Genomic DNA, 144,179 nt, shown 5'->3' with positions numbered 1-144,179 from the left:
ACATGTTGCTTACCATTCCTGTAAGTTTAATCACTCTGATTACAAACGTTTTGAGATTGCAAGCTCTTTAGGCTATTTCTAACTAAACACTAAATCAACCCCAATAGACAAACATTTCAAGAGCAAAAGTTTTCTTCAGATTTGCCAGAGCAGGTTAGTCTTTTATTGTTCGTTTTGGCAACGACAAGCGAGAACATCCCAAAATGATCTTGGTTGGGTTATACTGTCTAACGACAAACCAGTTTGCTTTGCTTTAATTTCAAAGCATTCACTTCTTTAGAAAGAAACTATGCCAAAATGATCTTGGTTGGGTTATGCTGTCGAAAGACAAACCTGTTTGATTTGCTTTAATTTCAAAGCATTCACTTCTTTAGAAAGAAACTATGCCCTTAAATCACAAGAGCTATGCTGTATTGCACGTTATTATCATGTTTCACACAAGGACATATGGACGACATATCATAGTCTTGAAAGAGTGGTAACAAAGCACTTGTTAGTTTAACTCGCAAATGTTTGCAAGATTGCAAAAGATGATTTTGCAATAACATAAATATAATATGAAATTGTTAATGTTAATGGAAAGGAAATACCAGCAGCTGATACGCTAAGACGTTATTATCTATTTGCAAGATGAACACACTGATGTATATTAAAACATGGTGCCCAATATCATACAGCTATTGACACATTGCTGTAAGTGATCAGGAAATGGCACTTATCGAAATTGAGATTGATCAAGAGATGCAGGCTCTGAAACATACAATATCATCCGGTTGACCTGACAAGAACATTATTTTACCAATACATGACTTTTGTGTAAATGAATTACAGAGACGGAACCGACTGTTTTTGACGATTTGTTGTTGAAATGAATCAATATCATATATTTCCAAAACATTGCAGACAAATGATGGTGGACAAAAGTAATGATTCACACATATATTTTTCACAAAATTGACTGTAACTACATGTACTGAAATTCTGATATTTTGCTACACAATGACTACTTCCAATCGTCGATAGTGACAACAAAGGGCAGTACTGAAGTCAGGAATTTGACAAAATTCGGTAAACTTCAAAAATATACTCTTTATCAAAAGATTAATATGTATTACACCAAATTCACCAAAAATCATTACATTTAATTAATGATATAATTCATAAATTTACTAATTACTTCTACTGAAGTACCGGCATACATCCGAGGTTGTTTTAGATATAAGTGGCCGAGTAGCTCCGAATGTGTCTAGTTTAGCACGAAAATCATTCACACAGTTTGTGACGTGACGTCCAGATTGAAGATACCTTTGCAGACTCATATTTTGGTGTGTTAACACACTTGCAAACTTATGTGGGGAAAGCGTGGTGTACAAGTCCTAAGCTGCAGTTCTATGTAGTGATGGACTTTACAACACATGCCAACAACTAGCGCCAAGAAAGATGAAGAGGAAAACTAGTGTCACTCTGAAGTTATACGTAGAGATGGATGTTAAGCTAAAGTTCTACAAAGAGATGAAGTCGTGGAGTCGACAACTAATGTCAAGTCACACGCACGAACGCGCGCGCACGCACGCACGCACGCACGCACGCACGCACGCACGCACACACACACACACACACACACACACACACACATATATATATATATATATATATATATATATATTGATTGAGTGAACAGCTAGTGTCCGACTGTAAACCTAAGCAAAGATAGATTAGTTCTCGGTAGAGACGGTGGAAAACCATGCTGGAGATCATTGAAGGGAGGGAGAGGATAACAAGTGTCAAGCTACAAATATGCATAGATATTGGCAACTAGTTAAATACTTTATATCTTTGTAGAGATGGAGTTGACAACTAGTGTCAGGCTGAGATATATCGATGGCACAAAATAAAAAAAAACAGTAAATGTCAAAATAAGACTTTTCAGGAGAGACAAAAAATAAAAAGTGAAAATCCCAAACCTGCACTTTTTGCACAATGTTGATGGTTGGTACAAAATTGATGTAACTCTATCAATTTTATAAGGTATTGAAACAGTCTTGCACCAAGCCTGCAAATACAGGAATTTCATTCATCCAATTCATTTACCGCCTTTTATCACATGGTGATATTTTTGCTTTCTTAGGTTGGCTATCATTGTGGGGTTTTTTTCAAAAGAAGCGGGAAAATTATCATATTTAAGAAAATTAGAAACAGTTGTAACGCCAAAGTTCATATTCACTGTTTTATTTTCATTTGGTGCCATCGATATGTAAAGAATGAGTGAACAACTATCGTCAAGCAAGCAAGAATTCTATAGAGAGATGGAATGGACATCATGTAAGGCTAGTGTAACACGCCTCAAATAGACAGCTAGTGTCAGATCGCAGATCTATTCAGATATGTATTGGACAGCTATGGTCAAGGTGCAGTTCTATGGAAATAATTAAATGGACATCTAGTTTCATGCTGCAGTTCTATGTAAATTTCATTTATTGAGGGGACAATTCTTATCATGTTGTAGATATATGAACAAATGACGATTCTGTATTAAACAATATGACCCTCTATCGCTTATCTAGGCATTTGGATAAACTAGACAAGCAATTGCAAGGAAATGAATTGGTTGCCAAGGACGCCAATTATTTCTAAGTCAACAGGCTTTGCTAAGGTATTCCATGGTTGCTAAGGAAAATGACATGATTAATTCTATAGGGAAGCAAGCCATTGTCGATGAAGGCAATGGTTACTTAGATAATATTTGGTTGCTAAGAAAGTGAATGGTTGCTAAGGAAGCAACCTGCTGCTAAGAAAGTCATAGGCCACTTAGAAAAAAAGATTGTTGCAAAGTAAAGTTGTGGTTGCTATGGAGGTCAAGAGTTGCTAAAGTAAGTGATGGTTGTTATCGAAATAAGGTGATTTTAAGAAAAATTGGATAAGGGTCACTAGTGAAAAATTTCATAGGAGATATCTTAGCTCTGACCACTGCAATTTTAAAGAAAAGATAATTTAACATTAACCACAGGAGCATGAATTAAACATTTTCAATAGAGAATCACTAGGCAATCCAGATGCCAAATAATTAAGCTCTAGACCTTGCAGCTTTTCAATGAAATATTGTGACTGAAATATATAAGTCTACATAACCTTACCCCGTCCCCTTGCAGACATTTCTTTAACGAACTGACATTCTTGAAGTAATTTGGTAGGGGTCAAAGAACGAACATTTCTATGTTTTGTTTATATCCATATTCTAGTAGTCATATGGTAAAAACATCCCCACCCTCATGGCAGCCATGTTTCTAACAAACACAGCCAACATAGTGTAAATGAGTTTGGTCACCCCAGGAACATTTCTGGGAATTTATTTTGAAATTGGGACAGGAGTTTCAGAGGAAAAGATGTTCAAAATGTTCCATTTATCCTTATATTGAAAACTAGCCCCTTGGCAGCCATGTTATTGCGTTTTTTTTTTGGTTAAAAATATCAATTAAAGGATTTTGATAGAACACCTCAAAAACATTACTGTAAACTTATTTTGAAATTGGTTAAGTGGTTTCTGGGGAGAAAACATTCAATGTTTGTCCATGGCAACAAGCGTCTTGCATATGGAACCATTGTTTTAAGGAATCTTAAAGAGGAACCGAGAATGATTCCTGAAAAAAAATGTTCCGACAACGACCGACATTGACCCATCACAATAACCCAATCTAAGGTGAACTTAAAACACATGTTATTATCCGACGGTATGCCGTATCTGTAGATTTTATTTAGAAAAGTAAAATAAACGTACCATTCCACAAAATGTACATATGTTATGTTAGTGACCAATGTTAACCAAATACTTTTTGAAACCGTATGCCCCTGACCACTGCTTTATCAGATAAAATTCTAGACTGCTTTAAAATGTTTTGAGAAGAAATTCTTCAATGACCATGACCTTTGACCAACTGACACTGAAAACAATATGCGGCATCGACTGGTCAACGACAACCTGCTTCTGAAGTGTCATTGTTGTAGGTCAAAGCCATATCAAGTTTTTGTGCAGACAACGTTTCAAAAATGAATTTGGGCATAACGTTAATCGTTGGCCCATTTAACCCCCTAGACAAAACTGGTTATCCATGGGATCAAGGACGAACCACCAGTAGTGTTTTATCCAGATCTTTTTCCAGTTATTGTGAAAACGAGGTTTCAATTATTATGAAACAATTTCGACAACACTCTTGAGTATAACCCTTTAAAGCTGCATTCTCACAGATTTACCTTTTTTACAACTTTTTTTTTTTTTTTTGTCTTGGAATGACCAAAAAGTTTAGTAAATATTTGCAAAGCAGTAATAAAAGACGATCAGATCGCAGATTTTCTTCGAATATTAATGTTTTATGGCTAAAAGCGTTACTAACGTAACTATTAAACTAGAAAAATTTATAAAACATCATTTTTTTGCTTAAATATAAAAATCTGCGATCTATGTTATAGTCAGCAGTCTAATATGACTACTTTACATGCATTTTCGCATAAATTGGCTCGTTCCAAGACACACAATAAAAAAAGTCGTCAAAACAAATAGAGTGCAGCTTTAAACTCAATCTAAACATCCCATTTTCTCGAAACATTTTAAGACCGTTACAACAGGATTACGCTGAGGTCACTTTTTTGTTTCGTTAAAGGACTATAATCAGCAGCAGAATCTGAGCTTCAAATAATAAGATTAAAATTTAAATCTAAACTTGATAAAAAAATATGTTTGCCAAATAGGTGGCGAAAATAAACTCGTGCATTTCATCGCTATAGATATAACCGTTTGTGACGTGTCATGATAGAGTTTTTAAATTTTGGATAACATACCGCTTAAGCCGCTAACGTCAGGGGCGTTGCTCCGATATTCGCTGTCAATTGAAAGTCCGACTCAAACCGAGACTGCTACGTGCACACTTGATTGAGTGGATGGTACGCTTATTTCACGACGGCACCGGGAAATTCACCCATCGGCGTCGGACCAAGTGAGACTATAAGTCTTGTTAGATTGTTGGCCATAATGCACATACATTGTGTAGCTCTGGTTAGAGCTTCGCTTATTTATTAACGTGCACCAGTGTTTAGCATTGTCACTCGGGGCCCCCAATTTAACGTCGATCCTTCCCGGATGACGGTTGTTTTGTCATTGCTGAAATTGGCGACCTATAGATTGACAGTTTATACCAAGGATCCGTCACTTTTATACTTGATGTACATGTATTTCCTTCTTACAGTCCACGTTTCTTTCTTTCCTGATGTTCTCTATTCATGCTTGTTTGTCCGGAGAACTGACGTTATGTCCAAACAGGACTTGGTAATGATTTTAATGACACATTGTTCCGAAGAACTGCATGTTAAAAATAAACACAATAAAAATGGGATAAAAAATGTGTATTTCGAGAAGGCAGGCAATATCGGAAGGCAATATTTTGACTTGAAAAAATACTTTAAACAAAGATAACTTCACTATTTCTTCACAATTTTCAATGAAACAAAGCACAATCTGCGCCGCTTACTGAGCCCTGCATTCGGTCTTTTACCAGAGTTTGATTGAGAGTTTAGTTTATTTAAACACTTCGACAAACTTTTTCACAATACGGCCGTCTGACGGAGCACTGTCAAAACATGATTTTGGAAACAGGTTTAGCGAACTGTTTGATGAAACTAATGATTTTATCAAATTTAGGTAATAAAACAAATGCAGGTCACTTTAAACGTCATAGACTGCCCTTTGTTTCATTTAAAAGTGTGTTATAAAAGAAAAGTTATCTTTGATTTAAGTCTTCATTTTAAGCAAAATGTTGCCTTCGACTTAGCATGATGACGTAATTTATCACGTGGTATACACACACTCTGTTTAATGAGTTCATTGCAAACTAACTGTAAATTGTTGAAGGCAGACGTTTTCTTCTTCGCATAATTTTACTGTCAGTTTATTGTAGGAATACTGCGCCTTTAATAGATATCTCCCCCCCCCCCCCACACACACACACAACACACTTAAAACTATCCACGTGTGTTGATGTTTACATCGAAGAACAAATTTAATATTAATAGAAATAACCGCTGGATATGTATTTCAAAATATAAATTTTTTTTGGTCCCGCAAACAACCCAATAACCACAGGGCCGGACGTTAATTATCTGTTGGTCTAAAGTCCAACCTTTAAGTCTCGTAAAATACTTAAGTGATAGTTTACACCAAGAAACGGGTTCGATTCTGTTAAAACATATGCCTTTGTGAACTTTATAAACGAACTGGGATAATGTCAAGTTTTGGTCGTCTGCATGCGTATGGTTTTTGTTCATTCGGAACTCCTCGGTATATATATATAAAGTGGTAAAGAAATAAATAGTGTTGTGTAGCCGTCTTTTATAAAAAAAAAAAATGGCCGAGGAGGTCCGAATGAACAAAAACCATCCCGCCAAAATTGCTTACATCAACGAATAATTAATATGGCAATATCGTTGTAATTTTGCCTGTTCGATATCTTAATATCATAATGACTTCAAAATTTGATTGAAAATATGATTTAAGTTTATTATTATTGATTTTCGTTGCATTGTAAAATTTTGAGTTTTTAAATTAATCAACGGCTTAAGCGATGATGCTTGCCGCCATTTTAATTTATGAAAATTTGTAAACATTGCAAACTATGGTGAATTTCACGTAAATAACATTGCGTTGGTTAATGGAAAGTTGAAGACACCTTACTCAAGATGTATATTAAACAGGTAAATTACAGTTCAGGCAATCGCATGCTCACGTATTGCATTCACAGTACGCGTTTATGTTTAGTTTAACAAAGAAAATGTACATCATCTTTCACTGATTCAGACATTCACGGTCCGCATCATTCAGTCATACTAGTAAGTGCATTTATGTCTTCTCCAATTGCATATTACATAAACCATCTCACAAACCGAAATGTTTGTGATCTGTTGTCCACTTTTGTATTACTAATATGTTGTAAATATGCTAAAATGTTCAGATTATGTCTGAACATTTCCTAGTCATTAGAGTGGTACTGTAGTGTGTGTGGGTTAGAACAAGCTGCTCGGTTTGCTCAGTTGGTTAGAGTGCTGTGCTAGTGTTCAGGCGGTCATGGGTTTGAGCCCCACATCGGATGCACTTTGTAGTGTGTGTGTGGGTAAGAACTAGTCTAAAATAATAGACGTGTTTTACGAGATTCTTCCAATCCCTAACGTCTAAACTGGAATGTGCAAAAAACGGGGGTGTTTTAAAAATATTAAAATTCTTTTAAGTGAAGTATTTTATGGTTGAAATTGATCATAAAGAGTTATATTCATATTTTACCATGTAATTGAAATGTTATTTTGCACTAAACAAGCATTTAATGCATTAAAACAAGTTGTTTACCTTTCCAATAAAACGAAAGTTGACTGACACTTACAACAATTATGCGAAGGGGAACAACTCGATACAATCGTAATAACTCGGCCTCCTCCGACAAAGCTTCGAGATAGACCTCGTTATACAATCGTAACAATTCGGCCATGGCCGAAATGTTCCGAGCGATTTAAAACTGAAGCCTTGCAGGTTCCCTTCATGTATATATCGTTATGTTTTGACAGAATGAAATGAAGAAAAGCCGTCAAACTCATAATTATAAGTTGGATATTTATTTTTTGTGTACGGAACTAATGTAAAATAACATTATCTGGTAATATTTGTTGTTTTTATGATATTTTACAGACGCTATATGCTTTAACCCGGAATCCTGATCGGAACAACTACCCACTTTTGATAATAAACAATTAGTACGTGAAGGATTTGCCATATCAAAAATCTAAAAAAAAATCTGTCAACATACAATTATTTGGACTAGGTAAGAACCAGCCGCCCGGTTAGCTCAGTTGGTTAGAGCGCCTTGCTGGTGTTCCGGCGGTCGTGGGTTCGAGCCCCACACCGGGCGCACTTTTTCTCCCAGGTTTACTTTACTGGTGGCAGCGGTAAATGGCAGGAGTGCATCCGTCGGCCTTAAAGGTTAATGGGGGGAGGAGTGTAGTGTGTTGGTAAGAACCAGCCGCCCGGTTAGCTCAGTTGGTTAGAGTCCTGTGCTGGTGTTCTGGCGGTTGTGGGTTCGAGCCCCACACTGGGCGCACTTTTCCTCCCAGGTTTACTTTAACTTTTCCACCAAGGTTTACTTTACTGGTGGCAGAGGTAAACGGCAGGTGTGCCTCCATTGGCCTTAAAGGTTAATGGGGGAGGGATTGTAGTGTGTGTGTGTTAGAACCAGCTGCCCGGTAAGCTCAGTTGGTTAGAGCGCCGTGCTAGTATTCCGGCGGTCGTGGGTTTGAGCCCCACACCGGGCGCACTTTCCCTTCCAGGTTTACTTTAGTACTGGTAAGTATAACAGGACAGCAGTGTTCGACACTAACGGGGTCCCGGGATCCCGAGGACACCAATTTTTCAGGAGGAATATAATAATGTCATGAATCTATAAAAAAACAGGTCATTTCACAGTGCGCATGCGGGTTAACGCTTCCGCTTTGTTGTTTACATTATCAACAAGGTCAGAGGTGACGGACTTTTATAATCGGTACAATAATTATGGTGAACTAGTTTGCTCATGTGTCAGAACCGCCAAAAAGATGCCAAAACTGCTGACTTTGATGCCTTAATGATGCGACCATCGAGTTGTTACCATTGAAAAGTAAAAGGCACTGGATTTGTATGTTCAATTTAATATTAAAACAGGCTTATTAATGAAAAAAAATGTAAAAAATGGAAGGGACTCTTAATTTCAGGAAGGGACACCTGATTTCAGATGTTGGTGTCCCTTCGGGATCCCTTGGGGAAAATGGTTAGTGTCGACCCCTGGACAGGGTGCATGGTTTTTTCATACCTAGTTAAGTTTAGCCAAATCTTACTCCCCCTTTATCAATGGCAATAAATGTAAGACCTGCATCTACAGGGGCGTAGCTAGCCCTCTATTCATGTGGATTTATAACTGTGCTGGGGGGGGGACATGCTAGTAAACGTTTGAAAACCTTGGTGCAATCTGAGCGTGCTGAGGTGCTTTATTTATTATTGAAAAATAGACAGTTTTAGTATGCATACTGCAGCTTTGGCTATTTTTTATATATTTTTTGTCAGAATCATGTGGATTCAGCATTCAGACAGCTAAGTGCCTGATATAGGTTTTTAAATAATCTTGGGAACTGTAACTAGTAAAGGTAACAGGTATCTTTGATTAGTTGCCTGTCAAGATTTAATCTTTTGCAGTTACATATATACTCCAAGATAAAGTTCTAAGTCACATATGGGTGAAAGTTTTTGATCTTTTGAATTTTCAACTATTCTGATACAATAGTATTCAGGTTTGTTAATCAAATGCGGGTAAAAAGGCCCACTTTCAAAAAGGCCTGATACCAAAAAGGCCCAATGCTAATAACTGTCTGTGGCACATGTTGTTTTTAAAAACCTAAAGAAGATGGCCATTGGTCATATTTTTCACTTTCCTGTGTTTAGTAATTGTTATTCAGAAATTATCATTTTGGGATACAAGAATTACATTAACACCTAGATTGGAACATCTTTCTGGTACTGGGCCTTTTTTGACCAGACACCTTGTCAATTACTAAATTGTATTACTATATATATTGTATATTTCCAGGTGATCATACAGGGCTTTCGGAGTTATCGTGAGCAAACAGTTGTAGAGCCATTCAGCAGCAAACATAATGTTATTGGTAAGGATAGTTTTGTCATGATCTTGAATGCTGAATATGACAATTGTTATTTAATAGCATCGGATATAAATGGCAACATTATCACGGTATCATTATATTTCTTAATGTATTAATTGTCTTATGTAACAGTTTTTCACATGATGTCATGTGATGTAATATATCATATATATGGAAATTGTTTGCATGATACAGTGGCATTTTAGTTATGATATATATATATATATAAAAAGAATAGTACATTAGTGGTCTTTTAATTCAAAATTTACGTTTGTGTTTATAAATGCTAAAAGATTTGGAAGTGGATATATATCGGATTATATCATTTAAAGAAAATAAGTGTCCATCCAGATACCTGCTGCTAATTGTTGGAATTTTCCCAGTGTGACCTTTAATTAAACTTCCATTTTTAGCTCGACTATTCGCAGAATAGGTGGGCTATACTACTCGCCCCAGCGTCGGCGTCCGGGTAAAGTTTTAGGGCAAGTTGGGATTTTCACTTATAAGTCCAATACCCTACATTCAATTGACTTAATACTTCACACAGTTGTTCAGGGCCATCACATGATGAGGTTAGATAACTCCATATTATTCTTTACACAGAGTATGGCCCCTGATTGACTATGGAACTTGGGTTAAAGTTATAGGGCAAGTTGGAATATTTATTAATTAATATTATTTATTAACTTCTATATCCTGTGTTCAATTGACTTAATACTTCACACAATTGTTCAGGACCATCACCCAATGAGGTTACATAACTCCATATCCTTTATACAAGTTATGGCCCCTGATTGACTTAGGTTAAAGTTTTAGGCAAGTAAAAGTTAAGGGCAAGTTGGGATTTTAATAAAAAAAACTTCTATACCGTTTGTTAAATGCACTAATAAAATTCAAAATTATTTACGACCATTTTACAACAAGAAACATAACTCCGTTTTAAACCTAAATACAAATTATGGCCCTTGAATTTTTTTTTATTTTTTTAAATTTCTTTTGAAAGACATATTTGTATATTCTTAACCACATTTTCATAATGGGAAATCAAGTTTTTTGAATGACTTGCGTCATTGTTTTGGCGGGCTGGTGGGAGGGCAGCATCAAAGTCAACTTAAGTATTAAATAAATTTAGTTAGGTTTGACATAAAGAGACCAAACTTGGTATTTTTATATGTTATTGTATTCTAAGTCAAAGCGGCGTAGTCGAGCGCGCTGTCTTACGACGGCTCTTGTATTATTAATAAGAACGTTGTATTGTTTAAAGATGTATTGTGAAAATAAACAGTTGAAATTGTATTTTCTTAATTTCAGTTGGAAGAAATGGATCGGGAAAGAGTAATTTCTTTTATGGTAAGAACAAACATGAACATGATTGTGTAAAGTAAAATAACTGCTGTTACTGATTGCTGTAGTGAAAACTGGATTTTCTTATGATTAGTTTTGAAAGCCCAAGATTATTCATCAGATATTCAGCAGGCAACTCCAAATTCTGTACGTAATTTTATTCTAATCTTTGTAGCGATCCAGTTTGTTTTATCTGATGAGTTCAGTCACCTGAGACCAGAGCAGCGTCAGGCGTTATTACACGAGGGCACAGGTCCCAGGGTCATATCTGCCTTTGTGGAAGTCATATTTGACAACTCAGACAACAGAATTCCGGTTTGTTCTCCAGCTTGGATTTATAACAAACTTTCAACAGAGTTGAATGTCTTATTATACCCCCCAAAACAAAGTTTGGGGGGGTATACTGGAATCGGGTTGTCCGTCTGTCCGTCTGTCTGTCCGTCCGTTTTTTTTTTGTCCGGGATTCATCTTTGTCGTTATTGAACAAATCTTTTTCAAACTTTCAGATATTAATGGCCATGATGTAAACTTGCGCCTCTGTGAAATTGGTACGGGTCACATGACCCTGACCAGAGTTATCTCCCCTTGATGTGTTAAAGTAGGCAAAATAAGCCCTGTCCGGGATTCATCTTTGTTATTATTCAACAAATCTTTTTCAAACTTTCAGATATTAATGGCCATGATGTAAACTTGCGCCTCTGTGAAATTGGTACGGGTCACATGACCCTGACCAGAGTTATCTCCCCTTGATGTGTTAAAGTAGGCAAAATAAGCCCTGTCCGGGATTCATCTTTGTTATTATTCAACAAATCTTTATCAAACTTTCAGAAATTAATGGCCATGTTGTAAACTTTCGCCTCTGTGAATTTGGTACAGGTAACATGACCCTGACTGGAGTTATCTCCCCTTGATGTGTTAAAGTAGGCAAAATAAGCCCTGTCCGGGATTCATCTTTGTTATTATTCAACAAATCTTTATCAAACTTTCAGAAATTAATGGCCATGTTGTAAACTTTCGCCTCTGTGAATTTGGTACAGGTCACATGACCCTGACTGGAGTTATCTCCCCTTGTAGGCAAAATTAGCTTTGTCCGGCCTAACTCCAGGGCAAACAACCTAGACATGGAGGGGTGGGGGGTATTCGTTAGCCTATGGCTTACAGTTCTAGTTAATAGTAGTATTTCTGTGTTTAAAGTTCTTTATAAAACATTGTTTCCGTTGTTGTTTTTTGTCTGGTAGTCTAGAATTTGAGCGTGGAGTTTATGTTTCATTAGTTAAGTAGGTATTATTTATATTGTGATTCAATGAAGAGAATTTAAGTGTCATTCTGATAGGAAAGAAAGTAAAAGTGTCTTGGGATCCCGAGGACACCAAATGTCATTGAGTAACATCCAAGTCAAGTGTCCCGACATGACACCATAACCTTTTGGCAAACCATTGCTATATAAAACCCCAAAATACATGTTAGGTTCATGCAGAAATTGATTATAACACAGGGGGTAATAAAGTGCAGACATTTTAAGTTTTTCATATATGAAATTCATCTGCATTCTATTCGTAATCAATTCTTTATATTTTGGATGAAAATATATCTGCATATACTCTCACACATTCAAAGTAATGACAAAATTGCCAAAACATGCAAGCAACGAAACCCTATTGTGTACTCGATGTGCATCAGATACATGCTTCGCACTCAGCATTTCATACATAAATTATAAAATATGATTCCAACCCTTTTGTGATTTTTTTAATGCTTAAAGCAGCCATATATATACACTTTTAAAGTTCTTAAGTTAACTGAAAAATTTGAGAGCACTTCTTCACCATACGTGATAGCTCATGTGAAATTCTATGTGAAACAGGTATATAATAGCCTAAATTTACACATAGAACAGAGGGACACTGAACTCCAGGAAAGGGCCCTGAAATAAATGGTGTCCCTTTGGGATTCTTAAGACATATGGTTAGTGTTGACCCCGGGAAACAATCAATATTTAGTACTTTTTCTTATTTGTGTAAATGATATTTTTATAACTGTATATTCGGGTGTTTTACAGATTGACAAAGATGAAGTGGTTTTGCGACGAGTCATTGGCTCGAAGAAAGATCAGTACTTCTTGGATAAGAAGATGGTCACGTGAGTAACTGTTTGGCTCTCACTTGTTCACTTTGCCATTCATATTTTGATGCTGACTGATATACTGCATAGGTTGGGAGAGTATTTGGTTTTGGTTTTCAAATTTGAATAAGAGTAGTAAAGTTCTGCGGCCAATTATATTAAAGGACCTTGATGGTAACATCAACAATCTTAAATATGTATAAATCTGTCACTAATGCTTAAAAGTTTATATAGTTTTACTTGTAATTCCTCAATTTTGTCTTAGTTTAGATAATGGCAAAAGTTAAATTCACACAAATATATAACAAAATAGCAAAAATATGACAGTAAGATAGTTTCAATTAACGACAAAGATCAATTGAAGAATTCAAGGAATTAAAAGGTGACCCCGATTGTTCAGAAGATATATTAATTTGTTGTTTGACAAAAAATTTCAGGAAAGGCGATGTGATGAATTTACTGGAGAGTGCAGGTTTCTCCAGGAGTAACCCATATTACATTGTGAAACAGGGAAAGGTTAGTGTCCGTGTAGATCACTAGATGAGTATGGTAGATGGCGTTGGTGTAGTGACAGTAAAGTACTGTTTTGCTATAACTCAAAAGACGGTTTCATCCAGGACTGTAGGAACAGTGTTGTGCCTGGGACAGATGGTTAACAGTAGTGCTGCTCTGCTGAAAATTGGTCGAAGTTACGAAATCATTGCTATGATTCTTCTTAAATGGCCCCTGAGCCTTTCAAAAAAACACCTTTGAATAAGCCTTGAGATATGCAAAATTCACTTAAACGTTTAACAGCTCTAAATCTAGTTTTGCAAGTATAATGCTTTCAAACAGCTTTGTTATCCCGGTATGTCTTTGTGAAGGACATATCTCAGTATTATAAAATATTCAACATTCAAGTTACTGAAGTATATATTAAGATACAAAGAATGATTATTACTATATGTTTCTATTTCTGGTAAGTGTTTCAACATATGTATCGCATTGTATAATGTATGCTAGTATTGCCTAAAGCTTTAGTTTTTAAGCTTATTCTCAACAGAACTTGATATTTTTTGGTGAATTTTTATTAACTTTAAAACATTGGGAAGCTCTTTTAAAAACTTACGTCAGCCAATTTTAAATTTTATAACATTGTTTTTGCCCACATAGCTAATCTGGGAGTCTGTGTATTCCACTTTTAAAATGCCTTATTGGAAAAATAATGACACTGTGAAAACTGGGAGACTGACCAAATTGAAAGTTTTATTGATTACTAATAACTGAACACAATTGGAATACCCTGTGTATCATTCTAATTCCTTTTTCAATTATGTTCCCTAGATAAACCAGATGGCGACAGCCCCGGACTCCCAGCGCCTGAAACTTCTACGAGAAGTGGCCGGCACGAAAGTTTATGATGAACGCAAAGAGGAAAGTAAAGACATCCTCAGAGAAACAGGTGATCATTTTTCCATCTGAAAGCATTATTGATAATATAGTTGAAGGAAAATGAATATCTATTGTGCAGCCTGTGAAGCCTGGTAGACACTTTGCAGGCTGCACTTAGGGATCATCATCATTGTCATACTTTCATTTCCAATTTACTTGTAAAAGACCATGAATGAACTTGAAAAATAGTTACTGCACAATATGTCCATGATTTTTTATCCTACAGTCATTAAACTTGGTAAGAATATTGTTCATGAATATTTAAGATGACCCCTTTTGATAACAAGTTCAGTTGGTCTGGGGTCTTGGTGACCTTTCATTTTTTCGCCTTATATTTTAAAACACCCTTATCCTAAGGTCATCAAAACAATAACCTTAATGCCTATAAATTCTAGCGTTTAGAAATTTTGACCAAGTTGAAGTAATATTTTAATGTTCTAGAGGGAAAGCGTGAGAAGATCAATGACCTTTTGAAGTACATTGAGGAGCGGCTGATGACCTTGGAGAATGAGAAGGAGGAGCTCAAGGAGTACCAGAAGTGGGACAAGATGAGGAGGTAGGTACTCAAGTCTTCAAAGCATGTACCATATTTGTCTTTTTAGACTTGCATGCCCTTCTTCCTGGGCATTTTTACAGATAAAGGCACTAAAAGATGCTCATTTTTGTTCAAAACATGAACAGATTGAGCTTTTTTGCCTTAATGGTGGTTACTTTAGTGTTTACAGTGTTCCTGCTGAAGCCATTATTTTAAAACTCTTTTGATAAGAAATGATTCTTCAAATTTGTATGACAAATTTTGACAGGATTTTTAGTGCATGATACCTCTCAAGGACTGCCCTTCAACATGTAAGGTTAGTCTAATGCTCCAATCGTTTTACAGTGGACAAATCTACTTGTTCAGTTCAAAATTGGGAAAGTTATTTAGGAAAAGGCAAAAGAAATCTTAAAGGATCTTCCTTATACAGGAAATTAAAAATGTGATGTTTTTTATTTTATGTGATTTACTGTTTGTCCCAGGTCCTTGGAATACACGATACATGACCATGAGCTGCGGGACACAAAAAAGAAACTAGACGAGCTACAAGATAAGAGAGACAACTCTGGCGCCCAGTCACAGAGGTACCGGGACCTAGCCCAGGCTGCAAATGATAAAGTCAAGGTATTGACATAAATTATTCTAGATCTGAGATGGTTTAAGTTAAGAATAAAAAAAGAAAACAAGATTTCTTTACTTATGGTCATGAAATTACAAATGTGTCTTGTACATATGCATGTGTTCAAAGTATTAAATTGTGTGCGGCGATCAAACTTTAGGGAAACTGCATGTCATGATGTGAATTAAATCACTTCTATTGAGTCTGTGTATAACTCCCTGTTTAGAAGCTTTGCATTATCAAAGGCCATGGAACATTTATGATGATGTTTTATGATGTTGTTTTGTTTTGAAGCTATCGGTATTTTCTTGAAAATCAAATCATTTGAAGCCGCTCTTATTGTCTTGAGTATCAAATTGTAACACAATCTATACAGGCAATTAACAAAGACCTCCGTGAGCTGAAGACGCGAATGCAGACAGTGTTTGATGAGAAAGAACAGCTACAGTCAGAGAATCAGGAGCTCACGAAACAGAAGGCAAAGCTTGAACTCACCATAAAGGACATACAGGATGATCTAGAGGGGGACAAGAAAGCCAAGGTAGAGGAACAAAGGATTGATTTAGTTAATATGTTTCTATGTTATATGTCATTCAGATTCAAAGTAAAACTTAACATATCTTATATGATAATGGTTGTATTTTCAGTATTTTATTTGGACATATTTGGCATTGGAGCTTTGCTCCATGGCCAATTCTAAAACATATACTCTTCCTAAATGTGGAAATGAAATTCTGAATTTCTGGTTTTTATTTTATTTTATCAAAAAAATATGCAGTTAGAAGGTTTTGGAATGCAATATTTTCTCTTGCAAAATAGTCAAAGAAAAGTTCCTTGAATTAATTTAAAGCCTTTGAAACAGGACATTAAAATGAGAAAGTCTTGACTAACTACAGTGTAGCAGACTGTTAACGTAACTTAATTTATTCCTAAATAATGTTGAGTAGAGGTGCCCTCATTTGTTACTGAATCAAGCTACAAATTAGTTTTGCTATTTTGACAATTTGACGCCCTACCATATAGAACCTAGAATTTGAGCAAGCCCTGAAATGATTTTACTAGTGCAGGACTTGCAGATTTGTGCTTTTTTGACCACTGCCTTAAGTTATGTACATATATAATCAACTTTGTACTGCGAGAACATTGATTGTAAATTTTATGTGTTTTTTTTTTCCATCTATTCATCCAGAAAAAGTCTGACGCTGAGTTAAGTAAGGTAGATGAGAAGATCGGGCGCACCCAGAAATCACTCGAGTCCATTACCCCCCAATATGAGGCTCTCAGAGATCGAGAAGAGGAATGTACACAACAGTATGTACTTGCATTCATTGATGCATTAGATCAGATCATCTGAAAATGAAATACATTTTCAAAACAAAAAACCACATGTGGTATGTTTATTTTTTTCCTGATTATTTTTACCACATTTTGCAGAGGCCAAATTCTGGTCAGATAAAACCTTCACTTTTGTACTTAGTTAAACAGAAACTGAAATATGCATGTTCTGCATTTCAATATAATGATATTTACAGGATTTGCATAGAAGAAGCTGAGAATTCGGGGGCCCCAAAGGTTTTCTGAAAAATTGGAAAGCATTATTTTTTTAAACTTTAAAAAAACAACTTTGAAGTCATACAGAAATTATATACATTTACCTGCAGGAGGCAATTTTGATAAGTAACTGTTGTTGATGGCATTACAGAGTACTCAGTAGGACAGAAGTGTATGTGAAAATACATTGACACAAAATTGTATTTTATGTAAGTAGTAATAAAAGCAAAATATTCACGCCTGTGTTCAGGTTGGCAACAGCAGAGCAGCGTCGTAAGGAGCTGTATGCAAAGCAGGGTCGGGGGAACCAGTTTCGGTCACGGGAGGAGCGCGATTCTTGGATCAAGAATGAACTTAAGTCACTCAACAAGGCCATAAAAGACAAGGAAGAACAGGTATACAGTTTTATATGTTCTACTTTCCAAACACATAGTGATAATAATGTCATAGCCTCGGTTATGTCATCTTGCAAAAGCTTTAATTTTTGCCACTAGTGAAAAATGAAATTTTGAAGGTTTGGGCCATTACTTAAATATTGTTTAAAATATTCTTATAAAGTGTAGTACACATGTTGCCCATATTTCAGATCCGTAAATTGACAGAGGACACCGGTCAGGAAGAGAAGCGCCGTGAGATGTTGGAGACGAAAATCACTGAGGTGAACCAGAAAGTGGAGCAGCACAAGGAAATCATTGAGACAAACAATAAGTCATACAACGAGATGAAGAGCAACAAAGATGAGCTGCAGAATGAACGCAGGTAGGGGTGGGTGTCAAGATAAATGACTCTGTCATAGTCTTAATAAGTACGTAACATAATTGCTGAAAATTTAGTATAAGTGGCTTTGACAAAATATAAATTGTGCATAGATTGTATCTTTATTAGAGATCACTATGCTTCAAACTGGCAAATAAGGGCTCTGTGCTCCATTACCCTATGGTTTGGTCGCTACTTTCTGACTGACAAGTAGGGAGAACTACCGGTATGCTACGACCATCAAGTACAGGCCTCACCACTCTTTGATGTTGGGTACTAGGGCAGTAGGCTCTATGAATGTCCAGTTGCAGTAAGGGGCATTACACCTTAAGACCGACAAGTAAAGGGCACTGTGCTCTGTGGAAGGCAAGTTTATGGCACTACACTCTGAAATGCAATTTGGAAGCACTTCGCTTCAGGACCTCGAAGTTTGGCCCATATTATAACAATTGCATGTCACTTATTGCAGTTCCCTGTGGAGAGAGGAGAATCATCTACAGCAAAATCTTGTGTCTCTAAGGGATGAGTTGAGCAAGAAAGAGCAGGCACTACGCTCAATGACTGGCAAGGTACGTGCAATGAATTGAGGGAATATCTTTGACAAGCTCCATTACAAGCCATATTGTTTGAGTCATTCCAGAGTTATCACCCTGTAATTATAGAAATGACCTATAATCTTGTCAAATCAATTACATTAGAAGCCTTTGTCCAATCATCACCATATTTGTTCAGAAATTGTATAGGTTTTATATCTCAGACAAATTTGATAACCAGCCATATTGCTGTATTCATTCGAGAGTTTTTGCATTTTAATTATAAAAGTTTACTTTCATCGGTCTTGTCCAATCAGTTACTTTAGAATCATTTGTCCAATTATCACCAAACTTGGTAAGAATGTATATGGGCACAATATCTTGGTCAGGTTTGATAACAAGCCATGTCACCACTGGTACTGAAGAGTTGTTACCCTTGAATTACAAAAAACTATTCACTGTGTCCTCTCTCTATATTTGGCTTAACGTACAACCACTTATCACCAAACTGGGTGTCCTAAAAAGAGGACAAGCATGTAAGGCCATTAGCTGGAGCTGTTTTACAACAGAATGTACATTTTGAGAACTCCCTAGTCAAATGAAGGAACATTTGCCAAATATGATAGGAAAAAGCGAAGGAATAATGAAAAATATTGTAAAATATTTAGAAAATGATATTTGTTTATAGCTCTTAGTCACATATACATAGCTGATTTTTTCCACTGTATAAGCATTCTACAGTTTAAGCTACTTGCAACGTTTACTTGATCTAAATTTTACTTTTGCAGGCTACCTTGAACGGTATCAATAGTGTACAGAAGGTCCTGCAGTCATTCCGAGACCGTAACATTCACCTTGACCTCATCGAAGGCTACTACGGCACTCTTATAGGGATGTTCGAATGTGACAAGACTTTCTTCACATGCGTGGAGGTCACTGCTGGGGGAAGGTATGGGCAGTCAGCTTTTGGAAGTTTGTTTCACTTGAAAAGTCCCTTTATAGAAACAATGTCTATTTTGCCTTCCTTGGTACGGTTGCTTGTTTCACTGGCACAGGGCTTTTTCTGGCTATTTTGAGAAGATGATCTTTACTGAATACTCATCAACTTCAAAAGGAAAGTCAGAAATTGCAGCCTATATCTGGTTTAAGCATCAGAAATAATGAAAAATATGATCTGCCAGTGAGGAAAGAAAGCCACTAAATTTGTGCCAATCTTCTGCCATATTGGCACTATATTTTCTTAAGAGTCATTGGAATCAATATATACTATTTGGCATTGAGATATAGCTGAATAATGGAGGTAAAACAGCCTTTCGAATAATAACATACAATTAATGTATCATAAGTTACAATGGTAAAGTAGGTAACTGATGTTGGATTAACAGGGCAAAGGAAACAAAATTGGGTGAGAATGTAGCTCGAATCTGAATATGGTTTCCTGTGCCCTGTACATCCTAAATTGGGTCACCTGCTAACCTTGTAACATGTATATCACATTGAAAACCTGTTTACTTTGATTAAGCACCAACACTATCTGGGAAATGCTTAATTTATTCACTGGAATCAGAAAATAGATATTTTTGTACAAACAAACACCGTGTGACTTGTCATTGACCAATGGTTTTGCATCATTCACGTTGGAGGCGTGATTGATAAACTTTCAGGTCCCTAATCTTCTGTGAACACTTTGTTTGGCAGGATGTTTCATCATGTTGTGGACAGTGACAGGACGGGTACGGCCATTCTTCAGGAAATGAACCGAATGAAACTCCCCGGGGAGGTCACCTTTATGCCCCTTAATCGGCTAGATAACCGGGACACCAGATATCCCGAGACAAATGTATGTAGTCTTCCTTTAAGGTTTTACAGCATCTCTGATTTCTTATTCAATGCATTAATTTTCAAATTTAAAAATAAGAGCTGAGTTTTATACAGATTTTGAAAAGTTTGGACATAAAGGGTATGTATTAATGAAATATTGTAAAAGTTGTCAGATTAATGCTTATAGTTGATGTCTATGTTTAATTATTTTTTTTAGCATAATTGCAGTTTTTACTCAATTGAATGCAGACAGATTCAAAACTGCTGCAAAATATGACATAGAAAATACTGATAATGAAATAATATACATGTCCCCCCCCCCCCAGTGTAGTCAAATATAATGATATATATATTAAGGTTTTCTGTATTTCAAGTGTTAAAGCATAAGTAATTGTATAGTCACTGATACTTAAAGGATTGAAAATCAGTCAAAATCCTTCTTGATTGTTGTCAATAATCAAAGGGATCATTTTGATCAATCATGCATTTCATTATGGAAAATGAATCATTTCAGACATGTGGAAAAGTACACATGATAATTTACATAAATATTGCTGATTGCTGTATTGAAATACTTTTTTTTTTACAACATTCATCATTTTAATCCCAATTGTTACACTTCAATCCAGGATGCCATACCAATGATCAGTAAGCTGCGCTTCGAAGATAAGTACAGCCCCGCACTGAAGCATGTGTTCTCTAAAACCCTGATCTGCCGCAGCATGGAAGTGGCCACACAAATTGCCCGGACACAGAACCTTGACTGCATCACACTTGATGGTACAGCTTACTTGTTTACTTCTTTGCAACTACGAGGGCTGTTCTTAAAGTTTGTGGACAGTAAATTAATTCAACCAATTATTTACGTTCACAATTTAAAGTGTACAATATGTCATTCAATGTTATGGAAAGAAGTATCGAAAACCTCTTTGAAAATACTGATTGAAAGAATGTGAGGTTTTTAACAACCACCTCATTTCTGGACAGAGCACTTGACACGTGATGGCGCCATGTAAAGAATGCAAATTATGTTAAAGACTGCAATCTGCCCAGATTTTTGCTACGCTTTCTCTTAAGATGCTTTTTCATTATCATTTTATATTATGTTTTTGTAAAAAAGATCAGTTATTCGTGATATAGACCTACAGTTGTTTTTCTTCTCTTTTTTTCTCATTTCTTATTGTATAAGTTAAATTGTACAACAATGTAGTTACAGAAAGCTAAATAAAACCCTCCAAGGCTCATTTAAGAACAGTTTCTGGTCAGAAATCTTTCGCTTTTAGTCAAAATGGGAGTCACAAGGATTTTTTCTGCAAGTTTAATTTCAACGGTTTTCAGTGTCGCTATTTCCCCCTCAGTTTCTCAATCCCATACAAATATTATAACATTGATGATCACATTCATATATCTCGCAATCAAGTTTTTTGTAACCCAAAACATTTTCATGGTGCTCTGTGCTCTATACCCTTAGTTTCTTAAGCGAGGTTAACTAGGATACGATATGGTCATATCTGCACAATCTAGTTTGTAAATGATATTAAATTATAAATAGGTGACTCTTTTAAAAGTTTGATCAACATTATGTAAATATATTGATTATCTTTACTAACAGAGATATATACAGTGATAGTAGATTTAGTAAACTCATGCTTGGTGTGTGACACCTTGTAACACTGAATCAATACATTCAGGTACACAGTCAATTCTCAATCCTTTAAATGTGTTATAGCCTTGAATCTTGAGGAGCTGTCACATGTTCAAAGAGTTAAGGATACCCAAATTTTCTGTCTTGTTTCTAATTGCAGTGAAATGGCCGTGATTCCTTATTCACTTAAGTTAATCAAAACCACTTTTAAACATCATTGATGGTATTAAATGTAATCTAACATTCCCTGACTCTTTGATAAAAAATACTGAATGTTTAATAATGTTTAATATGATCACAACAGGTGACCAGGTGTCAAGGCGCGGAGCCCTGACCGGTGGATACTATGACAACCGAAGGTCGCGTCTTGACCTTCACAAGTCGAAGGAGGAGTATGCAGAGAAAGTCAACACCATGGAGTCGCAGTATAATGAACACAAGACAAAGCTGGAGGAAATTGAGGGACAGGTGAGGCTATGAATCATTATCTTAAAGATGTGCTTGTTCAGTCATTAAAGATTTTTAACACGTCTGAAATTAGAATACTACGTATTATTTAAGGATTTATTATTGTTTTTTTTGTGTATTCATGCACTATGAATACTTGGTCATGGTTTTGCAAATCCATACAACAGATCAGCACAAAATAAATAGTAAACAATCCTTATATTTACATTTTATTCTGCTTTTTATATGCCCTTTCATAGAATGGTATGTATTATAATTTCGTCTGCTGCGTATGGTTTGTCCAGAATGTTGTCCGATCAATTACTATACACGAGTGAAAATTGAGGTTTTCTCAGATATAAGTAGTTCATGTTCTCTACATCTGTAAACAAAAAAGAAATCACATTCTGCTAATTCCAGATCAACAACCTTGTGTCAGAGATGCAGCGTATGGAGACTCGGAATAGTAAGAACCGTGACAACTATGAGAAGATGAAGGCCGATGTCAGGCTCATGACCGAGGAACTCAAGAACCTCCAGAAAGGCCAGCCTGGCAAAGTAGGAGTTTTTGAAAGAAAATAATCAACAGTATTAAGCTTGCATAATTTTTTTTGTTAACTGATCAATTTGCTAGACAGAGCACTACCTCAAAACAGGCCAATTAAATTTCTACAGGTAACATAAAGATACACTCTTACTCCCTTATCACAATTAAAACATTTTTTTTAATTTTCTGAAAAGGATGAATAAATATTGAAAACAATGGTTTTTCATGTTTAATTTGAAAGAAAGGTGCAAAAAGACGGTATTTCTAGCTTATGAATTGATACAAGATCACTGTTAATCTTTTAGCACTCACCAGTCATTTAACATTTGTGTGTTTTAAGCTATTAAATACATACAATCTGTGTGGTTGTGGTTTTTCTCAGAGTTTGGGGAAAGGACTCAAGCTTAAAATATTGTAAGAGAAAATTAATATGACTCTGTTTATTTTAGGGTCGGAGTGTGTCCAACTTCCACAGTAGCCTTGAGGCAATGCAGGCGACTGCCATGTCACTTAAAGAAGAGCTGGGCACCGATCTCCTGTCCCAGCTGAATGTGGAAGACCAAGGCGAGATGGACAAACTCAATGACCAGATCAAAAACCTCACGCAGCAGAACAAGGACTCTCTCAAGGAGAGAATCAGAGTCAGTATTAAGTCTTTGTAGAAATGTGTGATTACTGGTATGAAATCTGTTTACTGTGTATCTGTTGGTCTTTTGTGACAGAAATTGTGTAAGGGATATTGTTTAATAAGAGAGAGATGAGTCACTTAAACCGTAGACAGGGATATAAAGACTTGTTGAAAGACAGAAGTTTTAAGCCTTAGAAATAAACTTATAAAGGATGGCTAATATGAAGTCATAGTTGCCTGTTGATCTTTACTTTGAAGAAAGTGTCAATGATTCAAAATTCAACCTGCTAAATGAATAAAACTTTTTTGAAGGTATTCCGTAGATACTAGGTTTTAAATTTGGTGCTATTAATGTTGTAAGACTTAATTTAACCAAATACGATCTTGTGATCTTACATAGTTGTCTTGTCCACAACATTTTACATTAGTTTCATCCCACAGCTTGAAGGTGAGAAGAACAAGCTGGAGAATCTGTTGTACAACAATCTGATGAAGAACCGAGAGCGGATATTGTCGGACATGCAGGAGGAGGATGTCCAGACGAGGCAGAGCAAACTGGAAAACTCCAACACCAGTCTCGATAAAGTGGACACCAGGCTTAATGAGATCAAAACACAGATGAAGGGTAAGCTATAAGAACAACATTCATGTACATCTGTATCAAAGTTGCACTGCCATTGGGGTTATTTAACTAGTAATATAGAACTTTCTAGGTTGATATATATACAGGTAATACATGTACATGTTTGATAAACAAATTATTTTTTTATCACCTTTCAATGCCTTTGATGTACGATCAATCCCATCCTCATTTGTCTGATAAAAAACACAATGGAATATTGTTTGTAGTTTAATAAGCCATAGATAACCAAAAATTGAAAAATGAAAGTTGTTTTCCCCACAAAGATTACAGATGACGACTATAAAAACACTTGTCTCATTTCTGTGTGTTATTATCTATTTTTCAGACCTGGATGATGGTTTGGAGAAATTGAACAAGGAACAGAAAGAGCTTCAAAACAATATTGAACACTGGAAAGTATGAATATGATAAGCCAGGACCTGTTCCTTTAAAATATCTATTAAAAATATTATTATGCCGTTAGTTTACCATCTAAAGCCAATCACATTGATCAAAATTAGCACAAGCTCACACACCTGGAACAGGCACCGACTTGTAAAATAGCAGGATTTCGTCATATGTTTAATATATTACGGCTTGTGTGTAAAAATCTCATTATCATATGATATTGTTCAAGAAAATGTTAATTTTGATGACTATAGTCTTGGAGTGATTGGGGAACTCTCTCACTCCTAGGCTATCATACTGAATGTGATCTTGTCTTAATGTAGGGTCAAGAAAAAGATATCCAGGAAAAGTTAGGTGATGACTCCAAAGAGCTGGAAAAGATGACTAACAAACAATCGGTGCTACTCAGAAAGGTAAGAACAGCAATTATTGCCAGCCTTGTGACTGGCATTTGTATGTTTGTTCGGGTTGGGTTTTCCCATATGCACTCGATACCTTTATTGTATTCAAAAAACATCTTAGATATATCTAAAAGAGTACTAGTAATATCTGATGTTTTTAATGGACAGCAAAGATATACGGACATTAAACCGATATAAATCACAGGGGTTTGTTTTGACAAAAGATATGAACAATGTTTAATACGGCAAGGGATTTGAAATGGTCAATGTAGGACATCTTAAAGAAGCTAAAATGATACTGATAACTTCCTTCTTCATTTTTATTTAAAACACAATTTTCAAGGGTTATTTATTTTGAAATTACTGCTGGAAGAATGTTGTTCATGGAATGATGTTCATGTGTTGATTCATAGTCATACATGGTTATTTTATAGTGCTGTGAGCTCAGTTTATGTCCTTCTGTAAACATATTGACTGAACCAATTTTCCTTGTTTCAGTCGATTTCCTCATTTTTGACAACAAAACTTTAAATTGTCATCTTTGATCTTTGATCTGATCTGTACAAAAAAAGAACTTTTGTATATAGAGTGATAGGGATACTCCTATTTCATACTGGTTTCCTCTTCTTTTTTTTTACAAATTTTTGTTGGCATCCCTGAACATGTTAACTGCAAGTGATGGCACAATGATTGATATAATCACTGAGGAGGGCCCAACATCTGTGTGAATTGATAACAATAAGCCATTATCAATTTTCATTTGACTTTTATTATATACTTAGAATATATTATATGCATGTATAATAATATTTATTGAGGCATAACATAGCATATCCATGTTAGTGCTATTGGTGTACAAATTTTTTAAATATATTTGTTAATTATATTCTTGTCACGATATATTTTGGGCCAAGTTTTAAATATAGAAGACAAAGAATAGTTCAAATAAACATTAAATATATTTTTATACTAATGAATACCCTGGTAGTATGTAAATACACTGAATTATTTCCAATTTATTTATTGATTATCATTTTCCAATTCTATTATCGATAATGAAATTTGTTTGATTATTTAACACCATTAAATACAAAATAAAATAGTAATATTAAAAATACTCAATAATATTGTGCTTTTACTTGCAGAAAGATGAATGTATGAAGAAGATTCGAGAACTTGGCTCTTTACCAAGCGATGCCTTTGAAAAATACCAGAATCTCAATTCTAAACAGGTAAGACTTCCAATAGGCCTTTTCAGCATAAAAGATCTTTAAGATTAGCTAAATATAAGTTTAGCGAGCGTTTTTAAATAACTAAATATTCACAAAAGTAGTGTTTTTAATTTAAAAAGAAAAATAACATACTTGATTGGCCATTTATAGGCATTTCTAACAGTGATGTTTAAGTGTTCTCTTTACCACTTTTAAATATTAAAATTAAAAGTTACCTGAAAGGATTTTTCAATGGTAATTAATTGGTAAATTATTTCAAGGTAGAAAGACAGAAATTGTATATGTACCTAAAGCATAAAGATTTCACTTTAGCCGAACATATTAAGGTACCTTTTGACTCCATATTGTCTATTATATCCTGGTACTAAAAATAATGCTTATGTAGATGCCTAATGATAAGAAATTTATATTTCTTGTATACACTCTTATACTTCTACCCACAGTTGTTTAAGAAGTTAGACCAGTGTAATGGAGAGTTGAAGAAATACAGCCACGTGAACAAGAAAGCCCTTGACCAGTTTGTTAACTTCACAGAACAAAAGTCAAAACTCATCAAGCGAAAGGAGGAACTCGACAGAGCTCATACAGTAAGCTGAATGAATATCTGTCCTACTAGTAGTAACATTAGGTTTAATATATAAAGATATGCCACCTGAAGTGTGATTCTACAAACTGTCAGCTTTTGTCATATCTGAGCTATAAGAAATTAGTATAAAGTTCTCTATCATACTTGTGTAATATTAAAATGGCTGTACTATGACATAAACATCTAGTCTGCAATAAACTATATGTACATGTAAATAAAGATGCATGTTTTGTATATTTCAGTCTATCATTGATCTCATGAATGCCCTGGATCACAGGAAATATGAAGCAATTCAACTTACATTTAAACAGGTGAGCCTTTTAGTAACTGTGGATTTATTTAATTTAGTTTCATAATTTTTCTGTCTACTAAGGTGATTCTTAGCAAATCATTAAGCTTGTTAATTTAAAAGCTAAGAAAGTACTTGTTTTTACTCTCCCTTTCTGATGATTATTTAATAGTGTGCACATATTCTACCTTGCAGAAATGACCAAAACCATTCACAAAAAAGACCTAGCGAAATTTATCTAAAAATGAACAAATCAATCTGCATCAATTGATCATTACAGTCTGTTTGTTGATTGTTTTAAGTCGGAAGTTTTCTTGTTGCTGAAACATTAAAGCATGTACATGTTTTTAAGTTCCTTAAATACTTTTTTATCAATGCTTGTGTGATAAACTCATTATGTATGTACATTTACTACATGTGTACATGTTAAGTGAATACTAATGGTTATCAGCGATGAGTTGATTATCAAAATAATTTTTGGGAGTTCTAGGCTTATGAAGTCTCTTGGTGTAATACCTGAAGAAAAAAACATAAAAAACACAATCAGTAGTAATAGTTTAACATTAATAGAACATTTCTTATTTTTTACTGGGCAGGTGTCAAAGTACTTCAGCGAGATATTCAAGAAGCTGGCACCGGATGGCCACGCTCAGTTGGTCATGAAAAAAGGGGACACAGATCCAGGGGTAGGTTGAACTTCTGTCATTTGAATTACAGGGGGGCTTTTGGAAATCTTTTCCTGTGATAGCCTTGGTCTCATTATCGCTATCAGTGTGAAATTACTTTTACAGAGGCAAAAACTCAAATCGTTCAAGATATTAAAACATTAAGCACATATGTTGACAAATAATAAACACATCTGTAGCAAGGCCAAACACTCTGACTTTAGTAATTGTTGAGTTATGCCCCTTTTCAACTTTAAAATATTAATAAGCGTTGGTATCCCGTTACCTCTTCTACGCAGAGATTTGTTCTATTGTTTTTAAGATTGTTCCCAGCTAAGGTAGATGAATGTATTTCAGGGAGAGGATGATGAAGGGAACCAGTCACAGGAAGTGCCATTGGTGGAACAGTTCACTGGGGTTGGAATTAGGGTGGGTGTTTTTTTCCAGTTAAATCCCTGTCAAAAGTTTTTGTAACTTGCCAAATGCTGAATAGGCGGTATGTTTTTATTTTTGTTTTGTTTAATTATAAAATTATGAACACTTTGAAAAGTTGACCATTCATGTATGTTGAGGTCTAGTGATTTGGAATGAGCCGATTAATATCCATATTCTATATATTTTAGTTTCTTAAAATAAGAATTTGAAACTGTGTTTTTCAGGCATAAACAGTAACAAGCATAGCTGATGTATACAGATCTCTTCCTCTGGATGAGAGCACACAATTGATTCATATATATGATTGTGTATTTGCCACCAACAGGTTTCGTTCACTGGTAACCGTGCGGAGATGCGAGATATGCAGCAGTTGTCCGGGGGTCAGAAATCCCTCGTAGCCCTCACCTTGATCTTTGCCATCCAGAAGTGTGACCCCGCCCCTTTCTACCTGTTTGATGAGATTGATCAGGCCCTGGATGCACAGCATAGGAAGGCTGTGGCAGGTAGGCTTTGAAGGAATTTTGCAAAATATTTCAAGCAAATGAATGTAGTGGAATACTGGATGCGTGACATAGGAAGACTTTTACATTTTGGCATATAAACTGCAAAATATTTAAAACAAACAATTGCAGTACAAAGACTGTCGCTGGTTAGGATTTTTAAGGAATATGAATTTGATGCAATATATTATGTACATGTTACCTGTACCTGACATTTATGTAATCATTTCTTGATAAATCCTGTCAGTTTGCCATAATTGCATGAATCCCTACGAAAGTGTATTTGCTTTATTTCACAGATATGATTCACGAGCTCTCTAAGGATGCCCAGTTCATCACGACCACATTCAGACCTGAGTTACTGGAACATGCCGACAAGTTCTATGGTGTCAAGTTCAGAAACAAGGTTTGTTTGAATATACAGGCTAAATGTTTACATTTATTTATTTGCAAAAAGTATGTTATTGATCCATTAAAAATAAAAAAATAATATTTCACTGTTTTAAAAAAGGAAATTACATTTTGATACTTTTCACTGTTTAGAAATTCTAAATCAAACATCAGTTCACTCAGGGCTCCAATGCAACACAATTTGCATTTTTTGATATCGCATGTTTTCTGAAAAACTTAAATTTATGTCATTTAATAGTCTTTAAAGGCATATAATAAAAAGAAAAATTGTTCGTTTTGGTGTATGGTAAGATCTTTTACCTTATGAACATCAAAAGTTTATATTTCACAAGTGAAATTTTTACTTTTGGTGCTCACTCAGTGAAATATATTACGATCTAACACTGAAACAAACAAATATATCATCTCTATCCTAATATGCTGTGTAACTATCTCAAAATAAGGTACGGGTATCCAAGTACTTAAATTGCTTGAATTTAATTTATTATCCATGTATTTCAATTGCCTTGAGTGTAATGATTACAAATAAGATTTGATTTGGCATTATGTATTATTTTTCCATGTATATATAGCAGAGTTTCTTCACAAACAAGATTCATTTTATACGAACAGCAAGGGATGCACTTAAAGTATTAAAAATAATTTGGAAGCAAAAATCATTCAATGTCCTCTTTTTTTGTTTCTTATGTACACTTATAAATGTATATGTAGTTTATATACTACAATCCTAGCAACATCTGAGAACTGAAATTTATTTATATCCCTTATTATTAGTTCCTGTCATATCTCTCTGAACGCAATACTCCGGATTACTTCGCGAGGGTTTAAATATTTATAATTAATAAGGTCGGGAATTCAACACTTAAGCAAAGTATCAATCAGCCATTAATTGTCTAGAACATAAAAAATATAAGAAAGGACCTCAGAGATTAAAATATTCCACAGGAAATCTTACATTTCCACTGGACTTGCATGTAAATTTTATGACTTAAATGTTCTATTCCCATATATGATTGCAGGTCAGCCATATTGATTGTGTGAGTTACGAGGAGGCTCAAGACTTTGTTGAAGATGATACCACACATGGTTAAGATACAGTGACAGTGACATTTATTGGATTCAAGATAGTGACTGTCAGAGTATGTGGCAGAAGGAGTTGAAGTATTTTATCAGATTTTAAATCAGAGGATTCAGTGTTTTAATGTTGTTCAGTTATGAGGAGAGATAGACTTTGCCCTGAAAATGTGGTAAGATGACTAATGAAATCAAACAAATCACTGTGTAAATTATTGATATAGAAAAAGACCAAAAGAATTTGATGAATAAGTTGAAACAATATAAAAACTATCATGTGGGAAGGTAAATTTAAATGAATCAATTTTGTATGAGGTACAAGACAAATAATTTTGAATGTGTCAATTAGGGATCCATTTCATCAAGAATTATGGGAGCAGTTTTAGGAAAAATATCCTATGTACACTCCTAGGAATCTTGATGGAATGGCCACCGGATCTTTGGCTACAGATGATAGTGCTTGCTGAACATAGACCAAAACCAACATTGTACACTCAATTGAATATAAAGTCCTGTTAAGAGTAATGGTTATTGTATATGTTCATTTTAAAATGCATATAAATATATTAGTTTCCCCATATACATTTTCATTAACATTATGAAGTTTTTTTTTGTTGTTCCATATTGTACATTCATTATAGAGTTCATCAATAAAATAAAAAAATATCTGAATGTTTGTTTTCTCGTTTAATATTTAAATACTTCATTGTTGTACAGGTAATTAGAATTATTTGATGAAATAAGATAATCAAGACATTGAAAAGAAGGTCAACAGAGAGTGAAGGAGTCACATGCTCATAGTAACATCAGGAGTAGAAGTTTAACGGATTCTTGCATAAACTTTAATTTATCTTGGAATAAAACAACAAATACCTTTTGCTTTTCAAGACTGGATGTATTTTGGAATAATCTGCGTCCAGCAGCGTCCATTGAGTTGTGGGCGCACTATCTCTATAATAATTTTTTGTCTAATCATCACCAAACTTGAACAAGTGAAAATGTGCTACTTAATTGCTACTTAAGCATGTTATTCCGGTGACTAGAGTTTTTGCCATTGAATTGCATTAAACAATTGTTGTTATGTGCTGTTTCTGAAGTAGCTTTTGTCTGGTTATCTCCAAACTTGTACAATGCTTGTATGGGCAGAATATATTGGCCAGATTTGATAACCCGCTTTGTCACCAAACCAGTCACCTAAGAGTTATAGTCCTTCAATTACAAAGGCAGTGTTATCTAAGTTGTTCTCTCCAGGTTGAGAAACCTTAGTCTTATCCTCATCGAAATTGGACAAATTGTGTATGGTAAGGCTTAGCAAGGCAAAATCAGACATGTTATCCCCGTCACTTCAGTTTGACCCTTGAAACAAACCATATAATTTTGATTGGTGTATTTTGTGACAGCAACTCTTGTAAATGATGAAATTTCTCACACGATTATACTGCAGTAAAGAATCCCTGTCTGACCATTACTGCTTGAGCAAAAAGTTCCTCAAAGTTTTGGCCCAAATATATTTAACAAATTGCATATTGTATTAAGAATTATTTGCATTTGTGATCATAAAAATGTGTTCATGAGTGACTAATTCTGATACTCTATATTCAAAACTATATTTCGAGAGTATTAGAGTGGATAGAACATGAGTTTCCGTCTGTGTTAAAATCCAAGCTCTTGCGAAGTATAAGGTCAAGTTACTTTTTTGTAGTGCTATTGACTTAACAAATATATAATTATATTTTATGGATTTTTTTCCATCCATCATCGTGAAGTAATTTATGTTAAAAAGAGTAATTAATTATTATTAGATCACTTGAAATAGGGGTTGAAAAGTCTAAGGGTTGTAAAGTCTTCGTTTTTAGAAAGAGTTGAAGTCTTGGGGTTGGAAAGTCCTGCTCCCCTCCCACCACTCCCATTTTGGATATGGCCGTTTTGACTACCATCTAGTTAGTTTCGTATTTTGATGAAATTAATTTTTTATCATATTGTCAATTGCACTAGCATCTTTTAAATGTAACAACAATTTTATTATTTTTATTTTCATTTTATTATGTAATTAAGATAAAATTGTTGTTGTTTTTTTTACGAATCTACGGCTCTGATGATGTAAAGCTGGTCTCCGAGGGAGGTTTGTCAAAATGAAAGGCTTCCTAGTTGTAGATCGACTCAATGACATCCACTTTATCGACACTGACAAGGAATTTGCTCGACACATCAACACGCAAGCAAAGGAGAAAGGACTTATACCGGTAATTTGTCCGCAGACGAAAGTTGTTTGTTGTTATTATATTAACCAGTGTTAACAGCTTCAACAGTTCAATGAAAGTCCTTATTCTACTGGGCATAACTGCATTTGTAAATTTATTAAATATGGACTTAAAATTTGTAGTGGTGTAATATTTCCCGAAAGAAATTTTTTAGTCACAAAAAATTATCCTTTCTGAATGAAATTACAAAACCTCTGGATATGCTTATTTATGCTGGCACGCTTAATGAGTATAATTTATTTCTGTTTCATTTGTAATATTAACCATGTGCAATTGGCTATGTATTTTGCATTACTTTTCATTAAAATGTATTTTAAGACCCATATGAAGAGCATACATTGAATACATGAGTTAACATCAATGTTTCACATTTGTACAACCAAAATAACACTGTATTAAACGTGAAACAATTGCCATATAGACATCTCCAAAGAAGAGATACAATAGTTTCATAGACTTCATACATCTGTCATGTCCACAAATTAAGATCAAAAACTTCTTAAACATAATCAATTTTGAATGGAATGGTTGATGTTGATGCACAATAATCATAAAAGGTAATAACAATAAACAACCTTTATTCAAAAGCTGAATGTCTTGTCAAATACTAGTATTTGTTCTACAATGTCCTGAGCATTATAACTGAGGTTGAAAATCCCATTCCCATACCCATAGACCACGGCTCTTAAACTCTGCACAGTAAATCATTAACCCATATTTTACCCTGCTTTTTATGCACTTGCAACATCTTTTTCTTCAGACCCCTTTTACAAGAATGTGATATTTCCAAAATATACCTAGTTATCATAAATTGCTCATGTCTCCTGTTTAATGTCCCCAACAGTCATACTTTTCTCTGTTGTTTTTAATTATGTATTTTTTTTAGGTTTCTAATGGTTAAAACATTTTTCATAATTAGTGTATTTTTTGTGACAAAATGCATGAATCATTCATTGATTAATGATTATTTGTGACATCTTTATATTTTTTGGTGCCTAACATGTGTATATCTCTAAAATTCCTATAAGTCATGTTTCCACATTTACAGTTCATTATTGCATACATTTATAGTGAATTTATTAATATATTCTTTATGAAATTCTGCATTTTGGTGTTCACCATTTTGTAATGTCAATTTGACTATTTTAACTATCTTAGATAAAATTATGTTGCAAGTTTTATTAGAAAGATATGCAACAAAAATAACTAAGTAACATTAATCTACTAAAAAATGATATGTAAGTAAAAAAGGATGTGACAATGTATTGTCTTTTACTTGACACAAATCACTTGCTTCACCTTCAATGAAATATATTACATCCTAAAATTTATATAAAACAAATTAGTTTTGAAATATATTCTGCGAAAATCACCCACTTATTGATATGAAATAAACTTTTTCCTTGGTTTTAGTGATCAGCCAATATAACATCATAGCAAAACAGACCAACCATTTTTTTTTTTCATTCATGCATAGTTGTATGTGAATTACAAGAAATGGCAAATTAAAACAATCCATTACGTCACAATAAATTTCAAATGAATGATTTCATAGTTGTCAGGTCTGTTTTAATATGCACATCTTAAAAAACATGTCAGGTAAAATGTTTTTGTATTAACATTTGTATAATTTGCATTTTTTTACCATGATTTATTGCTATTTGATTATTAAAGCAGATCACTATAATGGGTATGTTGATGATTACAGTAGCATTGGTCATCACCAAGGGATAGAAAATGGTTCTTAATCATGTTAAAAAATGAGGATTTTAAAACTGTATATCTGTTAATTGCTATAAAAGGTCTTCATAGCTTAATATATTACATGTTCATTATTGTGGCATAAATAAGTGTTATCTTTACCTTTCTATCTGCAGGAAGATCAGCAAGATGTTCACACAGTGGATCCCAACATTGTCATGCAGCATTTTTCTCCCTTGTTTATGTCGCAGTGGTTCCTTATTGACCAGGCGCATACGCCTTGTTCTTCCATCACCTGCGAAAATGACTTCATAATGGTTTTCAAACATGTCAGTATAAATTATATGACTATTTAAGTACTGTAAATCTTGACTGCACTTGAAGGGTATTACAAGGGGATGACAAAATACTAGATCAAAATAATGTTGATTTATTACGAGAAATGTAGGAAATTTAGAGTGATAGCTTTTCAAACCAAGATAGAATTTGATCTGTACACCTAATTCCAAACCATACAAAACAAAGGTAAGCTTTTTAATCTCATCTTATTGTGTATGTTTCTATCTGAAAAAGAGCTTAAGTTCACTGTTAAAAAATATTTTGAATATATCAACATCAGGAAGGTATCTTAAAAAACTTCAAAAGGTGTCTGAGATCTACTCCCCTACTAGTGTATTTAATGTTTTTTTTCAATGTCTTGTAAATTTAACAGTTTTGCTTTTAATGGAGAAAACAAAAGGGAAAATATTTGTATTTCTATACTTATGTAAATAACATATTATCAATATTAAAAGAACTAGGAAGTATGAGAGAAGTTTTCACTGCAAAGAAACAAATGCCTAGTATATATTGTGTTTAAAGAATTGTAATCATTGTCTTCTAGTTTGATGAATACTTGTTGGTTGCCATCAATGGAGACGGCACAGAGAGTGAAGACTTCCTCACCAGGAAGACCCTGGTCTTCGCCAGGCTGATGGGCTTTCTCATGGGACCTGTACATGAAGAGTGAGCTGGGATTTATTATTAGTGGTGTTTCATGAATTGTTATTGGAAAGTTCACAAAGGTTAAAGAGCATGAAGATTTATATAAGTTTGAAACTGAATGATTTCCTTTTACCTTTTAGAATATAAAATAAATGCTGCTAGATCGTAAAATGTTGTGTGTCATTGGGAATGAAAGAAGGCTGATTTTTTTCTTAATTTTTAATGAACTACAATATTGCGATAATATAGGGATTTAAAGAGTGATGTCATTGAACGCAGGACGGCATGTGCAAAAATTCCATGAAGCGCTGTAGCACTCCTTGGGAAATTTGCCATTGTGCCTTTATGCATTCATACTGTATCAACATGCAACAAAATGTGATCCATCTATTTATTTGTATTTTTAATAATTGTTCATCACAATTTAAAATATAAGTTAAATTTTCTGCAACTGGTTCGTTATTGCTAAAGAACTGTAAGGTGATCAGTAACATGGGACTGTATAAATATTAATGACTATTTGTTGTAATATCATATACCATTTGTTTAATAATTTTGCGCTAATCCAATCCGGTGCAATGTTAGAAACAATCCTAAAGAATGACCTTGTAAGCCCAATGGGAAGGTCAAGTTTTCTCTAGACAAAAGACTAGGCTAAGGAATAATACAAATTGTTTACTTACCAGAATTAAAATTATTGTCAAATTGAGGAAAATATATTTGACCTTGCTAAATATAACTACATGGATTCAAATAGCACCTTTGGTTGCATTTTGTTTGCCATTTTATAACAGCTGTGCTTTGTATGAAACCCCATTTATCATGTATTGTATATTCATTAACAGGATAGGGAGGCCAAGGTTTGAAAGGAAAGCAGATCGATGGCACTTCCTTAGAATCCTCATGTCAACATGGACCTACCTGGCCAGGAATGAACAATCCTTTTTAGTTGAGGTAGGGATGTTGCTGATGTGTAATGAGCTTGTCTGTTTTTCGAAGATAAAAATTGAGGTAACATGATAGCTTTATTGTCTGTGACATCTTCAGTGTGCAAATACCGCGTTACTCTAATCTTGGCCATTACTGAAAAAACATTCAAGATATCACATGAGCTTCATTCACATGCGCTAAGTGACATTACATGCATGTGTATCAAGGTTCATAACTCGGGCTTAAATAATTCTTGTGATAGGCCATTTTTGATTTCCCTTTTCAACTGAAAATAACAACAGATAAACATTGTCATTGGTTTGGTTTTCAACTGAAAATAACAACAGATAAACATTGTCATTGGCTTGGGTTGCTTTTGTGTTTGTTGAGGTTTGTCAATTTCAGTTTCTTGCAAGCAAACAACTTTAACCACGCATTTTCTTAAGGATTGGTTTGTACTGATTTTTATTAACTCCACTGTGGCAAAAGCTTATATCTTATATAATCAGTAAATTGCCTGGGCAGAAATCAGTACTGATGTCCATTTTGAGAGGCCATGGGAAATTTCCCTTGGTGGGGAGCGAACATACAACTTGTTAGCTGAGAGGCATCACCTATACCACTAGCCCTTTCTCACTGTCTTTGCTGAAATTGAGCAAACCATGGTTAGGATGGTACCTGAAATGCTTTTTTAAATACATGGTATTCTTATCAAACTATTTAGCTTACACATTTGTCCCTTGCTTGGAGAAAAATCTTAAGATAAATGGAAAAAGGAATATAGATTTGTCCTTATCTGTCTGCGCATGCATTGGTTTGTCTGTCCTTCTGTCTATTTGTGAGGGTTGACATCTGTCTGAAATCAGAATTTCAACCTAACTTCATTAAATTTAATGGACAAATTGTTCATCATGAGAACTTGCACATTTTGGGTTTTGTTTGGCATTTCACGAGGTAAAGCAATAGTAATGCTCTTTGTATCTGGCTTGATTAGCACATTAACCTTTTCACTTCAACTTTCAAGGCTGTAGAGAAGCTACATATGAACCAGGTTGTCAGTGAACAGTGTGTGGAGATCCTACAGGCGTGTATTAACAGAATGTCTGAGGTTGGCGAGAGTCGTACACAACATGCCCTGCTCCTCGTGAATAGCAAACTGCTTTCACTATACTCAAAGTGAGTGTTCGTATGATTGGCATTTCTAATTGAAATAAAGAATTTTATCTACAGTTCTACGAAACTCATTTGAAATTGATTTGTTGATCAGCGTGGGCTGTTGTGCATCTGCCATTTCTGTCACATTCCACTCGGTTTTACAATAGTTATGGCCCTTCACTTGTAAATAATCCCAAAAAACTTCAGGCTGACTTAACAGCAGCAGAATGAAATGTAATTATTCATATTGTCAACACAAAACCACAATTTTTAGCCCTTCTTGTGTCTTCCCCATTTTTTTCTAGGCCATTAAGAAACATTAATTAACTAGATTTTTTTTGCCCATTACACAACAACACTCTTGAACATTCCCTCATGTCAAGTATTGTAATACTGATTGCAAAATATCTTTTGGTATACTCTTACAAAATATTACTTAATTGTAACTCAGTTCCAATATTATAATGCACATCTTCAGGTTCAATGTGATCATGACTGTTTGACGTCCAGTTAAAAGGTCATGAACACTATGGACCTCGACCACATTGTAGCACAGGTGGCATCAAATTTCATTTGATGATGTTAGTGAACAAAATATGTTATATACAGATACATCATAATGCTGTTGTGTTTTTGATTAATATATTTAAACTTTAAAAAAAAAACCATCACTAAATACTGTGTTGTTTGTGTAACCATCTATATTTGTGGGCTTGAAATTTCGTGGTTTTTCGGAAAAAGGACAATTTCGTTGGTTCTTAAATTCGTGGATTTAAAAAAAAAAAAAAATTAAAAATGAAGAATCGTAACTGCTATCCAAAATTTCTGCAAATTCATCATATGCCGATATGGTGCTATGTATCATCTACATCATGCATGAAAATAAATGTCCCATGAATATTTATGATTTCATAGTTTATTTTTTATATCGAACAGTATTTCACTCTCGCGATAATGCCACGTATGACATAGGTCACTACATATGCCTGACTATCTATTTCAGTCGAAATGCCTCTGAGCTGCAGTCAGCAGATATCTTGTGTATAATTGTCTTGGTGCGGAGCTTGTTCCCAACCCATGAGAAGTTGGAGGACCTATTTGCCCAATCTTACAGACTAGCAGGTGGACAGGGCTTAAGGTAATATTCATGGGAAGCATATTGTTAAGTGTAGTGCCCATTATTTGAACATAAGGGTATCCAATGTATCATTATGTTAAATTTGGATGCCTTGTGGCCCACAATCAGTTTGGTACCATTTGAAACAGTTTCATGTGTCGAAAAAGAAAGTATAAATTTGACCTAAAAGAAATGTTACCAATGCTATTTTTTTTGCCCCAAAATTTGTGCATTAAAATTGCACTGTCCATCCATCCGTCTAATCACATTGCATGCTTCCCTACACTTGAGGTTAACCATCATGTTGTCTTGAATATGCTTATAGTTTGCGTTTGCCCTTCCTGAATGTTGACATATTAGTAATTGCATTATCCATTGAATTGAATGGCATGTCAGTGGCATTTCTCAAATTCTGTGACAGCTCTTGTTTGACCTTAAATGTTTTCAGAATAAGACTTTTCATGTCTAATTTCATGTGAAATAAGAATAATAATACAAACCTAAAAAGCTTTATCTACCCTGGTATACATCATTCATTTATTTTACATGTTAATTATCAGCAAGGAATAACCTTACAAATAATAGCAAGAATATATATGCAGTCACCATTGATAATAAAATATGTTATAGGGACATTCAAAGTCAATAAATTGTATCAGCAGTAAATAATGAAAATGAATATAAGTATGTTAAGTTGATGCAATTTCTTTTATGTTAAACTTGTTACTCCAGAGAAGAGGCGAAATCCCCCGCCTCGGTGAAGGTGCGTACATTTCGCCATGAGCGGTACGAGAGTGCCGTGGAGGGGTTTACAACGGGGGACGAGACAGACAATGAACAGGTACTGCTTTAAGTAAACTAACACTGATTTTATTATATACAAATATACAAAAGGTTTATGCTCTTTCATGAATGTGAATGTCTTCATTGTTTCATGATGAATGTTGATAAGATTAATTAAGGAATGAATTGAGGGATTTATGTCATTATCTGAGTTTCTCGGCCATTCTGTAAATAGAACAACTCGACCGTAACTGGAAACAGTTTATCAAATGATGTCCAAATAACACGGGAAAAATCAATCACATCAAATCTCTTTTAAGCGTAAAATTGAATCACAAATGACAACAATACATTTAACATATCATTAATTAGCACTTTCTAATATTTTGACTTAAGTTTTTCGGGGCCTGCTGACACAATACAAGCAATAACAAGATAAACAATTTTCAAATTTCATGTTTATTGTTATGCAATGATTTACGATCCGAAGATGTTGCGTTCATTGGAAAATATTTGCAATTGCCAAAAGGCAGCTCATTTAGGGAATAGAAGTTGATGTGTAAATATGTATCAATGATCTTGATATATGCAATATACATGTATATATGCAAATCAAAAGTAAGCATTGGGGAAACGTTATGAGGATACGCTTCACAACAGAACAATGTGTTAACGGTTGCAACAGTGTTTTACTGCAATAAGTTGTCTTATTTTCATTTAAGATTATAATCTGTGTGATAACGAGTTGTTCATTGATTTACACTAACTGATCAACAAACTTTTAAGTTTTTAAGAGATCATAGCTTAACTTTATCAATAATTATCATGTTTACTGTAGGCTCAGTATTTAGTCTCTCTAACTATGACTTGTGAGAAAAGATTTATATCATTTCAGTTACTGTTGGAGATAATATCTATATGACAAAATTACGGAACATTTTAATTTATCCACAAACATGTTTTGAAGACAAAGCCCAAGTACAAGTATTTTTATATTCTGTTTGGATGGAAGAAAATTGCCTTAAATATTAGTAATACCAAGCTAACATTAGATTACAATTTAAGGAATAAGCATGAACTTTTTTATCAATTGATGCTTTCGTAAATACTAATTAAACCTAATCCTGTTTTGATAACTAAGTGTGTTGTTTTCCAGTACTACACTGCGTTAGAAGGGAAGTTGAAGGGAGACAGCAGCCCATCCCTCGACTGGAGCATGCTGGGAGATTCTGACTCAGGTTAATTTATACTAATTTTCTAAAATAAGTTAGCAGCTGGTAGCCTATAAAATCTTTCTATAATCTGATTCCTGGTTAGACACCACTACTGATATGAGAGGCCATGAAAATGTAGCCCTCAATGGGTTCGAACTCATAATCTTGTCAATGAGCAGTCAACACCTGTAGCTCAGGTTGGTTCTCACAGTGATTATTCAGCTGCTTTTCAGAGTCACTGATACAGTACCAGAATCTAATGTTAATATTGACTGCATATTACATGTATCAAGTATACGTGGAGACAAAGGGACAATTGAGAAAGATAGTTATGCTCTCAATGATTTCCTTTTATAGGCACACCAAACTCTAGCAGTAGCCTTCAGGAAGCAGGAAGATCAGGTTTTATGTCACTCTTTGTGTGCCTTATAATACACTCGTTGATTGGATGGCTTAACTCCCTTAGTTCATGTGTACACTGACTCTGGTTAATGAGAACACTTTTTAAGGAACTTACAACTCTTGATTCATGCAGTTTATACAATCATTCTTCTAGGAGGAACTCAGACGCCCTACCCTGAGGTATCAGAAAGTTTTGTGACCCCTACCACATCTCCTGTGGTCCTAAGGAAAGAGGATGGGACCTTCCCTGTATTCCCAGGAGAGGCTGCAGCAAGGCTAGAGGTACAGTTGAAGGGGGTCAAACCTATGTGTAGTGTAAAATTTCCCCTACCCCTACCCTGAGGTATCAGTGAGTTTTGTGATGCTACCAAATCATTAGCATTCCCTAGTGAGGAACTTGGTACTTTTCCTATACCCCTAGAGGGAAAAAAAAGCTGCAGGTACTTTGGAGAGCCCTACCCAAGACTATCAACCAGTTTTGTGACCCTACCACATCTCGAGTGATCCCTAAAGTAAATGTGCTTTCCAACACCAAGCTTCTTACAGTAGGGTGACCTGGTTTTATTATCATACATTATAAAAAGAGTAAATAAGTTTTACAACATAACAAATAAAAAGGGCACCATCTTATCTTCATTTTTTATTATTCAGTGACATTTAGAAATTTCACAATTTCATATTTATAGGCTATAGAAAGCAATGTAGCTCTCACAAACCCTGGACCCTCTGCGGTTGGTCACCTTGGTAACTCCAAGCCCCGTAGTCACACTGCTGGTGAGGTTGAAGGTCACAAGGGGCTGAGGGGGTCAAGGTCAGAGGAGGAGCCAATGGGAAGGGGGCGGAGCAGCAGTTTTGGGGAAAACAAGAGAAAAGGTGGAAATTTATTAGTTTACTAGTATTCTGAATTGTGATTGTTTTTAAGCTTGATTGTGGAAAGCTATACTATATTTTTGATACAGGCTTCTATATGAATCTTACCATAGTTTGATTCTTGATAGAAACTTGTATATATCATTACATGACTTCCTATATAAATCACCAGTCACTAGTTCTTGCTTTTTTCAAGTGTGATAGCCAGCATAAAAGTCCAAAGTTTTCTTGAGGGTTAAAGCTTTCTTTTGGCTTATTTCATATTCTTTTCAATTTGTAACAAATTTTAAATGAAAATATAAAAATGGTATTATCATATGTAGCAGATTCAAATTTGACACTATTTTACATGTTTCCTTAATGCAATTGATAATAGTGCCCTTACTTTCATTAAATTTGTTTGAATTTGCCCGATGTTGATCTCTGATATATCTCGATTTTCGGGTTATGTCAAACTTTTTACCCGGTCCCGAATGTATTCCTTATGTTTCTATATAAAACAAATCTGCTTATGTTGATTTTTCTATCTCAATTTTTTGCTATATTGAAGTCCCTGTGGTCGAATTTCACACAATTTGTGATTGTGCTATTTTCCTAGCATGTCAAGATTGGACTGTATTATCATATCTTAACCCTTCGGTCACCAGAGCAGAAGTGGGCCTTGCCACTTGCTTGTTTATCTTGTGAGCAATCAAGGACTCTCTTGATTAAAGTTATTACAGCTTTTAACCAGGTATTCCTACTGTCCCTTAGGTGGCAACTTCTGCAGTGAAAAGAGTTCATCAGACACTCGACTTGCCCAAAAAACAGTTGAGCCCGACGACCAGGAATACCAGGAATACCCTATGTCCCTTGTGGATCAGGACTGCGTGAAGAAGCCAGTGTTTCTTGCCACAGGGATGAGTAAATTCTCACCCCACCAGATACATTGTAGGAGAATATACCCTGGGATTATACTTATAGTTCTCACGGAGGTATTTTGCTTGGTTTTGATACAGACTATGGTTAGAAATTAGAATATAAGATACTGTGACATTAATTATAAAGGTATTTCCTAGACTACATCTCAGTTTAATTAAGATTTGACACTGACATTATTCCACAATCACTATTGTCTCCATACTTATAATATTATCATATGTTATTTTTTAATAACAGGCACTGGAATCCAAAGTTTTATAATATTGAGCTTCAACCAAGGGCATATATCTTGCGAAAAACTCAGGAAAAGAACTTCAGAGTGATCCATATAATTTGCTCTATGGTGTTGTCATGACAATGGAGCACAATCAAATAAGTATTAACTAAAACTAGCATTACCATCATCTTCCTTCTCCTATGCAGTCCAACAAGATGTCCCAGGCCCCTCGCCTTGTTGACGTCCTCCAGCTCCTTAAGGATCTCATGTCTGGATCACGTGACCAGGTTAGCAGACGCCAAGGACAGGAATTGTACGAGGCCATCAACAACCAGCTCACACGCATGTTCTCTGCACTGAAGAAAGCCCGGGTAAGGCTCCACATTGAATTACTAGGTTAACTTTAAATACATATGTCTTGATTTCATTCCCAAGTGAGCAAACAACTCGTACAAGAATTGTATGACACCATAAACAACAAGATCTCAAATTTGTTCTCCACTCTGAAGAAAGCATCTGAAACGTCCTTTTTGTTGGTGTGTTTAGATTGAATTCTCATATTTGGGTTATATGACCAGGTGAGCCATCAACAGGGTCAGAAAATGAATAAGCACATTTCTCTCTCATATGTTCTCTACAGTTACTTCAATATGTGTGAAACATGTACCAGGGTCGGCAGACATCAGGAACCTGTATGTTTCATTTACAAAATATAACTAATACTCTCTATAGACACAGGTCTGTTTCACTGTAAATTGATTAAAAATATTATTTTAGTGTTACAGTGTGACTGTGTGTCATTTTGTCTGGTCATGGTTTCAAGCTAAAAATCACCGAATTGCAATTTAAAAAAAAATATTGGTCTAGTCAGCATTAAATATACCTTAGTTATACACAGTTGTAAGACTACAGAGAAGGTGTTTAGAGGCCCAACATTAAGGCCACTAGTTTTTATGTTTTTAACTTTTAGCCAGGGACAGAGTGATGCAAAAGTGGGACAGGGTGATGCAAAAGAGGGACAGGGTGATGCAAAAGAGGGACAGGGTGATGCAAAAGAGGGACAGGGAGATGCAAAAGAGGGACAGGGTGATGCAAAAGAGGGACAGGGTGATGCAAAAGAGGGACAGGGAGATGCAAAAGAGGGACAGGGAGATGCAAAAGAGGGACAGGGTGATGCAAAAGAGGGACAGGGTGATGCAAAAGAGGGACAGGGAGATGCAAAAGAGGGACAGGGTATTAAGAGGGAAAAGGGCATATTGTATTGAGATGTAAAGAACTTGAACATTATGAATTTACCGGAAAAAATGTTGAAATTGTGAGGGCAGAATGGTGTTATCAAACAAGAACAGAGTGTAGCACCCTTCCATACCCTTTTTGATAAACCTTTCTTAAACAAGAGACATACAACATCACAAAACAACATATGACTCTCTCTTTGTGGGGGAGGTTTTTATGACTGGAACTTTTTTATCAACATAACACTGTCATGCATAGTAATTGATTTTGAAAAATGGACCATTGAAAGTACGTACCAGTTTTTTTTTTAAATGTCATACAGAGAATGATTGATTTGTCAGACATATACATACTTTGAACGAAAATAAATCATTCTTTTGTACCTTCATACTCGAAAGTTATTTAGTTTAGCTGCACAGATCATGGCTATTGACCCTATAGTGTTTCATACTGTTCCCCATTTGTTAAAAATTCAGTGACCTACTTAACCATAAATGTTGGTGTTTATTCTAGTCAATTCCATATGTTTTCCTTATACAATCTTATATCTTGAAAGCATATCCAAATTACATATTCAATTATCATTACAAGAAAGTAAGATTATTTCTTTAAAAAAGCAAGCAATTGACATTTCACAAAGCACTATCCAAGCTTATGAATACCACTGGTAATTGTTGCCTTCTTTATTTTATAAGTACAACCAATACATATATGTATATGTAAATAGACCCTGTATGTGTATGAATTAGTTGTGATATTTTTATGCTGCAGGGACCTATAGAAGGTCTATGTGCAGAGATCAAACGGAAATGGGAGAGTGAAGAGATCCGCAGCGGGATGGTTGCCTACCTGGAACAGTCTTCGCGCACAGATATGACAGCAAGGTATATAATCACTAATAATCACCCTATTGCAAGAATCCAATAACTGCATATTGAAAAAGGAGCATTAATTGAGTTCTAGCATGAAGGTGCCAACAATAATATATCAGATAGCTTTGGAAATAGTAGTGTAATTTTCATTAGAAATACAGCAGAGAAAACTAATGTCATGTCACATTGTTTTGCAATATTTCCCCTTTATTACTTTTTTAAATTGTCTTGCCTTAAAGTTAACGTAAATCTCATTGTTAGAATAATTACATACCTTAGCCCAGAGAGGATCCTTACTGTCCATCACCACATGCTGACAGAATTGTCAGTGTATCTTTACCTCTCCCCCTGACACCTGACTTACCTGATCAGGACGCCCTTTGTCCATAATACTGTATTATTAATTGATTATCTAACTATACCTTAGCCTAGAGAGGAGTCTGAAGGCACTACGCCACAAGCTGACAGAATTGTCAGTGTATCTTTACCTCTCCCCCTGACGCCTGACTTCCCTGATCAGGACGCCCTTTGTCCATTATATTGTATAATTGATAGATAATCTTACTATACCTTAGCCTAGAGAGGAGCCTGAAGGCACTACGCCGCAAGCTGACGGAATTGTTCCTGTATCTATACCTCTCCCCACGACCTCTGACCTCCCCGATCAGTGACGCCCTAACCTGGTCAGCGGAACTTTTCCGCCAACAGCTAGGAGACTACAAGGACTACCTTGTAGTGAAAGGCCAGAGGAACATTACGATGACTTCATATCCTTTATGACTGACTAGTTTGTCTGTTTTTCGATGAATTAGGTCAGGTTATTATCATAGCCTACTATTCATCTGTGATTATCATTTAACCTTGGCTATTATTCAAAAATTGAATGATATTCAGATTAAAAGTGTAACCAGTGACAATATGCACACTGAGGCAAGGCCCATAACTCTAGCTTTAGTTATTGTTAAGTTGTGCCCTTAAATCAACTAACAAACAGATGGACATTCATACCGATGGCCTCGCTTAAAAATGCCAAAGCTGCATTTTGGAATTTTAACATCACTAAAAATATAAAGGCGAACTGCAAAATGTCAAGTAAATTGTCCAATGAAAAAATGGTGTTGTATCATGTGATCAAAATGTCAAGCAATGATTGGACATCTCACAGAGAAGCAAAAGAGCCATTTTTCAGAAATTGTTACTACAAAAATTGTAACTTCGGCATTTTGTAAAAAAAATGTGAGATCAAATTACCAAGATTAAATACTAAAAATGTTGCTAATAAAAACATTGGATTTTGTAGCTTCAGCATTTTGAAGTGAGGCCGTTGATATTCAGATTTAATTGTTACTGCAACGTATAAAGTGTATACCTGGTAAAGTAACAGGAAGCTATGCCCAATTTAGCTACACAAACTGAAAGAAAACATACTTTAAACCTTAAAGATGCTAATTGCTAAAGATTTTAAATTATGATTTGAGCATGCTAGGAAAATAGCACAATCACAAATTGTGTGAAACATGTAAATGTATAAAACTGTGAGATAATCAATATGAAGAGGTAAAAATGTATGCCTCTTCAGTCTTGATTGAGTTGAGTCAGTCAACAGGATTGTATTAGTATACTTTTTATACGAAAAAATTGTCAGAACAAACATAGATGACTTAAATATGGTAAAACATGTGCCAAACTTTTATGGTCAAATAAGCAAATAATAATAAGCAAATTATTATTTTTAAACGGTCTTAAGATACCAATATCTCACAAAAGTATTTCAAAAATAAAATAAAATGTATATGTTTAACAGATTGTATAACCTACCCCTCGTTTTGCTGAACTCATTTGCATTTTCGGGACACTTATGAAGCCCAAAAGCTAAACCATTTCCAAAGGTTGAAATCTTGTTTTAGGTTAGCCAGTAATCTTCCTTAACTTATCTCAAATATATTGAGGACTTTCCTGGACTGATCCACTTTATCTATGTGAACCGGCGCACCAATCAGATGATGGCTCCAGCATTAAACATAACACAGACGGATGAAAAGTCATCTCCCGATGCCACACAATTACTTAAGGAAAAGGTACATTATTAATTTGTCCATTTCTCAAAGGAAAAACTTTGAGATAATGTTTCCTTGGGGTCAGCATCATGCAAGTCCTTAACCATGACTATAATTCTTTAAGCTTAAAGATAAATCGAAGAAATTTAATATATATTTATGTAGAGACATTTTCCAAATTTATAGCAAGGCCCATACTGGTGGCAATGGCACTGTCAAAGAGCTTCCATACATATACATATTTCTTTGTATGGTATCGGAATAGTTTTGTTAAATATTTCACATGTCAGATATAACAGACATCCATACTTAGAAACATATTTGATCAGTCTGGTAATCAAATCTGGGAACTTTGCATGTAAGTGCTGAGTGCTATACAAACACTGCATGCAGGCCAGATAGCACAGTGTGTACTCACGTTAATTGTTCTTCAGATCTGGAAAATGGCCAACTGGATGCAGTGTAAGCTACATGAAGGCTATACATCGGTGTTCGCACGGGAGGGGGATTATCACTTCTCCTATTTCCTCTGGTTTGAAAACCTCAGTGTAAGTTGCATTTTGAAGGGTGAGAGAAAGAAACTTTTATCATTTTCAAATGAAATTTCACATACAGAAATTAAGCTCTTGTTTCTAAAATAAATGTGATACAAGTATTTTCGAATGAAAAATTATTTATATTGTTTAGAAATATAAGTGACACTAGATAAAGGAGCAGATTTATTTGTTTTGTCTTTCACCTCTCAATTTTGTTGCTGTAGAGATTTGTTTGATTGGCTCATCCAAGGGAGTTCCTGAAGCACAGAAACTGATGTCTTTTTTTCTTAAGTCTTAGGATACTTTCAGAAATTGAGTAAAGTTCAGATTCAATCCAGGAGTATAACTGTATCCAATTCAATTGCCTAATTTGTCTACTCAAAAAAACAGACAATTCTTGTATATGGTCACTGTTCATCATGTAAATACAAAATAATCCAAAATGACCTTTTCCATCAATCATGTTCAATACTAGGTTTGGTTCCAATGGAACAATTTTCACAATGTTACAATTATCCACAAGTCATGTGACTTCTACTTATGCAACATAAGGTTTGCATTTTTGCTGCAACGAAATGTTTGATTTGTGTATTGATTCTTCGGTAATTGCAAATGTTTAACCATTTTATCTATTTTAAGAGCAATTATGGTTTTCACTGGTGTCCTTAGATCTCTTTTGCCACTGATGTTAATCAATTTTGATAGCTCTTTTTGTTAGCCTTGCACCAATCTATCTGTTTGAGGTTTTTGCTAGTCATTTTCAGAGACCATTTTTTTTTTAAATGCACGCACCTGGTCACCTGTAAACCATGTGATGATAGAATGTAGCTATAAATAATAAAATGACTGTTTTGATGGTCGTGACATGATATGTTATACCCAGTAGAGTAATTTTAAGGTTTCAACAAAATAGAAAGATAATATTTCTCTTGAATTTTTTTTTTTTTTGTCTTTTTTGGATTTGTTTAAGGCTGGCTTAAATGCTTTATCTTAATCAATTATCAATGCATGCATAAAGAAAATGTTTGTGAAGTACCAGTAATCATGTTGTGGGCTTAAGCCCAAGATGGAGTAAATTGCCTACGTCTCATATGGACACCACTACAGGTTTCAACCCTGATAACAAATGTCTTTGGAAGAGTTAAGTGCATGAAGTTTAAACTTACTTGAAAAAATAATTCAATCTGAATGTATGGCATATTTGTAATACAAGCCCTGGTTTGAGTTTCTTAAATTGTACATATAGAAAGTGTTTGTGAATGTAAATATATTGTAATTTAACTGGGTACATTTCCTCCCCCAGGGAGACCCAGAGGTGATACAGCACTCCTACAGGGCAGACTTCATGGCCCCACCCCCTGGGATATTGACTGGCAACTTCTACAAGTAAGGACATAATAAGATACTGATTAGTTTATTTTCGCAAGGTATTATTTTAATTTTTTCTTCTTTTTTTTAAGGGTGGAGTGAGGGGGTGGCAGTTTTGTTGGACTTGAAATCGGCTATGTCATTATTTTATCAACTGAAAGTAATGTTAAATTAAATAATTCAGTGGTTTTAAATGCGCAACATGATAGGTGTATATAAATTAAAGAAAAGTCCTTTCAAATTTAAACATTCTATAGTACTTGACACTCTTAATGACATGAAAGCTGCACTGTTCCATGACAACATTTTACACTGAACAAAAACCAAGGGTCTGCTTCACTTAATGACTTTTGGAAGTATCTTCTGTCTGTTAAAGAATTACTGAAGGCAGCAAGTTGAAATATTCATTAAAACTACAAAAATATCAATCCAACTTCAATCCTGATGAAATGGATCCATGTACAATTTTAAATCTTTAAAAGAAAAAGATCTGTATTTTATCTGTACACAACTAATACACAAAAAATCAAAACGGTATTCCAAATTCAACACAAAGCTAGATAAAAAGTTATTGTACAATGGAAGATTTTCAAGCTCATCTCTTGGGGGGATGGTGGTTGGGGGGTGAAGAAAACAGTCCACCGTAGTCTGTATATATATAATATATTGAATTTTTTTTACGGTATATACATATTTCCAAGTAGCAAATTCCATCACTCTAGCTTAACAACTTGTTACAATGCAATTTATTGTGAATATTTCAGGTACATCACACACAAGTGTTTCCCGAATGGCATTCCAAGCTTGGTTCACTGTAATGAGCTGTACATGATGCATGTGGGTCTGGCTAACACCCAGTACATTTCTGGTCACTGCCGGCAGCTAGCAGCCCGACTGTATGAAACTTCCGGGGACGTACTTACAACCTCCAGTCTGTTTTCCACTTGATGTAGGCCTATGCGGTTGTTTAATATCCAACTTTTATTGTCCAGCAGGCACAGTTGTTTCAGTTATCTTTCTCACCAGTCCAGTTCTTTAATTTTTATGCCCTACAGAACAATTTCCAAAGACGGATAAAGATTTTGTGTTGTCTGTCCAACTTTCCATCTGTCCATAGCTATTTCTACTTCTCTACCAGACAAAAATCAATCATGTGTATAGCCATTGTGCTCTGGTGCATCTGGATCATATCAGTAACACAGTTTGAGTTATTTCTCTTTAATTAATGAAAAAATACATTACTATGCAATTAATTGACAGAAGTAAAGGAAACTTGTGTATACCGATAGTGTTGTGGTGTAGGCGCAAGTCTTGTCTTGGTCAGGTCAGTATCACAACAGTTAATACCCTGTAAGTAAAAGAGCTAAAATTGGTCCTTCATGAGCAATTACTGTAAAAGGCAGAAATTAATAAAACTTACATGAAATGTGTATAACTTGAGTGTGCTGGATTATGCGCAATATTTGTTTGAATTTGTTCAGTTACACAAGAGTTATTGCCCTTAAATGATGAAAAAAGCTAAACTTTGTCTTATGGCAGCCATATGTAACTAATTGAGAGAACTTGTCTCAACAATGATAGCCATGTGGAGCATGTACTTGTGTGATCATGATTGAATCAGTACAATCAGAGTTATTGCCCTTAAATAAGATAATTTAGCTTGAATATTAGCTGAATATAATCATGAAGTGAATATCAGTTAATAATAAAAAGAAATGGCGAGCTTACAACAGCAATGGTACAACAAAGTATTTTACCCAATTCGTATCCATAGTTACTTTTATTTGATCAAGTACCCTGTGTCGAGTTTTGCATACCTTAAACTCTTAAAATGGATCTTTGGAAATGCATCATTCAGAAGGGGATATCAATTCTCATGAGCAGGGGATATCAATCCTCTTTAGAAGGGGATATCAATTCTCATCAGTAGGGGATATCAAATCCCTTCAGCAGGGGATAACAATTCTCTATAGTAGGGGATATCAATTTTCATCAGTAAGGAATATCAAATCTCTTTAGTAAGGGATATCATTTCCCTTCAGCAGGGGATATCAATTCTCTTCAGTAGGGATATTACTTCGCATCACCAGGGGATATCAATTCACAGTAGGGGATATCAATTCTCTTCTGTAGGGGTATCAGTTCTCTTCAGCAGGGGATATTTATGTTCATCAATAGGGGATATCAATTCTCTTCAGCAGGGGATATCAATTATTTTTAGTATGGGATATCAAGTCTCTTCAGCAGTGGATATCAATTCTCAAATATTCTTGTTACTCATTATATTATTACTCAGATAATTCATATTTAATAAAGTGCAATATATTTTTTTTACAAATACTTTGCTTCAATATTTATGTATGTATTATACAAAAATAAATGGTAAATAGCATACCTATGTTGTTTCTTTAATGATTGACATGTAACATTATTTTTTTTTAAAGTCTATCTATTTTAAGAGCAACTGGTTTTTCGCACTACATGTATTAAAGCAGACGAATTTAGATGTCTAATATTAACTTTTATACGTTCGTTTAACATAAAAGGTTTACCTGCAGCGGTTTTGCTACATCCTGGATGTTTTTTGCTCAATTACTTTTAGAAGTGTCTGTGCAGGCATCACCAAATTTCGTTAGAATGTGTATTGGCATATCTCGGACAAGTTCGATAACCAGTCACACCGCTCGAATCACTCGAGAGTTATCACCCTTTTATATAGTTATAACCCACAATCGGTCTTGTCCGATCAATAACTTTAACAACCTTTGTCCTATCATCACCAAATTTAATCAGAATGTACATTGGCATAATATATCGGATAAATATATATTTGATATCCAGCTCTATCTCTTGAGACATTTGAGAGTTTTCGCTCTTTAATTATAGAAGTTACCTAATATTCTGAAGCCTATGTTTAATCATCAACATGTTTGGTCAGAATGTGTATGGGAATATTAAATCGGACAATTTCGTTAACCTGGTATACCGCTTGAGTCATCCAAGAGTAATCGTCCTTTAATTCTATAAATTACCTAAAACCGATCTTGTCCGATCAATGACTTTAGAAGCCCTTTTTTCAATGATTACCAAAGTTAGTCAGAATGTATATGGACAAAATATCTTGGTCAGGTTCGATAACCAGACATGTCACCTCAGTCACTTCAGAGTTTTTACCCTTTAATTGGCAAAAACAGTCTTAACAGTGTTCACTCTCTAAATTATGCTTAACGTAAAACCACTTTTCACCAAACTTACTGTCCTATAAAAGGACGGGCGTATTTAGTAACAGTTGACGCTCTTGTTATTGGTGTCTAGTTTGAAAATGATTTCATTTTTCATATTATGTTCAATGATTCGTTCAAGAACTGACATTTAAGTGTGTTTGTAATATGAAACTTGGTCGGAGAGTTTGTCTATTAATCTTAAGTCAAGTACGATTATAAATTGGTCAGATTATACCATTCATGCCTTCATATTAAAGGTCAGGGTCACACACTTGAGTCAATAGAACCAGATAAGGATTTCACCACTTTGTCACTTTACCTTTTGCAGATAATAATCTCTCGTACGATGCTGATCATGTAAAATTAAGAAACGCATTAACAGAGCTTAGACTTTCATCACCTAGATTTGAAACTGAAACCGCTAGATGAAATAAACCTGACCCTATACATGTTAAAAAAAAGTCAAATATGTCATGTTCTTGAAGACTTGTTTCAAGGTGTGACACATATATTATTCATTATCTCATCCAAAAGGTCATTAATTGTCACGCTTAATTGTCTATTGAGCCCGATAGGGAATTCACAGTAATACTTCGTGTAACAGCTGTCATTTTGTCCTTATAAAATCAGATTTTAATTATCTTCATAGACTTCATAGAGCCGCTTGGGCAATGTCATTGATTCTATCTCCCGTTTGGTCATTATCCAGCTGAGGCCACAGGGAACTATTAAAAGTAAGCTAGGGTTAGCTTTTGTGATCTGCATCAAAATTTCAATTCTCTGAGTTTTGTTTTAAATAAATAACAATACGTAGTAATTCTTCGCGTCTATAACTGCTTCTATAGCCTTGCACAATTGGTATAGCTTCAATTTGATGAAGCTGTGTAACGTATGTAGCCCCTAGCAAGTCTGCGAAACGATTGGGCCGGTCCTTGAGTACATACATCCATCAGAACTGAAAGCACCGATCGAGGGTGTGATATTTACACACTTTCGGTCGCATTTTCACTCGTCAGGCCAAAAGAAAATTGATAAGATTTGGTTAGGTTAATATCCTTTTCAAAAACGTTATTGGCATAATTGCGAAATTGTGCTAAAGTAATCATCTTTATAAAGCTTGAACGGTTTTAAACTGAATATTAAAACACACTTATTTTTATTTTATCTATTTTTTTACCAACGGACTATAAAAACGGTAGTGTCGGCGCCTATTTAACGTAGGGTCTGTAAACCCGAACCAATCGTATTTTTAGGCCTGCTTTATATAAAATAACTGTATCATTATGCACTATAAACTGCAGGAATAAGCCCAGAAGTCAACGCTTTAAACGAAGACCCTGTTTAATATATGATATTGTATAATACATATTATTTCTTCTTATACAAAGTTTTGTCACGTATACCAATTATGCTCTTTCCTCTAAGGTCAAGATCACACGAAGTGTACATCGTATACAGATATCTGTCCACCTTCTAAGACCCAAATCGAGGGTTTTTTTCACCTTCTTATGACATTTCCTATTTTTCTTTAAGTTAGCATAACTATATATATATATATATATATATATATATATATATATATATATATATATATATATATATATATATATATATATATATATATATAAACATATATACATCAGCTTGCTTTTTTTTTATATGGTCAGATATCTCTCAGTGATCACTCAGCCAAATCAAACATTGAATTTCCGTCCCACTGAAAAATGTGTGCAAACAAACACTGTTGTAAGGATGGCCAGACGGTCATATTATCCATTATTAAGGAAACTTGCTAAATTTGTTTATATTGCCACTGAAAAGCGGAAAAGTGCTTTAATTATTGCTTATTAGTATTTGAATAGCTATATTTATATTTGTTCTTGAATTTATGCTCTTCTCATACAACATTAATGTCAGTACTGTTTTATATTACCGCCGTGAATGTATATATATATATATATGCATTTGGCTACGAACATGTTAATGTTTATGCCCAATAAAAGTTCTGTTCTGTTATATTATCCAACATAACCCGTTCACCTTACCAGAACAATGCTTCGAATGCTTAATAAAACAAGAGCAGTCACATACTGCCACATCCTCTGTCGAATTAAGACCAGTATCAAGTACGACAGCAAATAGCAATAATAAAAAGAACTGGAGCCAGAGATATGTAAGGTGGCACAGAGGTGACATCCGCAACACTTAATTTATATTGTTGCCACAACTTAGTACATTGTGGCCAAAACGTAGTTAATTGTGGCCACGACTTAGTTTAGCCAATCAAAACAGCCGTTTAATCTTTGTCGCTTTATGGTTATAACACAGTAAGCAACCCTGATACTAAAACGCTAATTGTACCCAGCAAAAGTGAATAATATGGAGGAAGACAGCGGAAGTCTTATATCATATTACTTTCAGGAATGCCTTTTTTATGCTAATCTGCAACAGTTTTGAGGAAAAGTCATATACTAGTAATGCAAATAAGTTTACGCCCTTTGCACAGAGTACTGAGATCGTTGACGTTAAGACGAAGAGAGTACAGTGACGCTAGTTCTATTTGTGACTTTGTTGACAACGTATCGAGCATTCTGGACGTAACCATGGTTACAGAATTATGCGACAACGGTGCTTGGCGAATGACTGGAGCTTTAGGGTTAAGTTTATCATCCATGTCCATAACCATGCCTCGCCACCATGACAGCGTTCCATCCTCTTTCTTCTTCCTATTGCTTCCATCAAGTTATTAAGTTGTGGCCACAAGTTACTAAGTTGTGGCCAGTAAGTTGTGGCCACAAGTTACTAAGTTGTGGCCTTAATTTACTAAGTTGCAGCCACAAGTTACTAAGTTGTGGCCACAAGTTACTAAGTTGTGGCCACACGTTACTAAGTTGCAGCCACAAGTTACTAAGTTGTGGCCTTAATTTACTAAGTTGCAGCCACAAGTAACTAAGTTGTGGCCTTAATTTACTAAGTTGCAGCCACAAGTTACTAAGTTGTGGCCTCAATATAAATTAAGTGTTGCGGATGTCACCTCTGTGCCACCGTAGTTATGCTTCATGTGCACTGCATGTTTGCTCGATGAGATATATATCTTGACCTCTTCTATATTAGTTCTGTCTGCATACGTATGATCATTAACAGGGGACATTATCTCATAAAAAATACTGCAGCTAGTGTTATGATTCCTTTGGGTCACTCTTCTCCTAAACGAGACCTGACTGTATATGAAGCTTGAAGTCAATACCTAAAAGACTTTTTAAGTTATGCTTCGGGCAATATAGATTAAAATGAACAATGGGCAGTATCTAAAAAAAGGGACCAAGATTTATCGTTCTTGTGTTCTGTACTTTTCCTCAATGAGATATTTCTGTATATAAAGTTTGAAGTCAATATCTCAAAGACTTTTCAATTTATGCTGCGAATAAAAAAAAGTATGAACATTTACAAAGGGCAATAACTAAAAAATACCGCTGCCAGAGTAAAGGTCCATGTACACTGCACATCTCCTCAACAAGATCTACAGGCATCTGTATATGAAGTTTAAAATCAATAAATCAAAGAATATTACTGTTATGCTCCGGACCAGTTTGGCCGGACACACACACGCACGTATCGCTCGCACACACGAAACCACCCTCACATATAAAAGCTGCAATGAAATGATATACCACTAGCGGATTTAGAGGAGGTCGCATCCCGCGCCCCCCCCCCCCCCCTCTAAAATTGTTTAAGCTTACTTTTTTATATCATTTACTGAGGAACAATATGAAAGTAATGCACTTGAATGCAATATATATATTGTAAGATGCGACGTCAACAAACACCAACAGATCCCTTCAGAGAAAAGCATGCTCGACCCTACAGGGGTCCGCTGGTCTTTATATACAGTAAATTCTCAATTCACACAGAACCCGGACTTTGCTAATTTGCATATTACCAACCAAGTAAACTTACGTACTATGAACGTACTTTATTACATTATGCTCGTCAAAGCTAATAGCGAATTTGAAAGTATCTATTTTCGAATTACCGGCGATATTATACTAAATAGCATTAACCATGGTGCGTCATTACCATGGTGCGTCAACCCCTCGTCATTACAAGAACTCTATTTTTTAACCAGGACTTGACATCAAAAAGCCATAAATACACCCACCGGATATAATCTGAGATTGAACAAACACAAATATTTAGACACTATGCGTTGACGTTCATAACATTGATTTGAGCCATACATTAGAACGTCATTGTCTGTTGGTATTTCGTTGAAGGTTTTAGACCCACAATAGTTAAACTTTTTTCTGCATAGGTAAGCACATTTTAAATTAATATCATTTGAAAACATTTCTTGGCCATCGAAATGAAGAGCGAACGCTAAATACTGCAAGATCACAATATAAAAAATGTTAATAAACATGTGTCAAAAATATAATTCAAATAATTTTAACTTGCAAATATATATAAGGGAAGAGTTCTTTTTCAAAACATTGGTTTCATATTTTATTATATACCCATCTTATCATATATCCATTCGCAATGCATATTGCATAATACGGTGGTCCGTATTCCACTGTGATGACGTCACATCATGAACGTATCTTTGCGCGATGTCAAAATGACGCCATAAACAAAAAAAGTGCGTCTTTTAAATGATTTGTTTTATAAATACATGTGTATTTTAACGTTTTAAGTGATTTAATAAGTTTATAGTAAAAGGGTTATCAGTATTGCGTTTGTCATTCGTATTCGACTTTCGTTGATTTTTTTTGCAGGTTTTGATTTAAACTAACTCGGCTTGCGCCTATCTGCAAAAATCCACTTGAATCAAATACTACCTTCCGTATCAAAACGCATTACTAATAACCATATCATACATCACCACAACCTGGTTCGGGAAGAAACGATTCGTTGGTAAGCAGGTGAGGTACAGAACGACAGAATAGTGTACCTAAAATGTATGGCACTGTAGTTGAAGTCAACTACTTTTCATATTCGGAATCAGCAAACCGAATCCTTTCAAACAATTCCAATGATATAGGAGTTCACAAGGCATCAGCATTCAACATTTTGGTTAATGCAATACTCTGAGATAACTATCTGATTTGTCGGTCGAGTACCTTAAATCAAATATTTTCGCTTTTTTTCGTTTTAGAAATTTGCAAATGCTTGAGCATTGAAATGCAATTGGCTAATGCAATATGATTTCGACGTGGCTTTTTTGTAGCAGACGGTTTTTGCAAAGAAGTACATCAACAAATACAAAACATGCTGAAACGTTGAGCTTATGGGAATGAAAATGAGCGCTGGGGGAGATACAGGTGCGTCTAACATGAGCGATGGAAGTGATCTGGGTGCGTCTAACATGAGCGATGGAAGTGATCTGGGTGCGTCTAACATGAGCGATGGAAGTGATCTGGGTGCGTCTAACATGAGCGATGGAAGTGATCTGGGTGCGTCTAACATGAGCGATGGAAATGATCTGGGTGCGTCTAACATGAGCGATGGAAGTGATCTGGGTGCGTCTAACATGAGCGATGGAAGTGATCTGGGTGCGTCTAACATGAGCGATGGAAGTGATCTGGGTGCGTCTAACATGAGCGATGGTAGGAACTCAAAGCTAAGCCAATTCCTAGGCCAATAATCCGAAATTGTAATATGATATGCTACGGTGGCGCTGAAGTGCATCCGCAACACTTAATTTATATTGTGGCCATAACTTAGTAAATCGTGGCCACAACTTAGTAAATGGTGCCCACAACTTCGTAAATCGTGCCCACAACTTAGTAAATTGTGGCCACAACTTAGTAACTTGAGGCGAAAACTTAATTTAGTGATTAAATCGTGGTCACAACTTAGTAACTTGTGGCCACGACTTAATTACTTGTGACCACAGTTTATTCAATCAACACACTCGTTTCAATTTTCCCGCTTTATTGTTATTGTTAGAACCCCTGGTACTTAAACGCCATTTGTACCCAGTAAAAGGGAACATTATGAACGAAGACAGGGTTAGTCTTATATCAGAATACTTTAAGGAAGGCCTTTCTTATTCTCATATTGTAACCGTTTTGAGAAAAAGTCATGAGATTCAAATTAGTTTAAGTCATTTGCACAGAGTACTGAGATCGTTGACGTTAAGACAAAGAGTGACGCTCATTCTGTTAGAGACTTTGTTTTCAACGCGATCGGGCATTCTGGACGGTATCATGGTCACAGAGTTATTCCACAACGATGCTTGGCGAATAGATTGGGCATTAAGTTTGAGTTTATCATCTATGTCCAAAACCATGACTTTCCATCCTCTTTTTTCTTCCCATTGCTTCAATCAGGACTAAATAAAGCCGGTATATGCAGGCGAAATATCTGGGGTATCAATAGCACCGGTAAAAGCCTTAAAGAGTCAAAGCTGACACACATGTTTTGATTGGCTAAACTAAGTTGTGGCCACAAGTTATTAAGTTTTGGCCTCAAGCTACTAACTTGTGGCCACAATTTACTGAGTTGTGGCCTCAGGTAACTAAGTTATGGCCACAATTTACTAAGTTGTGGCCTCAAGTAACTAAGTTAAAAATTGTGGCCACAATTTACTAAGTATTATACAAATATTTTTGGGCCCATTCTTCAACCGATAAGTGCCTGTTATTGCTTAAGAAAAGGTTATGTAAATCGTTGAATTTTAAATGCAATATCCTAGTTTCATAAACCTAAATGTTCTGGGATATATGAACATCGCTTTCAAAGTTTATTAATTGAAACCAGTTATTTGCTGTGTTCTTAAAATCGTGAATTTTTATATGCACATGCCTAGACGATAATCATTTCTACTCAACCTTCAGTCGGTATATTATGAAGATCAACCAATGACATGAAGGGTTGGCGCATTAAATCTAAGTATGATTCCTGGTGTTGGTGTTTGTAGTTTATACTCTGGGTCCCGGCGTGAGCACATTGAAGGTTCCCAGAGTGACAGTTCAACCACCGCACACCTATCCTGGGCAGAACCAGTACTAGGTGCCTTCACCTCTGCAAGGAACTGTCAACTTCTGTACGTGCCAGGGACAGTGGTACAGTGCGAATGGTCGTAGAAAGGATTTCATAACCAATCACAACAGAAGTAACCTGGTCCACCCGGGAATCGAACCCGGGTTGTCCGATTCAGAGTCCAACGCTCTACCGATTGAGCTAACCGGGCGGACGTATGCTTCCTGATATTCAGTACAGGCTATTTGACCTCCCACATAGGTGATATAGTCTGGTTTGCAGGAGTGTCTTCCTACCTGGGATCGATTTTTATAAAACAATCATAGCCCTACTTCCCATTATTTCCAAATGCAAACATTGTTTAGATACGTCGTCAATTGATACCCGCTGGGCAATATATGGGTCCACTGTGGGATATACATCATCAGGTATTGTTTAGGTTAAGTTGGTCTACATTTCAAGATATGCATGAAAAGACTTCAAAGACGGTGTCGAACAATCATATGGTTTGAAATATAAAGGCTTTAATCATCGCATTAGAACTTATTAATCGAATTGCATTTGATCATTTTCATTCTCCTTTCACTATAAGAAACATTTTAGCTGTTATGGCCAAATCTTGTTCGTCGTTCGCCTTCAGCTATTTGACGTCAACGGTTGCTTTAATCCACGATTTTTTTGAAATTCAAACAATTTTTTTACAGTCTTGCAAACTCATTTCAATGCTTTTTGGGTACGACCTTGACCGTAAACTTTGTTACATGCTTTCTTATCTTTAAAACAACAATAAAACAGAACAAGTGGAATTTCAAACTAAAGGTGTGTGAGTGGGGGGGGGGGGACGAAGGTCTTCTTGTTTATTGCTATAATTTTATTAAAAAAAACAAACAACACAAGCCTTGTTTTTACAGAACAAAAGAAGCTGCTTAAGAAATTTAAGAATCATCACAACTTTAAACTTTAGCGTAGGAGAACGAATATTTTGTTTGTAACCACTGAGCAATATGTATCTTTTCCATATACCATAGTGTCAATGGAATTTAGTTAACGATCGAAATGATCTGTCATTTATTTTATTAACTAAGGAAAGAAAGACTCTCTCTCTCTCTCTCTCTCTCTCTCTCTCTCTCTCTCTCTCTCTCTCTCTCTCTCTCTCTCTCTCTCTCTCTCTCTCTCTCTCTCTCTCTCTCTCTCTCTTTCTATAGCAAATTTACGCTGCGCTTGGGCAATGAACGGGGATTGCCTAGATCAATGATTGCAATTATTGGAACCATTTATCGGGGAAGTCAAACGGACTGAAGAATTACATACCCGTATACGGCGCTATTCAAGCTCCAGAATGTCATCAGCCGTCAGTTAAATCTGACGTTGTCATCGGAAATGGGGGTTTAGATAAAAATCCAGCATAAAGTTTATGAGGAATCAGTTTTAGAATTACAAATATTGTTGGATTTGATATAGTTATTTTTTAACATTTTCAGAATGGCAACTAACAAAGATTTTGATTCCTACGCATCGAGTTTATTTGGTGGAGAATTTGGGAAGAAGGGGAAATCTGTATTTGGTAAAGACAGAAGTAGTGATGAGAAAACATATCACCCGCCACCTGTTGATGTTGTTGTACTTGATAAGAATGATAACGTGCTTAGTGACACCAAAAAAACGGGCAACAAAGTTGGAACGGAACCGCTGTTATTCAAAAGAGTGGAAAAAACATCGAGAGAGCGCGGTGAAAGAGATGGAAAGGACAAGAAAAATGAAAAGGGTAAACCAGAAAAACGGGATAACATAGCAGATAGAAAGACAGAAAAAGATAATAAAAAAGCAGTAGAAGGACACGGAAAGGACAAATCGTCCAGCAGAGATAACGATGATAGGGCAGAAAATATGTTCGCATCAAGAACGAAGTCAAAAGATAAAGACAGAGCTAAAGAGAAGGGAGGTGATAAAGACAAGCGTAAGGATAGAGACAATGACAAAAAGGAGTCAAAGAAAGATAAACATGAAAAGTCAAGTTTAGAAAAAACAGACAATAAAAAAGAACGTAAAAGAAAGAGAAATAAACAAGCTAGCGTTCCGCTTACAGAGGAGAGTTTTAATGAATTGTTTACATCCGGAAACAAAAAGGAAAAAGGGAAAGATTCGAAAGACAAAATTTCTGATAAGTCTAAAACTGATGACAAAAAGAAAGCCAAACACAGGGACAAACACCATGCAACTGAAAAAGGTTCCAGAATGCATGAAGTAATAGTAATCGAGAGCGAAGATCGGGAAAAGCTTGAGAAAAAACATAAATCGCACAGACATAGTAAAGATCAGACAGATACGGACTTAAACGTAATTTGTCTCACATCTATTGGATCAAATGAGGAACACAATTTACATGGTAAAAAAGAAAACCATTCACATAAGGATATAAAAACTGCTAAAACAAGAACTGAGCAAATCAAGAAACGAGAATACAAAAGACCAGAGAGAAACGATTCTGGAATAAGCCTGGGGATGGAGAGTTTGGTTAGTGAACCATCAGAGCCGGTGGACTTCGACATTTTCTGGTCCAACGGTCGGCGTTTGGCCAGCCGCCATGGCATCCATGAAGACCATGAGGACTCAGATAGCGAGCTGGACCTGGCATATTTCTGTGTGGACCATATGAAGATGTGCAAATCGCGGGCGGATATGCGCCGTCACCGGAGGTGTAAACTGGACGTGGCTACGCCTACCACGGACGAAAATTTGCTGCCCAATGGGGCCAGGGACAGCAAGGTTGGACTGGTAAATGCGCCTTTGCGGACGGTTGGTGTGAAACCGGCAACTATGGACAGCCGGGCTTCATTTAGTCCTGGAGGTAATACGTTTGAAAATGTCGCGTTTGTAAGTAGGTAGATAATGCATTAAGAGGTATGAAGCTGATATTTCAAAACCAACAGTTCATATGTTAGTTCATGTCATTTCCAGATTTATTGCAAGAGCTTATGGTAGATCGGTATTGCATTTGTACTGCACTTTGAAATGAAACACCGCGGCTGAATTACCGACGGCATTGGATAACCTCATGAAAACTAAATGGTAGATTGCAGACAATTGAAATGCCTGCATTACAGTTAAAATTTAATGTTGGAGTGTTTTAAACCGCAACCAAAACAAACGGGATCCCTGTTCACGCAGAGACACGGGACAGGGTCCGGGATGTTTATTTTAATTTGCTCTTCCCACGACCAACACGAACAAATCGGCCCGACTCATATATTCTATTGCTCAATGTTTAATGATATTTGCGTCGGACCCAGTCAAAATCTGTCTTCCTGGGCCGTTGATAGGGAAACTTTTTTAAGTTCGAGTTCGTTATTCGATGTATTAAAACCAATTAAAAAAATCCCTATTAAAAAGAGAGATTCAGATTATATTTCCACATACACATGTACACAAACATAATGTGATACATGTTCGTTCATTTTATTCATTGGTTGAAAAATACTTTGATCATATATAACTAAAATCCATAAAATTATTTGATCAAGTAATAAGTACGAACCAGAATTTTGTACTTTGATAGTGTGTAAATGGAATGAAGGATGGCACTTTACAATGACATACCTCAAACAATTATCATACTTTTTTGAAGCTTAGGGTACTATATGTATATATATATATATATATATATATATATATATATATATATATAAAATCGTCCAAGTAAACTGTTTATTTCAATATAGGAGAAAAAATAATAAAATACACCCACAATGATTTATGTGTCCGGTAGCGCCTATATATAAAAACGAAGTCATTCATAACTTGTTACTTGTCATTTTACGACTCGGTATACATGTATATGTACAGTTGTATATATATTTTTTACTGGGACTCGCTCACATATTTCTCATGGTGTCATTCTATTTTGAACAAAAAAATATCTTTTATCTTGCAAATTCTACACTTTACAACGCGTTTACAACGCGTTTCGGCAACGTGAACTATGTTCTGTCACAATTTCAAATAATCATAAACAATTGCCCTCTAACGTATATTTAAACTTCCGATAACAACGTATTCCGTTGCGTCAGACACACTTTTTTTTATCTATACTTATATTTACTCGTTCTCGAATTACCATTCCAGTACGCATAACAAATTTATATATCGAACCCCTGTCACATTAGAGCCGCGTTCTAACGGTGTCCAAGAAAAATCCAGAACGCCGATCTGCGGGCAGTGAAATCACAAGCATCGCTGCGGCGACGCAGAGGCATCGCTAGCGGACGCGGTGGGATCGCATAGAACGCTGAGCGACGGCGCGCACTTTGAGCATGTCCTATAGCACAAAGGCCTTCGCTCGGCGTTCTTGGGCGCAGAAGAATCTCCGTAGCAGCGCAGTTATGTCCCCTACAACACCACAGGATCGCCGTGGGCGCACAGAGGTCGCAGTGCGAACGCAATGGTTATCGGCGGCGCTTGCACGGTAATCGCGAAGCGTTCTCTGAGTAGACCTTACAAGGAGTTTTATTTTTCTTACTGCGCTTTTACAACGATTGTACCCTGCCGCCACAGCGATCATTGCGCTTCTAACACGCTTAACCGCGTCAATCGGTGTTTGTATGCCAATGAACCCACCCTACAAAAGAGTATACAGGAATGTAAAAAATATGCAAATAAACATTCAGTTCACCATTACTGATGTGCAACATGGTGGATGACTTGCTTCTGTCTGCGTTGGGCATTTATCTTTCCCTGCCTTCTTCATCTTTTCACCTCTTTTGACGGGCATAGTCTCAAATGTTCGAGAGCAAATAAAAGAATGAACAACTGATGGAGATATCGTATGTTTAGGTAGTGCCAAACATTACTCCGTCAGCGCAGCGTAAAAGTTCAGTGCACATGCAGTTCGCGCGGCGTTACAACTCGAAGCACACAGTGGAAGCGCTGTAAGAGCGCCATGAGAGCGCAGACAATCGCTAAATAGAACTCCATAGGAACGCGGTAGAACGCATGGAGCTCCAAAGAAACGCCCAGGTCGCCGTTAGAACGCCGCGACATCGCCAACTTCATGAAAATATTATGTTTTCCCTGCGATCTCACGGCGATCTGGGAAATTTAACAACGCCGTGCCAGCGCCGTGGCAACGCGGCTATTTCTGACAGGGGTTTTAGGTAGACTGCGCGCATCCATCACCGATTACCGATATTACACAAAGTGTATTAAATGTACAATATTTCAATACGTGGTAAAATACAAATATGGCCGCGTTCTTATAATAGTTTGTAACTAATACTAGTATTATTTCAATGCTTCCTGAAATATAAGACCACTTTCGTTATCTAAACATGAATATTTAAACTAACAACTAATCATTCCACTTGTTGTTTTCCAGCCCCCTGTAAGCACTCGTCGCTGGCTCGGTTTACGATGCACACGATGTATCGAGATATGCTCGTTCGACTGTACGACTACTCGGGGATCGTGCTGGAGGACCGCGAGGACATGCGCGCGCACTTGCAGCAACGGAAGGAGCTCCTAGAAGAGGCACTCATGGCGCAGGTGGAGGATGTCATTACGGAAATACTCGCCGTAAGTTATTTGGAAAACAATCAATGAATTGTTCAATGGGGCAGCTACTAAATATCAGCAATGACGCGTTCGTTATTTTAAGAACAGAACAGAATATACAGTTAATTAGACTGTTATACTGATGTACATAGTCTTAATACATACAGTACTAAAGGCAGGCAACAAAAAATAAATAAACTAAATATCAGTTAGTTTTGTTAATATTATGATTACTTCTTAACATTGGCAGTGAAGGATAGTATCATACCAACTTTTAGTTGTGTTATTTTTGATTGAATTGCGTATAGCAAATGCATATTTCATTATTTACAATCATTCATGATTTCGTTCTTATCACATGGTGTCAGTAATGTATGTAACTTCAAGACAGATGGGTTAACAATCGTTTATACACATATATTTTTACGTTGTTAAAGGAAAAATCGTTACCCATATATATAACGGAATTCATCTTTAATGTCTCTTTCATTACAACATTGACAATACCGTTCGTAACGTGGTATATTATTACATGCATATAGCCCTGTTTGAATTCTTAAGGTATGAACAGAAACTCAAAGTTTAACAAAGTTCCTTGGTACAAAATCTAACTATTTTTTATAATCAAAATAAGTTTTAAAAATTCTATACATATCTAACATAGAACTGATACTAAGTCTTCCGAACCATTCTTGTTTGAAAGTATCTATTATTCCGCACTTAAAATCGCTTATAAATGCATTAAAATGAACAGCATCGCAATATCAGAAACATATGCAAACCCATAATCCTTTACCATTTATTAACAATAGATACCCTGGCCAGTTTATATAGCCCTTATTACAAAAAATGAGCGTCTTGTTATAAACATGGCACATAATAAGATTCAGTATTTTATATAATTTACATATGATATCTATTGATACATAACGGATATCTTCCTAGCTCATTCTACCGTAAAACAAGCGTTCGCAAACATTTTAATGAATGCGTTTTAATTCTTTATACTTGGTATGACCCTATACTTTACATGCATAATTTAGTATCGAATCAACAACAAAATGTCATTTGCTTTACATTTATAAAATAGGGTATTCATAACATTGAGGGCTTTTTCAACTTCATGCTTTATGAAGTAGTCAGTTATTCAACTAAATCGGAGTGGGTTAGAAATTGAAAGACAACGTCGCAATATTATTTTTGTTTATACAAATTTATTTAGCTATATAGCTCGTAAATAAGAATGGCTATTCATTGATATAAATAACATTTATGTCGATTTTCCTGGGTGGAAATCAATATTGGTGTTTGTGTTATTGTTTGAAAGACCACGAGAGCGTGCTCCTGGTAAGACTCGAACCCAAAACCTCTTTTCGAAGAGAGGCGTTCACCTATTCTGTAACACTATTTGGATGAAATCCGTGCGTCTTCATTAATTCAATCAAAATTATTCTGCTTATTTCAAACTTTCTAGGATTTTTCACCTTATAAAGTAGGGGCCGCCTAAGGCTACTGCCAAAAATAGACACAATTTCGAATTTTCTTTCATGAAACTAGGATTTATTTATCATTCTGTAGAATACCTAAATTTAAGATACGTTAAGAACAAAGAAGAAAAGCAACAATAATAAAAATGCGCCTTTTTTACTCGGTATGTACATTCCTTATCAATCATTTTCATCAGATTTATATTTTACACTTAAGATCAAAGTGACACTCTTATTCAAAATCAATACATATAATATACATGTATATAACAAACACAAATTTTGAGTAATTAAGCTTAAACTACTTACTAGATAATGCATTTATGGAAAACAATAATTACTGCTAACACGATTGTAACCGTGTATTTAATAGCTGAAAATGCACAAAATTTAAATGATTGGTGATTTACTATTGTCTCATAAGGTATAAATACCGTGTTTTCTGTACCTTTCTTCGAATTAAACTCGGTATCCTTCATAAGAACCATTGTTTTCGACATGTATTCATTCTTTTATATATATATTTAAAGAATTGCATTACGTGTGGTTAATCTTATTTGAGTTAGAGTGCATCTTTAAATATTATGCGATATGTTTACACAAGAAAGCCACTAGCGGATTTAGAGGGGGGCGCATCCGGCGCGCGCCCCCTCTAAAATCGTCAAAGTTTACTTTTTATGTCAATTTAGGAGATAAAAAATAATAAAATACGCCCATAATGCATCATTTCCAACTACAAATTGTTAATTTTTCTTGATTGCTTAACCCCCAATCCATATGAAAACAGTTTATGCCATACACTTTCGGTTCAGAGGGAGGGGTGCATGTCAAAAGGTTGCGCCCCTAAGCTACGCCCCCTCTAACGTTGATTCCTGGATCCGCCCCTGAAAGCTATTTTTACATCTAATACGTACTCTTCCTCTGTAGATGAAATCACTGTTCAAGTGTCGTCTGGAAGATTACCACGAGGCGAACATGCGCCACGTAGCGGCCCAGACAGCCAGCCTTCACAAGCTCCGGATTGAGGCCCGTGAAACACTCGAGGCATTGCAGGTAAATGTAAAGCTAGGTACACGTGCTTTGCTTTGCATTCGGAACTCCTGGGCCATTTGCTACGGAAACAACCTCTGATGTATGCCGGTACATCAGTAGAAGTAGTTCGTAAAATCTGAAATATATTATTATGAAGTGTTTTGGCTTCAAATTGTAGATCTAAGTTTAAATTGATTGCCAGTGAACTGTAATATTGCAAAAATAATAAAGATTCCCAAGAGATACGTCATTAAGTTTACCTGTTAAATTGAAATTACTACGCGATCAACTTGCAGCGTAGTTAAAGTGTACCGATTTCTGACATTGTTAACCGTCAAAGTACACCCGAGGTGAATTTCGGTAAAAATGGCCGAGCAGCTCCGAATGCAAACATTGTTGTCCATATTTATAAAGCCGTTGTTTGGCGTGTAACTTTCATCAACTCATGATATAAAGTTCGATCGGTATAAAAACTTTGGCCGATTCATGTCGCATTGTCTACAAGTGCACACCATGGGGTAGTCGTAAACATTTTAGTGAATGCGTTTTCAAAGAAAAGACTAATGAGATAGGCTTCGGAGCACTTACTCTTGAGAAAGGCTAAGTTCATTAATGGTTCATCATATAGAACTTGACATAATTTAACATAAACACTTCTGAATGTTGGGGAAAAAACAGTTAAATGGGTAGAACGGAAGTTGATTCTGTAAAACACAAAGACGACAAGGCAGTCAGGGCCATAATGGATAGAAATGCGTCAACACTGTTTATGTTAACTATCAATGGGTGACGTAATCATTCTTCAAATCGTTTAAATTATAATTTTGTCGGCAGTGTTTGCACATCAACCTGTTATTCATTCTATATAATATTAATACGATATACACAAAATAAAACTGTCAAAGCGGAGAAAGTCCCTTTCAGAGCGCAATATGACCATCCACATTAAAGCTACACTCTCACAGATTGAACGTTTGGACACCTTTTTTACATTTTTTATCTTGGAACGAGCCATTTTTTGCGAAAATGCATGGAAACCAATGATACAAGACAACTGACAAAAACCAGATCGTAGGATTTCATATTTATGATAAAAAAACGATGGTTTGTGCATTTTTCTTAAACCGTTAGTTACGCTTTTAGTCGTAAGTCATTGATTTTCGAACGTAAATCTGAAAAACTGCGGTTTGATCTTTTGTCAGTAGTCTTATATCATTAGTTTTCAGATATATACCCATATAACATCTAACTCTAATATGTTCTTAATTCTATACAGATGATTGTGTATGATATTGAAATAACAATATAACAATTATTTCGAATGCCCATAAGTGTTCACGCTTCTCAGAATCGACATTCCATTAACCAATAAACTAAGTACATATCAATAGTTGGCATTCCATGATCATTTATAAGTACATGTAGGTGATATTTAAATGTGTATTAAATATTAACCAAAGTACTCGTCAGCCTGGGCATTTTCATTGGGTAAACTATTCATAGGTGGCCACTTATGGCCCACTAGAGGAATAATGTCCGTTACAGTATACCGGTTTTCAAGGAAATCCAGCCAAGCAGCATATTTTATTATTCGAAAGACCATACAATAAGCGTATGTAATCTATTAATGCCAGAATGGGTTTTTTAATCAATAGAATAGTGCCGGTCAATGTTATGTTTATTTCGTACTATACCATGATTATTTTTTTTTGTTTAAATATATATATATATATATATAATATATATTTTTTAATGATTAAGTAAAATAATTGTTTTTGGAGGTCAGATATTAGATACTATATGTCATTCCGGTAACTCAGTCAGAGATTAGATATTATACTGGTATTCCAGAAGCTCAGTCAGAGTTTAGATATCATTCTGGTATTCTAGTAACATTGTCAGATGTAGTCAGATATCATACTGGTATTCTAGTAACATTGTCAGATGTAGTCAGATATCATACTGGTATTCTAGTAACATTGTCAGATGTAGTCAGATATCATACTAATATTCTAGTAACATTGTCGGATGTAGTCAGATATCATACTGGTATTCTAGTAACATTGTCAGATGTAGTCAGATGTCATACTGGTATTCTAGTATCATTTTCAGATGTAGTCAGATATCATACTGGTATTCTAGTAACATTGTCAGATGTAGTCAGATATCATACTGGTATTCCACTTGGCCAGTCAGATATAAGGATACTTGTATTCTATATTGATCTTCATACATTGTTCTCTCTAATAACTTAACGGTTTCTTATTTCAGACAACGGATGAAAACCACGAGTTTGGGAAATATAAGCAATTAATCGGCGACTCTACAAGGAAAATGCTTGTACTACAAGAAATATTAAAACAAACATATGACTCCTCAAGAACTTATAACTATATACTTAACCCGACCGCGGAACTTCAGGAAATTTATGATCTTGAAGATTTCGCCACGGTTGAACCTATCATCTGTCCTCCTGGTCTTCCGCCTTTCCTGTCAGTTCCGCGGCCAAGGGTGCACGGGGAGGCGCCAGGGGAGGAAGTGGGCTCCTCCTTAAGACATATTGAGTTTTTTCCATTTGTTCAGGACGTAGATACGCAGCGCGTTGCCAAGAGCTGCTTCACGGGCTGTGCGTATGTGCACGCCGATAAACTGATGCTCGCGGACTGGACTAACGGTGTAGTTAACATTATCAACACGTTTGGAGTAGTGTCTGACAGTCTGACCTTGGAGCATCCGCCCTGGGGTGCCGTACGCGTGCAGGAGGACCGGGCGGCCGTCACTGCCCCCAAAGCCCACAAAATCTTTTTCATAGAAGCGGAGCCGAACCTCCACATTACCGGTTCAATCAATACCAAGTGTGAGTGTTTTGGTATTTGCAAACTTAATAACAATTACGCCTGCACGTGTGACCCGTGGAGTAAGTCTCCCTCAGTTCGCGTATTTAACGAGGACGGACACCTACTACTTAAAACTCAATTTGACTCGATGGGACAGCCGTTCTTCAAATGCCCGTTGCATATTTGTGCGGACTTTTTCAATACCTCAATGTACGTAAGCGATGCGTCTGCGGACTGCGTCTTCGCAATAACGATTGACGGTGATTTCCTGTTCTGTTACCAAGACCGCGACCTCGAATATCCGACCGGATTGGCGACGGACCGAAACAACCGGCTATACGTGTGCGGTCGTAACTCCCGGAATATCCAAATGATCTCCAACACAGGAGAGCTCCAGGAAACGCTCTGGGATTCCGAGGGCCTCCGGAGCCCAAGCGCCATGAGCTTCCATCCCCATGGCGACCACGCGGCCGTCACAGACCTGGATGGAAATACCGCCATGGGATACTGGAAAGTTTCTATCGTTTGATAGATCTAGATTTTTGAATCCAAAAAACTGTGATGAAAACAATATTCTTTTACACTATTATTGTGCAGTGTTGATTGTTATTCATTTATTGTGTATAATTCATAACATACCATGTTGACCAACTGTTTTACGGGGCTCCTTTTCTCTCATAAATAAAGTCAAAATTTGTTCTATTTCATTATGAAAAGCTCTTACCAACCAACGCTCGTTTATTCTCGGTCGTAAGATATATTTTAAAACAAATAATAAGACTATGATCATTTGAATTTACAAGTTGGACACAATTGTTGATTTATACAGATACAGAATTTTTAAAACGGTTCTGAAGGTATAAATAGAATGCGTAATAGGCATAATTATAGTGATCTACGTTGGCATGTTATTATTAATGATTTGTGAATGCTCATTAATATTTCAATACATATTCTGTTATAAAAAACAAAACAATTCAAAATAGGAATGAGTTAAATTAATTGATCGTTAATCATTTTAATGGTATCCTTTATATTTTTTTTTTAAAAAATGACTTCAACAAAAATCATCACCCACAGCATCGATTATCTGTCTCAGATCAGTTATTTCCGTAATCAAATAAAGTGAAATTAATTCCTAATGCATTTCCCGAATGAAAAGTGAATGTTTTAATTGATTTTTTTTAGTAAAACAATATTTAGTTATGATGTGTCATTTATTAATTGATGCAGTTTAATGTTTTAAACAGTACTCAGAAATTGTAAAATATGAGGCAAGCTGTTTGACTTTGACTTGATTTGACTTGGAAGTCGAAATAAAATTATTTCAGTTTGTGTTTCGAATAGTTTTGGCACCCCCTTTGAGTAGAAAATTATAATTATACATATAATTTATATAATGTGTTCAACTTATGATCTTTAACAATTCAAACGACTCAAATAACCATAACAAATTCCAGGTAGTTTTAATGTCAATAATGGTCGAACATCACAGAATACGGCAAAATGCACCGCCTTAGACTTAAATTAGCAAATAAATGTCTTGTAGGAGAACCGGTGGTGGTGTTAGTGGTTTATACTCCGGGTCCTAACGTGAGCACATTGAAGGGTCTCAGAGTGGGGGGTGTAGGAGAACCGGGGTGGTGTTAGTGGTTTATACTCCGGGTCCTAACGTGAGCACATTGAAGGGTCCTAGAGTGGTGATGTAGGAGAACCGGTGGTGGTGTTAGTGGTTTATACTCCGGGTCCTAACGTGAGCACATTGAAGTGTCCCAGAGTTGGGGGTGTAGGAGAACCGGTGGTGGTGTTAGTGGTTTATACTCCGGGTCCTAACGTGATCACATTGAAGGGTCCTAGAGTGGGGATGTAGGAGAACCGGTGGTGGTGTTAGTGGTTTATACCCCGGGTCCTAACGTGAGCACATTGAAGTGTCCCAGAGTGGGGGGTGTAGGAGAACCGGTGGTGGTGTTAGTGGTTTATACTCCGGGTCCTAACGTGAGCACATTGAAGGGTCCCAGAGTGGGGGGTGGTGTAGGGGAACCGGTGGTGGTGTTAGTGGTTTATACTCCGGGTCCTAACGTGAGCACATTGAAGGGTCCCAGAGTGGGGGGGTGTAGGGGAACCGGTGGTGGTGTTAGTGGTTTATACTCCGGGTCCTAACGTGAGCACATTGAAGGGTCCCAGAGTGGGGGGTGTAGGAGAACCGGTGGTGGTGTTAGTGGTTTATACTCCGGGTCCTAACGTGATCACATTGAAGGGTCCTAGAGTGGAGATGTAGGAGAACCGGTGGTGGTGTTAGTGGTTTATACCCCGGGCCCTAACGTGAGCACATTGAAGTGTCCCAGAGTGGGGGGTGTAGGAGAACCGGTGGTGGTGTTAGTGGTTTATACTCCGGGTCCTAACGTGAGCACATTGAAGTGTCCCAGAGTGGGGGGGTGTAGGAGAACCGGTGGTGGTGTTAGTGGTTTATACTCTGGGTCCTAAAGTGAGCACATTGAAGGGTCCTAGAGTAGGGGGTCTAGGAGAACCGGGGTGGTGTTAGTGGTTTATACTCCGGGTCTTAACGTGAGCACATTGAAGGGTCCTAGAGAAGGGGGTGTAGGAGAATCGGGGTGGTGTTAGTGGTTTATACTCCGGGTCCTTACGTGAGCACATTGAAGGGTCCCAGAGTGGGGGGTGTTGGGGAACCGGTGGTGGTGTTAGTGGTTTATACTCCGGGTCCTAACGTGAGCACATTGAAGGGTCCTAGAGTAGGGGGTGTAGGAGAACCGGGGTGGTGCGAGTGGTTTATACTCCGGGTCCTAACGTGAGCACATTGAAGGGTCCCAGAGTGGGGGGTGTAGGAGAACCGGTGGTGGTGTTAGTGGTTTATACTCCGGGTCCTAACGTGAGGATATTGAAGGGTCCCAGAGTGGGGGGTGTAGGGGAACCGGGGTGGTGTGAGTGGTTTATACTTATAGACATTGTAGGATACAAAGCGTTTCACATGTCTGATTTTAAAGATGTCAATTAAACGGCGTTGTGATTTCTGTACGCATTGTGTATACAAAGCGTCTGACATGTTTGATTTTAGGGATGTCAATTTAACGGCTTTGTAAATACTGTACAAATTGTGTATACAAAGCATCTGACATGTTTGATTTTAGGGATGTCAATTTTACGGCTTTGTGAATACTGTACAAATTGTGTTTACAAAGCGTCTGATATGTCTGATATTATGGCTGTGATTTTAATTCCCAGTTTAGAATTAAACAAACGGCACAATAGGCGTTTTGCTGAGTAATGTAGAGCTATTTGAAAGAGTCAGGCGTTCCATTTAAAAAGAGACCCTCACGTATGGGTATCCATCTATTATTTAATAATCTTCCCATATCTCTGAGTCATAAATTGTGTTTAGTGTCTGCATCGGTGCACTTATATGCTTGACTACATGGAAATGTGGGTAATATGACGACGTTTGAAAAAAATACACTTTATTTTTCAAGTTTATGTTCATGAAGATATAATCCTGTTATGTACTTTGAACATGATAACAATCCATATAAAATGGTCTCTTTTGGGTTTTTTATTTAAATTGGTTGGCATTAGAATAATAATAGCCTAATTATAATCAAGTTTTTCATTGTTTTCGTATTGAATTAGGCCAATAGTTGAAGGAAATCGATGCTTTACTTTTTCGTCGCCGTTCAGAACCTTTAGAAAGGCATTTATAAATTTGCATATGGAGTAAACTATGTCAACTAATGCAATTCCGGGAGACGTTTATGACATTAACATTTCTCAGCGATTCTATTGATTATAAAGAAAAATGTAACACACGTTTAAAAATAGGTTTAAAAATAAGCATTAAGTCAAATCGGCCAAAGAAAGATTTTATTAAAATAGTTGATATTATTTCGAGTTTAGTCAAAGAGGTATTATTGCGCACAAGACTTAAACTGAGAGGTTTCACAAATAAATCACCCATAATACCAGTCTTTATTGAGATAAAAAATGTTGGAATTTGGAAAACAGGGATCTGTTAAATGTAAAACTGGGGATACTAATGTACGTGAAGTTAGCGGCCTAGCGGCGTGAAGTTAGCGGCCTAGCGGCCTAGCGGCGTGAAGTTAACGGCCTAGCGGCCTGGCGGCCTAGCGGCGTGAAGTTGGCGGCCTAGCGGCCTAGCGGCCTGGCGGCCTAATTTTTTTCTCAATTTCCAAGCAATTGTTGATGCGTTTCTTTTAAACAATGATAAATCAAAGTTTTTTTATTCATACAGTTACATAGCAACCTTAAATTGTTCTATTAAGAACATTTTCTATACGTTTTAATTTAAAACAATTATAATTAACTGTTTTATGCACATGTTATCACTCTGAAGCGTTTTTAACTTTTTTCAAAAAAGTCGAGCAAACACTTCAGCGGCCTAGCGGCGTGAAATTAGCGGCCTAGCGGCCTAAAATTGAATCCTATTTCAAAGCATGTATACTTGCATTTTCTCCTAAAACAATGTTTTTATGCACACATTAACACATTGAAGTGATTATCAACATTTTTTTTTCAAAAACGTCGATAAAGCAGTCAGCTAATTCAAAGCATTAAACATGCCTATTCTTCTAAAACAATGATATATTTACTGTTTTTATGCACAAAATATCACTTTGAAGCATTTTTCAACTTTTTTTTCAAAAAAGTAAATCGAGCACATCAGAGGCCTAGCGGCCTAGCGGTGTGAAGTAAGCGGCCTGGCGGCCTAGCGGCCTAGCGGCCTAAAATGGTTTCCTATTTGAAAGCATGTATACATGCATTTTCTTCTAAAACAATGATATATTAACTGTTTTATGCACAGACTATCACTCTGAGGCGATTATCAAAAACAAATTTAAAAACGTCGATAAAGCAGTCAGCTAATTCAAAGCATTAAACATGCATGTTCTTCTAAACAATGGTATATTTATTGTTTTATGCACAAATTATCACTCTGAAGCGTTTTTCATTTTTTCCCCAAAAAGTCGATCGACCACTTCTGCGGCCTAGCGGCGTGAGGTCAGCGGCCTGGCGGCCTAACGGCCTAATATGGTTTCCTATTTCAAAGCATGTATACATGTAAGTGCTTGCTCGATTTTTTTTTTGAAAATAGTTGAAAAACACTTCAGAGTGTTAATTTGTGCATAACACAGTTAATTTAAAATTGTTTTAGAATAAAAGGTAATGAAAAATGTTCTGAATAGAAAACAATTTAAGGCCGCTATGTAACTATATGAATAAAAAACTTTGATTTATCATGGTTTTTACAAAAAAACGCATTAACAATTGCTTGGAAATAGAAAAAAATAATTAGGCCGCCAGGCCGCTAGGCCGCCAACTTCACGCCGCTATGCCGCTAGGCCGCCAGACCGCTAACTTCACGCAGCTAGGCCGCTAACTTCAAGCCGCTAGGCCGCTAGGCCGCTAACTTCACGTACATGGGATACTAATGGCTGACATTGACCGAAGAAATGCAAACATGCAATGAGCATTTTTATCAAAATGGCAAAATTGTTATTTTGTTTTAACAGGTCAGAAAGTTGCGTTTGATTTAATCGTTTCATTTGAATAAAAACATAAACAATTCTTCTCGAAACCAGTCTTGTATTAGTGCCGATAAATATTGCAAAGGTCTTGTAGAAATGTCGGTATGGGTACTTAAACGCCTTGTCGGACCCAGATCTGCCCATTTCTGTGAATATATTTTTAAAATCTGCCCTTTTTGAGGGAAAATATATGAGAAAGGCGCAGTATTGCCTTTTTCGCCGATTTTCGCACACGGGAAGTAGCAAGGAAAACGTAAAAATTGTTCGTCTCCAAATCGTATAGCAACCAAATGAATACCGCGCAGGCCCGTGCGGTGCCTTGCGATGCTGTCTTCGTCCTATTCATATTGCTGTTCAGAATCTTAATCATAAGGCAAATTTTATCAGTGTTACACGCTAAGTCTTAGTCAAAAGTATATCTAATTGCATGGCATGCGTCTATTTCATAAGGTGTTTCAGGTTAACAGGCACGAATGATCTCTTCAATGTCAAGGTCAAGGACAAAATACAAACACATACGCAAAAATGGGGATACATTGTCTATTTTTTTTGTCTTTTTAAAGTTCACTTGGACATGTTTTTTTACATGATTGATGAACTGCTTATCATAAATTTATATCTTTCAATTCTATTTCACCGAAATCAATGTGATTTTTGTACCATTGTAGAGTGTTTTCTTTGTTTTCGTCTTTAATTTTACTCTGTAACCTAATCGGTAACCAGTAGGCGGATCCTAACCATGCAATAACTAGATTCTAGCAATTCACTTAAACACATGACAAGTATTGAACATATTCCTTGACAACAGTTACGTCGCCCATTACCCTTGTCTACTTTTCGAGATTGCCCGTCTCTATAGTACCTTTTGAAAATACTGTAGTTTTTCTACATTTGATTTAATTGTACTCGTGTGTATATATAAAGCAGTTGAACATTGAAAGGTTGTTGGAATTTTGTTCATTAAAAATGCAGATTTAGAACAAAGCAAACAGTTCTGATTCCATGGGCCAATATCGTATCATAAATGTGTTTTACCCGTTATGTGCTTTGCTTGGGTTTGTTTGGCTCTAAATGTCGTCTTATGTGTAGCGTTTAATGGTTTCCAAAATGAGATCTCATGAGCACTGTGAAGGCTTACTTAGAGCTTAACATGGGTTGGTTTTATCTAAATGGGCTTAATTGTTTCCAAAATGTGGTCTTAGGGGCACTGTGAACGCTTACAGTGAGCTGCACATGGGTTTGTTTGTATATAAATGGGTTTAATGGTGTTTTTATGTAAATGGGCTTGATGGTTTCCAAAATGTGGTCTTATGGGCACTCTGAATGCTTACCAAGAGATGCGCATGAGTTTTGTTTTTATGTAAATGGGCTTGATGGTTTCCAAAATGTGGTCTTATGGGCACTGTGTATGCTTACTTTGAGCTGCGCATGGGTTTGTTTGGATCTAGGTGGGTTTTATGGTTTCCAAAATGGTGGTTTATTTGACACTAAGTAAGCTTACTAAGAGCTGCAAATTTGTTTGTAGGAATCTAAATGGGCTATTGTAGTCACAATTGAGTTAATGTAGAATTGAACCGACTTAATTATAGCCCTATTAAACTTAAACCTATTGATATACTTGACATGTACACTGGTACTGGCACTGACCCTGTATTGGCTTGTATGGAACCATGGAACCTTTATAGGTTAGTTTACACATGGTCTGGAATATAGCAAATATACGGAAAACGTTACCGTCTTGGTACTTGATTGACTTCATGCGGTCTAAATTTGGCACACATCCGAATGGAAAAGGTTTATTGGACACAGTGGACTTGAGACGAGCCAGAGTGTGATGTTGGTCAGGAAGATTGGGTTTGGTTAATGCCAAATTGCTGTTGAATGACCTCTGGCTTGGATTTCGTAGGGCTTCATAAGAAGAAAAGCAAACAGGAAAAACATGTCATACTTTGACCTTGAAATCCAAATATTCACTTTAAGTTATTGTTTTTTTTTATTGAAAATAGCTATATTCGAACATAGTTTTTTTGCTGAAGTGCCAAATTATGACGGCCATGTTTGATATTTCCTATTTGCAAGAGCCGCCAAGTGGCCAAACTCACTTTTGTTAATCCATAGACTTAAACCTACAATATGATATAAAGGTACTTTGTATAGCAGAGTGGTGTGGTATTTTTTCTTATTTTCTATATTTTCAGCCATGGAACCCAGACTAATGGTTGCCCTGAAACTGGATATGAAGAATACGAACTGAAATTTATGTGGGTATCAGCAAGTAAGGAAGCTTGGTTTATATCATTTACCGCCTGGCTATACAACACGGCTGGGAATCGTACTCATTGTGAAGTGTACCCTTCCATTCGAAGAACTGTTTTGGACCTTCCGGTTGACCAATGTTAATATGCGACTAAAAACTCGATTGGAAAATGGCTGTTGAAACGCAAACGTAACGCTAGGTCATCAATTTGGTCAAAATGTTAACATTTCTCTACCGGAACCCCGCTTTCATGACTTTTGTTGAAATACATGATGCCCGAGCATGTCTGGGGACCGGGTTTCGTCAAAAAGTATGTCTTGGCTGGGAGTAAGATTTGTTATTGGCCGCAGGTCTTCGGTGCGATCCAGTGGATAAAACATACTCAGAAAACGGCCAGTGCCTAAACAAATCTATATATATATATACATGTATGTACTGAATGTTCTGGAGCTTCTGTCTGTATACATGCGGTTAAAAGTCAAGAGTCTTTGAAAATAGACCTCTCGCAGTATATCCATGTACATATATACAGTTGAAAGTCAAGAGCCTTTGAAAATGGACCTGTCGCAGTATAACCATGTATATATATACAGTTGAAAGTCAAGAGCCTTTGAAAATAGACCTGTCGCAGTATATCCATGTACATATATACAGTTGAAAGTCAAGAGCCTTTGAAAATGGACCTGTCGCAGTATAACCATGTATATATATACAGTTGAAAGTCAAGAGCCTTTGAAAATATACCTGTCGCAGTATAACCATGTACATATATACAGTTGAAAGTCAAGAGCCTTTGAAAATAGACCTGTCGCAGTATAACCATGTACATATATACAGTTGAAAGTCAAGAGCCTTTGAAAATAGACCTGTCGCAGTATAACCATGTACATATATACAGTTGAAAGTCAAGAGCCTTTGAAAATAGACCTGTCGCAGTATAACCATGTACATATATACAGTTGAAAGTCAAGAGCCTTTGAAAATAGACCTGTCGCAGTATAACCATGTGCATATATACAGTTAAAAGTCAAGAGCCTTTGAAAATAGACCTGTCGCAGTATAACCATGTGCATTTATACGGTTGACGTCCAAGATCGTTTGAAAATCGACTTCTAACAATACATGCATACCCACGTACCATGAATTCAATAGAACAGTCAGCATAATACATTTAAAAAATTAGGAGATATTATACTGGAAAATATTTTTCACTTTGGCACCTGGACGCTTCCATTCCATAAGAAAGTGACATATCATTATGAGAGAAAACAGTTTCGGAAACTTGGGATGAAAGGGTTGTTAATTTAACAGACCTAATACAAAAATATTAACAAACAAACCAACATTGATTTTTGCTTTTGTATCAAGAAGTACCAATTAATTTATAAAAAAAAGGTTAGCATGAAAAAAGGCACTGAGTGGCGAATACAAACATCGGCATACTAGGCCCTCAATATAGTTTCAATGCACGCATGCAGACGAATTTCCTATGTCTGTTAATAGGTCAGCGAACCCCGCTGTGATATTTTATTCAAATTAGCTCAATTACCCGTGTGCGGTTTTCCTTTTCAACACTCAAGCATACAATGTATTCAATTGCTTTGCAAATTAATTAAACATTGAAATGAATCTTCAATAGAGATAAAATGGATTAGAATAATATTTGCTATGTAATCATATAACAATGAGGCCGTAATTTCAGTCATGATTCTCACCACGGTCAGACAAGAGATTTACTGATTAATACTAACTAACGTCTAGTTTTACTAATTATCAATAATAGTGTAGATGATTTAGGTAGGCACGAATTCTTGACAACCTAATATTGAGTATTATAAAGCACACCATTAACAGATCAGACATGTTTTGAAATGCTTGTTATTTGCCTTTCTTTACAATGGCATCGTCGGAGTATAGTAGTGTCTACGTATATGTTAAAGTTGAATTTTGGCGATCTACAGACGATTTAGCGCATACCTTGGTCACCATTCTCATTCAACAGAGGCTGGATCGTGATAAATCTACTATTACACCTCTAAGTGTAATAGTTTATACAAGGAAATAAAACACAGTAATTGTATTTCCTCATGAAAAACATCGTAATTACCATTAATCATGACCCAAACAGTAATTAACATTTAGTCAATGAATCCGTTAGTGGTATACTACATGAACGGCTTTGTAAATGGTCATGTAAAATAATTTCTTTCATAATTACAAGTTAATAGTGTAAGTTCGATTAACATTACATAGTATGCAGGCTTTATAAATGATGGAAACAATGTTTTTTATTGACCATTAAGCGACCGACCTTTCGCGACCCCTTTGTGTTTCGATGGAAACGGAAAGAAAGATGTTTTTTTTTAAGTTGACAAGTGTCACAAATCGAAAATATATGTTCGAACAACTGATTAAAATATTACCATTTGTTTGAAAAGTATATAAATTGAGCCAGAAAATATACTTCAGTACATATTCGGACCGTCTGCGTCACCACCAGCAGTTTTGAACATCGGCATTGTTTTCTTTATTCCTATTGTTTTCTGTGTCTCTTACTGTATTACAAGAAATAAAGGTAAGTTTTTAAATTGTTTTCTTTTTAAAGTGACACTCATATTCAAAATCAATACATACACATTAATACATACACATTAAACGATACATCATTAAACGTACGTTTAACTACTCACTGAATAATGCATTTACGAAAAATATTAATTACTAACACCAAGGTTGTAACCGTGTATTTAAAAAACGCAAAAATATTAAATGATTGGTGAGTGCTAAAATATTTACTGTGATCTACTATCGTCTCTTAAAGTAGAAATACCGTGTCGTCCGCACATTTCTTTCAAAACATACACAGTATCCTTCATAAAAACCATTGTTTTCGACATTTATTCATCATTTGGTATATTAAAACAATTCAATTAATTTTGGTAAATCAATTTTGGAGTAAAAGTGTATCTTTAATTATACGATAACTTGTGCAGACTGCTAATCATACTTTGTTTAATATTAATAACATAAACTAGCGGAACAATATATGTGTGCGTAATGAAATGATCTTGTTTTATTGATCACTTTAACGCAACATTGTTTCAGTTATGAGTGTGTGTGTAGGGGGGTGGGGTGGGTGTGTGTGTGTGGGGGGGGGTAGTAAGATCCGCTAGGTTTCTTCCGCTGCACTCTCACAGATTGAACGTTTTCAGAACCTTTTTTTGTTTCGTCCTGGAACGAGCCATTTTTTGCGGTAATGCATGGAAACTAGTTATACAAGACTGCTAACAAAAAAATAGATCACAGATTCTATATTTAAGCTCAAAAATTTAATTTTCGAACGAAAATATAAGAATCTGTGATCTGATCTTTTGTCAGCAATCTTCTATCATTTGTTTGCAGGTATTTACGCAAAATCTTGCTCTTTCCAAGACAAAAAATAAAAAAAGTTGTAAAAACGGTATATCTGTGAGAGTGCAGCTTTAATCTACAAGTGTATTTAGTACACGCATGTCTCTTACATCTCAATTTGTAATGAGGAGAATCCGTGCATGAGTTGAAGACAATTATGTGTTTAATGTGTCCATGTGTATGTTACAGGTTGCTCTCGAGATGAAGGTCGCATTATTACTGTTGTTTGTGACTCTGGCAGCAGCGTTCAATGGTATGGACAACACTTCCATACATTATATATTTCACTTAGAATACATATATGCTCTCTATATCAACAGCAATACTACTACTACTACCGCTGCTACTTCTAATACTAATAATCATAATATGCTTTCAGATCGGGCGCGCTGGGGTGGTGGGTTTTATGGCCCTGGAGGGGCACGTGGCGGTATGATTGGCGGGTTTGGCCCGAGGGGCTACGGACGGGCAGGGTATATACAGGGACCGTACGGGGGAACCATAGCCGGGGGACAGTACGAGATAAACGGTCCAAGGGGCGGGGTGCGTTATGGGCGCGGTGTGTACGCGGGCGGCCCTCACTTTGGGGGTGGTGGCGGAGGGTTTATTGGAGGTCAGTTTTTGTTCTATGTTCCATTTACTTAAGTGGGAATTAGGAGTTTGAATACGTTGAAATAGAAACATTAATGAATTGTAAACATAGGTTCGCCACAAGCGCCCCTGCTCAAATCCTGAGCACAATCATGAGCAAGATAAAGATACCGAAGAAAATTCATATAAAAAAAGTAAATAAATATTAAAGTGACATGACTACGGATCCAGTTTGCGGTGTTATTGTTCTGGCTTTTTAAAACATTTGCCCAGTGATAGCTTGTAATAAGCACTATTCAAATCTGCAATTTGTTCAGATTAGACCTGGTATCGCTACAAGAGTTTTAAAAGCATAAATTATTCAAACTTCCTCTTAGTAGGGATTAATTATGTCTGTGTTTTCACCAACAGGCAACTTCAATGATTTCAATGGCGGCTTTGGTAATGGGGGAGGCTACGACGGTGGCTACGGAAAGAGAGGTGGGCATTTGATGGGAAATACACAAGTAGTAACATTTTATGGACTGATTCTAAGATTTAAAAAAATATTTTATTTCAATTTAGTAACTTTCCAAAAATGATTTAACTGCATAACGTTTTTTTTTTCTTTCTTTTGGTCATTTAAACTCAATTAAAACGCTTCAACCCAGTGTAACAAACTCATGATTGAAGATCATAATTTATTGGTGTATTTTTTATTGAAGAAATTTTCTAAATCGTCCGTTTATTAATACAGAAATTAGACGGTGAAATTTGTGTTTTCCAGGGAAGCAGGGCATGTGGTAAAGTAGAGCGAGTCACGGCGAGTCACTGCGAGTCCCTGCGAATCCCTGACCACCGGCATCGACATGTATCTGTACCAGAACTCAACGATTACGAGTACATGTTTGAAAAAATAATTTACTAGCTTCGTTGTTTGCTAAGGATCTTTTCATTGTACATACCATATTTGAATAGAAAATAAAGTATCATTGAAATAATATCTTCTTTATCCATGCATACCTTATGTTAGTATAACAAACCAAGCGTAGTGTGATATTTAAAGCTGCAATCTCACAGATTCGCCGTTTTTAAAACTTTTTTATATTTTGTCTAGGAATGAGCACATATTTGCTTTAATATCTGCAAACCAGTGATAGAACACTACTGACAAAATATCAGATCGCAGATATGAATATTTCCGTTCGAAAATTAATGTTTTATGGGTAAAAGCGTTCCTAACGGTTCAAGAAAAATGCATAAAACATATTTTTTTTTAACTTAAATAAAAAAAAATCAGCAGACTTGTATGACTGGTTTCCATGCATTTTCGCTTAAATTGTCTCGTTCCAAGACAAAAAAATAAATAAGTTGTCAAAACGTTCAATCTGTTAGAGTGCAGCTTTAAGATATTTCAGTGTATATAACTATATATACATCAATTGAAATAATTGTTTCTACCCCCAATTTGAACAATATTAGTTCTGTTTGATAGAATGCAAATACTGTTAGTTGTGTTTGATGGAATGTAAATAAAACCATGTAAATAGTATGGTCCAATAGTCACATTGAACCGTCTAAGTTTTACTGTTTGCTGATCATTATCGCCATTTATGTCTGGTCAACGCGAGATAATAATTGCTTTACAATAGATCCCATTTCAAACAAATCTCCGACACAGGAAATACAAAATACAGGTCAAACATGATCCCGATGGAAGAATACACACGCTCACAAAACAGAGCTTATTAAAGAGATACCGTTGCCAAACTACAAAGAAACAAACAACGTGTGATCATGTATTCATGTTTAAAAGTATATTGTCACGTCTGTTTGTTTTAAACTTCATACAGAGCTATAGAATGTCAGACCTAGACAGTGTGGTGAATGTCAGACCTGGACAGTGTGGTGAATGTCAGACCTGGACAGTGTGATGAATGTCAGACCTGGACAGTATGGCGAATGTCAGAACTGGACAGTGTGGCGAATGTCAGACCTGGACAGTGTGGCGAATGTCAAAACTGGACAGTGTGGTGATTGTCAGACCTGGACAGTGTGGTGATTGTCAAACCAGGACAGTGTGGCGAATGTCAGACCTGGACAGTGGGTGAATGTCAGACCTGGACAGTGTGGTGAATATCAGACCTGGACAGTGTGGCGAATGTCAGATGTCAGACCTGGACAGTGTGGTGAATGTCACACCTGGACAGTGTGGTGAATGTCAGACCTGGAAAGTGTGGCGAATGTCAGAACTGGACAGTGTGGTGAATGTCAGAACTGAACAGTGTGGCGAATGTCAGAACTGGACAGTGTGGCGAATGTCAGAACTGGACAGTGTGGCGATTGTCAGAACTGGACAGTGTGGCGAATGTCAGAACTAGACAGTGTGGCGAATGTCAGAACTGGACAGTGTGGCGAATGTCAGAACTGGACAGTGTGGCGAATGTCAGAACTGGACAGTGTGGCGAATGTCAGATGTCAGACCTGGACAGTGTGGTGAATGTCACACCTGGACAGATGGTGAATGTCAGACCTGGAAAGTGTGGCGAATGTCAGAACTGGACAGTGTGGTGAATGTCAGAACTGGACAGTGTGGCGAATGTCAGAACTGGACAGTGTGGCGAATGTCAGAACTAGACAGTGTGGCGAATGTCAGAACTGGACAGTGTGGCGAATGTCAGAACTGGACAGTGTGGCGAATGTCAGAACTGGACAGTGTGGCGAATGTCAGATGTCAGACCTGGATAGTGTGGTGAATGTCACACCTGGACAGTGTGGTGAATGTCAGACCTGGAAAGTGTGGCGAATGTCAGAACTGGACAGTGTGGTGAATGTCAGAACTGGACAGTGTGGCGAATGTCAGAACTGGACAGTGTGGCGAATGTCAGAACTGGACAGTGTGGCGAATGTCAGAACTGGACAGTGTGGCGAATGTCAGAACTGGACAGTGTGGCGAATGTCAGAACTGGACAGTGTGGCGAATGTCAGAACTGGACAGTGTGGCGAATGTCAGACCTAGACAGTGTGGTTAATGTCAGACCTGGACAGTGTGGTTAATGTCAGAACTGGACAGTGTGGCGAATGTCAGAACTGGACAGTGTGGCGAATGTCAGAACTGGACAGTGTGGCGAATGTCAGAACTGGACAGTGTGGCGAATGTCAGAACTGGACAGTGTGGCGAATGTCAGAACTGGACAGTGTGGCGAATGTCAGAACTGGACAGTGTGGCGAATGTCAGACCTAGACAGTGTGGTTAATGTCAGACCTGGACAGTGTGGTGGATGTCAGTACTGGACAGTGTGGCGAATGTCAGAACTGGACAGTGTGGTTAATGTCAGACCTGGACAGTGTGGCGAATGTCAGACCTGGACAGTGTGGCGAATGTCAGACCTGGACAGTGTGGTGTTTGAACCCATTTTGACGGTATACCTTATACAGTCGCGCCCACTGATGTTTGAAACGTTAATTTTACATACTTCGGGTACCCAAGACACACTTTGTGACATCGTTCACATTAGCCGAATAAAGGAACGCACATCATCAAGAGTTGAAAAACTATATATTCAGTTACACAAAACATAAAATACTATCAAATATGTTTGGTTTTATTTATCAAGTTATAAGACAATATAATACATGTATATACAAGAAAATGTAAAAAAAAACACACAGCACAGGCAACATACCGAGAGTGAAACGCTTTGCTATAAAGAAGGTTAAAACACAGCACAGTTATTAAAACAAACAAGCCTAGTTCTTAAAAAAACATTAAACGATGTGGTTTGATATCATTTATATTTACAAACATATTGAAAAGCATTCCAGAGAAACAAGAACACCGCATCATGATGACAACGATCGTTGGTCAATGGATACGACAATACTATAAGATACTACAAAGGACGAGTATTGTCACCGGTAAAATGCGTATTACCACCGGTAACATGCGTATAGCCACTGGTAAAATGCGTATTGCCACTGGTAACATGCGTGTTGTCATCGGATACATGCCTATTGTCACCGGTAACATGTGTATTGTATGCCTATTGTCACCGGTAAAATGTGTATTGTCACAGGTAGCATGCGTATTATAACCGGTAGCATGTGTATTGTCACAGGTAGCATGCGAATTGTCACAGGTAGCATGCGTATTGTCACAGGTAGCATGCGTATTGTCACCGGTAACATGCGCATTATCACCGGTAACATGCATATTGTCACTTGTAACATGCGTATTGCAACCGGTAGCATGCGTATTGTCACCGGTAGCATGCGTATTGTCACCGATAACATGCGTATTGTTACCGGTACCATGCGTATTGTCACCGATAACATGCGTATTGCCACCGGTAACATGTGTATTGCCACCGGTAACATGCGTATTGACATTGTAACATGCGTATTGGCACTGGTACATGCGTATTGCCACCGGTAACATGCGTACTGTCACCGGTAACATGCGTATTGTCACCGGTAACATGCGTACTGTCACCGGTAACATGCGTATTGTCACCGGTAAAATGCGTATTGCCACTGGTAAATTGCGTACTGTCACCGGTAACATGCGTATTGTCACTGGTTACATGCGTACTGTCACCGGTAACATGCGTATTGTCACCGGTAGCATGCGAACTGTCACTGCTAACATGCGTATTATCACCGGTAGCATGCGTATTGTCACCGGTAGCATGCGTATTATCACTGGTAACACGCGTATTGTCACCGGTAGCATGCGTACTGTCACTGGTAACACGCGTATTGTCACCGGTAGCATGCGTATTGTCACTGGTAACACGCGTATTGTCACCGGTAGCATGCGTACTGTCACTGGTAACACGCGTATTGTCACCGGTAGCATGCGTTCTGTCACAGGTAACACGCATGCTCAAGTTTTATGAGAAATACTTAACAAGCTTAAAATGATGCAAGCTATTATTTTAAAGAGGGACTAGGTGGAAGGAATAAACACATGTGAATACTGTTCACTTTCGTCGCATTGCGTCAATATGTTGTCATTTCCAAATGTTACTTTGTGGCGCCTGTAAAAGTGGCAATATAGCGTTGTAAGGAGCCATTGCCTTCATTCACTTATTAAAACGTCGATCACGTCAACACATACAAATTTACTGAATAATGCCATCCATTAAGCGTTTTCAATACATGCGCGCGGCTGGCCCAATCAGAGCGGTGCAAATTCAAAACACTGGAAAGTGTCAAGGTGGTGGGTTGGTTCTAGCAACGGGGCGGACGGTGATGGTTTTCCAGCTTAGTGATGAACCGTCTTTAATTTCAAGCCCGCTGTTTATCACCCTCTGTACCAGCTGTTCCACGTGTTGAAATGTCTGAAATAACGAATCTTTAGACAATGACCAGAATGTCTTCATTCGTTTTACCGAAAGGATTACTTTAAGGCATTTATATGATATCATTTAAGTTATGTTATACATCCATTAACAACTCTAAAATTTATTTAGAATTCAGCATACATTTACAACCAATGAAATTGCAGATATGCAATCATAAAGTACTAGTTAGGCTTAATAATTAAAAATTTCAATTTTCGCGAATGTGTCAGCCAATGAGATCTTAATTATAAAGAGAACTTGCACTCACTCCGCCCATTCTTAATCATTAAGAATTTAATTCAGGTCATGTTACTATTACATAACTAGTATTAAGTGGCATACATACACACGTTATCATAATGGATATTCAAAGTTGGCGACCCAAACATACTCAATACGTCATGATCTCAAATCATTCGACAATAAGGAATTAATATATTACATCATCAGTACATACCTTATGTCTCATCTGTACATACCTTATGTCTGAACTCCTTAAAATGATATAAATATGACATCATCAGTACCTACCTTATGTCTCATCTGTACATACCTTATGTCTGAACTCCTTAAAATGATATAAATATGACATCATCAGTACATACCTTATGTCTAAACTCCTTAAAATCATAAAGATATCACATCATCAGTACATACCTTATGTCTAAACTCCTTGAACTGATATAAATATGACATCATCAGTACATACCTTATGTCTGAACTCCTTAGATAATATAAATATGACATCATCAGTACATACCTTATGTCTAAACTCCTTGAATTGATATAAATATGACATCATCAGTACATACCTTATGTCTGAACTCCTTGAACTGATATAAATATGACATCATCAGTACATACCTTATGTCTGAACTCCTTGAACTGATATAAATACGACATCATCAGTACATACCTTATGTCTGAACTCCTTAAACTGATATAAATATGACATCATCAGTACATACCTTATGTCTGAACTCCTTGAACTGATATAAATATGACATCATCAGTACATACCTTATGTCTGAACTCCTTGAACTGATATAAATACGACATCATCAGTACATACCTTATGTCTGAACTCCTTGAACTGATATAAATATGACATCATCAGTACATACCTTATGTCTGAAATCCTTAAAATGATATAAATACGACATCATCAGTACATACCTTATGTCTGAACTCCTTAAACTGATATAAATATGACATCATCAGTACATACCTTATGTCTGAACTCCTTGAACTGATATAAATATGACATCATCAGTACATACCTTATGTCTGAACTCCTTGAACTGATATAAATATGACATCATCAGTACATACCTTATGTCTGAACTCCTTAGATAATATAAATATGATATCATCAGTACATACCTTATGTCTAAACTCCTTGAACTGATATAAATATGACATCATCAGTACATACCTTATGTCTAAACTCCTTGAACTGATATAAATATGACATCATCAGTACAATTCCTTGAACTGATATAAATATGACATCATCTGTACATACCTTATGTCTAAACTCCATGAACTGATATAAATATGACATCATCAGTACATACCTTATGTCTGAACTCCATGAACTGATATAAATATGACATACTCTGTAAAAACCTGAATCTGAACTCCATGAACTGATATAAATATGACATCATCAGTACATACCTTATGTCTGAACTCCTTAAACTGATATAAATATGACACCATCAGTACCTACCTTATGTCCGAACTCCTTAAACTGATATAAATATGACACCATCAGTACATACCTTATGTCCGAACTCCTTAAACTGATATAAATATGACACCATCAGTACCTACCTTATGTCCGAACACCTTAAACTGATATAAATATGACATCATCAGTACCTACCTTATGTCCGAACTCCTTAAACTGATATAAACATGACATCATCAGTACCTACCTTATGTCCGAACTCCTTAAACTGATATAAATATGACATCATCAGTACATACCTTATGTCCGAACTCCTTAAACTGATATAAATATGACATCATCAGTACATACCTTATGTATGAACTCCTTAAACTGATATAAATATGACATCATCTGTACATACCTTATGTCCGAACTCCTTAAACTGATATAAATATGACATCATCTGTACCTACTTTATGTCTGAACTCCTTAAACTGATATAAATATGACATCATCTGTACATACCTTATGTCTGAACTCCTTAAACTGATATAAATATGACATCATCAGTACATACCTTATGTCTGAACTCCTTAAAATGATATAAATATGACATCATCAGTACATACCTTATGTCTGAATTCCTTGAACTAATATAAATATGACATCATCAGTACATACCATATGTCTGAACTCCTTAAACTGAGAATAAGACATCATCTGTACATACCATATGTCTGAACTCCTTAAACTGATATAAATATGACATCATCTGTACATACCTTATGTCTGAACTCCTTAAAATGATATAAATATGACATCATCAGTACATACCTTATGTCTGAACTCCTTAAAATGATATAAATATGACATCATCAGTACATACCTTATGTCTGAACTCCTTGAACTGATATAAATATGACATCATCTGTACATACCATATGTCTGAACTCCTTAAACTGATATAAATATGACATCATCTGTACATACCTTATGTCTGAACTCCTTGAACTGATATAAATATGACATCATCAGTACATACCTTATGTCTAAACTCCTTGAACTGATATAAATATGACATCATCAGTACAATTCCTTGAACTGATATAAATATGACATCATCAGTACATACGTTATGTCTGAACTCCTTGAACTGATATAAATATGACATCATCTGTACATACCATATGTCTGAACTCCTTAAACTGATATAAATATGACATCATCTGTACATACCTTATGTCTGAACCCCTTGAACTGATATAAATATGACATCATCAGTACATACCTTATGTCTGAACTCCTTGAACTGATATAAATATGACATCATCTGTACATACCTTATGTCTGAACTCCTTAAACTGATATAAATATGACATCATCAGTACATACCTTATGTCTGAACTCCTTAAACTGATATAAATATGACATCATCAGTACATACCTTATGTCTGAACTCCTTAAACTGATATAAATATGACATCATCTGTACATACCTTATGTCTGAACTCCTTGAAATGATATAAATATGACATCATCAGTACATACCTTATGTCTGAACTCCTTGAAATGATATAAATATGACATCATCAGTACATACCTTATGTCTGAACTCCTTGAAATGATATAAATATGACATCATCAGTACCTACCTTATGCCTCATCTGTACATACCTTATGTCTGAACTCCTTAAACTGATATAAATATGACATCAGCAGTACATACCTTATGTCTGAACTCCTTGAACTGATATAAATATGACATCATCAGTACATACCTTATGTCTGAATTCCTTGAACTGATATAAATATGACATCAACAGTACCTACCTTATTTCGTATCTGTACATACCTTATGTCTGAACTCCTTGAAATAATATAAATATGACATCATCAGTGCGTGCCTGATGTCTGAACTCCTTGAACTGATATAAATATGACATCATCAGTGCGTGCCAGATGTCTGAACTCCTTAAACTGATATAAATATGACATCATCTGTACATACCTTATGTCTGAACTCCTTGAAATGATATAAATATGACATCATCTGTACATACCTTATGTCTGAACTCCTTGAAATGATATAAATATGACATCATCTGTACATACCTTATGTCTGAACTCCTTGAAATGATATTCCCCCTTCGTTTTCATGATCATGAGTTTCTTTGGCGAGTAGTTGTCATCGACAAACTCGAGGGTGTAACAATGGCAAGAGTCACCGTCCTGCTCGTTCGACCGGGCGGCGTCGCGGACAAGAAAGCTGCCCGGCTGTGAACGATCCAATTCAAGTTATTTTACATGCAAATCCATTGTAATTAAACGTACAGACACAATTGCGTTGTGTATATGTACACTTTGAATATATATATATATTTACACCTCAACTTCCATTCCTTAAATGAACTGCCTATAGGCAATTGCGTTCATCAATCGAACGCAACATCTTCGGATATGTTTGGATAGAAATTCATTGCATAACAATATACATGAAAGCTATTGATCTTGTTATTGGTTGTATTGTGTCTGCAGGTCCCGTAAAATATAGATCAACATTTTTAAAAGTGTGAGTTTATTTTATTTTAAATATATTGGCGTAATTGTGACGTCATTTGAAAAAAAATGTTTCCGGTTATTGTCGGGTCGTTCTATTTTTAGAATGGGTAAGAACGGATTACTGAAAGGTTTTCTTAAATGAAATGAAGTATTTTTTTAACAATTCTTGAATGAAATAATGAACTATTGGTGTAAATATAAGGAACAAATTGCGGGGTTGATGTCATTATCGGGGATATGAAGTCTTTGGACTCCACACACATTGACCAACCCAATTGCGTTCATACCCCGATAATGACATCAACCCCGCAATTCATTTCTTAAATAATGCACCAGTCAATTGTAATCACGTCCTCCCCATACAACCCCCCCCCCCGATCCGGGGAATAGCGGGGACTTTGACTTACGGTCAGCCAATATCGGGTAAAATCCCCGCCCGGCAGAGACACACTGCTGGTAAAATCCATGCCAAATGCCCCCGCATCCCTGGGACAACATAGGTAAGACTCATTCCCCGCTGTTTTCGGCGTGAAAACAACACCAGTCACAATCCGGGTACTTTTTCATGTTTGCCCGTGTGCAAGATAAGGAGTTCCAGCATTGTCAAATATTTGTATCTACTTATCTGGGGTTGAATAGAATTTTCGCAGTAAACACCAAGTTTTAACAATAATCATGACTTTCATTATGATGTAATGAACTGCAAAATATTTCGCCTTCTCAAGGAAATTTCATCCAATCAAAAATTAACATAGGGAGGAAAGTTTGAAGTTATTTGTTTGCAGATTTCGTCCTTGATTGCGGACGAGGATTATCGTCCAAATTTTGTGATAATACGAAAAGGGAAAAGATGCGAAATAAATTTCGCGTATACGCGTTGCCGTATCTTTGCGTCAGGGGCAGCGAACTCTTGATTTACCTTCTGATTATCCAGCCTCTTCTTTGCTTCATCTTTCGTGATGGGACCGTGATACCAGTTGCAGCTTATGAGGGTGTCCGAGCCCCGGTCTGCAATGTATAAGTTCATTTAAATTTATTTTGTTATATGTTATCTTAAAAAGTACGCCAACATGTACATGATGATGACATTTTGTTAATTAACATTTGACATAAGCTAGAGCGTCCATTTGCTCATATACTTACTGATATGTTTATAGTTTGTATGCTACATCTATTTATTAACTGATTTGTTCATTTCCTCAAGGTACCCATGAGTCGGCCCCGGAAGTCCAAATCATCACGTAACAAAGTGTACCATGAGTGTGATTATAACATTGTATACCACTTGTACTGCCCGGTGGACGTGGCGGAGGGGACAGTGCCGGATTGCCCATGATTTCGACCGAAGGTTTCGGTCCGGACGAGGCGTTAGTGAGCGTCCGTTGGCTGTTAGTGGCCGGACATCCGGAGTCTGTCTGGGAGGTCTGTGCTTGAAACTGAAGGTGCGGCGACGGCGGTGGCAACCGATCGGTTGCGGAAGCCGGTTGAGGGCTCCCTGGCTCAGAGTAGTAGCGGCGCGGGGGTAGCGGTGGCGTCTCCCTGATCGGCGGACTGCATGGCTGCTTCTTCTCGGTGGATGACATGGCTTAAAAGTTAAAAATTGCGATTTGACAGCTCTCCTTTAACAATTATGCATGATCTGAGCCTTTTTAACATTGCTTATCAATTGTGATACTTTTACTAGTCTTTAAACATATCTTGTCTGATTCATGTAAGCATATTACAAAAGTAGTTTTCATTTTTTAGTGATTTCCGTTTCGCTCTCTTAAGTTTCGTTTTGAAAAGGGAGTTACACATATTTCTATATGACTTTCACCATAAAACAACTATTGCATGTCTGTATGTGTATACGTTCATTTCCACTTATCAGTTAGTAAACTTAAAACGTTATTGACATGTTTAATTAATAAATAGATAGCATTATGAAATATTTTCATATACTTTACTTATAAAGTTGATGTATTTGCTTATTCGATGTTTATTTTTATTTTGGTTGTTAAGTTTTGTGTATGCATTGAATCACCTGAAAACACTTTATTGTATATTCTTCTTTTACAAACGTAAATAAATAAATCTTTTACAGGCATCGCCAGTACCAGGTCCAATGTTTTGAATAAAGTCAGTTTTATGCATGGACCGAAATGACAGCTAATTTGTCATTGACATTGGATGCCTTTGATTCATACTTCAGTTATCAATCAGACATTTTTTTGTGTTAAAGGTTATAGTGACCTTTGAACCTAATGACCCAAAAATCAATATGGGTCATTTACGGGTTACGCCCACCCTCCACGTAAAGTTTGGGGTACAAAAACATACCCATTGTATAGTTATCATTCGGCCAAGCATTTCGCGCTCAAGGTCACTATGACATTGACCTTTGACCCTAATCAATATGGGTCATTTACTATTCACCCCAAACCTAAATGTCATGTTTGAAGGTCATGTGTGCATGCATTGTCGAGTTATCACACGGACAAGCTTTTTGCATTCAATGTCACAGTTACCTGGACCTTAGACCCGATGACCTCTTAAATCAATAGGGTCATCTACTGGTCAGGTCCAACCTCCAAGACAAGTTTGAGGGCCATGGGGGCAGGTATTGTCGAGTTATCACTCGGACAACCTTTTCGCATTCAAGGACACTTTGATCTCGACCTTTGACCAGATGAGCCTTAAATCAATACGGGTCATATACTAGTCAGGCCCAGCTTCCATGTCAAGTTTGATGATAATACGTCCAGGCATTGTTGAGTTATCACTCGGACAAGCTTTGGCAACGTTTTCGCGTTAAAGGTCTCTGTGACCTTGACCTTTGACACGATGACCCCTCAAATCAATAGGGGTCATCTACTGGTAAGGCCCAACATTCTTGTTTGATGCGCATAGGTCGGAATTATCACTTGAAAAAGAAAAGCTTTGGACGGACGGAAGCAATATATCCCTCTTCCTCGAACGGTGGGCATGATAGTGATACTTAATTGCAGTGACGATCAGTGTGTTCGTGGGAATGCATATCATGAGACCACTTATAAACCGGCGTTATGTGACTGCAGTCATAAATAATTAGCGATGCATTTAATATAACTGAATATGATTCAGAAGAATTCGGGTTAATTGAAGATATCGATACACTACAATTAAAAAAAACAGAAAATGCGCAATATTCAATTTCGGATTTTTTTTCTGCATTTAGATTATAATTATCGGTTCGTACTTATTCGTTAAACATACGAGTTATTGAGCCATGAAACGACATATTGGGAACCATCAAAATGCACAAGAAAATGCTGAGTTGGCGTGAAATATGTCAACTCAAGAGCGTGGACAAGCCAACCCGTTGGTCAACGCTGGCGTGCCCAAATCTAAGCTTTGATTTAAAATCGCTGTGCTTTTTTTGTTTTGTTGATTGCTTATTCAATTAAATGTAGGAGAATGCCAGTTTTTTAAACGAATACCACAAAGTAAATGTATTTTCAGTCATAACGTTATGATGTCTGTATTATTATCAGGTTTCGCGACCTTTTGCATCGTGAGAAATGGCATCGTATCGTAAACCATCACTCGCTAAGAGCAACAATAGCAACAGAGTTAGTCACCATGCCCACAATGCTATGTCACGTCTGTGCGATGACGCTGCCATACCGTCAACCTAGCCTGTAATGCAATGTCACTTCCGTGCGATGAAGCTGCCATGATGTCAACCTAGCATGTAATGCTATGTCACTTCCATGCGATGACGCTACCTTGATGTCAACCTGGCCCACAATGCTATGTCACTTCCTTGCGATGACGCTACCTTGATGTCAACCTGCTATGTCACGTCCGTGCGGTGACGCTGCCATGCTGTCAACCTAGCCTGTAATGCTATGTCACTTCCGTGCGTTGACGCTACCTTGATGTCAACCTGGCCCAAAATGCTATGTCACGTCCGTGCGGTGACGCTGCCATGCTGTCAACCTAGCCTGTAATGCTATGAAACCTCCTTGCGATGACGTAACCATGATGTCATTCTAGCCTGTAATAATATGTCACTTCCGTGCGATGACGTAACCATGATGTCATTCTAGCATGTAATGCTATGTCACTTCCGTGCGATGACGCTACCTTGATGTCGACATATCCTGCAATGTTATGTCACTTCCGTGCGATGACGCTGCCATGATGTCAACATAGCCTGCAATGTCATGTCACTTACGTGCGATGACGCTGTCATGATTTCAACCTAGCCTGCAATGCTATGTCACTTCCGTGCGATGACACTGTCATGATGTCATTCTAGCCTAAAATGCTATGAAACTTCCGTGCGATGACGTAACCATGATGTCATTCTAGCATGTAATGCTATGTCACTTCCGTGCGATGACGCTACCTTGATGTCGACATATCCTGCAATGTTATGTCACTTCCGTGCGATGACGCTGCCATGATGTCAACCTAGCCTGCAATGTCATGTCACTTACGTGCGATGACGCTGTCATGATTTCAACCTAGCCTGCAATGCTATGTCACTTTCGTGCGATGACGCTACCATGATGTCAACCTAGCCTGCAAAACTATGTCACATCCGTGCGATGACGCTACCATGATGCCAACCTAGCCTGTTATGCTATGTCGCATCCGTCTGAAGACGCTACCATGATGCCAACCTAGCCTGTAGTGCTATGTCACTTCCGTGCGATGACGCTGCCATGATGTCAACCTAGCCTGCAATACTATGTAACATCCGTGCGATGACGCTGCCATGATGTCAACCTTGCCTGCAATGTTATGTCACTTCCGTGCGATGACGCTGCCATGATGTCAACCTAGCCTGCAATGTTATGTCACCCGTGCGATGACGCTACCATGATGTCAACCTTGCCTGCAATGTTATGTCACTTCCGTGCGATGACGCTGCCATGATGTCAACCTAGCCTGCAATACTATGTCACATCCGTGCGATGACGCTGCCATGATGTCAACCTTGCCTGCAATGTTATGTCACTTCCGTGCGATGAAGCTACCATGATGTCAACCTAGCCTGCAATGTTATGTCACTTCCGTGCGATGACGCTACCATGATGTCAACCTTGCCTGCAATGTTATGCCACTTCCGTGCGATGACGCTGCCATGATGTCAACCTAGCCTGCAATGTTATGCCACTTCCGTGCGATGACGCTGCCATGATGTCAACCTAGCCTGCAATGTTATGTCACTTCCGTGCGATGACGCTGCCATGATGTCAACCTTGCCTGCAATGTTATGTCACTTCCTTGCGATGACGCTGCCATGATGTCAACCTAGCCTGCAATGTTATGTCACTTACGTGCGATGAAGCTACCATGATGTCAACCTAGCCTGTTATGCTATGTCACATCCGTCTGATGACGCTACCATGATGTCAACCTAGCATGCAATGTTATGTCACTTCCATGCGATGACGCTACCATGATGTCAACCTGTCTGTAATGCTACGTCACATCCGTGCGAAGACGCTACCATGATGTCAACCTAGCCTGTAATGCTACGTCACATCCGTGCGATGACGCTACCATGATGTCAACCTAGCCTGTAATCACACTAGCCTGTAATGCTATGTCACATCCGTGCGATGACGCTGCCATGATGTCAACCTAGCCCATAATTATGTCACTTCCGTGTGATGACCCTACCATGATGTCAACCTGGCCCACAATGCTATGTCACGACCATGCGATAAGGCTGCCATGCCGTCAACCTAGCTCACAATTCTGTCACGTCCGTGCGATGACGTTGCCATGCTGTCAAATTTCAATTCTATGAAATGACCGTGCGATTACACTGCAATGCTGTAAAGTCACATTTATATGTCAAGAAGATGCGATGACCTTGCCATGCTGCCAAGTTCCAATTCTATGTCGGGCGTCCGTAGGATGGCGCTGCCATGCCGTCAACCTGGCCATCAGTTTTATGTCACGTCTGTGCGATGACGCTGCCGTGCTGTTTAGTCGCAAGTCTTTGTCATCACGAAGATGCGATGACGCTGCCGTGCTGTTTAGTCGCAAGTCTTTGTCATCACGAAGATGCGATGACGCTGCCGTGCTGTTTAGTCACGCTGCCGTGCTGACAAACCATTGGACAATTCCCAACCATTCAGATCACCGTAAACTTAAACTCTTACGTACTATCACATTGATCTGTGATCGGTTCTTTTAACTAAATCATCTAAATGAAGTTTTATACAATGTACCTATATTTATGGAATTTATCAGCAACAATATTGTGAGCATATATTATATTTATATACCTGCACACGAATAAGATATTTTATAAAGTATTTAACTAAAAATATTTAAATATCAAAACAAATATATCTACTTTTTGATGACAACACATGTTTTGTCACTCTAAATTGGGAAACTCTGGTTTGAGATTATGATATATGGTGGATGACTAATTTAAATACTAATTTAAAACTAATGATTTAAATATTACCTGCATAAATCCAATATACAGCGCTATCATGTTCAACCAAAAATGGTTGTAGTTATAATTGTGAATAAAAATAAAGAAAACGCAAATGAGGGTATTTTGTGGGGAAATGTTCCGCCACAGGTGTTTTTTTTATTTAGTTCCTGTTTGTGATATACATAATCAATAATTGATAAACAGAGGAAATTCAGGTTGCTGTTTATACTCGACTTATGTATTTACTTCGTTTGTTCATAAAGGTCTAAATTGAACTTCCCCATATGCTGACGTAATTGCCTGTCTTATGATACGGATGAACTGGTTCAAAGGACATTGTCATTTAAACATTACCATTGTAAAGTTTCAGAAAATCACCTTATTTCCTTCTTGAACTCGCATTAAGAACACAAAGAAAAAGAAACTTTATTTTGAGAGATGGGCATGCTGACGGTTGTAATTAAATCTTGACGGTTTAGGGCTTCTGAATTAAGATGGCTTATCAGTCAATTTCATTGGGCAAATCTAAATCAACAATCCTAAATTTTAACAAAAACATTTTAAAGGCTTAAAAAGGACTTAAGCTAAACTAAACGAGAGACATGCAACGCCATTGGACAACTAACATATTTTTTATATAGGGCCGATTGTTTACAATTTGTTTAAGCTTATAACGTTGTTAACAACAGCGATGTTAACTTTTATATATATATATAGTTTATATATATATATATAGTCGAACCTCGTTGGCTCGAACTCGCTTGGCTCGATTTCCTTGTTGGCTCAAACGGGATCAAAAGGACCGATTTCATTATACTGAAGGTAAGCATTCCCACTTGGCTCGAACTCCCCGATGCTCAAGGTATTTTTACCGGTACCTTGGAGTTCTAGCCAATGGGGTTCGACCGTATATATATATATGGAAAAAACATGTAAAGCTGAAACATGTGTCTGGAACATTGTTGGAAAGAAGTGCAGATCACAACTGTGTCTATTTAAGGTCCAGAGCAATACAAATTTGAAAGTTAACAATGATGACTTTAACAAAGTTATGAACGATCGGGCAATTATAACATAACTATCAACATAATGTTAATGGTATAACGGCCTTGGCATGGTCAGTAAACAACACTAGGACATGTTGTTTCATGTCTACATCGCCCGGTCTGCTCCTTGATCAAGGGACCATTACTCAAAATGCATTTCAATGAGTGGAGAGACATACTAGTACAAATATGCACAAAGTCATTGTTAATATTTGACACTAATGTATTACCACATTCACCGATGTATGGCCAACATCTAAGTCATCATTCGGAGATTCCCGGCCGTTTTCTACAAAAACAACATCGGATGTATGTGGGCGGTTTACACTGTCAGAAATCGGTACTATGAAGAACTCGGACATTGTAAACCGTCCATATATACCCGAAGATGTCTTCGATGGAAAAAGGCCGAGGTGTTTCGATTGAGTTAAGTTTGTATTTTGAAAATTACCGCTTGGTGGGTCTAACTCCGGCCACGATCGGTAAGGGCCTTCCCGCTCTTCTATAGTCCAGGTCGGATGTCCCAAACTCACAGTGACGCTACCTCCACTGCTTCCGCTGTCCATCGAACCAGAACTTCCGGTTGACATACGGTCGCCCCGTGGCGGTACTGGGGGTATAAGGACGGGAAGCGGGCGACCGTTAACTGTCACGTCTTCATCTACTTGCACTTCCTCTACCTCGTCTGCCAGCAATGCTGGAAGGGTATTAAAATACGACTTTATTACAATGTATTTTATTTTGTATTTCTCAATGCATATATACCTGTATTTGTCAATGAGTAAATTCAATGTTTTTACCCTGTAAGATTTTCAAATGTGAGCTTACTTATAACTTTGAAGCAAACTCAGAAATATGAGCCGTGATAATTGATATCAAAGCCACAGATGCTTTCACTATTTCAACATATTGTGACCGATGGTAATTAATTATAACAACACTCGACTTTATTAAATTTTACTAATTTAAAATCACCCATTTATGAACACATGTTTCAAATTACAGAAAAATAAACATTTGTATCGATGGTTGTAAAAAAATACTCGTGCAAACGCGCTGTAACTCAAACCCATTTTTAACAAAGGTTCCGCATAATTAATCTTGCTCGTTTCGTTACACTGTCAAATAAGTATTGAAGAAATGTCGTAATCACGTCGAAGCAACTCGTGAATTATCATCTATAGAAGCAAATTGACTGAACTTTGTTCAGAAAACCCGAAGCCACACGCCGCGCATTCTATCGATTTTTTCTTGTCGTATTTCAATGTCTTAGGGGTATTTTCATTACGACTTTAGAAATCTAACTGGTGTTCCGCATTCGCGAACAAATGGCATTAACTCCTCATTAGAATGTGCAGCTAGTATGTTTATGTAAAATGAATGGCCTTTACCAGATATGTTTTTTAAAACAAAGTCATTTTTCATTCCATTAGCAGTTATTTGTATCTGAACAAATGTAAATATTACATAAGACAGATAACCAGTGTTTCGTAAATTACAATTCCTAGTAGTACTCTACTGGCAGAGTGGGAAGGCAGTCATAATTGGTGATGAATTATTCAGATAAATGAACACGATCACAGACAAGAGGATGATATCGATGCATACTTTTCATAACCGTATAATGCTTTTATTTATTTATATTTCTGCACGAACATTACGTTGAATGATAAAAGATGCAAGAGGAAATGGCGAGTTTGTGCAAAGTAGACATGCATCAATTACATCCACTGTAGATGGCATTAAGACGTTCACGTCCGAAAAACACCAAAACGGACGGTTGTCTATTTAACAGCGCGGAATAGCTGTCCAGTTCAATAATACTGTTGCCCCCAAATCTACTTTTTTCAAATTGATACTATTAAATGCATGTGACAGTTATTGTTGTCGTTTTTTTGAAGAAAAAGAACTTTGTTAATATTATTCGCGACAATTCGCCAAACGAGAAATGTTAAAGAGCCACTAACCATTGCCTAGCTTAAGATTTCAGCAACAACGAAACAATACTCGCCGATATATGCGCATATTTATACCTAGACACTTAGAGTTACGTATTTCAACAAAATGATTTGATAAATGAAAGATACTCTTCTCTTGCCTACACTTCAGGCTATGTCTCTCACAAACTGACTAGACATAAACATATTATCTAAACTTTTATCTGAACACTTACAAAACCTTAAACATATAGGGACAGGTCCATGGGACCTTGATATATGGGGACAGGTCCAAAACACTTACAGCAACCTTGATATATAGGTACAGGTCCAAAACACTTAATGCAACCTTAATATATAGGGACAGGTCCAAAACACTTAATGCAACCTTGATATATAGGGACAGGTCCAAAACCCTTATTGCTACCTTGATATATAGCGACAGGTCCAAAACACTTAATGGAACCTTGATATATAGGGACAGGTCCAAAACACTTAATGCAACCTTGATATATAGGGACAGGTCCAAAACCCTTATTGCTATCTTGATATATAGCGACAGGTCCAAAACACTTAATGCAACCTTGATATATAGGGACAGGTCCAAAACACTTAATGCAACCTTGATATATAGGGACAGGTCCAAAACACTTAATGCAACCTTGATATATAGGGACAGGTCCAAAACACTTAATGCAACCTTGATATATAGGGACAGGTCCAAAATACTTACAACAACCTTGATATATAGGGACAGGTCCAAAACCCTTATTGCTACCTTGATATATAGGGACAGGTCCAAAACCCTTATTGCAACCTTGATATATAGGGACTGGTCCAAAACCCTTATTGCTACCTTGATATATAGTGACAGGTCAAAAACACTGAATTCAACCTTGATATATAGGGAAAAGTCCAAAACACTTAATGCAACCTTGATGTATGGGGGCAGCTCCAAAACACTGAATTCAACCTTGATATATGGGGGCAAGTCCAAAACACTTAATGCAACCTTGATATATAAGGACAGGTCCAAAACACTTAATGCAACCTTGATATATAGGGACAGGTCCAAAACACTTAATGCAACCTTGATATATAGGGACAGGTCCAAAACACTTAATGCAACCTTGATATATAGGGACAGGTCCAAAACACTTAATGCAACCTTGATATATAGGGACAGGTCCAAAACACTTAATGCAACCTTGATATATAGGGACAGGTCCAAAACACTTAATGCAACCTTGATATATAAGGACAGGTCCAAAACACTTACAGCAACCTTGATATATAGGGACAGGTCCAAAACCCTTATTGCTACCTTGATATATAGGGACAGGTCCAAAACCCTTATTGCTACCTTGATATATAGCGACAGGTCCAAAACACTTAATGCAACCTTGATATATAGGGACTGGTCCAAAACCCTTATTGCTACCTTGATATATAGTGACAGGTCAAAAACACTGAATTCAACCTTGATATATAGGGAAAAGTCCAAAACAATTAATGCAACCTTGATGTATGGGGGCAGCTCCAAAACACTGAACTCAACCTTGATATATGGGGGCAAGTCCAAAACACTGAATGCAACCTTGATAAATGGGGACAAGTCCAAAACACTGAATTCAATCTTGATAAATAGCGACAGGTCCAAACACTTAATGCAGCCTTGATATATAGGGACAGGTCCAACACACTTAATGCAACCTTGATGTATGGGGGCAGCTCCAAACACTGAATTCAACCTTGATATATAGGGAAAAGTCCAAAACACTTAATGCAACCTTGATGTATGGGGGCAGCTCCAAAACACTGAATTCAACCTTGATATATGGGGGCAAGTTCAAAACACTGAATGCAACCTTGATGTATGGGGACAAGTCCAAAACACTGAATTCCACCTTGATATATAGCGACAGGTCCAAACACTTAATGCAACCTTGATATATAGGGACAGGTCCAAAACACTTATTGCTACCTTGATATATAGGGACAGGTCAAAAACACTGAATTCAACCTTGATATATAGGGAAAAGTCCAACACACTTAATGCAACCTTGATGTATGGGGGCAGCTCCAAAACCCTTATTGCTACCTTGATATATAGGGACAGGTCGAAAACACTGAATTCAACCTTGATATATAGGGAAAAGTCCAAAACTCTTAATGCAACCTTGATGTATGGGGGCAGCTCCAAAACACTTATTGCTACCTTGATATATAGGGACAGGTCAAAAACACTGAATTCAACCTTGATATATAGGGAAAAGTCCAAAACACTTAATGCAACCTTGATGTATGGGGGCAGCTCCAAAACACTTATTGCTACCTTGATATATAGGGACAGGTCAAAAACACTGAATTCAACCTTGATATATAGGGAAATGTCCAAAACACTTAATGCAACCTTGATGTATGGGGGCAGCTCCAAAACACTTATTGCTACCTTGATATATAGGGACAGGTCAAAAACACTGAATTCAACCCTGATATATAAGGAAAAGTCCAAAACACTTAATGCAACCTTGATGTATGGGGGCAGCTCCAAAACACTTATTGCTACCTTGATATATAGGGACAGGTAAAAAAACACTGAATTCAACCTTGATATATAGGGAAAAGTCCAAAACACTTAATGCAACCTTGATGTATGGGGGCAGCTCCAAAACACTGAATTCAACCTTGATATATGGGGGCAAGTCCAAAACACTGAATGCAACCTTGATATATAGCGACAGGTCTAAACACTTAATGCAACCTTGATATATAGGGAAAAGTCCAAAACACTGAATTCAACATTGATATATAGGGAAAAGTCCAAAACACTTAATGCAACCTTGATATATGGGACAAGTCCAAAACACTGAATGCAACTTTGATTTTTTGGGACAAGTCCAAAACACTTAATGCTACCTTGATATACAGGGACAGGTCCAAAACACTTAATGCCATCTGGATATATAGGGACAAGTCCAAAACACTTAATGCAACCTTGATGTATGGGGACAAGTCAGAACACTGAATTCAACCTTGATACATGGCGACAAGTCCAGAACATGAATTCAACCTTGATACATGAGGGCAAGTCCAAAACACTAAATTCAACCTTGATAGATAGGGACAAATCCAAAACACTGAATTCAACCTTAATAGATAGGGACAAGTCCAAAACACTGAATTCAACCTTGATAGAAAGGGACAAGTCCAAAACACCGAATGCAACCTTATTATATAGGGAAAAGTCCAAAACACTGAATGCAAACTTGATATATGGGACAAGTCCAAAACACTGAATGCAACCTTGATTTTTTGGGACAAGTCCAAAACACTTAATGCAGCCTTTATATATGGGGACAAGTCCAACCACTTACAATGACCACGATAAATAGGGACAGGTCCAAACGCTTACAATAACCTTGATGTATAGGGACAGGTCCAAACACTTACAATAATTTTGATATATAGGGACAGGTCCAAAACACTTAATGCAACCTTGATAGATAGGGACAAGTCCAAAACACTGAATTCAACCTTAATAGATAGGGACAAGTCCAAAACACTGAATTCAACCTTGATAGATAGGGACAAGTCCAAAACACCGAATGCAACCTTAATATATAGGGAAAAGTCCAAAACACTGAATGCAACCTTGATATATGGGACAAGTCCAAAACACTGAATGCAACCTTGATATTTGGGGACAGGTCCAAAACACATAATGCAGCCTTGATATATGGGGACAAGTCCAACCACTTACAATGACCTCGATAAATAGGGACAGGTCCAAACACTTACAATTACCTTGATATATAGGGACAGTTCCAAACACTTACAATAATTTTGATATATAGGGACAGGTCCAAAACACTTAATGCAACCTTGATATATAGGGACAGGTTCAAAACACTTTATGCAACCTTGACATATATAGGGACAAGTCTAACCACTTACAATAACCTTGATATAAAAGATCAGGTCCAAAACACTTAATACAACCTTGATATATTGGGACAAGTAAAACCACTTCCAATAACATTGATATATAGGATCAGGTCCAAAACATTTCATGCAACCTTGATATATAGGGATAGGTCCAAAACACTTACAGCAACCTTGATATATGAGGGACAGGTCCAAAACACTTAATGCCACCTTGATATATAGGAACAGGTCCAGACACTTACAGCAACCTTGATATATAGGGTCTGGTACAAAATCTTGCAGCAACCTTGATATATAGGGAAAGGTCCAAGCACTCACAACAACCGTGATATAAGGGACAGGTCCAAACATTTACAGCAACCTTGATATATAGGGACAGGTCCAAACACTTACAGCAGCCTTGATATATGGGGAAAGGTCCTAACACTTACAGCAACCTTGATATATAGGGACAGGTCCAAAGACTTACAGCAACTTTGATATATAGGGACAAGTCCAAACACTTACAGCAACCTTGATATAAATAGGGACAGGTCCAAGCACTTACAGCAACCTTGTTATTTAGGGACAGGTCCAAGCACTTACAGCAACCTTGATGTATAGGGACAGGTCTAAACACTTTCAGCAATCTTGATATATAGGAACAGGTTCAAACACTTACAGTAACCTTGATATATATAGGGACAGGTCCAAGCACTTACAGCAACCTTGATATATAGGGACATGTCCAAACACTTACAGCAACCTTGATATATAGGGACAGGTCCAAAACCCTTACAGCAACCTTGATATATAGGGACAGGTCCAAACACTTACAGCAACCTTGATATATAGGGACAGGTCCAAAACACTAACAGCTACCTTGATATATAGGGACAGGTCCTAACACTTGCAGCAACCTTGATATATAGGGACAGGTCCAAACACTGAATGCAACCTTGAAATATAGCGACAGGTCCAAAACACTGAATGCAACCTTGATATATAGGGACTGGTCCAAACACTTACAGCAATCTTGATATATTTAGGGACAGGTCCAAACACTTACAGCAACCTTGATATATAGGGACTGGTCCAAACACTTACAGCAACCTTGATATATAGGGACAGGTCCAAACACTTACAGCAACCTTGATATATAGGGACAGGTCCAAACACTTACAGCAACCTTGATATATATAGGGACAAGTCCAAACTCTTACAACAACCTTGAAATATAGGGACAGGTCCAAAACACTGAATGCAATCTTGATATATATAGGGACAGGTCCAAACACTTACAGCAACCTTGATATAAATAGGGACAGGTCCAAACACTTACAGCAACCTTGATATATAGGGACTGGTCCTAACTCTTACAACAACCTTGCCTTATAGGAACTGGTCCTAACATCCTAACACTTATAGCAACCTTGATATATAGGGACAGGCCCAAACACTGACAACAACCTTGAAAAATAGGGACAGGTCCAAGCACTTAGAGCAACGTTGATATATGGGGACAGGTCCTAACAATTACAGCAACCTTGATATATATATATATAGGCAGGTCCTTACTCTTACAGCAACCTCGATATATAGGGACAGGTCAAAACACTTACAGCAACCTTGATATATGGGGAAAGGTTCTAACACTTACAGTAACCTTGATATATGGGGAAAGGTTCTAAAACTAACAGCAGCCTTGATATATGGGGAAAGGTTCTAACACTTACAGTAACCTTGATATATAGGGACAGGTCAAAACACTTACAGCAACCTTGATATATGGGGAAAGGTTCTCACACTTACAGCAACCTTGATATATAGGGACAGGTCCAAACACTTACAGCAACCTTGATATATAGGGACAGGTCCAAACACTTACAACAGCCTTGATATATAGGGAAAGGTTCTAACACTTACAGCAACCTTGATATATGGGGACAGGTCCAAAACACTGAATTCAATCTTGATATATAGGGACAGGTCCAAACACTTACAACAGCCTTGATATATGGGGACAGGTCCAAAACACTGAATTCAACCTTGATATATAGGGACAGGTCCAAACACTTACAACAGCCTTGATATATAGGGAAAGGTTCTAACACTTACAGCAACCTTGATATATAGGGACAGGTCCAAAACACTGAATTCAATCTTGATATATAGGGACAGGTCCAAGCACATACAGCAACCTTGATATATAGGGACAGGTCCAAAACAAGACTTTTCGACGACACGTACCGCTACCTATCTAAACACGGACATGTCCGCAACACTTACCGCTACCTATCTAAACACGGACATGTCCACAACACTTACCGCTACCTATCTAAACACAGACATGTCCGCAACACTTACCGCTACCTATCTAAACACGGACATGTCCGCAACACTTACCGCTACCTATCTAAACACGGACATGTCCGCAACACTTACCGCTACCTATCTAAACACGGACATGTCCACAACACTTACCGCTACCTATCTAAACACGGACATGTCCACAACACTTACCGCTACCTATCTAAACACGGACATGTCCACAACACGTACCGCTACCTATCTAAACACGGACATGTCCACAACACTTACCGCTACCTATCTAAACACGGACATGTCCACAACACTTACCGCTACCTATCAAAACACGGACATGTCCACAACACTTACCGCTACCTATCTAAACACAGACATGTCCACAACACTTACCGCTACCTATCTAAACACGGACATGTCCGCAACACTTACCGCTACCTATCAAAACACGGACATGTCCACAACACGTACCGCTACCTATCTAAACACAGAAATGTCCACAACACGTACCGCTACCTATTTAAATACAGACATGTCCACAACACGTACCGCTACCTATCAAAACACGGACATGTCCACAACACTTACCGCTATCTATCAAAACACGGACATGTCCACAACACTTACCGCTACCTTTCTAACATAGACATGGATAATGAAACCAGGTCACCCTACTGTAAGAAGGTTGGTGTTGGAAAGCACATTTACTTTAGGGATCACTCTCGGATACTCCCAGTTATTATAAAATACTAACGTCCGCCTGCACTCTAGCTGTTCAATGACTGGTCTCTCAGATACTCCCAGTCATTACATAATACTTACGTCTGCCTGTAATGTAGCCGTACAATGACTGATCCCTCGGATACTCCCAGTCATTACATAAAACTTACGTCTGTCTGTAATGTAGCTGTACAATGAGTGGTCCCTCTGATACTCCCAGTCATTACATAATACTTACGTCTGCCTGTAATGTAGCTGTACAATGAGTGGTCCCTCGGATACTCCCAGCCATTACATAATACTTACGTCTGTCTGTAATGTAGCTGTACAATGAGTGGTCCCTCTGATACTCCCAGTCATTACATGATACTTACGTCTGTCTGTAATGTAGCTGTACAATGAGTGGTCCCTCGGATACTCCCAGCCATTACATAATACTTACGTCTGCCTGTAATGTAGCTGTACAAAGAGTGGTCCCTCTGATACTCCCAGCCAATACATAATACTTACGTCTGTCTGTAATGTAGCTGTACAATGAGTGGTCCCTCTGATACTCCCAGCCATTACATAATACTTACGTCTGCCTGTAATGTAGCTGTACAATGAGTGGTCCCTCTGATACTCCCAGTCATTACATAATACTTACGTCTGTCTGTAATGTAGCTGTACAATGAGTGGTCCCTCTGATTCTCCCAGTCATTACATAATACTTACGTCTGTCTGTAATGTAGCTGTACAATGAGTGGTCCCTCTGATACTCCCAGTCATTACATAATACTTACGTCTGTCTGTAATGTAGCTGTACAATGAGTGGTCCCTCTGATACTCCCAGTCATTACATAATACTTACGTCTGTCTGTAATGTAGCTGTACAATGAGTGGTCCCTCTGATACTCCCAGTCATTACATAATACTTACGTCTGTCTGTAATGTAGCTGTACAATGAGTGGTCCCTCTGATACTCCCAGTCATTACATAATACTTACGTCTGTCTGTAATGTAGCTGTACAATGAGTGGTCCCTCGGATACTCCCAGCCATTACATAATACTTACGTCTGTCTGTAATGTAGCTGTACAATGAGTGGTCCCTCGGATACTCCCAGTCATTACATAATACTTACGTCTGCCTGTAATGTAGCTGTACAAAGAGTGGTCCCTCGGATACTCCCAGTCATTACATAATACTTACGTCTGTCTGTAATGTAGCTGTACAATGAGTGGTCCCTCGGATACTCCCAGCCATTACATAATACTTACGTCTGCCTGTAATGTAGCTGTACAATGAGTGGTCCCTCTGATACTCCCAGCCATTACATAATACTTACGTCTGTCTGTAATGTAGCTGTACAATGAGTGGTCCCTCTGATACTCCCAGTCATTACATAATACTTACGTCTGTCTGTAATGTAGCTGTACAATGAGTGGTCCCTCGGATACTCCCAGCCATTACATAATACTTACGTCTGTCTGTAATGTAGCTGTACAATGAGTGGTCCCTCGGATACTCCCAGTCATTACATAATACTTACGTCTGCCTGTAATGTAGCTGTACAAAGAGTGGTCCCTCGGATACTCCCAGTCATTACATAATACTTACGTCTGTCTGTAATGTAGCTGTACAATGAGTGGTCCCTCGGATACTCCCAGCCATTACATAATACTTACGTCTGCCTGTAATGTAGCTGTACAATGAGTGGTCCCTCGGATACTCCCAGTCATTACATAATACTTACGTCTGCCTGTAATGTAGCTGTACAATGAGTGGTCCCTCTGATACTCCCAGTCATTACATAATACTTACGTCTGCCTGTAATGTAGCTGTACAATGAGTGGTCCCTCGGATACTCCCAGCCATTACATAATACTTACGTCTGCCTGTAATGTAGCTGTACAATGAGTGGTCCCTCGGATACTCCCAGCCATTACATAATACTTACGTCTGCCTGTAATGTAGCTGTACAATGAGTGGTCCCTCGGATACTCCCAGTCATTACATAATACTTACGTCTGCCTGTAATGTAGCTGTACAATGAGTGGTCCCTCGGATACTCCCAGCCATTACATAATACTTACGTCTGTCTGTAATGTAGCTGTACAATGAGTGGTCCCTCGGATACTCCCAGTCATTACATAATACTTACGTCTATCTGTAATGTAGCTGTACAATGAGTGGTCCCTCTGATACTCCCAGTCATTACATAATACTTACGTCTATCTGTAATGTAGCTGTACAATGAGTGGTCCCTCGGATACTCCCAGCCATTACATAATACTTACGTCTGCCTGTAATGTAGCTGTACAATGACTGGTCCCTCTGATACTCCCAATCGTCAATACGCGCCTCGAAGTCGTTGTTGGGGCTGTTCAAAAAGTCCCTCACGCTCTGATGACCCATAATCATCCGTTCCAGGTCTTCCATGTCATCTCCTGAATAGGGCAAAACATGAGATATCACTAAATGTGATTAATACCCTCACTACTCCACCTTCTTGAAATAAGTATCAATGAAACTGATGTATGCTCTTTAAAGCCTTATGTTGGTGAAAATTGGCTTCAATCGAGTTGATGGCCCTAAGTTCTACTATAAAAAAATAACGTTTTTTTATGCACAGCACTTCTTATCAATAAAGTCAATATGTGTATGAAGTTTGAAAGTAATAACTGAAGAAAATAAGGAGTTATTGAAAAAAGTAAAATTGTCCCGATGTCCCAGGACGGCCGGTAGGGTCAAAGTGATTCCTATATAGCCCCCTACATTAGGTGGTTGGGTATAATAATATGAAAAAGAATATGGATTGTCGATTGCTAAAGGTATCTGGGCACAACTGCGTCAACGAATGTGCATCTGTGAAAGTATTTAATGTGTCATACACATACTATGAATCGAAAAGTTTGATATAACCGTTTTTTTCGATAATTTAAATCCGAACAAATGGTTCGTATATGAGAAAATAAAAATCATATGTATTTTATAACTACCCGTTTAGCAGGAAGTGCAACCCCAAACGGGGACCAGTACATGTCAGGGCTAATACAGGTCCCAATTTCTCGAAAAATCAAAAGTCCGTAATAACAGGGTCAAGCTCAGCACACTATTTTAGATTGGGTATTATATATATGATATTCTCTTTTATAAAGAGTTTTTGGACTTTTAAAGGAAATAATACTTGAGATGAATAAGACAAGCTATTTTTCATTTCACAAAATCATATTTAAGTAAGTAATTTTGCTAAATGAAATAAGATACAGTTGAACCCCGTTGGCTCGAAATCGCTTGGCTCGAATTTCTCGTTGGTTCAAATTGGATGTAAAGGGCCGATTTCCTTATACTGAAGGTAAACATTCCATCTTGGCTCGACTTTTCCGATGCTCGAGGTATTTTTCCGGTCCCCTGAAGTTCGAGCCAACGGGATTCAGCTGTACTTTAGTTAGTTATGCTTAAGAACATTTTAGAAATTGGGGCCGTAGGCCATAGACCAATTTCCAACCAACACCTGGTTGATATACATAATAAAATAACAATGGGTAAAACTTCACAAATTAATATTACTAAAACTGTATTTGCATGGAACAGGCTCGTACCTCGACGTCTCGTGAAATGTATTGAGAGTCTGTCTTCGCTCTGGTCTATACTAAGGACATGGTAGGGACACTCCTGGGCCTCCACGTAATCTGTATTCTCCACGGGTGACCGCCGTCCTGTCGCACCAGCCACGGCCAAATCTTCCAAACGGTTACTGCATCCTGCACCGACTCTGTTTGAAATCCGGTTATTGTCATACCTGGGTTTTGGATTTTGGTTAATATAAGGTTTGTTAGTTAGTCAGTTAGTGAAAATGTTAATATCTTAAGTGTTGGCACATTTTGTTAAAAACAAAAGGTTAACTTTAAAACACAGAACATGAAATAAAAATTGTCACTAATAAAACATCTGCGCTACATATAAGCATTATACAAGGAAACCCAAGCCAAGGTACTCGCTTTTCACCAAAGAGGTTGTAGGTTCGATACCCAACAGGGGGTTCTTTCTCGTGGCCTCTTCAAATCCAGTTAACAGACACGAGAGTAGTTATATAAGCCATTAGCTTTAATCCCAATCCAGCTTACATAATTTAGTATTACATGCAAGAAGGTAAGAGCTTGTGAACGTTGATTCCGATGCCGATGAATTCGCTCGCACAAGTTGTATCGAACGTTCTAAATCATATTGATAACCACTGCATTTATTCAGTTCATACTTAAAGCTGCACTTTGACATATTTACTGTTTCCACAACTTTTTTTATTTTTTTGTCTAAGAATTAGCAATTTTTTGCGTAAATATTTCAATTTTTTTAACTTAAATATGAAAATCTGCGAGTTTTTGTCAGCAGTCTTATGTCACTGGTTTACATGCATTTTCGCAAATATTGACCCGTTCCAAAACCAAAAAATAACAAAAAATATCAAACGTTAAATCTGTGAGAGTGCAGCTTTAAAGCGACCATTTCATGGCAAATTGCACTTTTTATGGATTTTTTTTTATTCCGAAATAAAGTGTGGTAAATAATTAGGAGTGTTAAAAAGAAGATAACGGAAGCCTTAAAAAAGTCCACGAGTTTAAAACCATGAGTAAAGCGAATCAACAAAAAGCTGTATCGTGATTGTTTGTTGTTGTTGTTGTTGTTGAGTTTATATAGGTCTGCCCGCGCCCTATAATGGCTGCATTATGGCTTGACCCCGTCACATCCCCAAGTGTGACTTAAACAGAATTTTGACGCCAAATGGGGAGTTTTACCCCCATCGGTTGATGGGATATTCGTCAAAAGAGTAATTTTTTACCCAAAATGCCGCGAAACCTGCGATGAATGACATCTAGGGAGGTCCCACAGCTCTGCGTGATTGTTTGAAAATATCCGTCACCTTATGTACTAGTCAATGTGGGCGAGTCGATATGGAATCAGTTATCAATGTGGGCGAGTCGATATGGAATCAGTTATCAATGTGGGCGAGTCGATATGGAATCAGTTATCTAAGTGGGCGGGTCGATATGGAATCAGTTATCAATGTGGGCGAGTCGATATGGAATCAGTTATCTATGTGGGCGAGTCGATATGGAATCAGTTATTAATGTGGGCGAGTCGATATGGAATCAGTTATCTAAGTGGGCGAGTCGATATGGAATCAGTTATCTATGTGGGCGAGTCGATATGGAATCAGTTATTAATGTGGGCGAGTCGGTATGGAATCAGTTATCTATTTTTTTCTTGACAGTACCGGTGTACGATAACTCCTCACTACAAACAGTTTTTTTCACTTATATGTATTTTTTCTGCAATTTCGGTTTTATATAGTACTATTAGTTACATAATTATAATATGGGCGTTTTCAGATGCATTACCGGGACAACTTTATTTTAGGTGCCAAAACATGAGTGGGTTCCGAGCGTTAGCTTGTAACGAGGATATCCGACAAGGGGCTTTATGTCTTTCGTATTAATGTATTGTATGGCAATATAATATCATTGGTAGATCATACACACCTGTCATCCTCGTGTTCCTGTGCGTGTCTGGGCTGGGGCTCCTCGGAGACAGGGTACCTGCTGTTGTCAACCCAGGACATGACTGACCCCTGGGAGCTCACAGTAGAGTTTGAGACCGCAGACCTCCGAGCCTCGTTGTGGGTGCCTGATTGTCGCCATCCCGACCCGAGCTTACTCTTCCGCTTGATTTCAAGCCAAACTGTAAAATTGAAAATGAAAATTGTCTTGAATAGCGTTTCTTGTGTTGTGTTTAACACTGTTCCCCTCCACTGTTTGGTGTATTGTATTTTTCAACTGATTTCAAAGATCTACTTTGGTATGAAGATGTTATATTGTTCAACGATACGACTGTTTCGTGAGGACGCAGACATGACGTGTTAAGAAACGACGGTGCCAATTACGTGACGACGCAGACCCGGGGTGTTTTGTTACAACTGTGACTCTGTCGTGACAACGCATGCATGACGTGTTATGATTCGACTGTGTCGTGACGACGCAGGCATGACGTGTTATGATTCGACTGTGTCGTGACAACGCAGGCATGACGTGTTATGATTCGACTGTGTCGTGACAACGCAGGCATGACATGTTATGATTCGACTGTGTCGTGACAACGCAGGCATGACGTGTTATGATTCGACTGTGTCTATGTCTTGACGACGCAGACATGACGTATTATTATATACGACCGTGACTATGTGGTGACGACGCTGACATGACATGACGTGTTATGACACGACTGAGACTATGTCGTGGTGACGACGCAGACACGACGTTTTATGACACGACTGTGACAATGTCGTAGTAACGACGCAGGCATCACGTGTTATGATACGACCGTGACTATGTGGTGACGACGCAGACATGACATGACGTGTTATGACACGACTGAGACTATGTCGTGGTGACGACGCAGACAAGACGTGGTATGATACTACTGTGACTATGTCGTGACGACACAGGCATGACGTGTTATGACACGACTCTGACGATGTTGTCACGACGCAGGCATGACGTGTTATGACACGACTGTGACTATGTTGTGACGACGCAGTCACGACGTGTTATGACACGACTGTGATTATGTTGTGACGACGCAGGCATGACGTTTTATGATACGACCGTGATTATGTCGTGGTGACGCAGGCATGACGTGATATAATTTTGTCCAGCTGAATGAATCATACTCTTATAAAAGTGTTAGAATTTTACACATAGAACGGTGTTTAATATGGAAGATCAGCAGGTGTATACATGTCTAATGACAGGAAACGTACTGTATTTTCTCTACATCACAACGAGCATAGTCCAAGAACAATATTTGTTTGCAGAATGATATGTTCAATTTTTTTTATATATTCGAATGCCATTCATTTTTCTGTATATAGATATTTGCATTTGTATCCATGTGTGTTCTGTGTGTATGTGTATATAATGCAAATCTTTCTAGCGATCCCATTGGCAAATACATGGGTCTGAAACCTAAGTAACAGTCCGTGTGTTTATTTTGGGTTTTCTTAACGATAAATTCGAACGGCCGACTAATCGTTTAAAATATCAATAATGAATGCCAAATTTCTTAGTTTTCAGTTTGAAATGCCCAGCTAATTCATCTATACTAGCCATTGTACATGCACGAGCTTCTGAATAACCGACTCGATAGAGCCAGTTAATGAACAAATGGAAATTTGGCATGCTTCTAAATAACGGACTCGATAGAGCCAGTTATTGAATAAATGGAAATTTGGCATGCCTCTAAATAACCGACTCGATAGAGCCAGTTAATGAACAAAAGGAAATTTGGCATGCTTCTAAATAACCGACTCGATAGAGCCAGTTAATGAATAAATGGAAATTTGGCATGCTTCTAAATAACCGACTCGATAGAGCCAGTTAATGAATAAATGGAAATTTGGCTTGCTTCTAAATAACCGACTCGATAGAGCCAGTTAATGAATAAATGGAAATTTGGCTTGCTTCTAAATAACCGACTCGATAGAGCCAGTTAATGAACAAATGGAAATTTGGCTTGCTTCTAAATAACCGACTCGATAGAGCCAGTTAATGAATAAATGGAAATTTGGCATGCTTCTAAATAACCGACTCGATAGAGCCAGTTAATGAATAAATGGAAATTGGGCTTGCTTCTAAATAACCGACTCGATAGAGCCAATTAATGAACAAATGGAAATTTGGCTTGCTTCTAAATAACCGACTCGATAGAGCCAGTTAATGAATAAATGGAAATTTGGCATGCTTCTAAATAACCGACTCGATAGAGCCAGTTAATGAATAAATGGAAATTTGGCATGCTTCTAAATAACCGACTCGATAGAGCCAGTTAATGAACAAATGGAAATTTGGCTTGCTTCTAAATAACCGACTCGATAGAGCCAGTTAATGAACAAATGGAAATTTGGCTTGCTTCTAAAGAACCGACTTTATAGTGCCAGTTAATGAACAAATGGAAATTTGGCTTGCCCCAGTTAATTAACAAATGGAAATCGGGATTGCTTCAAAATAACCGACTTTTTAGACCCAGTTAATGAACAAATGGAAATTTGGCTTGCCCCAATTAATGAACAAATGGAAATTTGGCTTGCCCCAGTTAATGAACAAATGGAAATTTGCCGTGCTTCTAAATCACCGACTTAATAGAGAGCTCTTCTTAATGCAATGTAATTAAATGTGAATCTGTTCGGTGATCCCATTTTCGGAGCCATTAGCCTAAAGACTAAAACTGAATGGTGTGTCATGCATATACACTTACGTCTTAAGATATGTTTTGAGTAATAGTTTTTGTATATATGAGCTTTAAAAAGTAATAATCGTGTGTTCTAATTTGTCATTTCCCTGTACATTGTTTGATATGATTGGGTCTAAGATTATTGCTGTATGGTTTAAAAACCCCACTATGTGTGCATTTTAATGTATTGTTTACGATTCGCGAGTTATTACTCCTTAAGACCCTGTCACACTGTCACGACTTGCATCGAGTTACCACGAGTACTGGTGAATTATAACTCGCCAAAAAATGCCACGAGATGACCGCGGCTTCCGATGCTGTGTACATCAGTTCGACAACTGCTCGAGTTCTATTCCATGTGAATACGAGAATAGTACGAGATTCGTCTGTTAAACCCGAGTTTAAGCAACATCGGTACGATCTGTGTACGACAATCTTTCGACAACCACAGAGATTTCTACGAGTTATGCCGATATGTGCTCGATATCATGACGAGTTATTAAGAGTGAGCTTCGAGAATGTACGAGAAAGGACGACACATGGCGAACTGGGTATAAATACAGATGGTGCTGCACATCAGGACCAAATTCCAGTTGATCAGCGTAGGTGATGCTTCGTGGAAATTCAAAGGTGTTGTTGGTGCAGGGGGTGGTGACTCAACATCTGGTTCCACAGCCACCTTTAGTCTTAACGGAGCCTTACCCATTCTCTTCGAAGGCATGACTAGTCTAACAATGGTTTACCTCTTGTAAACACAGTGATGTTTACTGGTTGGAATCTTCAGAAGAAATGATGCAGTGATTTTCTTGATATTATCACATTGAACTCGCCGGAAGTCGCAACAGTCTCAATGACATGTCGAAGGGGTACGTACAAACTCACAACATTTCGAACGAATCCAGAGCAGAAATCGTAATAATGTCCTCCTGAGTCGCTGCTGAACTCGTATATTGTCGAGCGACTTTTTGACGCGGCGAGAAGCGACGACAAGTGAAGACATGTCTAAGAGTTCGAGTTTGTTCGACACCCCTGCCACATGTACTCGATATGTGTACGAGACGAAAACTCGTACGACAATTTTAAACCGTTTAAAGTTCTCGTCACTGCTTGCCGAGTACTTTCTTTATGAGGAGACATGTCTTCGACATGCAACGACAAGGATTCGAGTCCAACACGACACCTGAAGAGTTTAGGCAAGTTGAAACTCGCAACAACTCGTAGCCGAAAGTCGCCACAGTGTGACAGGGGCTTTAGTATCTTTTTCGCGCTCTAGTATCATATAAGAATTTTTGAACGTGGAAATTAAGTGAACGAAATTCTTAAAATAAATCAATTAATTTACAACATTTAAAAACTGTGCTCAAGAATTGTAATTTACGGGAAGTAATTGGACATGATAACGAATTCGGGCCTTCTGATTGAGATTTGGAATTAATTTCCAGCACTTCAAAATGCTTCCAAGTTAAGCCCATATCACAAATTAAATTCCTGTCTATGCATTATTCATTCCGTTACTATCGTTATTTTAAAAGGCATTTACAGACATTTGCATAAATCACGTGACCTTCAGATACTAAAGATGCACACTATAAACTGGAAAACCATTATAGGCTATTTTAAAACGGGTAAACTCAGCTGAGAGAGCGACAAAATATTCTCTAAATAATGTAAGATGATGTATAATCGGCTCATACTAGCTCGTATTGACAATGCTAGGCTTGTCTCGTGGACATAATGTATTTGCCGATTTTTGGATCATCTGGTGTCTAGCCCCCTTAATAAGCCACTCTCCGGACAACAGGCGGCCCCCTTGATTGACTACTTACCCTCGCCCTCGGAGTCTAGCGGAATGACTTTGGTTTCCTTGGTCTGGCGGACGTGGCCTATCAGCTGGTAGAAGTTGGTGCTCACCCGCATATTGATCATGATGTTCCGGGAACCTTCCTGTCGGCAAACGGTCTTCTCCGTCCGTTCCCGGGGCTCACAGATAAGCATCACATTATTGTCCCCGATCTGAAGTGTAGGTTGTATACGTAGTTGCTTATACAAAGTCATATTTAGAGACATCATCACATTCGTATTGCCGATCACAGGTCAGAAATGTTAAGTCTGTGTGTAGTTGTAAATGATTTTATAGCCATAGCGATCGATTTATACGGGGGCTGTCTCACTAAATCGTCGACTTTGTTTATAAATCTTAGACGTCACATCAGAAAAGTACGCTACATGTTCATAGACCGGTGTATAATAAAATTTGTCTCTGACTGGCTTTGAACGCCTTCTTGTTCCAAATTCTGGGTACATTTCATTGAAATTGTATAGAAATTATCATTGTGTAATCATCTTGTTTTACATATAAGTGTATCCCGTACGGAGCTTTGCATTGAAAAATGGAAATGGAAATTGATTCGTTTGTTTCCCCTTTGTTTTGAGATATACTGCTCATTGTTTCACCGACCTGTACATATTTAGAGTATATTTGCTCCCCATCCACGGAGTATGGCTGTTTGACGAGTGTCTGCTCGGTCGGCTTGTCCACGGGTATGTTGAGGCCCGGCGGCCCGTCACTCGAATAGCTCACCTCCATCTCCCGCCGGACCGCCTCCATGGTCGTCCGCAGTGAAGACAGGTTCAGTGCGGGAGCATCATTGCATCCGGCCCCCTGTTTGATATGAAAATAAAAATTAATCGATACTCGATATTAACGATTTATTGCTGTAGAGTTCTCCAGGTTTATTTAGTTGACACCGAGAGTCTTCGATCCATCGCCCTTTTCGCTGTCCACCGGTAATGTAATGTTTTTGACAATATGGTATTGATACCCTCTTGTCAGCAACTGTCCTACTGCTGCGTCATCCATGCGCCCCCCGTGGCAGTTTGTACCGTGCTACGGCCGCCGCATGAAATTCCTACGGCGACAGTACGTCATCACTTCAAAGGCCGTAACGATAGCCACTGGTTTCCTGTCCTCACAAATTCAAAATATGCCTAACATTTGTAACTACTATAGTACGTGACCGTAAGAATGCAGCGGCGACCCTATTATGCACCAGTCAACTGTAACCACGGCCCCCCGAGGTCCGGGGGTATACCGGGGATAGCCGGGGAAATGGGCCGTGTTTTTACCTTCCAGGTGGCCCCGCAGTGCCGGGTGAATGCGGTGGTTTTGTCTTTGCGCCAAAAATAGCGGGGAAAGTTACTTACCTATGATTCCTGGGGTGCGGGGGCATTTGGCCGGGATTTTATCATCAGTTCGTCCCCGCAGGACAGGGATTTTACCCGGGGTTGGCTCGACCGAATGTCAAAGTCCCCGCTATTCCCCGGACCTGGGGGGCCGTGGTTACAATTGACTGGTGCATTTTTGCTTTTGGCGGTATATATTTCAGACCCATCGGCCGCCGCGGCAAGTGTGGATGAGGCATAATGCACCAGTCAATTGTCACCATGCACCAAGGTCCGGGGACGAGCGGGGACTTTGACTTTCGGTTCAGCCAATCCCAGGTAAAATCCCCGCTCTGCGAGGACAAACTGCTGGTAAAATCCCCGCCAAATGCCCCCGCAACCCGGGAGTATTCTAGGAAAGGTCCATTCCCCGCTATTTTCGGCGCGAAAACAAAACCATCGCATTCACACGGCACTGCGGGGCCACCTGGGAGGTAAAAGCACGGCCCATTTCCCGCGTTATCTCCGGTATACCCCCGGACTTGGGGTCCATGGTTACAATTGACTGGTGCAAAACTTGTAAAAGCGGTGCCGACCGTTCTCGATGTTTGATTGGGAAACGTTCTGTCTTTGAGATACTTATAAAACATCGAACTCAATGTACAATGCAATCGCTGTTGTTTCTTTCATTAGTTTAGAATAAAAATATAATATAATATAAGAATAAAACGATTGTCCACTTGAAAATCATTATTAAAATGTTTAACAAACTATGTGCGTATGAGATGTCTTGGTATTTGTATGATTTGTAAAACACGTTTGTATTTACCTTAAGCACTTTTCAAACGAAGCGTCTATACTATGACCAGAAACACATTCTATCCCCTTTTCAGTCTGCGATATATACTCGTAACACACAAACTAAAAAAATTAAAACGTAGACATTGTCCTTGAGATACGAGCAGAAGACAGTTGCATCCTTATTGATTTGAAAGTACCGGTGTTAATCACATCCGGAGAAAGTATTTAAGTCAGAAAAAGAGAATGGTTATGTTAAAGTGCCCATTTCCTTGTGGGTAAAGTTCACTTTTATTGACACTGCTATGGATGCCATAACTGTAGCGAATATTATGGAACGCCACAATTGTCTTATGATATGGTATTGTGTCCAAACGACATGGTAGTATGTCCATTCGACAATATATAATAAACTACCATGTCAATTGTGATAATACCAATCAATTGGACATACTAAGATGTCATCGGCAAGTTCACGTATCAATCACACACGTCAACATAATACTATATCGATTAGACATATCATAACGTCTTTTAATCATGAAAAGACGACGGAAATTGTCAATATGTCGGTTGAATATAATTGAACGTCAGTTTGACATAAAAAAAGTCACTTAGATATAATAACATGTCAGTTAGACATAATCACATGTCATAAGACATAATAGCATGTCAGTAAGACATTATAGCACAAGAAACCACAACCTAAGAAAGTTTTGGCGTTCCATAAAATGTCCTTCAAAACATGAGACAGTTGTGGCGTTCCATAGAATGTCATTCACGACATAGGACAGTTGTGGCGTTCCATAGAATGCCATTCACGACATAGAACAGTTGTGGCGTTCAATGGAATGCCATTCACGCCATAGGACAGTAGTGGAGTTCCGAAGAATGCCATTCACAACATAGGACAGTTGTGGCGTTCCATAGAATGTCATTCACAACATAGGACAATTGTGGCGTTCCATAGAATGTCATTCACAACATAGGACAGTTGTGGCGTTCCATAGAATGTCATTCACAACATAGGACAGTTGTGGCGTTCCATAGAATGTCATTCACAACATAGGACAGTTGTGGCGTTCCATAGAATGCCATTCACAACATAGGACAGTAGTGGCGTTCAATATAATGCCATTCACAACATAGGACAGTAGTGGCGTTCCATAGAATGTCATTCACAACAAGGGACAGTTGTGGCGTAACAGAGTAAATGAATATCTGAACCTCAAGACTCTTTATGTTATTATTTTTACTATTTTTTAACATAATTTTAATAGTACCAACTGATAACAAGAACGCCTGTGCCCAAATACGCCCGTCCTTATTTTAAGACAATAGGTCGTTGTACGACAATTGGGTACTTTAAGTCAGTTTTTGCCAATTCAAGGGTCATAACTCTGGAGCGACTGAGGCGACATGGCTGGTAGTCGAACCTGATTAAGATTTTCTGCCCAAACACATCCTGCCATATTCGGATATCATTGACTTCTGAAGTTGTTGATCGGACAAGACCAATTGTAGGTACTTTCTTTAATTAAAGGAAGATAACTCCCGAAAGACATTTTGACCATATTTGGTGATGATTGGACAAAGGATTCTAAAATTAATTATCGGACAAGACCGATATTAGGTTATTTCTACAATTAAAGGGCGGTAATTCTTGAGTGACTCAAGCGATATAGCTGAGCATCCAACTTGTCCACGATGATATGGCCATACATGTTCTGACTTAATTTAGTGATGATTGGGCAAAGGTTTATTAAGTTATCGAACGTAAAATATCGATATGAGGTAATTTCTATAATGAAAGGGCGATAACTATCGAGTCACTGAAGTGATATGGCTGGTTATCGAACATGTCCAAAAAATGTTATGCGCATAGATATTCCGACTAAATTTGGGGATGATTGGACAAATTCTTCTTAAATTATTAAGCGGACAACATACTGGACGCCGCCCACCTGCCCGCAAACCCGATGCGAAACCGCCCGTCCGTATGCCGCAGGTGGAACTATAATACGTCCCCCCTTGTTTTTTGTTTTTTTCAAACAGGCGTATAGAAATGTACAAGCGTCGATCCTGCTGGTGGGGCTCGTGTTCTTTAAATCAAACAGTCAATAATACTAGTCAGATTGCCAATAACTTAAAGTATCAAGTTAAGTATCATAAACGGGTATTAAGTATCGTATACGGGCAGCTTAAGTTTCACGTCACAACTACGTGTACTTCTCGGAATATGGCACAGGCTTTTTCCTCTACCTGACTCATGTTCGCTGAAGTCGTCACAATTTCTAAGTGAAATGTCATCAAATGAGAGAAAGTTAAAGGAAAAACCGAGTTTAAGGCATTTACAAAACAATTTTAAGACATGCATTTATCCCCTTAAGATGACTCTATAATAGTGTCAAAATAAGTTTAGTGTTTATGCCCAGGTCTCCGCCAATGGGATCGCCGGACGGATTCTGGTGTTATTATTTAGAAAGTCTCTGAACAAACACCGACCACCAACGTTCTTAAGACAGTAATTCAGAGTTTCGCGCATGCGCGCTTGCTTGTGTAGGGACATTCGCGCCAACGGCAACACTATTATGATTTTATTTAAGTTTTGCTTTACTATACAATTAAAATGATAAATGACAAAGCAAATATAAACAAAAGATATTTGATGGTATTTAATGATAGAACCTGTATAGGAAGGAATTAATAGAGTCAGTAAATCTTGGCTGTTTTGAACAGCATTTATCGAATATCAAATTTGCATAAACACACTTTGTAATACAATTTGGATTTGATGATAAATGTATAAAACAATAGATTGACATATACCATAGCAGTGATCTAGTGGATTGGATGCCCGTCGATAAATGTGCAAATACATACAAAACCAATTATTTCTTCCTATTTTTTCTCCTACTCTCAATCTCCTAGGAGCATTGAGTTGTTCTCTCTCTTTGTTGTAGTCTATCCCATGTTTAGCCTTGAAACGATAAGAATCAGCCCTTTTATGTGCATTCAAAACAAACAAAAATCCGCACAAGTCTAACAATAGGTGTGACTGTATAAAAGCGGAAACCAACTTTAAATTAAACTTTACCTTATACAAAGATGTAAAAATTGATTTGAAATTTTTAAATCTTCGTGTAACAAAATACATTTTTCCTTATGGTGGGGTGACTTTCAGCTCAAAAGGCCACTGTTAAAAGGGGTAACCCGGACCCCCCTTTGCTACATTTCATGTTATATACCAACACGACCGGAAAGGTCTGAAGTTTATCAGACTGCCGGCATAAATTAGCATAAATGGCGGCGAGCCGAGAAAATCCAAGATGGCCGACAAAGATGGCCGCCAAAATCTGAAAATCAAATTTGCTCTTTTTTGCCTTGTTAATCGACCTTTTCATCTAGTTTCAACATTATTTTTCACCTAAACTGTAAGAATGATCATATTTTATGCTTTTTAGTGATGACATAGGGGGAAAAAGGGGAAAATATAACTTTTATAATAAAAAAAATGCCCAAATTTTGCAAGGGAGTGTGGAATTCTAATATATATCTTTTGAATAATTGCATCCAGTAACCTTTTCTTGTATTATAAGATAATTTTTATTACTTATACATAAATAAATATGTTTTTATATGAGTTTTAACCAATTTTTATCCAACCAAAAGCTGTTTCAGGTGGGTGGGGTAAATTCTGAAAACCGGACCAAAAATTGAGAATTTTCTTAAAGTTTCATTATGAGGAAAAAACTGCTAGGTTGCATGCAACTGACACCTGCAATTATGTTGTATCAAAGCATGATTATCAGGGTGAAAGCATAAATTTGAATAAACAGTGGCGAGCTAAAATTAACCAAAATGGCTGACCTTTAGGTTGGATTACTGGCAACATGGACAATTTTTCATAATTATATTTATAATAGTATTAAAAAGTGTATAAGTAGATGAAAGTTTATTAATGAACAAATAACAAAATAGTGATATTTAAACAATTATATCATTTTTCAAAATGAATTAACTTCATTAAATCAATGATGGATAACATAATGACTTCCAAGATGGTTGCTAATATTTGATATCTTTGACAAAATAACAGTAGGCACATACAAATAAATTTTACCATTTTGCATATGAGTATATGGAAGTGCATCTTAATAACACTTCTGGGAACTAATAAAATCATAAAGCTAATTTAGCAATCTTCTAACTCAACATCTGCGAGTTCAGTAAACAAGTTCTGACATGAACTTGTGTTTGTCAAGCACCCCTTACAATCGCACGCTTCGGTACAAGGTTGCTCATTCGAACAACAAACACAATCATCTTTGCATGAATTACAGCAACTACAAACGAAATCACTTAGCAATTCAGGGGCAGCTGCAGCCTGTGTCATCATCTGAGGAATAAAAAATCCTGAATGTGGATCAACAGTATAACCATAGTCCACTGGATTAGCCAATGGTGTTGGGGATAATGCACCTCTCCACATCAACAATTGGTACATACATCGAAGCAAGTGGAGCATGAAACTGTCATTGGTTGGAGGAAGTTTCCTTGGTTTTACTTTTGTTTTTGCAAGAACAAGATTTGTTCTTAAAACATTCAGTGATTTACAATTGTTTTGACCATACAACAAGCCAACAAAAACAACAGCTGCTGCCTTTGTCTGAGGTAAAAGTGTGGACTGAACCCCAAGGTCTGCAAGATCACTGACTTGCTCTGCCGATTTGGTCATGACTTTGAAAGCTCTCTTTTTACCAATACCAAATAATGAAGAACATGTATCACAGCCCGTGATACAAAATACCGGTAACAATATTTGTGTTACTTCTGGCTGAAGAGATTCAACTGCGGAATGAACTGGAATATACCTTGTTCGATCAGAATACGCCACTTTACGACCCGTTTTGAAAAATATCTTTTCAACTCTCAACTGATCAAAATGATGTACAAGGAGAACAAACACGTCGGTGTCCGGACTATCAACAACAATTGTATTTGCACCTAAATCAGATGCATTTGCAACATGAAATAACAGTGGAACATCTGCTTCCTCCTGGTCGGATGTTAGGCCACCAACAAATGCTACTGAAAGACCGGTGACTTTTAAAGCCTTTGTACCCATACCACCAGCAACAAACAATGTCTCACCATTGACAAGAATATCATGGGCATGCAATGCAAGGTGTTCTGTATAAAGTTTAGTCAACTCACATTTACTCTTTGTGCTAGTCAGTATACTTTTCCAGTCCCTGATCTGCATATTTGGTTGAATTGTAACTGGCGCATGGGAAAGAGTTTCACCCCGTTTTTGGCGCGTTTGGGCCTTCAAACTGTTAGTCACATACCTATCGAAAACCACATGGATGTATTTGATACCATAACTGCTGGCTAATACACATCTCCAAAACTCTGAAGCCATTTCCGAGTAAGTGATTTGTCTATTTGATGAAGGTTGAAGCATTTGGACAATAGCCATCCCATCAAAGACAATACAATTAGCAGCTGGGATACTGTAAATAACCTCATCTTTAACAAGACCTTCAATTTTGTCTAGGAAGTCGGATTTCTTTGTCATTGTTATGGAACCTTCATCAGTGAACAAACTAAGAGGGACTGGGGCATTTTCAAATGATAAAACCCGTTGCAAAGGCACCTTTTTGAATGTATTAATGGCCAAAAAGCCGAAGATACCACTCCTCACCATTCATCTGAACCGATTTTGTGGCCGTTCGAACAACAGACTTAGACAGAGCCATGGTTTTTTTTTTAACCCGTGCCATTGGATCAACGAATGTCTTTTTTGTTAACTGGTCTTCTTCAACTATGAACCTCTCACTAACAAAGGTTTGCAGCAATCGTTTGCCTGTATCATGACAATTTAAAAGGCTCTCATCCACCTCAAGCCGGGCTGCTACTCCTGTAGCAATGTTCACTATCTTTTCAGGGGGAGACGAAAGAGAAAACGGATCTATAAATGATTCATTCTCAAAAAGGGACAACATCTGACTAACTGCACTATTGTATGCATTTGTATGGAATGGAGTGTCTGTGTGATGTTTTGTTGATGTGGTCTGTCTGCGGTTTGCAAATGCTATGGCATACTTTGCGGTTAACGGTCTCGATAAAAACCACCGTGTTAATGCACTGTCATTGTGTGTTAACCCTATAATACCACCAGAGGATTTGAGTGCCTTATTTTCTGTGACTTCAAGCACATAATCTATCCAGACAGCATTGAACGTGCCTTTTGTGAGTTTAGCAACAAACTGACCTTGATCGAAATTCTTTGTTAGGTGTTCAGGAATTCGATTCATCTTCAACACCATGTATGTCATGAACCTGGCATAAATAGATCTATTTGAGGCAAACAGAAAAGGCAAAAGCATCTGTTTGGCATCCTGGTGAGCACTCCAAATACCATGCCTCGAGGAAGATAGATACAATTTGATAGGCAAAGATACCTTAGTGAGATAGTCATCCCAAAATTTGAACAATGGTGACATTGATCTTCCCTCAGATCTGAATAACTCAATAAGAGGAATCATCTCAGAATCGATCAATCCTGAAATACACTTTGATAGGCAAAGATACCTTAGTGAGATAGTCATCCCAAAATTTGAACAATGGTGACATTGATCTTCCCTCAGATCTGAATAACTCAATAAGAGGAATCATCTCAGAATCGATCAATCCTGAAATGCTATCAAATTCATTGCTATCAGAGTCGGAACTTTGTTTCATAGAGGCAATCCTCTGAAAAAGATTGTGAGGAAACTCTTTCTTTTTTTGTTCAGCCCATGCTCTTAGCTGAAAGAGAAATCTGTTGTTCAACACTTCATCAATCATGAGAATAGCCCGCAAAGCTCGGTCAAAGTCTTTGCCATACAATATATGACCAGCTGTCAACTTTGCAAAAACATCAGACTCTACCATCAACTGTTTTAACCCCGCATCATAAATGTGCCCTATCCCACCAAAAATACTCATCATGAAATGCATGCCACTTTCAATAGGTATAACGCCCTCAAACTCACTCGGGCAGGCCCAGACAATTTCAAGGGCCTTTGTCAATAAGCCCATATCAAACACATTGACAAATATGTTGTCCTAAAGCACCCATCTGTTCTTTTGTACGGACTAATGTGGTATACACAGTGTTAAGATCAGTAGGGGGAGCTAATATGATTGGGTTATAAACAATGTCTGATGTTTGAAGTAATGAAAATACAGTGGATATATTCGAAGGGATATAATATACAGTTGCACCGTTTTTCATATATAGAATAGATTTATTTGCATTTCAAACATATATTGTAATATCTATAGTTATTCAGCTGTCTTATAGTAAACATACATGTAAACACATGTTTTTGAACCATTTTCACTCATAACATTATTGCAAATTATCAAAACAAATAGTCCAGGACACTCTCAATTCAACTTTTCAAGTTTCTGATCACATAAATAAACAATCCATCCATCTCTTAAATATTTTAACATTTTATACATGACAAAATACACTTACTATGTTTAAGAAGGAATAAATGTTTAATATTCATTATAATTATACTCACTTTAGTGTCAAATGTTGAAAAAAATGCCTTTGTTTACATGTTTTTAAATTTTCCCGCCGAAACAACTTCCACGGTGCTGATGTAAATTTTATCTTTGAAAATGATCCTACCTGTATAAATGGCTTTTAATTTATAAAATCCTTAAATTAATATGCTTTGATCAAACATAATTATAGATGGCAGTTTTGCAACTTAACAGTCTGTTCTCTCTAGTATAATCTGAACTAAATCCACACCTGGTCTGAATTTTAAACCACTTCAATTTACCCCACCCACCCAAAAACAGCTTTTGACAATTTATGACTTGGTGGTAGATGATGGAAACAAGTTTGTAAATTATGTATAAATGTTTATAATTATCTTTTAATCTAAGAAATAGGTAATGGGTGCAATAAATAAAAAGATACAAATTAAAATAGTACCCTCATATGCAAAATTATGGCAAAATTTTCACTATTTATTATGAAAAAATTGTAAATCTTTTATATTTTTACCAAGTTGCATCCTGAAAAGACATAAACCATCTTTATTCTTGCAAATGAGATGGAAAAATATGTAAAAATAAGATAAATAGTTCTATTAACAAGGCAAAAAAAAGCATAGCTGATTTTCAGATTTTGGCGGCCATCTTTGTCGGCCATCTTGGATTTTCTCGGCTCGCCGCCATTTATGCCAATTTATGCCGGCAGTCTGATAAACTTCAGACCTTCCCGGTTATTTTGGTATATAACATGAAATGTAGCAAAGGGGGGTCCGGGTCTCTGTTTTCAAAAGTGCTGAAAGTCACCCTACCATTATTATTTTTAATGAAGCATATTTTCTTTTATTACATTGTCAAGGTATAGGATTGTTAATATCTCAAGATACATTCACGCGTAAAAAAAGCTCTCACTGTTATTTCTCCCGATTATATTGCCCGAATTTGATAGTTTTGTACAAATGCTGACGATTACCGTATGGCGGAAATACAAGGACTAGAAATGAACCCACAACGGTAATATTTGTACGCCTCCTCACGATTGCACCAAATACTGTTTCAATTACAGATTACGTGGACAATTTAAAGCGTAGAATATGCGTGTCCACTTGTACTGAATCGTCATTAAACAATCGTTATGATCATACACGATTACACACAAAAGCCGAGAATTCCACGAATATGTTCGATGGAGCAATCTGAGCATATCTACATCACCACGACCATGAAGACAGTTTTTAATGTCGTGGCTCCTTCCCATTCACTGTAAGATCAGTCAAGATGATGCCAGATTCACGCACGTGTACGCCGTTACAAATGAATTTACGATGTGTTCAATTATCGTATCGAAAATTGTGACAGTGAGATCCAGGCGCACTATATAGGTTGTTTTCGGGAATTATTTCATGAAACAATGTATCACACTATGAATACGTCAAATGAGCAAGCTTTGGCTCGATATTCCAGCGTAGCTTTAATTGTCACGATTTAGCAGGCACCTTAGTAACGCGAACGCTCCGGACTAGATGAATATGAATATTCATGCATAGTTCCGAATAGATCGGAAGAGGCCACTAAAGTAGTATAACTTTTGTATACGTCGTAGTTGTTGACGGGTCCTTCCGGGACTTGTCAACTATATTCGTTGTAATAGGGAGATGGTGGAAGTGTCTAAGACATGTTAGTGGTCATTTCAGCGATCTACAGAAAATGGAGAGAGCGCAGCGAGGCTGCAGGTCGAGAAAGCTCGTACCATTTTCTGTAGATCTCCAAAATGAACTCCCATTTATTTGGCGTTCGAAATAAATTGACCCATAAGCTCCGCCCTGTGTGTAGTCACCGTGGTATTTTGGCGCGAACGTTAAACCGCCTAGGCGTTAGTTTTATCATTTGAATGTCGGGCGATGGTAAATTGTCGGGACTTCGGGAATATTTTATAAAAGCAAATTCATTCGATCGATATTTGTACAAAAAATGGGAAAAATACCGAAACATGAACGCATAATACTTTCTATTTTAAAATTGATATTTGGGTTATCATAATAACCTATGTATGTTTGCATAGTACTCTTTACTGGGATGACCTCGTTAAGATAAGTATTCATGATATTTTTTCTGTGAAACTAGTTCACAGTATCTACATACACATCTCATTTATGTTCCTTTCTTTAACATATTTTTTTTATAATATACAACCCATCAAGCAAAGTCAGTACCAAAATGTGCTATGTTTTGTTGATCATCATGAATACAAATCTTAACCAAATTTTGTTGATTTTTAAACGAAAAGTATTATGCGGTTCATGTGCTTTTCCATTTTGAGAACCATCAGCAATTGCATGCGATTTCGGTGCTGATTCTTTGAATTCAGTACGAATATTTAGGAAGCACAACGTGTAAAGTAGTATATATATGTACTATAAGTAGCGACATAGCTTTGTAAAGAATACAGATATGCAAATCTTTGAATAATACACATTTTTTACTGGCCACAAATAAGTGTACACGATACGTTTTCACACGATTCCTTCGAATGTAACGCGGTTTCGTACGATTCCCTACGAATGTAACGCGGTTTTATACGATTCCCTACGAATGTAACGCGGTTTTATACGATTCCCTACGAATGTAACGCGGTTTCACACGATTCCCTACGAATGTAACGCGGTTTCACACGATCCCTACGAATGTAACGCGGTTTCACACGATCCCTACGAATGTAACGCGGTTTCATACGATTCCCTACGAATGTAACGCGGTTTCACACGATCCCTACGAATGTAACGCGGTTTCACACGATCCCTACGAATGTAACGCGGTTTCATACGATTCCCTACGAATGTAATGCGGTTTCACATGATTCCCTTCGAATGTAACGCGGTTTCAAACGATTCCCTACGAATGTAACGCGGTTTCACACGATTCCCTACGAATGTAACACGGTTTCATACCATGTTTGCAACGGCATTTCAACACAGTACGTCTCGTTGAAGTCACGTGCACGTGCTCGTATCATTGTGATTTTGGCAAAAAATGCCACAGAACCTTAGCCACATACTTGGACGGATCCATTATGAATTGGGAAGAATCGTCAGCAGTCATAATATAGCGGGAATGTTTAAGACTGTTTAAAAGAAGTTACTTTCGATAAGCAGTTTTATTAAATGCGATCGTTATTCGGCACCACCTGTTCGTAAAACGACCGTATCCGCATTCATAGTTTTCCGGGTATTTCGGAGCGCCTTGGCCATTTTTATCGAAAAGGAGAAGTAGTTCGTAAAATTTAAATTATATTATTATTTAAATGTATTTGTTTGGCTTGTACTTGTAGATCTAGGTTTAAATTGATTGCCATTGACGTGTATTATTGCAAACATAATTAAGATTCCCAAGAGTTCAGTCATTAGTTTAACTGCTAAATTGAAATGACTACGCGATCTACTTGCAGCGTAGTTAAAGTGTACTAATTGCTGACATTGTAAACCGTTTATATACACCCGAGGTTGTTTCTGTAGAAAGTGGCCGAGGAGTTCCGAATGGAAAAAAAATGGCTGACGCTCGCAGTACTGTACGCATATTTACGAGTGCAACTCGTTTTGCTACAGACATAAAGCGCGGTTTCAAAACATGTTGTACGTTTTCTTTAAGGTTAAGTTTGGACTCGGCATCGATTTATTACTCACAACCAGACAGTTACAATACACGTATTAGTTTAATAATAAACCCAAACCCGCGTTATTGAAATTCTATATTACATCTATAAAACATGATACAGTACAGTAAAAATCGGACTGCATGAAGAGAAACTACTCAACATTAAGATAGCTGATGTAAAAATAAGCTTGTCATGTTATCCAGCCATACGGGGATTATGTTAAATGTGGATGTCTGACATATGCGGTATTGTTAATTACGCTGTGCACCCATTTGCTGAGTTGTGCATTACGTGTAAATCATATCAGAGCGTCACTTTGTCCCGATTTTTCATTAAAGATGCACTCTTACTCCAAAATAAGATTAACCACAATTAATAATATTGTTTTAATATTCAAAAATGATTGAATTAATGACAAAAACAATGGTACTTATGAAGGATACCGAGTTAAATTTGAAAAAAAAATGAGCATAAAACACGGTATTTCTTCCTAATGAGACTATAGTAGACCACAGTTAATCTTTTAGCATTTACCAATCATTTCATATTTTTGCGCTTTCTTCTGTTAAAAACACGGTTACAACCGTGATTAGTAATTGGTATTTTCCATAAATGCATCATTAAGCAAGTAGTTAAAGGTTTGTCCGTAAAAATGGACGATTGTTATACTGTGTGTATGTATTGAATTTGAATAAGAGTGTCACTTTAAGGTTTTACAAAATATAATGCTTGAAAAGAAAATTGTTTGTAATTTTCAATACCCCTTTTTTCAATGCAATATTTCTTTTCAATAAGCAGGAATAACTTCACTGGAATGTACAATAACAGCAATGCCCCATGCAAATGTGTCCGACTTGGGAACTTGAAAAGCATGTAGATAATACGTGTAGTTTTAAAGCGACAACTATGAATAAAAGATGATTAGATGCACATCTTCCAAGCTGTACGATATTTAATGATTTAATAAAGCGCTATGTATCACGAATGTACGCCTAGAAAAATAATGTAATATGTTCATGTTATTACAGCGAATATAAAAATAAAAAAGGCAAGAAAGAAAATTCGCAATTAGGCAATATCGTGAAAGAAGATATTTTTATTTATAGCATGCTATTTTGTTAAAACAGTATGAAGGCCAATTTAACTTATTGACAATCCCAGATTGTTCAACCCCTAAAGGAGGAAAATACTTTATAACAGTAGTGCAAAAAAATGTCAGTACATTGTACAAGCGTATTCAGGATAACTTTTTTTATAAACTTTTATGCTGAATGAATTTCAGTTATTGAATGTCCGATACGGTTACATGGCAAGTACTTTTAAATGAAAATAACAACTTGAACAGTTTTTCGCAGTTTTTGGGGCATTTGCTTATACAACAGTTGAACAGTTTATTTCCTAATCCATGTAGACAAAATTGCCCATGCGTATACATTATATAATTACAAAACATGTTTCTTAACATAGTCATGGATCATTACGTTCATATAAGCAACTGATCAAAATTATAAATACATCAAATCATGCGACCATATGATATATCACCTATATAGTTATATTTAAGCGTGAAGTAGTTAATGTTGACAATTAAAATTACCCGTATTACAATAAATATATACATTGTCGTCATTTGCTGCAAATTCAGTCCAGTTCAAATGTATAGTATTTTAAGATTTCATTTGTATACAAGCGTTTAAAAAGGTTCCTATTTTGAAGGCTTTAACGTTTAAAGATTTGTAGTAGTGAAGGCTGGTATACTATGAACACAAATTGTGGTATTGGGTCAAATCTCCAGAGCGAAGAGAGAAATCCAGGTGTTGATCAAGGACGGTCATAATATTATGCCAGTTAACATCGTTACCAAGTTTGGTAAAACATATATCATAATGTTCGTAAGAGATATGACAAATTACAATATTAGAGGGTTATCATAACTTCAGAGTAAAGAGTGCATTGAACAGTTAAGCGGTCTTGGTCGGGATAGTGTGCATACAAGACTGAAACCAGTTCAGTAAATGACTCTAGTGAGCACACTGTTTATTGTTCTCATTTGAGATAGTATGTCAATTAACATTGTGGCCACTGTGATAAATATTAGATAACAAATGCTTACTTGAGAGAGCGGCCTTTCAATGAACGCGCGATGCCGCGGACGACAACGACAAAGCCGGAAAACTTGGCCCCGATATGTCTGCCATGCTTTACATTTACCTCAAACTAAATAGTGTAAACTTGATTTTTTCTACCCCTTTGGTCCAAATAATACGATTTTCACGCGACAGTGTGTTGCGTAAAGGCAAGAAAACAAGAGAAACTTGTGACACCATCATGCCATGAACTGCAGCATTTTCATTAAGGCGCGCGCAGCGAATGCAACTATATTTAGCTGTTAACATCTTGATACCTTACTAAGGAATTATGTATGCCGCCGTAAGACACCGATCGGTCACCACCAGTTTCACGCCCATCAACGTATCTGTGGTGAACGATGGACGGTATATTGTCGATAAATCACATTGGCAACATAGGCAAAACAATTCGCGTCCTTATCCTTAGACATGTCTCAATGATTACATTCAGTGTATTGGCCAACCATTATACTGTACGATCAAAGCACTTGGATTCTGATTTTAATTTGAAGTTTAATCTTATTCTGATTTTTGAATGTTTTGAATATATTTACAACCTTTTGTCGGTAAAGACTGACTGTGAGTTTAAGCAGGTTGGTCGACGATATTGTCGGTATAGTTACTTTCGGAGGTTGTTATAGACCATTTCACTGTATGTGTAAGCAAATTTGCATTTCTTTATTAATTTATATTTCACTTGCATTGCACTAGATGAAAGTACTTTAATGTTGGCATGTATTTTAGAATTGCTGACATCTGTTTTTGTTGAAAGCTAATTTCAACATGGGGAAATCGATTCTCGCGGCATTAACTCTATGATATAATCCATAAATATGTTCATTTATATCACCTTCGTGTTTTATGAGAGTACCTGTTAAACTATACCTTGCTTCCAACTTGCCACCAACTTTGCCCCAATCTTACAATATTTCATCCTTCATTCACTTTCGTTGCAAACATGAGCGATTTTGAAAATCGTAGCTTCAGCACATTCAGTGCTTTGATTTTATGTATCTTTACAATCTGAAGATAACATCGTTAACACAGTTTATATTCTTGTTATCTAATCTGTGAGATCATTATGGACATTATCGTTTGAAAATATCAATTATGACTGATTAATCATGCACTCACACGCACGCTCTCTCTCTATATATGTATGTAGTTTATCAACTATGCAATGTTATATTTCAAGGATTGAACCCAAACATATTTCATGGTTAATGTTTCTCTACAATAATAACCTACACTAGCTTTTAGACCCTGGCTTGCACTCTGTTTTACCAGTAGATCCGATTTTTCAGAACTTTGTTAAATTAATATATTGCTAACTTTGAATGGCAAAATATTTTATGATGTGCTCATTTAGTTGAATAAAACAAGTACACCTTAAACAGAACATTATCATAATCATTAAACGTATCTGTGAAACTTCCAGACCAATACAGATTTAAATATTAACAACTATGACGCTAACAACGACCTCATCAGTCGTTTATTGCCGAGTATTTCACGTATACAAAACATCAAAGTAATGGCAATTAGTCTGTGAATCGTGACTGATAATTGGCACAGAATCGTCTTACTAGTGTGTGAAGTTGGCGGGTAGCTCGTAGATCGTGCATCAACATTGAAATAAATAAATTGGTCGATCTGGATCGTTGATCGTAGATCGACAATGTATTGTCGACCTAGATCGTAAGTCGTAGATCGACAAAGAAATGGTAGCCACAATTGGTCGATCTGGAAAGGTTGATCGTAGATCGACAATGTATTGACGACCTAGATCGTAAGTCGTAGATCGACAAAGAAATGGTAACCACAATTGGTCGATCTGGAAAGGTTGATCGTAGATCGACAATGTATTGTCGACCTAGATCGTAAGTCGTAGATCGACAAAGAAATGGTAACCACAATTGGTCGATCTGGAAAGGTTGATCGTAGATCGACAATGTATTGTCGACCTAGATCGTAAGTCGTTGATCGACAAAGAAACGGTAACCACAATTGGTCGATCTGGAAAGGTTGATCGTAGATCGACAATGTATTGTCGACCTATATCGTAAGTCGTTGATCGACAAAGAAATGGAAATCACAATTGGTCGATCTGGAAAGGTTGATCGTAGATCGACAATGTATTGTCGACCTAGATCGTAAGTCGTAGTTCGAAAATGAAATGGAAATCACAATTGGTCGATCTGGAAAGGTTGATCGTAGATCGACAATGCATTGTCGACCTAGATCGTAAATCGTAGATCGACAAAGAAATGGAAATCACAATTGGTCGATCTGGATCGTTGATCGTAAATCGACAATGATTTGACGACCTAGATCGTAAGTGGTAGATCGAAAATGAAATGGAAATCACAATTGGTTGATCTGTGTCATAGATCGTAGCTCGACACAATGAAATACATGCAAATATTGTCGACCTGGATCATAGATCGTAGATCGACAATCTGTTTAACATCAAAATTGGTTGACCTGAATCGTAGATCGTAGTTCGACAAAATTAAACACATGGATAACATAGTCCTAAACGATGCATTGCGTATCTTTTTCCTTTTTTTCTCCTATATTGAAATAACAAGTAAACTTGGCCCCCGGATCCGCTAGTGTATATGTACCCCATTACTATTATACAAGTAAAGATCATAATTATTCGCCTTTTTGCTCTACTTGTCGAAGCAAAAACATTTCGCTAGAGGATTATATATAACAAGCCATTGAACTGTGACAGGGTTTAATATCACAATATAAATATACACACACTGATACCACGGCTTACAGTTTCGTTCGTAAAACTAGATAAAAACAATTTAAAACAAATTATTTAAAAACACTCTACTACACCAGTAAATTGTAACAACGCAACCCCCCCCCCCCCGACCCCCCAGGTCCGGGGAAAAGCGGGGACTTTTGGTCAGGAAAGCCCCTGCGGGTACGAACTGCTGATGAAATCCCCGATAATGCCCCCGAACCCTAGGGACCCAAGGTTAGGCCCTTCCCCCGCTATTTTTGGCGCGAAGACAAAACCAACGCATTCACCCGGCACTGCGGGGCCACCTGGAAGGTAAAAACACGGCCCATTTCCCCAGCTATCCCCGGTAAACCCCCGGACCTGGTGGCCATGGTTACAGTTGACTGGTGCTTAATAAAGCATAAAAATAAAAAGGAGAACACGTTTCTTAATTCTCCAATTGAGCTCATGTAATCTGTGTTTAAAAAATCGAATGAAGCCTTATTGACATTAACTTTAAATATGTTACCTTACTATTATAATTTATTTCAATTCTATATTCATATGTCATATCACACGACCCATGATTTGAAATAAAATTTATCTTATTATGAACCTATTTAAACGTGTATTGGTTGAAAAGCAAATTTTGAAATCATAGTACAGCTATTACATTTAAATTTGCATGGTTTCAAAATAAGAATTGTACAAATAGCCTACCCCAGTTTTCGGGGCCTCCAAATCCAGGTCGTTGAGTATTTCAGGCTGGGCCTCATTATTTTCAATGCTGGCGTCAGAAACGCGCGTGTCCCCAAGATGATTCATGGATAAAGTTTCTATGAAACATTACTTCCACATGGTTTCGTCTGTCATATTTGCTTGCTGTTATACAACTGAGTTTATAAATGCACATTACTAATAGTGTTAAGCCTCGGTAATTCTCACATCATAAAATAGTTTATGATAAAACGTGCTGAAAACTCATCAAAAGAGTATTTTTGTGAATATTCCCCTAATCCAACTTAAATCAAATATCCGTTTTCAAAATCCAATGTTTATTCCAAATTTATATTGCAGTACTATTTGTTTCCTGTCTAGATAAACTAGCACTCTAATCGAGGTGTATACATAAACAACCCATATTTTCGGACGTTTAACAATACCAGGAAGTTTATAAACCAACTGCCCTGTCCTTAACGTCATTACTATGTAAAGTCATTGTCTTACAAATTACATCGAAACATTCCTTATTCTTGACACATTTGGTTGGCATCTAAATTATAGCGATTTAACCTTATTGTAACAATTTGAGCCAACCAGTATTATTTGCTTCAAAAGTTCTGATTCTCATTTCACCTGAAAAAAATTGTCAAAAACATCCTATGTACAGTCTATTTATAACCGAGTTTTAGTTTCAATCTAATTTTATGATCATCTATATATAAATACGAGTTGAAATAGGCCTACAGTATATGACCCGTGACCCATTTCATTCAATACACTTTCATTATTTAAATTATTTACTTATAAGTTTACCCAAAAAATGAATAATAATGCTGGTGCAATGTTTATGTGATTTCTGTCTTTCAGAAGTTCGATTAAAATCTGTTTCTGTGTGCCATTAGATGAAATGATAATTACCTTCCGTAGAATCATGACCGGGGGGTATTCATTTCTTTAACTCCTAGGTCATTATTCTATATAGGAATAATAGCCAAATACCCAAGATATATGTAAATGTAAACCCAAGTGATCTAAATATAAATGTATTAGTCGTTGTAGCACTTGTAGTTTTTTGTAGTATTACAAGAGGTAGTGGCAGAAGTACTTCTACTTAGCAGAAGTGGTCAGGCCTAAAAAAAAAATTGTTTGGTTAGGGTTACATCCTTTCCAAAAATAGGTAGGGTAGGTAGGCTTTTTATTTATTTATTTTTTTTTTTTATTAGGCTTTATATAAGAATGTCATTTTCATCATTGGAGAATGGTGTTAAAGTTATCTTCTATATAAGCATTTAAGGTTTTAAACTTCATATTGAAAGACAAAAAAATAAAAAGCCATTTTTTTTTTTTTTTTATATTTTTACTTCTTTTTCTTCAAACTGACTATAAAAACGGTAGGGTCGGCGCCTATTCCGTAGGTAGGGTCGGGAAACCCGAACCAAATGTATTTTTTTTAGGCCTTATGGTAGTATTATAATTAAAAGTTGATCGTTGTTGTTCTTGTTGTTTTTGCTTGGAAGGTGGTATCAATTAACTGTATTCAGCAAGAATAGTTTAATGAAGGTTAGAATTCTTCAGTTATTATTATGGTGATAATAAAAGAAGTCCAACTTCAACACAAAATATTTATTTATGAAACAACGTTTCGGCCATTCGGCCTTCATCAGGTTGTATGTATATAATGAACAGGAAATGACGTCAACATCAAATGACGTCAACGTTGATAACGTTAAAATATAGCATACATTTTTTGCGCAAAATAATGTCTTATAGGATCTATAGAGATACAATTACTAGTATACTGGTAAAATGCAATATAAATGCATAAACAAACATCAATAAACCAGTATAAACTATGCAACATTAAATACATACTTATAAAGCACTCAATGACCAAGCACCAACATATGTAGTAAACATGATTGAAATATACGCGCCATCCAGGAACTTAAGATCCCAAAACAACTCTTTAACACTTGTGGTACCAAAAAAGTCGTACAGTAAGATATGGCGACAGGAGCTTTCAGTCAGCAGCTCGAGGGGTGAAAGCGAAAAGGTTCTATCTGCTTCTTTATTTAATGTCACTTAGAACCTTTTCGCTTTCACCCCTCGAGCTGCAAGGTTGTGGAACGCGCTTCCCTCTTGTATAAAGGACTGTAAATCATTGGCTAGTTTCAAAAAGGCACTAAAAACTGAAGTATATGGGAACTGATTATATCTACAATATCAAATTGATATTAAAAAGACAATATAAAATTTTAAAACTTTATCATATACCTAGTTTTTATATTTAAACCACATTAACGTTTACAACTGTTTTAATTATTTTGTAATGTTTTATAAAATTATCTTTGTTTAAAGTGTTTTATCTGTTTTATTTACAATTCGGAATTGGGAATTTATTTTAAGCATTATATATCAAGTAAGGTTATTCTGTTTATATTTTATGTGATATGAAATTTGTAAAGCGCTTTTGAACGTGTATTTTGTACATGAAATGAGCGCTATAAAAATCTGGTATATAATAATAATAATAATAATAATAATAATAATAATAATAATAATAATAATAATAATAATAATAATAAATAGGTTAAAAACAGTCACGAACCAGATTAATTTTGTGATTTTTTTAAATTCTGCAAGAAGATTTAAAATAATATTTTTTAATTCATACCATTAGGAATGACTGTGCATCCATTTACTCTCCTTTAATAATCGTTTCCAATTGTTCTCAATTTTATCAATTGGCATAAAAGAAAAATCATTGATACTGTGGTCAGGAGCATTAAAATGTTCAGACACATTTGTATATGAATCTGGAAAATGCTTTATATCAAACTTATGACTGTTCATTCTCTGACTACATTTTTCTTGTGTCTGACCAACATATTGCTTTTTACATTTTTTTGCAATTGATAACATATATAACACCTGTAGAAGAACAGGACAGTTCATGATTTATCTTAAATTCTTTGCAAAAATATGTACTTGGAAATTTGTCATTTTCAAAAATAGTACAACAATGTGAACATCTGAATCTATTACATTTAGTAACGAACCCGTTAGTGACAACGTTTGTAAGTTTAGAATTCACAAGTATATCTTGAATATGTTTAGGCCGCTTATATGCAACAATTGGTTTGTAGTTAATGAGATCTTGGACAGTTTTACTTTTTGAATATCTGAGTAGTCCCCAATATTGGTTTATAATTTTACCAATGTTTGGTAATGATGGATTAAAAGTACACACAAAAGGAATAATGTCTTTTTCCGATGATTTAACATTTGGCTGCAAGGCGTCCTCTGCACTGATGGAAAATGTTTTCGAAACAGCTTCATCTATAACAGAAATTGGATAGTTTCGTTCTTCAAAATAGGTTTTTAGTTAATCACATTCCTCCTGGAAACGGTCATCACTTGATGTTATTCTTCTATAGCGTTTAGCCTGGCTGTAGGGGATGCCGACCTTGCACTTTTTTGGATGACACGAAGAGTATTCTGTGTTTTGATGGCAATTTGTTGATTTTTCAAAAACGCTTGTTTCCAAACCACCCTTTCAGTCTTTTTCGATATGGACATCCAAGAATGAAACACATGTTTTAGAGACATTATTTGTAAATTTAATATTTTGGTGGACTTTGTTGATATCGACAAGAAAAGCCGTTAATTCATCTTCAGAATGTTCCCATATGAAGAAAATGTCATCAAGAAAACGCAACCATAGTAACGGTTTTTTGGAACAGTTTTTAAGAAAATCTTGTTCAAACTTTCCCATAAACAAAGATGCAAAGCACGATGCCATTTTCGTGCACATAGCTGTTCCTAAAATCTGTAGGTAGTTTGCATCGTTGAATTGAAAATTGTTCTTTGTTAATACAAGTTTGATTAAGTTTGAGATGTCCTCAATATATCCAAGAGAGTTAGAGTTGTCTTGTTCAAGGAAGGATCTGCCTGCTGCTATACCATCATCATGTGGAATGTTAGTATAAAGAGAGCTGACGTCAAGTGTCACTAAAAATGCATCTTTTTTTTAAATCGGATAAAGATCGTAATTTCTTGATGAAGTCTGTAGTGTCCTTTACAAAAGATGGCAAATTTTCCATGTGAGATTTTAAGACGCTGTCAACATATGAAGATATATTTTCTGTTAATGATTCGCATCCCGATACTATAGGTCGGCCGGGTATCCCAGCGGTAAAGCATTGTTGACATCTTTGTGAATCTTCGGCAGGACGTAGAAAGCAGGCACTCTATTGTTAGTACACGGGAGTAATTTGCTTTTATTTTTTTCACTGATGTTATTGATTTTTGACACTTCATGTATAATTTCCTTGGAGAACTGTTCTTGTGGGTTGTTTGAAAGTTTACAATAATGTATATCATTTTCAAGTTGTCTGTCTACTTCATTTATATAATCCGATTCATAATGACAATAGTGGAACTCTTGTCTGCCTTTTTTACTATGATATTTTTATCTTTTCAGAGATCTTTTAATGCCGAAATTTCTTCAGGTGATATATTTGACTGATATTTATATTTTTTGTTTGAAGCAAAAGTTCATTTGTAATTGCATCAATATAAAATTCCAAGGTAGTATCTCGACCTGAATGAGGAATGAATGTAGAATTATTTTGTTTCTTATTTTCCCATTTTTCAGTAGTATTCTCATGTTCTGTTGAGAACTCACTATACTCTCGATTTCCGAAAAATTCTTTTAGCCTGAGCCTCCTCGTAAATTCAAATATGTCTTGTTTAAATTGAATTTGACTATGGGGTTTCGGAGTTACACAGTATTTCAAACCTTTTCCATGTAGGCGGTAGTGGTGGTTATTTAAAATCTTATTTGATAGGTTTAAAACAGTTTTCTTACCCCTTTCAATTTCTTTATTTATTTTCTTGTGTTATTATTAATTTCTTCAGTTAGTATTAGTACATTTAGTTAGATTTTTTATTCCTTAGAGAGGATGGGGTAATTTTTCTTTATAGAATAATGACTCCCGGGTCAAAATTCTAGGAATTCTCAGAAAATTACGTATACGGGTAATTTTCTGTGGGGTGAATACTTTTTATTACACAATGAACAGTACCCATCAAAGTGTCACTTTTATTGCATTGGAAATGTTTTTTTGAAGATATCTACACATATTCAAGCAGTATTTTGGGGCGTTTCTCAAATCACTGACATGAGAGGCCCCGCTGAAGAATGACGGCATTCTTTAATTGTGTGTCATGACAATCACTCCAGGAGTCTTCAACTGAGCGAACTGTCCTTAATTGACTCTGAAATCCATTGACATATGAACAGAAAGGAATGACAAGAGCCCTAACGATGCGCAATATAAAATATGGGCCCTGGACAATTAAATTATGACAGGTGAACACTGTCCGGACATGCATCACTTCAAACCACATAAGAAAATGATCAACGACCACTCACTTCTCTTGAACCTTCGGTCCTGAAGTCATTCCTGATCTACGCAAAACCTCAGATATTGGCGTCATTTATGACTGACACAAAACCTTCTGGCCTAAAGGTACTTTTGAACTACGCAAACCCACCCAACCAGACGCCATTATTGATGTATGCCAATCCTCCTGACTCTGGCGTAACTAATCACCGACACAAGCCTCAAGTCCTGACACCAATATTGTCCTGCGCAAACTTCTTCCGTTCTCACGCCATTCTTGGCCTATGGTCGAAAGGATTATGGCCCTGACGCTGACGTAATCAATGGGATACGAAAAGCCTCCGGGCTTCCCGCCCATTTTGACCTTGGCAAAACCAGCAGTTCTGACACCACTCTTGACCGATTCAAAAACTCCGGTCCTGACGCCATTCTTGACGTTCGCAAATCTTCGCTTTGGGCACCTTTCCTGATCTACGTAGACCATATGGTCCAGTCGCCGACGAAATTCTTGACCTACGCAAAACCTCCTGTCAAGCCGACGTAAGACCTCCGGTCCAGAGGCCCTTCTTGACATAAACCTCTGGTACTGACCTGACGTAAGTCTTGGCATTCGCTGAAACTTCCATTCTTGATCTACAAAAAATCTCCGGTCTAGGGACCCTTCTGGACATACCCAAAACCTCTGGTCCTGACCCTGACGTATTTCTTGCCCTACGAAAATCCTCCAGTTCTGACGATATTCTTGAGATACGTTGAACCAGTCCTGCCTGCGCTAAACGTCCGCCAGCCTTGACCGGCAAAAACATACGTTCCTGACGCCAGCCTTTATCGGCAAAAACATATGTTCCTGGCGCCAGCCTTGGCCGCGACTAAACAATTGTTCCTTACGCCAGCCTTGACCGAGACAAAACATATGTTTCTGGCGCCAGCCTTGACCGAGACAAAACATGAGTTCCTGGCGCCCGTCTTGGCCGAGACAAAACATGTGTTCCTGATGCCCGTCTTGGCCGAGACAAAACATGTGTTCCTTACACCAGCCTTGGCCGAGACAAAACATGTGTTCCTGACGCCCGTCTTGGTCGAGACAAAACAGGTGTTCCTTACACAAGTCTTGGCCGAGACAAAAAATGTGTTCCTTACACCAGCCTTGACCGAGACAAAACATGTGTTCCTTACACCAGTCTTGGCCGAGACAAAACATGTGTTCCTTACACTAGTCTTAGCCGAGACAAAACATGTGTTCCTGGCGCCCGTCTTGGCCGAGAAAAAACATGTGTTCCTGACGCCAGCCTTGACCGACACAAAATATGAGTTCCTGACGCCAGCCTTGACCGACAAAAACATGTGTTCTTGACGCAAGCCTTTGCCGAGACAAAACATTTGATCCTGACGCCAGCCTTGACCGGCAAAAACATATGTACCTGATGCCAGCCTTGACCAGCAAAAACATATGTTCCTGGCGCCAGTCTTGACCGAGACAAAACATGTGTTCCTGACGCCAGCCTTGCCCGACACAAAACATGTGTTCCTGGCACCAGCCTTGGCCGAGACAAAACATGTGTTCCTGATGCCCGTCTTGGCCGATACAAAACATGTGTTCCTTACACCAGTCTTGGCCGAGACAAAACATGCGTTCCTTACACCAGCCTTGGCCGAGACAAAACATGTGTTCCTGACGCCCGTCTTGGTCGAGACAAAACATGTGTTCCTTACACAAGTCTTGGCCGAGACAAAAAATATGTTCCTTACACCAGCCTTGACCGAGACAAAACATGTGTTCCTTACACCAGTCTTGGCCGAGACAAAACATGTGTTCCTGGCGCCCGTCTTGGCCGAGACAAAACATGTGTTCCTGGCGCCCGTCTTGGCCGAGACAAAACATGTGTTCCTGACGCCAGCCTTGACCGACACAAAATATGAGTTCCTGACG

General features: G+C 37.1%; 5 protein-coding genes, 1 long non-coding RNA gene and 1 other non-coding gene across 9 annotated transcripts; 5 read left to right on the top strand and 2 right to left on the bottom strand.

Annotated features, from left to right (window-relative positions):
• Positions 1–6,585: 6,585 nt before the first annotated feature.
• On the top strand, positions 6,586–30,986 carry LOC128212100 (structural maintenance of chromosomes protein 3-like). Its single transcript, XM_052917359.1, has 31 exons — positions 6,586–6,738; positions 9,645–9,720; positions 11,029–11,067; positions 11,237–11,376; positions 13,121–13,200; positions 13,620–13,698; positions 14,506–14,623; positions 15,055–15,169; positions 15,631–15,772; positions 16,144–16,308; positions 16,957–17,078; positions 17,569–17,713; positions 17,905–18,077; positions 18,544–18,643; positions 19,396–19,556; positions 20,306–20,447; positions 21,058–21,208; positions 22,378–22,541; positions 22,941–23,078; positions 23,517–23,708; positions 24,137–24,320; positions 24,664–24,734; positions 25,049–25,138; positions 26,272–26,358; positions 26,802–26,945; positions 27,187–27,255; positions 27,830–27,919; positions 28,256–28,327; positions 28,659–28,836; positions 29,133–29,239; positions 30,264–30,986. The coding sequence occupies exons 1-31, from the start codon at positions 6,724–6,726 to the stop codon at positions 30,333–30,335; spliced, it is 3,621 nt and encodes a 1,206-aa protein (XP_052773319.1). The 5' UTR covers positions 6,586–6,723; the 3' UTR covers positions 30,336–30,986.
• On the top strand, positions 7,867–7,940 carry Trnat-ggu (transfer RNA threonine (anticodon GGU)). The gene has a single exon. It is a non-coding gene; the product is annotated as a tRNA-Thr (tRNA).
• A 1,431-nt stretch (positions 30,987–32,417) lies between the features above and the next one.
• On the top strand, positions 32,418–51,336 carry LOC128212392 (BLOC-3 complex member HPS1-like). The gene is made up of 18 exons (XM_052917830.1): positions 32,418–32,561; positions 34,457–34,609; positions 35,164–35,285; positions 36,110–36,218; positions 37,219–37,370; positions 38,353–38,487; positions 39,199–39,307; positions 40,406–40,487; positions 41,020–41,147; positions 41,552–41,738; positions 42,489–42,709; positions 43,080–43,244; positions 44,881–44,993; positions 45,557–45,752; positions 46,925–47,059; positions 47,473–47,586; positions 48,878–48,960; positions 49,707–51,336. The coding sequence occupies exons 1-18, from the start codon at positions 32,451–32,453 to the stop codon at positions 49,888–49,890; spliced, it is 2,499 nt and encodes an 832-aa protein (XP_052773790.1). The 5' UTR covers positions 32,418–32,450; the 3' UTR covers positions 49,891–51,336.
• Positions 51,337–60,632: 9,296 nt separating this feature from the next.
• Positions 60,633–70,885, top strand: LOC128210781 (uncharacterized). The gene is made up of 4 exons (XM_052915131.1): positions 60,633–61,998; positions 64,522–64,718; positions 67,112–67,237; positions 69,488–70,885. The coding sequence occupies exons 1-4, from the start codon at positions 60,633–60,635 to the stop codon at positions 70,580–70,582; spliced, it is 2,784 nt and encodes a 927-aa protein (XP_052771091.1). The 3' UTR covers positions 70,583–70,885.
• A 4,819-nt stretch (positions 70,886–75,704) lies between these two features.
• LOC128210780 (keratin, type I cytoskeletal 9-like) lies at positions 75,705–82,522 on the top strand. The gene is made up of 5 exons (XM_052915130.1): positions 75,705–75,710; positions 81,466–81,529; positions 81,656–81,889; positions 82,279–82,347; positions 82,518–82,522. Exons 1-5 carry the CDS (start codon positions 75,705–75,707, stop codon positions 82,520–82,522), a joined length of 378 nt encoding a protein of 125 aa, XP_052771090.1.
• Positions 82,523–82,533: 11 nt separating this feature from the next.
• On the bottom strand, positions 82,534–84,339 carry LOC128212342 (uncharacterized). Its single transcript, XR_008257437.1, has 2 exons — positions 83,992–84,339; positions 82,534–83,842 (listed from the first exon to the last, which is right to left on the bottom strand). It is a non-coding gene; the product is annotated as an uncharacterized LOC128212342 (long non-coding RNA).
• Positions 84,340–85,430: 1,091 nt separating this feature from the next.
• Positions 85,431–137,477, bottom strand: LOC128212061 (histone-lysine N-methyltransferase SETD1B-like). 3 transcript variants are annotated; one of them, XM_052917304.1, is made up of 11 exons: positions 136,839–137,477; positions 118,536–118,739; positions 117,904–118,090; positions 113,332–113,530; positions 111,394–111,566; positions 110,089–110,238; positions 99,353–99,598; positions 92,708–93,010; positions 92,345–92,433; positions 90,979–91,140; positions 85,431–87,188 (listed from the first exon to the last, which is right to left on the bottom strand). In XM_052917304.1, exons 1-11 carry the CDS (start codon positions 136,941–136,943, stop codon positions 87,060–87,062), a joined length of 1,947 nt encoding a protein of 648 aa, XP_052773264.1. In that variant the 5' UTR covers positions 136,944–137,477; the 3' UTR covers positions 85,431–87,059. The 3 variants fall into 3 exon arrangements, with proteins under 3 accessions (XP_052773264.1, XP_052773263.1, XP_052773265.1); XM_052917303.1 differs by having other exon boundaries at positions 111,394–111,593; positions 136,839–137,476; XM_052917305.1 differs by lacking the exon at positions 136,839–137,477 and adding an exon at positions 120,069–120,209 and having other exon boundaries at positions 111,394–111,593.
• Between the last annotated feature and the right edge of the window lie 6,702 nt (positions 137,478–144,179).

The sequence above is a fragment of the Mya arenaria genome, chromosome 12, assembly GCF_026914265.1.
Source record: "Mya arenaria isolate MELC-2E11 chromosome 12, ASM2691426v1".
NCBI classification, from domain to species: domain Eukaryota; kingdom Metazoa; phylum Mollusca; class Bivalvia; order Myida; family Myidae; genus Mya; species Mya arenaria.
This window is presented reverse-complemented; position numbering and strand designations above follow the sequence as displayed.

Bases quoted from the DNA above. Each gene is read 5' to 3' on its own strand.
- LOC128212100 (XM_052917359.1), top strand. The intron at 16,309-16,956 runs GTAGAGGAACAA...CTATTCATCCAG, and splicing joins AGGGGGACAAGAAAGCCAAG to AAAAAGTCTGACGCTGAGTT. The intron at 26,946-27,186 runs GTAAGCTGAATG...TGTATATTTCAG, and splicing joins AACTCGACAGAGCTCATACA to TCTATCATTGATCTCATGAA.
- LOC128212392 (XM_052917830.1), top strand. From the start codon at position 32,451: ATGAAAGGCTTCCTAGTTGTAGATCGACTCAATGACATCCACTTTATC. The intron at 32,562-34,456 runs GTAATTTGTCCG...TTCTATCTGCAG, and splicing joins AGGAGAAAGGACTTATACCG to GAAGATCAGCAAGATGTTCA. The intron at 37,371-38,352 runs GTGAGTGTTCGT...TATCTATTTCAG, and splicing joins CTGCTTTCACTATACTCAAA to TCGAAATGCCTCTGAGCTGC.
- LOC128210781 (XM_052915131.1), top strand. From the start codon at position 60,633: ATGGCAACTAACAAAGATTTTGATTCCTACGCATCGAGTTTATTTGGT. The intron at 61,999-64,521 runs GTAATACGTTTG...GTTGTTTTCCAG, and splicing joins GGCTTCATTTAGTCCTGGAG to CCCCCTGTAAGCACTCGTCG. The intron at 67,238-69,487 runs GTAAATGTAAAG...TTCTTATTTCAG, and splicing joins AAACACTCGAGGCATTGCAG to ACAACGGATGAAAACCACGA.
- LOC128210780 (XM_052915130.1), top strand. The intron at 81,530-81,655 runs GTATGGACAACA...ATATGCTTTCAG, and splicing joins TCTGGCAGCAGCGTTCAATG to ATCGGGCGCGCTGGGGTGGT. The intron at 81,890-82,278 runs GTCAGTTTTTGT...TTTCACCAACAG, and splicing joins TGGCGGAGGGTTTATTGGAG to GCAACTTCAATGATTTCAAT.
- LOC128212061 (XM_052917303.1), bottom strand. From the start codon at position 136,943: ATGAATCATCTTGGGGACACGCGCGTTTCTGACGCCAGCATTGAAAAT. The intron at 118,091-118,535 runs GTCGGTGAAACA...CCTACACTTCAG, and splicing joins TATACTCTAAATATGTACAG to ATCGGGGACAATAATGTGAT. The intron at 111,594-113,331 runs GTGTGTATGATC...TCCAAAACCCAG, and splicing joins CAGGAACACGAGGATGACAG to GTATGACAATAACCGGATTT.